The following is a 144,179-nucleotide window of genomic DNA, read 5'->3' as shown; positions in this document are numbered from 1 at the left end:
CACCTCTAGGAGGTTTTCACCAGAAGATGCATCCTTTATTTTATCTTTTTCTTCATCCAAAAGTGCCCTGGAAGAGTTTTCACTAGAGGATGTTTCTTTTATTTTTCCATTTTTATTTTCTTTTTCACTTTTGCGATTAGGAGAGTTGACTTGGCTGCCAAAATAGGCTTCCTCATTGTATTGGATCTCATGTTCATAATCTTGGAGATTGTTAAGGCCAAAGAGTGTCATCATTGCTTCATCAGACTTATAGATATCGAGAGCTGGTGGTGTGTCTTGAAGGTCCCAGTCTATCATGTCAGGGTTGGTGAGAGGTAGGTTGACGGATGAAAGGTCCTCTATGGTAATGGAATGGACATGGGTATCTAGTTCATCCTCAATGTATTGGAAGGGTATTTTGAAGAATTCCTCCTCTTCAGTCTCAGAATTAGGTTCAATCATACAATAGTTGTCAGCAAAGGTCACCTTGGGTTTAATGGAGCCCAAACCATGTCCTTTAGGATAGCTATTAGCCTCAAGGGTTTGTCTGATTCCATCTTCTTTAGGTCCAAGGCCAGTACCATGATATCCCATGTTTTTAATAATGGGAGGGGCCTTAACATACTTATCCTCGAGGAATTCCACAGGTTCATCTTCTCCATCAAAATATAGCCAATCTAGGATATTAGATTCCATATGCTCATCACTAAGTGAACCCCAATGTTCAAATATCATCTTGTTAACATGCATAGTATCCTTGTTGGTAGGAGGTGGTAATTGTGAAGGTTTTCCAAAGGAATGGGGGGAGAGTGGTAGTTTTCCAACACACAAAGCATTTTTGAACTTATACTCTTCCATTCCTAAATCAGTAAAAGTAACCTTCTTCCATGTAGTATTGACCTTAGTATCTTCCACCTTTTATTTTCCTTTGCAGGAATTAGAATCATTATTGGATAATTCTGACACTATTGTGGAAGGTGAGTCTATTATTGTGAGAGGCTTAGGTATAACCTTAGCAAACTCACTGATTAGACAAAAATTTGCTGGTGCACCTTCCAATCTTTTACAAAAGGCAAAAGGTTTGGGATCACCTGGAATCGTGACCTCTCTTCCTTAGTGAAGAAATTTCAAGCATTGATGATAGGTAGATGGTACCACTTTTAGTGTGTGTATCCAAGGTCGACCGAGAAAAATGTTGTATGGAAAATCTAAGTCTAGGACATGGCATTCAGTATTTATGATAGTTGGTCCAACCTTTAGTGGTAACATGATAACTCCTTTTGATTCTCTTTCTCTTTCATCATATGCTTTGATTGTTATCCTTTTATTGACATGTAGGAGGTCTTATGGTAGTCCAAGGAAATGATTCATCTTCAATGTACATAGGTTCGAACTAGATCCATTATCTATAAGGACTCTTTTAATCTTATGTCGTTGTATAAGGACTTCAATGTGGAGTGAAAAATTATGGTGGGGATCAGGACCTTGGAAATCTTTTTTGTGAAGACAAGGTGTTGTTGTGCGGAAAGGTATCCAATCATGGTGGTGAATTGGGAAGCGTTAAAGTTTTCAAGGACACAAGACTCTAAAAGAGCCTTCTCCAAAATTTCTTTGTGAATGGGTGATGTGGTTAGGAGCTCTAGAATAGATATTTGTGCAGGAGTCTTACCTAACTAGCACAACACGTCATAGCAAGAAGTAGGCCTTTGTGAAGTGGATGGTGCACCAGGCACATGTGGAACTGATGGATTAGTGGGGTTGGGAGTGGCAGCTTGCAAAGTAAGTCTTCCTCATCGAGTGGTTGCATCACAATTAGCTGTTTGTAGGACAAGGGTATTTACATGAGTGTCTACCTCTATTCAATGTGACCACACATGGAGTCAAATCCACATATCTCGTTGGTTTCTATTTTACCACACAAAGAGTCAAACCTTGATATGTGGTTGGTAGAATAGTCATAGGGTAGTGCATTTGATGTGGAAGCTTGATTTGCATTGTTCGTATTGTTGTTTCCATTATTGTTATTGTCATTGTTGTGATCATGAAATGGCTTTTGAAATATCTTCAGCGTAGCATTTTTTAGAGGATGGTCCTCCTTCTACCTCAATTTCTCCATCATCAACAAGATTTTGAATGAAGACTTTGAGTTTTATACACTTGTTTGTATCATCTCCTTTTATGCGATGGTATTTGCAATATTCATTTTCCCTATACCATTTCAATTTGGGTTGATTTTCATCAAAGGGTCGTGTGTTGAGAAATACCATCAACTTGTGATCTACTGGTTTTTGGAATATGGCTTCTAAGGGTTCCCAAAAGTTAGTGAACTTTCTATTTTGATCATAGTCATGATTGTAATTGTTGTTGTTGCAAGGGAAAAATTGTGTTTGATTGCAAGATTGTTGATTTTTTTGATTCTAATTATCATGATTTGAATTGTTATTGTTTTGGTTACGATAGTTGTTGTTGTTTCCTCTTTGAAGGTTTTGTACATTTTTAACATCAGTGACACCATCGTGTGTGACACCTTTGTTCTTGGACCAGAATTTGGGTTTTCTATTGTTGTTCATGTCATTGTTTGAGGATGATGAACCATAATGTTTAATGACACCTTTATCTAAAAGCCCATTTTCAATGCTCTTGCCTCTCTTGACTAATGTAGCAAAATCCTCAGGGCTAGCCATCTTCATGTGAAAGGACATCTCTGGTATCAAGTTTTTGATAAATATATCCACAAGGTGGGAATCCTCAATTTTGTAAGGCATATGATTAGCAAGATGTCTCCACTATTGTAGAAAGTTGGAAAATGTTTCACCATTTTGTTGTTTTGTAATGCATAAATCACTTAATGAGGCATGATGTTCAATGTTGTAAGAGTATTGTGCTACAAACTTCCCTGTTAAATCATTGAAAGAGGTAATGGAACCCTTGGGTAAGTTCATTAGCCACTCTAGTGCGGGGCTGCCAAGACTTCATGTGAAGAGCCTCTTAAGATAGTCTTCATTCTAGGCTACTTCTTGTCACAAAATTGAGAATTCCTTGAGATGTGTGATAGGACATGTTTCTCCCGTGTATTTGTCAAACTTAGGAATCTCAAAGTTTGGTGGGAATGGTATCATGCTAATGGATCTATCAAATGGAAAGGGACAAACTTCCTCAAAAGAGAAATCCTTTGCCCTTTTGTTGATCATGAAAAGTACCAAGTTTCGGAGTTCATGCAATTGTTGGGCTAAATCTTGGTTTGGTTGCACTTGTGATTGTTGAGCTTTTGTAAATCCACCTCCCAAGCTATAAGGAGTTCCAAATGTATTATGAGGTAGTGGGAGTGCTCCACTTTGGCTAATGTATTTATATTTAGTCGTTGGAATTGGCACAAATGTTTTTACCATACTTGTTGGAATTTGTGAATAAGCGGAATACATTGGTTGTATTGGAATTGCCATCTGTTGAGTATACATTTGCCCAATGTTTAAGCATCCTATGGTTGGACCTATTAAGGTGGATTGCGGAATACTAGCATGCATAGTAGTGTTGGGTATGGCACTAATGATTTGTTGAATATGTTCCACACTTAATTGGAATGTTGGTTGTGTGGTGCCACTTGATGTGGATGTAGCACTAGTTTTCACTATTGGTCCTTGGCTAGATGCTTGAGTTGTGTTTGGCAATATGGGAGCACCACCCTTCATAATCTATCTAAACAAGGTGGTCTCATCAAAGCTTGTAGGGACATTAACACCATCTTTAACCAAGTTTAGGAAGATCTTCAAGGAATGTTCAGACATCTTTAGGGATATTTTTGTTTTCAATAAGGTTTTCCTCTTGGTATACTTCTTTGTCATCATTTCCCAAAGTTTTGTTGCAAAATGGATCTTCTAGTTCTTGTGTGGATGTTAAGCTAGGAATGCCAAAGTTTGAACTAGAGAGAAATCCTCCCCTAAATGATGTTGCATGTAGAGGAAAAGGATTATCCATCTCTTTTTTCCTTAATGACTCCAATAAGCGAGACATAGGATTAAATGTGAATTTTCTAGATTGTGTATGTACCATACAATAGTGACCAAACCAAGGGGTGGAAGACTATAGAAGAAAGAGAGGAATATGTGGGAGAACTATTGAACCTTACGGAATGAAGGGGCCAATAACCTAGATGTAAACAAAAGACCTTGATTTAGCAAAGAAAGTGTGATAATAGGCTAAAAGTATCTTTCTCCTACCAAAGATGGTCAAGTGATCTTTAGGCAAGATAGGACACCAAATTGATTATCCACTTATTTGGAGATGGACATGTGATTCCAAATGAGTGATAGGTGTTTACTTTTGGATAAAAGGTCTAGTCTTATAACCTCAGAAGGTGTTCTTATTCCAAAGTCTTTAGGTTCAAATGATCAAGCTCTCTAGAGGAAAATTTGTGAATGGAAGACTAGGAATTTGGGAGAAATGAGGTTAAAATGAAGGTGTGGTGGTCACTTATGCCAAAATGTATGCAAGAAAACCTGCCTATTGGGAGCAAGAGAAAACAAGCAAATTTTAGCCAATATGCATATATCAAGATTTTCAAATACAATGAATACTAACTAACACTCACTTGATTTTTGCAACTCAAAGAAACCAATAGACCAAGTCCTCATGCAACCTCAAATAGCTCAACAAAGGCACCCATGAGAGGCCTTATTGGTGTGCTCTCCCAAAACACAACTATATTGAACCTCTTGATGTAAAAATGCAAGTGTGATAATGATCCTATGCTAAATGAATGAAGAACACCTCAAACAATGGCTATGGAAGCAATCATGCTTGAGAGCATTCAAGGATATAGAGGTGGAAATGCAAGAAAGAAAACTAATCTAACAATGCAAGTGAAATGAGAATGAAAATGTAAGAAACAAGCTAATCTAAAAATGCAAATGCAATGAAAACTATCAACTACCAAAGGTTAGTATGCAAGCATGAAAAATCACTAACAAGCTCAAATGACAAACTAGCATAATAACAATGCATGTGAGGGATATGAAAATGCTTGAGACAAGGGCTCTATTTATAGGCTTGAGAGAAGCCCTGGAGAGGTGGAATCCATGTGGCATCCACATGGGTGCCACAAGGAGACATGTAAGCAAGCCGTGCAAGTGGTCAACATTCAAAGTTTTCTCACACATGTGTGAGAAAACTTGAAGAGAGGAGTGGGGGACAAAGTTGTAAGAGGTGTAGAAGGCATGAAGGGTGTGGAAAGCGCGAGTGTTCCTCACACATGTGTGAGCACACACTTAGGATTATAAAGGGGGTTTAGCAAGGTATTTAGGAAAATTAAGTGGGATTAAGTAGTGGGTAGGCTTAGAAGGATGAAAGTGATGGTTGTAGACTAGGTTTTTGGCTAGGTTTAAGATTAAATTAAATAAGATTTAATTTAATCAAGGTTTAGAGAATTAATGAGATGTAGGGGATTTAAATAAATAAGATTTATTTAAAAAAGGGGACTTATGGAGGGTCATGCATTAAATAAATTTAACACACTAAGGATGGAAGTATTTAAATTAAATTTAAATACCTTAGAAAAGTGAACCTATTTAATTAAATAAATTTAATTAAATAAGAAGCAGAATATGACAAATATAATTAATTAATTAATTAATAATTATAATGTCAAGGGCAATATTAAATAAATTAATATAGTCTTTTGGGATGGTTTTAAGCGTCTACACTTACAACTTCACCTTGATCATTCATCTTGTTCCTAAATACCAATTTAGTTCCTACCACATTCTTGTCTACTGGCTCAGGGACCAATTCTCATGTCTCATTCTTTACTATCTGATCCATTTCCTTTTTCATAGCTTGTTTCCAATAATCATCTTTACATGCTTCATCTGCATTCTTAGGTTCAACTTGAGATATCAAACATAGTTCTTCATTGACTCTACTTATTGTCATCACACCTTTGTCTTTGCTTCCGATGATCTACTCAAATGGGTGATTCTTTATCATATTATTTCTTGAAGTAGGAGTTGTTATCTCAACTCTTGGCTCTACTGAAGGTTCTAAGCTTTGTTCCTACCTTAGCTCTCCTTTATTCTACAAATCATTGTTAGTCTCAAAAGATACCTCATCATTCTTTGGCTTAATAAAAACACCATCATCTAAATTATAGTCAACTATTCTCTCTTTTATCCTGAATTTCTCATCAATTCTCACATTGGCACTTTCCATAATAGCCTTAGTTCTCTGATTATAACATCTATAAGCCTTGTTTTTTAATGAATAACCAAGAAACATTACTTCATCACTTCTAGCATCAAACTTACCAATATCATCATCTCTCTTGATATAACACTTACTCCCAAAAATTCTGAAGTACTTAACTATATGTGAATTTCAAAACCATAGTTCACATGGGGTCTTGTTTGTGTCTTTCTTGACTTGCACTTTATTCATAGTGTAGACTTCTTTACTCATAGCTTCTCTCCAAAATGTCTTGGATACATTATTCTCAGCTAACATAGCTCTTGCAACTTCTGTAACTGACTTATTCCTTCTTTCTACAATGCCTTCATGTTCAGGAGTCTTTAACTCAACTATTTCTTCTGCTCTAGGATCATATCTCAGTTCTTCAATCTGATTCCTATTCTGCAAGTCATTGCTAATGATAACTTCCACATTTTCATGGTTAGCCTTTACCAAAGCTATCTCTTCTACTGCTTCCTTTTCTTTAACCAATTCAAGCTCATTATCTTTATCACAATCATTCAAGAATATTTTCATGCTTGCTTTAAATTCTTCATCTTCATCAAAAAGAAAACTTTTTCTAGTTTTCCTTATTCTCTTAGGGCATGTAGATGAAAAATGACCAAACTCTTTACATGTCTAGAAAGAAAAAAAATTCATACCTTCTTTCTCTCTTTTCATGAGCAAATCAATACCTTCTTTGATATCCATATCTTCTTCAGATCTCAATTTACTTTTACTTATTTAATTAAATTTATTTAATTACATAAGTTTACTTTCCTAATGTATTTAAATTTAATTTGAATACATCCCCTCTAATATGTTAAATCTATTTAATGCATAGTGCTCCATAAATCCCCTTTTAAATAAATTCAATTTATTAAAATCCCTTCATTTTATTAAATTCTCTAATCTTGTGATTAAGTCTTATTTAATTTAATCCTAATCCCACCTAAAACCTAGTCTATCACCCATAACTCTCATCCTTCTAAGCCTACCCATTAGTTAATCCCACTTAATTATCCTAAACACCTTTTAGTCCCTAAGTATTTTCTCACGCATGTATGAGCAAATCAAGATCCAAGAAAGCCTCTCTTTTATTATTTTATCCAAAATGTCTTACACTCTTACAAACTTGCGCCCCTTTCCTTTCTCCAAGGTTGCTCACACATGTGTGAGCAAACCTTGAGCCATCTCTGTCACCAAAAAGGCTTATGTTGACCTTTGCATGGCTTGTTCCCTTAGCCCATGTGTCTCCCTTGTGGAACCTATGTGGATGCCACAAAGATGCCACCTCCCCAAGGCCTCTCTCAAGCTTATAAATAGATCCCTTATCTCGAGCATTTCTCATCTCATTCATATGCATTATTATCATGCTAGTTTAAGTGTAGAGATTTTTAGAGATTATTACTAACCCTTTGGTAGATGTTAGATTTCTTGCATTTGTGCTTGCATGTTTATGATAGAACTGCACTCTTAATTTTATTTCTTGCATCCAATTCCATTATCTATTGAGTGCTCTCAAGAATGGTTGCTTTCATAGTCATCTCTTGAAACAATCTTCATCATTTAGCTTAGTTTCATATTTATCATTATATATCATTTATCAAAACATGGGATTCCATAGTTGTGTTGAGCACATCCACATACCTCATCTTGAGCACACCAACAAGGCCTCTTGTGGGCGCCCTTGTTGAGTTGCTTTAAGGTTGCATGAATATTCTAGTTTTTTAGTTGCATATTTTTAAAGCTCAAGTCTAACATTACTTGTATTTTGATTTATTTTAGGTCTTTCATATGCACATGTACAACTAACATTTTCTTGTTTACGTGTGCTCCCGACTGGTTAGGTTTTCTTGCATACACAGATACCTATCTTTTGATTTCTCTTTCATTGTAGAATTCATTGAATTCATTTGAGATGAATTCTCCTATTCTATCTGACCTTAGATATTTTAGTTTCTTTCCTATTTCTTTCTCCACTCTAGCCAATTCCCACTTGAATTTTTGAAAGGCTTTAGATTTTTCATTTAGGTACATTACTGTCATCATCTTAGAATAATCATCAATAAATAAAATGAAGTACTTATCTCCAAAGTAGCTTTTTATGCCAATAGGTCCACAAAGATATGTATTAACCAGCCCCAAAACTTCTTTAGATGATAATTCTTTCTTTTGAAACTTGTCTTTCCCATTTTCCTAATTTGACAATTTTTGCACATCCAAATATCAAGTTTCTTTAGACTAGGAATGCCTCTCACTCTTTTATTCTTGCTTATGTTGACTAGGCTATCAAAATTAACATGACAAAACTTTTTATGCCATAACCAACTTTCCCCTACTTGAGCTAAGAAATATGAACTTTCAGTTAGATCTAGATAGAATAGATTACCTTTTGTTTGATTGCTAGTTGCAACTAGTTTTCTATTGTCACAAAAGCTTTCACCCTTGCCTAAAGTTTTTACCTAAAGGCAAGCTTGTGAAACATGAAAATAATCTCCAAGTTGTGGGACTTGAATTGTGAGATTCAATCTCTGGAGAATGTCGACTTCCTTACTATCAAGGTGCACCTAACTACTCTTTGAGAAGAAAAGGGAGAATGAATGCATGAAATCAAACTACCTAATCTAATCTAAAGGAGGTGATACACCAAAATAGTTTGTTCAGCCCTATCTCTACCTAACAATGTACTATTCATCAATATAGTCTTAGGAGACACTCATTCAACCTTTTTTTTAACTCAACAACCACATATAGATCAGAAACCAAATGGATACTATGAGGAAGGTACTTCACTCTATAACATTCAAAAGCAATAGTAGATATTGTTATGCATATTGAAGAATGAAAATAGAACATCAACAAAGGAAAAAATGTTTTTGCACTTATAGTAATGGGAGAATGAGGTACAATAGAAATTAAATTCATTCATAGACAAAAGGAAATTACAATAACATAGCATAGAATGCTTACTACTATAGGATTAGAGAAAAATGACCAATCCTAAGAAGGGTTACAAAATCTACTTTTATAGTGAAAGCATAACTTAAATAAATTCTACCCTAAGGAAAAGCTCAACTACTACCATTAAAATTGTAGAGAATAATCATCTATAAATCTAGAGAAGATTTGATCCTGGTACACAACCAGATTGTAGGGAAATCATACATTTCACCAAAAATAGAGCCCTAAGAAGACAAAAACGATGATCATTACTATTATGTAAGAGTAGATAGATTAATCAAGTGATGGGAGGCATGTCCCTTACCTTTAACCGGCATGGAGATCACTCAAAAGTGGTTGTGAATGACAAGAAGATCAAATTCGCTATTAAGAGTTATCTTTCTTTATTCTTGACACACCAAATTAGATATCCAAGCATGGTCAACAATATTCAAAGTTCATAACGTACCTTTCTTTCAATTTCATTGGTCAAATACCCTTCTATATTTTTCATCTTAGAAAAGAAACCACCTTTTCCTTTGTCAACCTAGGGGTCTTATGATCGTTCATATAGTCAAAACCCTCGTATCATCTTTAGTTGAAAACCCAACACTTACGATCTCACAATCACCAATATATCTCATATTTCAAGGTACCCTTTATAATCCTTATAATCTTATGATCACCGGTTCATCTTAACATCGAGCCCTCCTTGAAACCTCTTCACAATCCTATGATCATTTGATGCTATGACAACTCTATTCTATGACCATCATTCAGTCGTTTATGTCTTCAAAAGACTCCTCAGCTACCCCTTGTGAGCTTACGAACCACAGTCTATCATCTGGTCATGAGTCTCTAATTTTCCTTTTATGATCACTCATCTCTATGATGTCACAACAATACTAGCTATCATAACATCAAGAGACCTTGAATTTAATTCCACAATCCTCTGTCGCATCCCTCGTTGTAACATCAGAACCTCAAGATAACCATAGTAGCCTAGTCAGTCCTATGATCTAACAATCATTGACCACCTCATAGCTTTGAGCAAGCCTCCTTCATGGCTCATGATCTTGTGATCATTACAATTTCATGATGTCTCGATGTTATGACAACAACAATTCATGAAATCACCAGCATAAAATTCAACACTCACAATCCTATGATGCATAGACCATCATATCATCTTATCCCTATCTAGCCTGCTCGACGATCTCATGATAATATTTTATCATAGCATCAAAACCATCTTTGCTTTCCTTTATCAATGGAAAACATGTCAAGTGAACCTTTGCCTCTATGACCATGTGACCACAGAGAATCTAATTGCTAGCATACCTTTCATATGGTCGCAACCTATTTTTTGACTAGCAAGAAATGTTGGTGAACCAATGATGATGGGACTTAACTACATGAAATCCTCTATTCACCAATTCGCATCTGTCTATCCTAATTGTGGACCAAACCTTATGAAGCTATAGCCATCACTTCTTAACTATGATCACCTAGTTGTGACTTAACTCTTAACTTTGGTGTTTAACCCCATGACTATATGATCAATAAGATTTCACCATTTTGTAGACAAAACCATGGGTCAATAATTTAACCCCATGACCATAGTCACAAGGTCATTCACTGTATCACTATCCAAACCCTGAGTTAAGATAAACCATTTGTGACTGAGCAAAAAGGTACAAACTGAACTACTACAGTTCACTTCATGCAGTTACAGCTTGAAAACACTTAGAGCTAAAATTGTCTGTGACCAATAAATCAAGGGAGAGTTAACTATTGACATAGTTGTTTTACACCATCGTAGGCAGAAATGATGGTTTATCTGTAGCCACAATGATAAGGTGATGAAAGCAGTCGTAGGGTTGTGACATAAAACCTTAAAAGGGGTATACCATGAAGTATAAAAGTTTTTGAAGGCCTAGGGACTTAGAGATATAAAATATAACCCAAGGTTTATACATGTATCCTTATAATGTTGATCATTTGAAAATTTTGAATATATGACTGTTAGCCATGCTTGACAGGCAAAACTCAAATTTTCACAGGAGGGCAAAAAAGTCCAACAATTCTAGTGACCCAAAGGGGATGCTTGCCTACTAAGCATATGATCAATGACCTTAAGCATCCATTTGACTATAAAGTCATAAAAAAATGAAACCCATGCTTTGTGGAACCATAACTCTACATCTATCTTCTTTGCATTTGCAAAACTTCAAAACCTAGTTGTCTCCAGAGAAATAGTCTATGGTCAAGCACTTCTTGGAAAATAGGGAAGCTAAAAACAAAACTACTCTGCTATGTAGATTATTTTACAAAGAAAATAATTCAAACAAATTCATTGACTAGATTGTTGAAATAACTCCCTTTTTTTCTAAACTTGGAATGCTTGACATGTTCAAACATCATCCCTCCACCATTAAACGGTTGACTGCAATACCATACTCTACCAAAATTTGATACAAAAGGTGGCTCACCTTCACATTAATGTTTCTCACCTTGGTGAATAGAATCATCCTTTATGGCCTTGAAGACAAAAATATCCTCATCAAAACCTTGAGAGAACCATGATTCTTCTAGTTGCTTTGCTTGTTCTTGATGCTCAAACCATCCAGCTAGTGATGACTTGAGTTAGACGTCCTCATTTTTAGCATGGATCAGATTTGGAATGGCAACATCCTATTCTTGTATAAAATAGACCCTTATCTCAACTTCATCTTTATGCCTAAAATGTTTCTAGTGGCCCTCCTCCTTATCAAAGATAGTGCAATTCATATTTGAAGGGTAGTGCAATTCATATTAGAAGGGTCAACCATGCAGGGATCCACATGCTTGATATTGAATTTCTCTACCATGATAAAGGTCTTTGTGCCATTCCTATCTTTAAAAATGATCTGGAATCAATCAACAATAATACATCGACTACTAATCTTGGTAGTGAAGTCTTTGGATAAGCAAATGACAGATTGCTCAAGGAGATCTATAACAATTATATCCTGCAACATAGTGTAGCTAGGGCATGCATGTAAGGTCACTTCTAAATATTTGAATACTCCTACAGTCCTAAAAGAACTATCATCCAACTAAATAATCCCATTGGTCATAGGCTTATATTTTATGCCTAGCTGATCAACAGTCCTCTTAGGCATGATCGAGGTACAAGCACCATAGTCTATCATACAATTATGAACTATTTTATCTCCTATGACTAAAGAGATATAGAAAGGAGGTGGCTTCATTTTCTTACTTTGATTTTCCTCCTTGGGGGGTTGTGTATCATTGGTTGAACCTAAAGATTCACCTTGTGTTGATATAGAAACAACCTTGGGTTCTTCCTTCTTGTAACTCTACCCCTTACTCTAGTCTTGAGCTATTGTGGTTACCTCCTTTGATATCCTTGGGTCCATGGCATGATTGGTTGTAGTATTATTGTTCTTTTAACCTCTATCACCAAGATTTTCTTTACAAAAGGTGGCATAAGAAGAATTCCCCTATACTTGAGCCTAATAACCAACATTAGACTAATTTGCATGGCATTTTTGTCCTGAAGTTGTTGGCATCTCTTGTATAGTTAATGCCTAAGGAAATGTACCTTGATCATTAGATGGATGACCATATGTGTATCCTTGTTGTTCCTATGCTAGGTTGTTTCAATGAACAATTGACTTTGATTGATCTAGAGCTACATAAGGCATACCATTGAAAGATTTATTTTGTGCCCATAGAACCTGTCTGTGATGTGTAGGCCTATATGGCCGCAAGGGCTGGGAGGACCTAACAATCTGGGATAGTTGTCCTTTGAGGGTTGTCACCTCATTTCCAAGGTTCTGAATCAATTATTGTTGCTAACCAATAGCCTGCCTAATAGATTGTGTTTCTAAGCTTTGATCTTGGAATCTCTTACCCATGTTAGAACTATGGTCTTGAAGTCTTTTGTCTATATTTTGCATTAACATATGCATCATGACCTCAATCTTATCTATCTCGTTGGAGGATGTAGAGGCTATTGGGGTTGTAGCCAAAAGTTAGAACATATATGTAGTAGGGATAGGGGCTATTGTTGACTGGTGATTGGGTACATCTGGAAAGAAAGGCATTGGAGGCCTTAGAGATAATTTTCCTCCTTATACCAAAATATTCTCTTCCCTAATGGAAATTTCATAGACATCAAGCAGAGTGTCTCCTCCAATGGTTTGCATTGTGATAGCAATATCACTATTTAGGGCTCTAAGGTAATGTAAGAAAGCATTACCATGGGCAGGTTTTACTATAGCAGGTATTCTATCCCATGATTTCTAAAATCTATAGTTGAAATTAGTCATATATTCATGGGGTGCTCTCTTGATGGTAGTCGGTTTCTCTAAGAGTGATAGGTGATCACTTTTGTCATCAAAAATTTTGCATAATATTTTTCCTAGCCCATCCCAATCAATGATAGAGTTGTGTGTAAAACCCCTATATCGTTGTAGAGCCTTTCCCTTAAGTGATGTTTCTAGAAGTCTAATAGAAACATCATCCTCTGTAATACCATGAATATTATAGACATTTGAATTTTTTTGAATATATTATATAAGGGAGATGGAATTTTCACTAGAAAAATTAGGAATGCTTTTAAGGGCTAATACTAAGATATCATGTCTTTGGGCTAGTAGGAGAGGACTTCCACTATTGAAGGTGGAAAAAGCATGTACTCTAGGCTATTCCATATGGAATAATGACCTAGTCAAATGAAAATATGGCAACCTAGGTTGTGATCTATCAACATGAGGAGTGGAGAGAGATGTTGTAGGTGTATGTGCTACTACTACACTCCTAACTGGTGATACAAATAATCTATTTCTCTTTCTTCTAGGGTTTTGAAATGAAAGCTCAATGTATGGAAAATTACCTCTAGAAGATGCTCTTGTATGAGCCTTGGGCATGAATCACAACAACTTTGGTCTGAAACTAGGATGCAGTGATGAGAGCCAATTACAACCTATTTAATGCTATATTTTAATCCATTTTATGCACTTTCCCACTTACTTCCCCATTCCATTTCTATTCCCATTCGTTCCATTTTACTATTTTACGTTGCATATGGTTTAACATATATAAGTAGTATTTAATGGGGTTTTGGGATTAAAATATGGAAAATGCATTATTGATTTGTTTTACTAATTGTTATAATTACAACATGTTGATTTATGAGTGTAGATGTTCCTGTCGCCTATTTGCACTTTGGAGAAAGAACCAAAGATCATTTCTATTTATCACATTATCTTGGTGCTACAACTACATTTATTAATGCATCATCAAAATCATCTACATAGGTGCATTTATCAGATTGGTTATTATGAAATGATGATTTTACCATTGTTTATTCTTAGTTTATGGCTAAGAAATCTGTAAAGTATTCTTGGTGTGAGATTCAAAGGAGTCGTTGTTATATCTTACAATCATTAAATCCTTTAATACTTAACTAAAGGAGGAGAATTAGTTTTGTACGATGGAAAATGTGCAGGTCATTTTATGCCTAAATATGCTATTGTATACAACCATAAAAAAATCACCAAGTATTTCAGTTTCATATTTATGATTTTAATTTGCACAAGTCGGTAGTTTGTTGGCCTCCAGCCAAAAATAGGTCATGTATTATTGTATGTACTTGGTAAGTGCTATCTATATAAGCACTATATTATGAAGATGTAAAGACAATCTGGTACTATTTTTCTAAGAAATAAAAGATTTTTTATTGTGTTGATCAACCTCGTGCTCAATGTATTCTATCTCACTGCCTGACGGATTGAGGAGGGGGCCCACTTCTTAGGATTTCTGGTGTGTTTTCTAGTTTTTATTTCAAGTGTTGTGCGTTTGAAGTTTCAATAGTATAGTGTTTTGTTTAAATTAACAGTCAAACTTGCATATTAGTATTTCTAAACAATAGAGTTATTAATGTTTTATCTTATTCATTTAGCAAAGCAAGTTCCCACTATATTTCTGATTTTAGATTAGTCAATACATTATTAATAGTTCCTGTCATATTTAAACTACTAAATCAGATTTGCATTTGGAATATTAGTATGTTAGATCAATTATTCAACGTGACATTCTTGTATTGCTTAGTGATTAGTGTCCTTTGAAATTGTGAGTTTGATTTTTGGAGTTATTTTAGTTCATATCATTATTTCTCTTTGAAAAGAAAATTTCATTTTTAATGTTCTTATTATTTTAGTGGGTTTCAATTGAGTTCCTGTCACAAGAAGTGACAGTTCCTGCAGCTGTTTTATTTCAATTTTTCATAGGTTCATTTTTGTGTGTTTTAGCTGCATCCACAATCACTCAAATCATAATTCTCATCCCTTGATAGCATATTACTCAGACACCTTTCGCAAGCTTACGCTCTTGGATTGACACATATAGACCAAAGAACTTTATCATGTAGTATTGAATAGAGTCACCAAGTACTTGTAAAATGATCCTCTTGAAGGCCTAGAGTATTGAGAGTAGCACTATCTTCTCAACATGTATTTGAAATTCTTCACTTTGATACCAGTGAACCTGTAGACTTAGAATGTTTCAATATGAATCCCATCGAGCGTGTCAAAAACTGTGGTATGACTAGTGGAGGTTCTGGAAACTAATTTGAAGCTTTGAATATTTGTCCCACCTAGCATGCCAAAAAAAATTTTCACAAAAGCTTGAAACCCTACCTAAAGGCAACATTGTGAAACATGGAAACAATCTCCAAGCTATGGGACTTGAACTATGAGATTGAGTATTTGGAGAAGGTTGGCTTCCATAGTATCAGGGTGCACCTAACCACTATTTGAGAGGAAAAGGGAGAAGGAATGCATGAAAGAAAACTACCTAATCTAATCTAAAGGGGGTGATACACCAAAATAGTTTTTTCAACCCCATCTCTGCCTAAACATACACTATTCATCAATATAGTCTCAGGAGAAATTGATTCAACTCTTTTTTTTTAACTCAACAAACACATGCAGATTAGATTCCAAATGGATATTATGAGGAATGTACTTCACTCTATAACATTCAAAGGCAATAGTAGATACTGTTATGCACATTGAAGAATGAAAATAGAACATCAATAAAGGCAAGAAAGTTTTTTCACTTATATTAATGGGAGAATGAGGTAAAATAGAGATTGCATTCATTCATTGACAAAAGGAAATTACAATAATAGAGCATAGAATGCTTACTGCTATACAATCAAAAAAAATGACCGACCCTAAGAAGGGTTACCAAATCTTGTTTTATAGTGCAAGCATAACTTAGATAGATTCTATCCTAAGGCAAAGATCAACTACTACCATTAAAGTTGTAGAGAATAATCATCTACAAATCTGGAGAAGATTTGATCCGAGTACATGTCTAGATTGCAAGGAAATCATATATTTCACCAAAAATAGAGCCCTGAGAAGACAACAACGATGGGCATTACTACTCTATTGGAGTAGACAGATAAACTTGGTGATGGGAGGCATGTCCCTTAGATTTAACAAGCATGGAGATCATGCATGAGTGGTTATGAATGACCAAGAAGATCATATTCGCCATTAAGAGTTGTCTTTCTTTGTTCTTGACATGCCAAATCAAATATCCAAGCATGGTAAACAATATTCAATGTTCATCATGTACCTTTCTTGCAATTTAATTGGTCAAAGACCCTTTTATGTTTTCCATCTTGGATAAACAACCACCTTTCCTTCATCAAGCTAGGGGTCTTACAATCTTATGATCGTTCATATAGTTAAAAAGCTCATATCATCTTTAGTGAAAACCCAACACTTATGATCACCAATATGTCTCATATTCAAAGGCATCCTTTATAATCCTCACAATCTTATGATCACCATTTCATCTTAACATCGAGCCCTCCTTGAAACCTCTTCACGATCCTACAATCATTTGATGCTATGACAATTTGATGCTACGACCATCATTCAATCTTTCATATCTTCAAAAGACTCCTTAGCTATCCCTTGTGATCGTATGAACCACAGTCTATCATTTGGTTGTAGGTCCCTAATTTTCCTTTTACGATCACTCATCTCTATGATGTCCTAACAACACTGACTATCATAACATCAAGAGACCTTGGATTTAATTCCATGATCCTCCACCACATCCCTCATCATAACATCAAAACCTCAACATAATCATAGTAGCCTAGCTAGTCCTATGATCTAACGATCATTGACTACCTTGTAGCTTCAGGTAGGCCTCCTTCATGGCTCACAATCCTATGATCGTTATGATATTACAATCTCTCAATGTCATGACAACAAAAATTCATGACATTCCTAGCGTAAAATTCAACACTCATGATCCTATGATGCATAGACCATTGTATCATCTTATTTGTGTTTGGCATGCTTAACGATCTCTCGATAAAAAATTATCATAGCATCAAAATCATCTTTTCTTGCCTTTGTTGATAGAAAAAATGTTGAGTGAACCTTTTCCTCTACAACCATGTGATCACTAAGAGTCTAACTATTAGCATACCTTTCGCATGGTCGTGACCTATTTTTTGGCTAGCAAGAAATGCCAGCAACCTAGCAATGATGGGACTTAACTAAATGAAATCATTTGTTTATCACTTCACAACTGTATATCCTAATTGCAAACCAAACCCTACAAAGATGCAACCATCACTTCTTAATTATGATCACCTAGTTGCGACTTAACTTTTAACTTTGGTGTTTAACTCATGAGTGTGCAATCAATAAGTTTTCACCATTTCACAGACAAAACCATGGGTCAAGCATTTAAACCTATGACTAAGTGCATAAGGGCATTCATTGCCTCATTATCCAAACCTTGAGTTAAGATAAACCACCTACGACTAAGCAAAAAGGCACAAACTGAACTTTTGCGATTAACTTCGTGCATTCACAAATTGAAAACACTTAGAGTTAAAAATTTCCTCGTCCAAGCGATTAAAGGAGAACTAACTATTGAGATAGTTGTTTAGCACCATCACGAGTAGAAATGATGGTTTATCTATAACCATAGCAACAAGGTGATGAAAGCGGTCACATGGTCAAGAAATAAAACCTTAAAAGGGGTATGTCATGAAATATAAAAGGTTTTGAAGGCCTAGGGACTTAGGGATGTAATATGTAACCCAAGGTTTATACATGTATCCTTATAATATTGATCATTTGAAAATTTTGAATATATGACCATTGGCCATGCTTGACAGGCAAAACTCAAATTTTGGTGGGAAAGCAAAAATGTCCAACAATTTCCTTTCCCATCCAATAGCTTGGGCTTTTTGTTCATGAATTCTACCTTGAATCCAATCTTGTTCAATTGTGCCACATTAAGTAGATTGTGTCTTAGTCCTTCAACCTAGTAATCATTGTCACATTTGAGTTCATCAATCAATGTAATAGAACCTTTTCCTTTTACATAACAAGGTTCATCATTTCCAAATCTGACACTCCCACCATCATAGTGTTCCAAGTGCTCAAATTTTGATTTATCACTAGTCATGTGGCAAGAACAACTACTATCAATATCCATGTATCATTCTTGATAATATGAGAAATGAGGGTCATCTTGTCATTTTCATCATTTGATTCATATTTAATAGAAATGTAAACCATTTCATCTTCATCACTACTATCAGAATCTTTAGCCATGTAACAAGATTTCTTACCTTTATCCTTGTAGTCTTTGTAGCTTTTGAAATCTTGCTTGTTTTTGTACTTGTTGTGCTTCTTTTCTTCTTTTCTTTCTTTGTTTGGACACCTTGCAACAATGTGACCAACTTCTTCACAAGAAAAATAGATTAGAGATATTTTACCTTTGTACTTTCCTTTTCCTTTTGGGAATGTTCTTGCAAGTAGGGCTTCAATGACTTAAAGATCATCATCAAAATTATCTTCATCTTCATTGTTAGAGTTTTTTCTTTTAGATTTTCCATCTTTCTTTTGAGTGATAGTTTAGGTTGAAATTTAGACTCAATGCTACCAAAGTTAGGAACATAGTTATCAAAGTTATCTAACTAAAGGCTATCAACCTTCCCACTAGTGCATCCAAAGTTATATCATTTTTAGGATCACATGTCATATATTGAATAGCTAAAACTCCAATTGCATAAATAGGAAGAAGAGTTCTAAGTACCTTGGTGACTACTATCACATTATCTATTTTCCCTCCAAAGGCTCTAATTACAGTTACACTTTCCTTGATTCTTTCACTATATTGTGCAATGTTTTCATCTTCTCTCATCTTCATTTGATCAAACTAACCTCTTAGAATTTCTTCCTTAGCTCTCCTCACATTTTCATCTCCTTCGTAGATATATTTTAGCTTGATCCACATTTCATGAGCAGTAGGATCTTCGACTTCATCAAATTTAGCACAATTCAGAGTAGAAACAATGTAAATCATCATTATGTTGTGATTCTTCTTTTCCACAATTTGATCCATAGAAAAAGGTCCAGCATGTGCCACATATTTGGTCTCCAAATATTTCATGCCTGTGTCTCCAATGGTTGCCAAATGTAGCTTCATGAGTTCCAGCCATACTTGGATATTATCTCTCTTCAGCTTAGGAATCTCCCTTCTGTGAGACATCTTGATCTTTAGCTTAGGTCCTTGAAACTTTATCTATAAGCACCTAAAGGTTTGGTACCAATTTTTGGAAATGGAAAAGAGTAACTAAGAGGGGAGGGGTGAATCAATTACTACAAAAACAAATCCAAAGTCCCTTTATGATGTCAACACAATATAAAAGCAAAACTTGTTGTAACTTGGCTAACACTGAATATATGACTGTCACTCGATTAGCATAGAGATAATTAGATCTTAAGATATTAATGTGATTAGTCATTATTAACTAAGTTGCAAAAACATAAAGGAAATAACATGAATGCAAGACACACAAAGATTTAACGTGGAAACCCAATTCGAGAAAAGCACTAATTGCAACTAGTTATTATTTTTCACTCTTCTGAAGTGAGGCCTGTTAGGAGCCAACCCTATTAAAGGTTACAAAACACACTATTAGGTGTGACCTTGTTAGAATATTTAATTTATCTTGTTAGGAGTGGCCTTGTTAGAGGTCTTTAGACACTTCAATCTATAAATGCCACCTTGTTAGAGGATTTGTTGAATAGTTGTTAGGCTAACTCTGTTAAGAGATTTGATTCATTGCTACAATTATTAGAGAGTAAAAATGACTTGCCCTAATTTTTTATGCAACTATCTTTCTTGATTTAGATCTCAATTCTGACTTGATTACTTGATCCTCCTTGATTAGAATGTTCTTTGCATCTTGGTCAACTCAGATGCTCTGCCCTTTACATATATCCTTCAAATTTTCTTCCTTAATTCATCTTCTTCAATTCCATAATTTAATGCTCAACTTGACCTTTTATATATATGATTCACCTTGTCAAGTTTGCTTGAATACTCTTTTAATCAAACAATTTTCATCCCTTAAGTTGACATGTATTAACCAATAAATTTATCTAACTTAATATAATGATAGTTGGCTAATATAGGATTGAGCACTCGGTCAACACAGAGGTACTTTCATTAATTGACCCAACTTGGTCAATACTGACTTTATGCTAACTTCCCTTTGGTAAATAAGTGAACTTGGTCAATATAGGATCTACTTCATTAACCAAATAAGCTCGGTCAATACTGTCTCTAAACCTGGTTATCACTAAGCACTTGACTTACAAAGGAAACTACCTTCAATGCTTGAGTAAGCTTAGAAGGCTTGACATTTTGTGTAACATCAAAGAAAATATACAATTGAATAATTATTTTCAAAAAAGTCTTCAATTATTCTAGTTTGACCTTCTACTCATCTGAGATGTCCTTGATGAAAGCATGTGATAGGATGTATTTATCATATAATTCTTTACCTTTTGTCAAGCATCTTCTTACCTCCTTAGCACTTGTATCATGACTCTTCAAGTCTTCTTTAATGTTTCCACAAACTTTTCTAAACAATTCAACATCATGAAGAGTTTGTGCCTTCATAGTTACAACTTCTAACAACTGAGTGAACTCATTATCAAATGCTTTGATTACTTCTTTTGCTCTCACTTATGGATCTAAGTCAATGACCTTTACTAATATAAGACTTAGCAATCCCTCTATTATTTCCCACAATGAGTCTTGTACACTTTTTACTGTTTTCTTTTTCTCAATAATTTTTCTTAGGGATGATATCAAGCCAACTTGATCATCACCATCCAATCCATTTTGTGACAATGTCACTAAAGCTAATTCAAGTAGTGACCTTGAAGAACTAGGTTCACTTTCCTTGAGTTCCTTCTATGGAATTTGCATTTGTGGGGTTGCTTGATATCAATTTTGTTGATCTAGTGAACTTTGTTGCATGTTGCCTTGTTTGTTGGCCTCTTTAGTAGACTAATCATCTCATTTCTTCTCATCTTTCTATTTTCCTTCTTATGACTGTAGGGTGGCTTCTTCTTTCTCTATTTAAACATGTTTTAGTTGTGGCTTAAAGTGAGAGGCCTCATGCATTATGACTCTCCAATCATTCTGCATCTTTTAAACAACTTTATTAAGTTTATTTTCTTTCTCCTTCTTGTCTTCTTCCTCCTTATTTTCTTCTTCTATTTTCCTCTTTTTATCTCTACCCTTCTTCTCTTCATCTTCTGAACTTGTATAACCTACCAAATTGTCAACAATGTGGCCAAAATCCTTAAAAGGATCTTCAAATGTGTCAATGGTAATGCCTGTGCTATCTATATTTGTGGTGTCTATGCCAATTATGATATGAAGGGTTGTTGATGTTGGTGCTTCTACTGCTTTGTTCCCTTTTTCTTCCTTTATTTTGTATCCTTTATGATTGATGTGGTTGTTGGTGCTACCATTGTTATTGATACTATTGTTGTTCTATAAGTGGGAAGCGCTCCCCCTAACTTCATACTTTCCTCTATAGTTTCTATTTTCTTGGGACTTGATGGCTTAAATTTTGTCATCATCATTACTATGATTGCCTCATTTTTTTAATTTACTTCCTCATAGTTTCCTCCCATAATCAAAATAGCTCTTTTCTTGTTCCTCAAGTAAGGTTCAAGGATTTTCATCAAACTTTATAGGTGCTCTTCATTGTTTACCTCACACAATTTCCTTATCATGTTTTCTCTGGTTTTATTATCTTCCTCTTGCACTCTCATCTTCCCATTCATAATTCTTTCATACAGATCCTTAGGAATAAGCCCATGTATATCAGTAAAAATTTTAATATTCATAATTATATGTCTAATTACAACATTATCTAACAAAAATTTCTTAAAATACATCATTAAATTTATTTAATTGTACAAAATTGTCATCATCAATAATTGCACATTTTAACTTTTCAACTTTGGGCTTCCATTATTTCCTTTCTTTACTTGTTGACTCTATTTTCTCCTTTTCTTTTCCTTCTTTGCAACTTGTAGCCTTAGGTGTATTATCATGACCTCTCATCTTTTTCCCTACATATGTGGCCATAACCTTTTGCTTCTTTTCTTTTCCAATAGCCATTTTTTCAACTCTCTTTTGTCTAGGTGCATCTGTTGGTTCTTGCTTGACTTTTTCTAACCTCGCAAACTTTCCCTTTACCTCAATTGGACTAACTTCTTCTTCTTTTTCTCCTCTGCTTGGTTGAATTGTTGGAGGTGGAATGACCTATGGTTGCACTTGTGCAACTGCTGTATATGGAGTAGTGGATGCCTTTGCTATTGGTTGAGCTATTATAACTCCTGCTAATTATGGATTTGATGGTGAAGGTCACTTTGCTACCAATGGTGGCACAAACATGATGCTTTCCTATCCAATTTTCTTCATACCAACTATCAGCTTCCTTATTGTTGTGGATTCCTCAGGATTCATGTGTACTTCCTTTATGATCTTCTTTAATGTGCTTTATATCTTCCTCTTAGAAGACTTCTCAAAGTTAGCTTGATAAGATAGTTGTATATTCTCTTTAAATGTTCCAAATCTATCAAAAATTTCATCCTTATCTAATTTCATAATTATTTGAATATAAACTTTTGTCCCTTTTTTTGTCACCCCATGTCCTAGAGGACTACACAAAGCATTCTTGGTTAATCTACTTCAATATAAGTAAAGTTTGTATCAACCATGAAACAAATATATTCCTTTTATTGCTCACAAATGATGTTGGAACATTTAATCTTTGCTTCATCTCACTTTGAAATATCTTGACTGCTCTCAATTTTATCTATGGGATGTCTTTTGTACAAATCAATAATTTTCTCTATTGTGCATTTGTCACTGTTGGTTATCTCAATAATTGACATGAATGGAATGTTGAGATCTGATTGAAAAGATCATTATTGAAGAAGAGAGATTGTTTGCAAAGAGGGAGATTGTTGATAAAGAATGTTTTCAATCATTATTTTGTCACTGATGTCAAACCTACTATTTGCTGGAATGACAATTGCTTATAAAATCCAAGTACTATCACTTAATTGATTGATGAAGAGGATTTAATCAATTAAATGTAACAAAAGCACCTAAGGGAAAGGTTGAGTTATGGTTTTGTAATGAAGTGCAAGGATTAGTTAAGACAGTGATAAAATGATGTATTGATAATATACTTGAAGATACAGATGTTGGCTACACTTAGAAACTCTAGAAGAATAAGTTGTAACAAAGCTATCTGCAAAGCTTGACTAAGTTCATTAGTAGGTGCCAAGCAAGCTAGTTTATGTCGAGCAAATTTTTAGTAAGTGCCAAGCAAATGCAATATCTAGTGTGAGCCAAGTGAAACAGAGGGAGCCAAGCAAGCTCAGGTGTTGAGCATGCAATAGGTGTCAAGCATTAGTAAAAACTTAGTTGATGCCAAGTGAATCCATAGTAGGTGTCGAGCATCAGTAAAAACATAGTTGGTGCCGAGTAACACAGTATGTGTTAAGCATCAAAATTTCAATAGTGTCGAGCTACTGCATTATTTGAAAAGTCAAAGATTCGCTAAATCTGAGTTGACAATTTTGTTACCTTAAATTTTGTGAACCAGATGGAGGATAAGGATGATGTGCTGGTGGCATAGAATTTTAGGTAAACCATTTTTTAGCGAATTTAGGAGGATTCTTCATGATTTTTCAAGAAGGAAAAATATATGGGGTAGATTTATTGAATCTTACCTAATCCATTCAAATTGAAATTAAAAGTGGGAAGATTAGAGCAGGAAAAGCATTCCAGACTTTTATTTAAGGAGTTACAGGTCAAGAAGCAAGAGTTGTTGAGTTGCCAAGTTATTGAAGTGGTTGGTAGGATGTCAAGGTGAAGGCATCAAGAGAGAGGAAGAATAGAGTACAGAGACTTTGCTTTGATAGGTGACCACAAAAGAGATTGCACTGGTACATTGAGCATGGAGACTCAAGGAGATGAAACTTGAAAGGAGGAAAAGCTATCAGAGGCATAGTGACTAAAAGCCAAGAAAATTTGAGAACTGAATTAAGATATGAAATCTACAAGTTATGTTGTGAGTTGTATCAGATCGAAAGCCCTTGCAGTTACTCTCTAGCAATTGTATCAGTTAGGGTAAAATCCTATAGACTTAGGTTGGTTTACCAACCATTTGTAAATCCTTTAATAAGGTGGCATTCCAAGTGAGTGTTCTAAAGTCCTCTAACTAGGCCCACTTCTAACAGGGTGGTTGAAATCCTTTAACCAGGTCACATTTAATAGTGTGTTGTAGCCTTTAACAGGGCAGACCTTTCTTAGGGCATCACTTCAAAAGAGTGAGAATTGAGTAGCATGTTATTGGTGCTTTTTCCCAAATTGGGTTTTCACATAAATCACTATGTTATGTGTTGATTATTCATGTGTTATTCTTGCATGTTGATTTTATAGTAACTTGCTAAGTAGGAAAGTTTAAGCTTGGATGCATGAATAGTTTAATGGGCTCACTTTAGTTGGTGAAAAGTTTTATTAGGACATATTGGACCTTGAATAATTGATTCACCTCCCCTCCCCCCCCCTCCTAGTTATTCTAAAGCATTTCTAACAATTGGTATCAAAACCATCTATTGATTTGGTTTAAAAGTACTAGAAGCAGGAAGATCAAAATGTCCAAGAGAGAAGTTCCCAAGCTCAATAGAGATAACTTCACTACATGGAAAAGGTTAATGAAGTTGCACATTGGATCAATAAGTGACCATGGACAAACCTCAATTGAATTAGAACATGTTGATCCAGCTATACAAAGATATGAAGAAAAAGAAGGAGCACAATCAGGCAATGTTGAAGATTACCTCTGCCCTCAACTATGCTGAATTTGATGACATAAAGGGATGTGACTCTGCATTCAAAATGTGGAAATCCTTGACCGATATTTATGGAGGAGATTAGAATGTTCAAAGAGAAAAAAGAGAAAGCCTTAGAGGAAATTTTGATGACATGAGAATGGATGAAGGTGAGAACCATGCTCAATATGCCTCTAGAATGAAAGAAGTAGAAAGTGCAATAAGAAGTTTGGGTGGTCATTTAGATGATGACACTATTAATAGAAAATTCTTAAGAACCTTGCTCCCCATATATGCTATTAGAGTTCTAGCCATACAAGAATTAAGATGTGTACCAGGAAACACACTAACTCTTGAAGGTATAGTGGGAAGACTCACTGCATTTGAGTTGTCTAACTTTGATAACTACAGAGTTGAGAATCTTGAATCTGCAATTAAGGCCGAGCTATTATTGAAAGATACCGAGGAGGTGAAACCAAAGAAGAACAAGAAAAATGTAAAATATGCATCCAGTGATAGCAGCACATATGAAGAAGATGTGGAACAATTGGAAGCACTACTGGCAAGAAGATTTCATAGAGGCAAAGAAAAATTCAAAGGTAAGCTTCCTATCATTTGTTTTAATTGTAATGAAGTAGGACATACTGTTGCAAGATGCACAGAGAATGCAACAAGAACAAGAACATAAGAGAAGATAATGGCAGAGATTACAGAGACAAAGGCAAAAAGTGCTACATTGTCGAAGAAGAAGATTTTGATGAAAATGATGATAAGGTAGTCTATGTAGCCATGAAGAATGAGTCAGATAAAGATGAGGCAACATCACTGGTAACCTGTATGAACAAAAATGATAGGTGGATCATAGACAGTGGATTTTCACATCACATGACATGAGACAAAAGTAAGTTTGTTACCTTTACTCAGTATAATGGAAATAGTGTTAGATTTGGAAATGATGCTCCATGTCTAATCAAAGGAAAAGGTTCTATTAAAATTACAGAGAAAATTCCATGTGATAATGCATATTATGTTGAAGGATTGAATTACAATCTTCTAAGTGTGGCACAATTAGGCAATTTAGGATGCAAAGTAGAATTTAGAAATAAAACTACCAAAATCTATGATATTGATGAAAATCTAATAGGAAAAGGAGAACAAACTAGGAGTAATTTGTTTTACCTAGATATGGAAGATGCATCCTATTTTGTTGTTAGATTTGATGATGTATGGCTATGGCATAAAAGGCTATGTCATATCAACTTTGATAATCTGATTAACATCAGCAAAATGAAGAAAGTCAAAGGTTTGCCTAAACTGAAGAAGCCTAAAAATACAATGTGCAAATGATGTCAACTAGGAAAGATGACCAAGTCAAGTTTCAAAAAGCAAAACTTACACTTCTAAAGAAGTACTAGAGTTAGTCCATATAGATTTATGTGGTCCAATAGAAGTGCAAAGCTACAAAGGAGATAGACATATAGTGCTACTTGTTGATGACTACTCTAGGATGATGACTGCCATGTTCTTAAAGCAAAAATTTGATGCATTTCAAATGTTTAAGTGGTATTTGGCTAGGGTTGAGAAGGAAATAGGAAAGAGTCTAAAGTGACTAAGATCAGACAGAGGAGGAGAGTTCACATCAAAAAAGTTTGAGACATTTTGCAATAACAAAGGAATCAAGAGACAAACATCAGCACCAAGAACTCCCCCATAGAGTGGCATTGCAGAGAGAAGGAATAGATCGGTGATAGACTATGCCAGAACATTAATAATGTAGAAAAATGTTGCTCCAAAAGACTAGAGAGAAGTTGTAAGTACAATTATCTACACCTTGAATTGAGTAAGGTCAAGAAAGCTACAAATAAAATAACTTTTGAATTATGGTATGGTCACTCACCCAATGCAAAACATTTCAAAGTATTTGGTTGTAGATGCTATATTCTTAAAGATACTAGAAATGATAAGTTTGATGCAAAGTGATGAAGGCATATTCCTTGGATACTCTACTAGAAGTAAATCATATAAGTGTTTGAATACTAACACTAACAAGATTGTGGAGAGTGCAAATGTAAATTTTGATGAGCATGCAAAAGTTCAAGATGATGAAACCAAGAAATTGGAAGAGTACGGATCCTTTGTATACTTCTATGAAGGAATCCCTACTAAAGAAGAAGCTACCAATCAAGTTAGGAATCAACAACAAGTTTTAGTGTTAGCCGAGTCACAACTAGTGAATGTTGAGTTGCATTCAAAAACTGAGTTGCAAAATAAAGATAATGCTCATTTTGATTATAAAATTAGTACACATGAAAGATATGATGAAATACTTGAAAGAGGTGTGCACAATGACTCTGAAGCTGAAAGAATAAACATGGAAACAAGGAAAGAACCAAGGTTATCTAAGTATGTGAGAAGACATCACCTTGCAGAACAAATCATTGGTGACAAGGAAGCTGGACTAATAACAAGGAACATACTAAGAAATGAATCATGTCTGCTAAGCAAGATTGAACCCAAAATAGTGAAAGATGCACTAAAAGATGATAATTGGCATAAAGCTATGGAAGAAGAGATAGATCAGATAGAGAAGAACAAAACCTAGACTTTAGTTCCAAGACCGACTGATAAGAATGTAACTGGTACCAAGTGGGTATTTAGGAACAAGCTAGATGAGAATGGTGAGATCACAAGAAATAAGGCCAGACTAGTCTGCAAAGGTTATGCACAAGAAGAAGGACTGGACTATGGGGAAACATTTGCCCCTATTGCAAGAATGGAAGGAGTAATGACACTACTTGCATATGTTGCATACAAAGGTTTTAAAGTCTACCAAATGAATGTATACTTTTTTGAATGCTATATTGGAAGAGGAAGTCTACATAGAACAACCAGAGGGATTTGTTGATGACAACATCAAAGATATGGTTTGCAAACTGCACAAAGCACTCTATGGTTTGAAACAAGCACCTAGAGCATGGTATGAGAGGCTACACAAATATCTTGTGAAGATAGGATTTGAAAGAACAGATGACAACAACAACTTGTATATCAAGGCAAAAAAAGGTAAAGGCATTTTGATATCTAAAATATTTGTTGATGATATAATATTTGGAGGAAAGATGCCCCATGCAAAGATTTTTTTGATCAAATGAAACATGAGTTTGAAATGTCAATGTTTGGAGAAATCAAATTCTTTGTTGGATTGCAAGTACATAACTTGAAACATGGCATATTTGTAACCCAATCAAATAATATCAAGGAGATACTCAAGACATTTGGCTTAGAATATTCAAAACCAGTTAGTACACCAATGGTAACAGGACATAAGTTATCCAAGAATGATGAATCAGCTAGTACACTAAGAATGGAAGTATTTAAATTAAATTTAAATACCTTAGAAAAGTGAACCTATTTAATTAAATAAATTTAATTAAATAAGAAGCAGAATATGACAAATATAATTAATTAATTAATTAATAATTATAATGTCAAGGGCAATATTAAATAAATTAATATAGTCTTTTGGGATGGTTTTAAGCGTCTACACTTACAACTTCACCTTGCTCATTCATCTTGTTCCTAAATACCAATTTAGTTCCTACCACATTCTTGTCTACTGGCTCAGGGACCAATTCTCATGTCTCATTCTTTACTATCTGATCCATTTCCTTTTTCATAGCTTGTTTCCAATAATCATCTTTACATGCTTCATCTGCATTCTTAGGTTCAACTTGAGATATCAAACATAGTTCTTCATTGACTCTACTTATTGTCATCACACCTTTGTCTTTGCTTCCGATGATCTACTCAAATGGGTGATTCTTTATCATATTATTTCTTGAAGTAGGAGTTGTTATCTCAACTCTTGGCTCTACTGAAGGTTCTAAGCTTTGTTCCTACCTTAGCTCTCCTTTATTCTACAAATCATTGTTAGTCTCAAAAGATACCTCATCATTCTTTGGCTTAATAAAAACACCATCATCTAAATTATAGTCAACTATTCTCTCTTTTATCCTGAATTTCTCATCAATTCTCACATTGGCACTTTCCATAATAGCCTTAGTTCTCTGATTATAACATCTATAAGCCTTGTTTTTTAATGAATAACCAAGAAACATTACTTCATCACTTCTAGCATCAAACTTACCAATATCATCATCTCTCTTGATATAACACTTACTCCCAAAAATTCTGAAGTACTTAACTATATGTGAATTTCAAAACCATAGTTCACATGGGGTCTTGTTTGTATCTTTCTTGACTTGCACTTTATTCATAGTGTAGACTGCTTTACTTATAGCTTCTCTCCAAAATGTCTTGGATACATTATTCTTAGCTAACATAGCTCTTGCAACTTCTGTAACTGACTTATTCCTTCTTTCTACAATGCCTTCATGTTCAGGAGTCTTTAACTCAACTCTTTCTTCTGCTCTAGGATCATATCTCAGTTCTTCAATCCGATTCCTATTCTGCAAGTCATTGCTAATGATAACTTCCACATTTTCATGGTTAGCCTTTACCAAAGCTATCTCTTCTACTGCTTCCTTTTCTTTAACCAATTCAAGCTCATTATCTTTATCACAATCATTCAAGAATATTTTCATGCTTGCTTTAAATTCTTCATCTTCATCAAAAAGAAAACTTTTTCTAGTTTTCCTTATTCTCTTAGGGCATGTAGATGAAAAATGACCAAACTCTTTACATGTCTAGAAAGAAAAAAATTTCATACCTTCTTTCTCTCTTTTCATGAGCAGATCAATACCTTCTTTGATATCCATATCTTCTTCAGATCTCAATTTACTTTTACTTATGTCTCTATCGAAAAACTCAAAGCTCAATTTTGTACACAATTCTAATCTCTCACCAAGAAGCTCCATTTTCTGGGTGTCGAAATTTCCTCAACCAATCTTAGGACTACCTTTTCTAAAATACCTCGCCACTGATCTCCCAAATTTGTTAAGCTTTATCTTCAAGGACCTTGCTTTGATATCAATTGTTAGAAACAATAGTCCACCAAAATAACTAAGAGGGGGGGAGGAGTGGTGAATCAGTTATCCAACAATTAAAACATTTATCTTATTTAAACAAGCTTAACCATTCAACCAAAATAAACAACAACCATAATAAGATGCACATAGATAATTACACTAGATATGTTGACTAGGGAAACCCTTGATCAGAGGGAAAACCCAGTGGAAATGATGCCCACAAGATGATGTACTAATATAAATATTCCTTGTTAGAGGATAGACCCTGTTAGGAGTCTATTACAATATTTAGTACATAGAGTCACTGTTAGGAGACTTTGAATCCCTATTAGGAGATTCTAACCCTATTAGGAGTTGTGCCAACCCTATTAGGATTTGTAGTACAATGTATGCAAGAAGAGCCCACTACCCAATCATGCAATTTCAACTACAAGAAAAGCTCACTACTTAAACATGCAATTTAATGTTATGTTTTTCTTTCCTTTGTTTTGTCAACTAAACCAATCACTGTTAGACCTTGTAAATGAGGTCACGAATCTTACATCCAAATATCAAACATTAGATCACTCAACAAAACCTCGGCAATGAAGTTCCTTCACTTCCACACTCCTATGTGCAACATCACATTCCCCTCTTATTGCTACTTACAAATATCATCTACATCCATATCATGATAAAGGAAAATGTCTTTGCTTTATACTGAGTCCATAAAAAAATTCCTTGAGTTAGCTATTAGACCTTCTCAATTAATCATTATAGGACCACATTCAGAACACGTTACACTTAGCGATACAATGTATAGATCAATGATTGGAAAGTTGAATTATGTTGTGCATGGTAGACCAGACATTGCATTAGTTGTTGGAATAGTGGCAAGATTTTCTACAAAACCAAGAGAAAATCATCTTATGGCAGTAAAAAGAATATTGAGCTACCTAAAAGGAACTGATGATTTTGGATTATATTACACGAAGACTAAAAAGTTTGAATTGCAAGCCTACACTGATGCAGATTGGGGGAGGGAATATTGATGACAAAAAAAGCACCAGTGGAGGAGCACTCTTCTTAGGTAAAACATTAGTCACTTGGACTAGCAAAAAGCAAAGTTGTACCTCACAGTCCACAGCAGAAGCTAAGTATGTTGTTGCTGCTATCAATTGCACCAACATGTATGGATCAAGCACCTGTTGAAAGGTATGAAAGAAGAAGCAACTAAATCTGTGATATTGTATTGTGATAACACAAGTGCCATCAACATATCAAAGAATCCTGTGATGCATGCCAAAATAAAGCACATTGCAATTAAGTATCATTGTGTAAGAGAATTGGTGGAAGAAAAGTAAGTGAAGATGGAATATGTCAACTCAAAGGAACAAATTGTTGACATCTTCACAAAAGCATTACCTAGAGATGCATTTGAATATCTTAGAGGTAAGTTAGGGGTGATACCCCTATCCAAGGTTGTTTAAACAATAGCAAGACTGCCCTGCATCAAATGAGTTGCTTGCTGAAATGATATAAATTGATGTAGAGGATACTTACTTTAGGTTTTTTCCTGGAGTAATCAAAGCATTGAAATTCTAAAAAAGTCACAAGCAAGGTGACAGAGGGAGAAATTGGATTTTCTACAAATGCTATACTTGCATGATGAGATGCTGAAATAGTATGTCTTCGGCATTGTTGTCAAAGAGGGAGAAGTAGTTAAACTGATCAAAAGAAAGAGATGATACCAAAATAGTAGAAATTGATCAATGCATGCAGAGGGAGAAATAATGTGTAGAGGGAGAAATAGGCATGCAGAGGGAGAAATAATGTGCAGAAGGAGAAATAGCAGTTAAGAGGGAGAGCAAAATTGATCAAAGTGGTAAGCTATAGAAAAGAGGGAGTCATATAGAAACTGATCAGATATGTAAAAGGAAAATAGAAAAAGAAATCATAGACATGGAGCAGAACAAAAGGGAGAAGACAATGTATCAACAAAAGAGATATCCCTAATACTTTGAAAGAGGGAGTTACTTACAGAATTAAGAGGGAGTCACAAGCTAGTTTATGTTGCTGATAGAATGAATAGTTTTGGATAAAGTTTTCTTTTTGGCATTTGATTTAGTGATATAACTTACTTAGCATTTTGATAACTTAGTTGATCAATTTGGCTTGCCATCAATGCCAAAGCAGGAGATTGTTGAGATCGGATTGAAAAGATCATTATTGAAGAAGAGAGATTGTTTGCAAAGAGGGAGATTGTTGATAAAGAATGTTTTCAATCATTATTTTGTCATCGATGTCAAACTTGCTATTTGCTAGAATGACAATTTCTTATAAGATCCAAGTACTATCACTTAGTTTATTGATGAAGAGGATTTAATCAATAAGATGTAACAAAAGCACCTAAGAGAAAGGTTGAGTTATGGTTTTGTAATAAAGTGCAAGGATCAGTTAAGACAATGACAAAATGATGTATTGATAATATACTTGAAGATATAGATGTTGGCTACACTTAGAAACTCTAGAAGAATAAGTTGTAACAAAGCTATCTGCAAAGTTTGACTAAGTTCATTAGTAGGTGCCAAGAAAGCTAGTTCATGTCATGCATATTTTTAGTAAGTGCTGAGCAAATGCAAAATCTAGTGTGAGTCAAGTGAAATAGAAGGAGCCGAGCAAGCTCAGGTGTTGAGCACATAATAGGTGTCCAGCATTAGTAAAAACTTAGTTGATGCCAAGTGAATCCATAGTAGGTGTCAAGCATCAGTAAAAACATAGTTGGTGCCAAGTAACACAGTATGTGCCAACCATCAGAATTTCAATAATGTTGAGCTGCTGCATTATTTGAAAAGTTAAAGATTCGCTAAATCTGAGTCGACAAGTTTGTTACCTTGAATTTTGTGAACCAGATAAAGGATAAGGATGATGTACTGGTGGCACAAAATTTTAGGTAAACTATTTTTGGGTGAATTTAGGAGGATTCTTCATGATGTTTCTAGAAGGAACAAGATATGGGGTAGATTCATTGAACCTTACCTAATCCATTCGAACTAAAATTAAAAGCAGGAAAATTAGAGTGGGAAAAGCCTTCCAAACTTCTATTTAAGGAGTTATAGGTCAAGAAGCAAGAGTTGCTGAGTTGCCAGGTTGTTGAAGTGGTTGGTAGGATGTTAAGGTGAAGGCATCAAGAGAGAGGAAGAATAGAGTACAGAGACTCTACTTCGATAGGTGACCATAGAAGAGAATGCACTAGTACATTGAGCATGGAGACTCAAGGAGATGAAGCTTGAAAGGAGGACAAGTTGTTAGAGCCACAGTGACTAAAAGCCAAGCAAATTTGAGAACTGAATTGAGATCTAAAATCTGCAAGTTTTTGATAAGGTAAACAGGTTTTAAGGGGTCCTGAAACCCATAAGTTTAACAACAAGAAATGCTAAAAATAAGCGAAAAAATGCCCAGCCAAAACATAAGCCTTACGGCTGAAAATAAGCCCAAAGGCCCAGCCCGAAACAACTGCCCACTAAAAAGGCTAGAGAACCAACCAGAAAAATAGAGACCAGACAAAAAGCCAAAGCCTGGAGAAACAAAAACCAAAGGACAGAGACCCAACCTAGCAGACTACTTCTCCATCTCGAGCATGGTCTGGGCAGCTTCGGCGCACTCTTGTTGCTCTTCTGCCTTATGATCCTGGGCGTTCGTCAAATCCTACTCCATAGTGTTGTCCTTGGCTTTATCCACATCCAACCTATCTTTGTCTCTGTTCTGTTTATCATCTTCCTCCATCTGGTTCCTGTCTTTGAGATTTTCCAAGAGAGAGAGGATGTTGTCGTTGATCGAAGCGAGGAGGGAGATCATTTGACTTGCCAGGTTGTGATTGTAGTTCTCAATATTTTTTACTCTCCTCTCCATCAGAGTCTCCCAGCTGTTCCGGTCGCCTTGGCTTTCTGCACCTGTCTTGCTCTTGATTTTTTCCATTTGGGAAACCCTATCTCTGACATCCTCAAGCTCATGGAAAAGCCATTTAATTGATCTGAAGTTGTCGATCATGCTATTGCGAGCATTGTTCAACAGATTCATGCCCGTTTCTCTTGCATTATCAGAAATAGCCACCATAGCCGGGTCAATTAGCTCATTGAGTCTAGGCTTCTCGAGGTCATCCACCAGGAGTTGGGGGTTCATCACCTCTCTGTAGATTCCCATAGTGGTCGTTCTCACATTGAAGTTCTTCCAAGCCTTCCTTCTGTTATTAACTTGCACTTGCCCCTCAATCTGTCCAGAGTTGTCATTTTCCTCCAAAGGAGGCTGAGGATGTATAGGGGAGAGGGGAATGGGCAGAGAATCCTTTCCCTGACTACTGGAGCGCTCCATGCTCTCTCCCTCCCTCTTCTGTCTTTTTCTCAGTTTCTCCTCATCCAGCTCCTCCTTCAAAACCTTGTCAGAATCATCAGTATCCATTTCCTCCTCCACCTCAGCAGAGCCAGTTTTAGCTGGGGTATGACCTCTAGGGCTCTTTCTGCTGGGTAATTTGATAGAGGGGTAATCCTTCTTATGGCTTTTAGTCTTCTTACCTGAATGCTCAAAAACCTCATCAGAGCTGATGCTCTCGACATCGTCAGAATCTGAGGAAAAACTGGAGCTGCTCTTGTCAACATCCGCCCCCTGGATAGGGTTTTTGCTAATGGTTTGAGCATGGAAATGCTCATGAATCAGAAGCAAAAGACCCTCATGCAGTGCCGGGTTGACGGTAGCTTTCTTTTTAAAACTAGAAATGGCCTTGTTCATCGAGTTAAAAAGATAATACGGGAAGGAGATCTTACTACCATGGCGAAAATGATTCAGAATCACAAAATGGTGAGTCCTAACCCTATCAAACCTGGGGTCTAGGGTTATATATTCAATGACAGCGTAGAGAACATACCTCCAGAGCTTCTTTATAGTATCCGTTACAAAAAATGTCTCTTTCTTGCCCAGCTTGTTCAGCTCTTCAGTGTTTTTCACAAAATCCTTGATTGCATTAGAAGACATCTTCTTGTCTCTGAAGAATTTATGCCCCTCCATCGGAATCCCTGTGACTTCAGCAACCACATCCTCAGTAATTTGAAAGTAGACCCCGTTCACCTTAACCTTACCATTATTCCACGAATTCACCATGCTGTTAGTGATCTCAGGATCCGAGCCATGAAGTTTCTCGAAGAAATTAGTAACCCCACCCTTTTCCAGCTCTCTCCAAACTTTGGCCTTGTTCTTCCACTTCTGAACTTCCCCCACCAGCTCCTTTCTGCTCCTCTCACCTGTCATGTTTACCTGATCAACTTCCACAATTCTCATGAACTCTGATCTGTGCAAGTTATTTGCATTCGAAAAAATGGTGATGTTTCTTTTATGATACCCGTGAATATACCCCTTTCTGAAAATAATGGTATCGTCCTTTTGAACGTGTCGAATTGTCAGAGGAAACCCCCTTTGCTGGTGAAAATCATGATGCCAATAATGGCACTTACCATTTATTAAGCAATCTTTATTATCCATAATTGCATTGGATTTGAGCCGTCCTTCCCAAGATTTTATCTTGGTCGATGAGCAACTTTGCCTCCGTCGAAAAATCTTTTCCGGCATGCCAGGTTAGATTATTGGTGGCGCTAACCCCTTTATTAGCAAACCAATCAGCGACTGGGTTTGCCTCTCTGTAAACATGAGTGACGTGGACCTTATCGAACTTTGTGAGAGTGGCGCAAGTCTCAGCAATTATGTTCGCAATCATCCACGAGGGAGGGGAAATACCATTAATGGTATTAATAATGTTTTTGGAGTCCCCCTCAAGCCAGAGTTTAGTAATCCTGGCTTCAAAAGCCAACTTGACCACCTTACTCGCAGCTCTTGCTTCAGCCAGATGAATAGTCTGGATTCCTAGCGGGGAAGCAAAGGCAGCTATTCCCTCCCCATAGCTATTTCTTATGATTCCACCGCAACCTGAAGGGCCTGGGTTACCCTTAGAAGCCCCATCAAAGTTGGCTTTTGACCAACCATCTGGGGGGAGAAGCCAGCTAGCATCCTGCCTTTTGAGGTTCCTGTCTTTTTCTTTAGCTATCTTTCTGTCCCCTTCTTCTTCTTCTTCCTCCTTCAGCACTTGGAGATTTTCCTTTATATTCTTCGAGACCTTCCTGCCAAGGATTATAGCCAACTCCTCTCTGTCTCTAAATATTCTATTATTCCTTTCCTTCCAAATTCCCCAGCAAAAATGGGGTAAAATCCAGTCCGAGTGATCCTGCCGACCAACAATCTTACAAAGACCTTTCCACTGATGGAAAAAATCCATGAGATTATCCGGTTTGCACCAGAGGGTTTCATTATCATGTGTGATGAAATTCCACACCTCCCTGGCATAGTCACATAAGATGAAAATGTGATTTCCGATCTCAGCCTGATTCTTACACAAGGGACATCTACTGGGCATAACATGTCCTCGCTTCATGAGATTGTCATGAGTAAGGATTTTGTTCTGAAGAGCCAGCCAGTAAAAAATGTTGATCTTTGGAGTGAGACCCGGAATCCAAGCCTCCACCCAAGGGGCCTTCTCTTTTAAGCTCCAAAGGGAATTATAGCCTGAGGCAACAGAGTATCTTCCATTGGGATTATCCCTCCAGACCAGCTCATCCCTCAAATTGATAGGAATCATGGAATTGAGCATAAGCATTATAGGAGTCAAGTCCTCAGAGATGAGGGATAGGTCACTCCATTCTTGGCCATTCCAATAATCACAAACTTTGGACCCAATTTGATCAGTACAAGCTTGCATCCATCTCTCAAAAACAGGGTTATTGATAAGTGGATCTTGGGAAAGCCATCTATCCGACCAGAACTGGATGTCCTTCCCATTTCCCAATTTCCATGATATCCTGGCCTTAGCCAGGTCCCTGGCTTTCATGATCCCATTCCAAATGTTCGATCCTTTTGGGATATCTTCATTGAAAAGGGTGAAAAGAAGAGTGGGTCTTCTAAGGTACTTGTTTACCAGGGTGTCCCTCCATTCACCGGTGCTACTGAAGATCTGCCATATTTGTTTAGCTAGGAGAGCCTTATTGAGGTGAGTGATCTTTCTAATGCCCAGACCTCCATACCTCATAGGGAGGCAAACCTTCTCCCAAGCAACAAGAGGATATCTTTTCTTCCCTTCATTACCATTCCAAAGGAAGTCTCTCTGGATTTTCTCCATTCTTTCAGCTATTTTCCCCAGAATTCCAAAGAGGCTCAGGGCGTAGATTGGCAGATTTTGAAGAGAAGATTTGACTAAGAGGCATTTCCCCACTTGACTAAGAGAGACCCCTTTCCAACCAGCCATCTTCTTGTTGAATCTGTCCAAAATACCATTCCAAAAAGACTCTGAGGGTGAGGATCCCAAAGGAAGACCAAGATAGGTAGAGGGGAAAGAGCCTACCCCACAACCCAGAATCCTGGCGATTTTTCTTTGTCTAAACTCAGAGGTGTTGATGAAAAAGAGTGAGCTTTTGTTCCAATTAATCAGCTGACCCGTCCCACTGGAGTAAGTATCAAGAATCTTCTTCAGGGCTCTGGCCTCTTTGACAGAAGCTTCCCCCCCCAAGATAGTATCGTCAACAAATTGTTGATGAGTGAAGGGAACACAATTAGAGGAGGGAAGGATCCCTTTGATACAAGCCTCACGCTTTCTACAGTCTATAATCCTTCTTAAGCATTCAGCTAAAATGATGAACAAAATGGGCGAAAGGGGGTCTCCTTGTCTGAGGCCTCTGGAAGGTTTGAAAAAATTAGAAGGGACTCCATTAACCAGAACAGCCAAGGAGGAGGTGGACACCAATTGAGAGATAATTTTGCAAACTTTACTGTCAAAGCCAAAAGTCGAGAGGACCTTCCCAAGGAGAGACCAGTCCACCCTGTCATAAGCTTTAGAAAGATCCAGTTTGAGAAACATACCTTCCCGTTTGGATGCCTCAAGAGAGTGGATGACTTCGTGCACCATCTGGACAGAATCCAAAATTTGTCTCCCTGGAACAAAACTCGATTGATGCTGCGAGATTATCATGGGCAATATCTTGAGCATTCTTAAAGTGAGAACTTTAGAGATGATCTTGTAGAGAGAGTTGCACAGACTAATAGGTCTAAAGTTGTCCAACGAGTCCGCCCCAGGGGATTTAGGAATGAGAACCACAAAAGTCGAGTTTAGCTCCTTGAGAATAGATTTGGCTCCAAAGAATTCCTGGACAGCCTGAACAACCTCTCCCATGATCACCGGCCAGAACCTTTGGAAGAAAAAAGTGGGAAAGTCGTCCGGGCCTGGAGCCTTGTCAGCAGGCAGAGAAAAGAGAGCCTCTCTAACTTCCAAAGCATTAGGAATAGCACAGAGCTGTTTATTATGGATAGGTTGAATGAGCTGAGGGATACAGTGTAACAAATCCTCCTGGTCCAAATTGGAAAGCATTGGGTCCTCAGAGAGAAGGCTAGAGAAAAAGGAAACAACTTCTTCCGAGATGGCAGATTCTTCAGTTAACAGCTCCTGCCCCTTTCTGATACCATAGATCCTGTTACTAGCACGGTGCTTGAGGGTGGTTAGGTGAAAAAACTTAGTGTTCCGATCTCCTTCCTTTAGCCAGGTGATCCTCGATCTTTGCCTCCAAAATTTTTCTTCCTTATTAATAATGTTATGAATTTCAGATAGGGTCTTGAGCTCCGAAACCCTGTTGGTCTCAGTGTAACCTTCCTTCTGAATGCAATCTTGGATAATAGTTAGGTTATCAAATAACTCTTTCTTTTCATGGAAGATGTGACCAAAATCAGACTTGTTCCAAATTTTAATCATCCTCTTCACATTGCTAAGTTTTCTGGTGACTCTAAACATGGCTGAGCCCTCCACCTCTATCCCCCACCATTTCTTGATATTATCCAGGAGGTCAGGGTGAGAGGTCCACATTTTCTCAAACCTAAAAGGATGGTATCTCCTGTGTACCAGAGGGGAAACTAAAAGAGAAATGGAAGAGTGATCTGAACCAATTCTGGGAAGCAGAGATAGTCTGCAGCTGAAGGATTGAAGCCAGTCCGAAGAAATAAGAGCTTTATCCAGCCTAACCTGAATGCAATCATGGCCTTTTCTCTTGTTTGACCAGGTAAAGGATCCACCCTTAAGCTCTACATCCATAAGGGCCAGATTATTTATGAAGTTAGAAAGATCCTGTTTACTTTCCCAATCCAGGGGCATACCTCCCTTTTTCTCTTTATCTTCTAGCGGTGTGTTAAAGTCTCCCATGATTATACCTTTCTTAATGTCACAATCTTGCACCATATTACCAACTTTGGTCCAGAAGTTTTTTCTATCTCTCTTATTATTGGGGGCGTAAATATTCACTAAAAATCAGGAATCATTGGTGTGCAAATGTTGAACTCTGCAGAAAAAAATGTTATCTTCATCATACTCAGCTACTATATTAAAATACTTATCATTGAAAATTAACAGCAGTCCTCCAGACACTCCTTCAGAGTTAGAGGCTATGCCCTTCATGCTATTGTTGAACTTAATATTTTCCATCCTTTCCTTCTTCATTTTAGTTTCCTGGATTAGAAACACATCAGTCCTTTGGTCCCTTATCATATTTCTAATAACTTCTTGCTTGTGGATTCCATTGAGTCCACGAATATTCCAAGATAAGATCTTCATGATTTAACTACTGAACATGCTTCCTGGATGGTGCGCTGCGTACCATCCTTAATGTTTCTTCTGGCTTCCTCTTTCCTGATTTCATTCTTGTTTTTCCTTCCCACTAGGTTAGATTTGTGGCCGAGATCAGCCTTGGCCATGCTTCTAGTAGAAGGGGGAGATACCGGAGAAGGGTCCCTACTATTCTTCTTCTTTCTACTCCTGACTTCCGTCCAGGGATTCTCTTCTCCCTCTAGTCCTTTGTCCAGCCAAGCATCAATTCTCGCCAAATCTTCCATTGTCGATGCAGATAGCCTCTTTATGATTCTGTTTACTGTTGAAGGGGGGGGACAACACATCGAGTTAGGGTCCTGGGACATGGGTTCCCCCTCCTTTAGTTCTTCCATGGAGTTCGAGATAAAGGATAGTTTCAAGTCATCCTCTTGAGAATCCAGAGGGGGAAGAGTCATAATTTCACCTGTCTCCTCAGGTTTCTTCTCAGATTCCTTCGCATTGGGGAGAGGTGTTGAATCGTCTTTCACTCCTTTCTCTTCTCCCCCTCCTACTTTTCCAGTCGCCCGAGGAGGCCCTGATTCCTCTTGGGGCGCATTAGGAGCAGTATTTGTTTTTCCTTCTACCTCTCCATTTGCCTTGACTTGCGATGCTTTTTTCCTCCATTCTTTTTTGGGATCTAGAGAATCTTTTATCCCCCCTTGTGGACGAGCCTTTCCCACCGTACTCTTCCCTTTGAAAAGTGGGCATGATCCAGCCTTGTGGCCAGCCTTCTTACAATGGAAACAAGCAAAAGGCACACTTTCATAGTCAATCTTTTGAGATCTGTTTCCCAGACGAGATTGTAGTTCTAAAACTTGAGGCATGTCCTGGCCTTCGATGACTCCTACACAGATTCTTGCGTAGTTCAATCTTTTCTTAGCTGATGTGACAGGGTCAATGGAGAGGAGCTCTCCAAAGGTCCTGGCTATGCCATCAAAGACATCCTCATGCCAATATTCCAAAGGAAGTTCTGGAAGTCTTAACCAAACTGGAACCTGAGATTGGAAATCATTGTTCAAATCCAAGTTGGATGACCATTTTTGCAATATTAGGTTGGATCTGCCCAAAGACCAGTTCCCAGCACATAGTATACGAGAAAAATCTTCTGAGCAAGAGAACTCGAAAGACATGAAGCCTTTGGCCATAGCAGTCACATCTACATGCCCTTTAAGGTCCCATTTTCTCCTGGTAAATGTCCTCACTACATCAATATTAGGTCTTGGCCCTACAAATTTTCCTACCAGAGTGTTCGCCATGCTTAGGATATTGTGGTCAATAATTTCCCTAGGGATTTCCAGAGCAAAAATACCTTTCTCCTTATCAGATTTGTCAATGACTTTTGGGAAAGACGATTTACCTGATGGTTTTATCCCGAATAGATTCGACCAGTGTCCCCATGCCCCAGACGACCCACTGCCCACATGGGGGGGAGGGGGAATCTTCTCACCTGGATGGGGCATCAAAACCCGTGGGTCCCCATCCTTTGAGGCATCCTCATCTTTCCCCTCCGTTTCCTGCCCTGCGCTTGCTGCATGCCTTGCTGCATGCCCTCCTGCAGACGTGGTCTCCTGTCTCCCGCCTTTCTCCAGATTCGAAACAACGTGATTCGAATTGCAGTTCCCACCCGCTCCATCCCTCTCTCTCACCGTGCCCATTATGTTGTGAGTTGTATCAGATTGAAACTCTCTAACAATTGTATCAGTTAGTGTAAAATCCTATGGACTTAGGTTGGTTTACCAACCATTTGTAAATCCTTTAATAGGGTGGCATTCCAAGTGAATATTCTAAAGTCCTCTAATCAAGCCCACTTCTAACAGGGTGGGTGAAATCCTTTAACCAGGTCACATTTAATAGTGTGTTGTAGCCTTTAACAGGGTAGACCTTTCACAGGGCATCACTTCAGAAGAGTAAAAATTGAGTAGCATGTTACTTGTGGTTTTTTCCAAATTGGGTTTCCACATAAATCACTGTGTTATGTGTTGATTCTTCATGTGTTATTCTTGCATGTTGATTTTACAGTAACTTGCTAAGCAGGAAAGTTTAAGCTTGGATGCATGAATAGTTTAATGGGCTCACTTTACTTGGTGAAATTTTTTATTAGGACATATTGGACCTTGAATAACTAATTCAACCCCCCCCCCCCCCCCCTTCTTAGTTATTCTAAAGCATTTCTAACATGGGAGTTTTATCAACACATGTAAAAACATATAGGTAATCAAGGATTGAAATCTAAATTGATCATTTACGACTTTCTTTATCCTTTCCAAGTTTTTAGTCAACTACACTCAGAATTTCACACAAATTAACTTTTGTTTTCTCAACAAAAATTAGGTAAGTTGTATGAACAAGTCTTGCTTCCATGTCATCTTCTCTAGAACTAGGGCATATCTTTGTATCCATAATTATTCTAACAAACCCCACATCATCTTTCTTTATTTTGTTGATAACAATTCCTTTTCCATTATAGGTTGACTGGGTATTTTCTATCACTATTTTCTTCACATTCTTATCAATTAGTAGGATAGAACATTTATTGATCAAACTAGTGACTTTATGAATAAGGTTGGCTGATATTTCTACTATATTGTCTCCCATCCAAAATTTCCTATCATGAATTCTACTCAAGCTGATATTTGTCCACTCTTCCTTATCAAACTCATGTTGAAATAGGTATCCAAACAAATCATTTTACCCTAAGTTCCCATAACCTAGCTTAAATGAAATGTCTTGTTTATAAACATGGTCAAATTCTTTTGAGATGTTTTCTCCCACAATCTAAAATTTACTCCTTATATAACTACTAGTATCGTGAAAATGTGGCTGCAGGGTCATCTTATAAAGCTTGAATAGGGTTTATCTTTATCTTGGGTCTAGAAATATCTTCTACATTATTAATCATGGTCTCTTTCATCTCTACTCAACAATGTACTCAACTCAACTTCATAATTTAACTGGAAAAGATCACAAAATACCTTGAAATCATGAAACTAGGGCACACTTCAATTTAGCTTCAAACCACTTCAATTTGCTCTTTAATTTTCTTTAAGTTGTTCATTGACTCTTCACGTGATCAAATTGTACACACAAATCTAATTTAAATCCTTAAATCTTTCGAATTGACTTCTACATTAACTGTGCAAGTACGTAGACATCAAAAAATTATGTCAGTTTACCAGAGAACTTCTTTCTCTTCACTCACTCACATACGAACTCCGAATATCAAAAACACTTAACCATAGCTTCCTTACATCAACATATACCCCTTGTTAACTATGCAACTCCCAATTCTGTCTCTAAGGGTTTCTATAATATTATGATGCTAATTAATAAAGTGAACTGCTCAATCTAATTGGGATTGGTTAGTAACTATCACTAACTTCAATCTATTCTCAAGTGCTTCACTTGATTGATTCTATGACACAACATGTAAACTTGTTGGATCCTTAGCTTTAACAAATGATTCATAAAGATTTCCTATATGCCCTTTCATATTTTCTCTCTGATTGTTGTTGTGATTCTCATTTATTCTGACATTGTTCACATTCCTTCTAAAGTTTGGGTTTCTCATGTTATTTCTCATTTTGTTTGGCATTCTCATATTGCTCATCCTACAAAATCATGTTGTATGTCCCATGTTGTTACAAATATGACAAATAATAATGCTATTTCTATGTCTAGGTCTTGACTAACTAATTTGTAATCTGTAGTCTCTAGCAATATAGCCAAGTTGTTGCACTTGTAATGCATGATACCATTCCTTAAAACATAGGTTCCTCTAATAGGTCTACTAGCTACAGGGTTAGTACTTCTAAAAAATCTACCATTATCATTATTAAATTTAGGTTTCTTACATTCAATAGCTTTATGACCAAGACCATGACAATTATAACAATAACCAAAAATAGGTGTAAAATACTTACTTGTAAAGTCTTTCTTCATGTGACCAAATTCATTGCATGCATAAAATCTTCCTCACTTCTTTAGGTTTCTCATGTTGCTTAGGTACATCTTCACATTGACTTGTCTCAATTTTTCTAAGATATTCTTTCTCAGGTTGTTGGATCATAATATTTGATTCCTTTGTAACCTCATGCTTCTTACATGATTCTCCTTCAATATATCCAAGATTAGTATTATCGTAAGAAGGTATCTACATATAGATCTGTTCATCAAGTTTTTCACTACTTGAATACAACTTCTCAAGATGTTTCTTAGACTATGTAAGTCATCTTCACAAGTTTTGATTTCAAATCTGCATTCTCTAATCTCATATCTAATTCAATTTCCTTGTCATCATCCTTTAGACTCAACTTCAAATTTTTAACATTTAGCTTATGTTTCAGAATCTCATTTTATTTCTTAAGCCTTGAAACTTTATTGCGGTCCTTGATATGATCTTTAGACTCTTTCATGGATCTTGTATGTTCTAGCTTGTCCTTCAACTTCTCAATGTAGTCTTTTGCTTCTTCACGCTTATCCTTCAAAATATCTCTTTCTTCTATAAGTACATCAAGTTGTTTAAGAGATTCTTCTAGGTTATTCTATAACTGATCCATATCCATAGAGATCTTACACAAGCTTTTAGGCCACTTCTAAGTAATTGTTCTCTGACACCAATTGTTAGAAATAGGAAATACTACAAGGGGGGAGGGGTAAAATCAGTATTCCACAAACTTTTACCCAATTATGAATATTATTAACAATATTATAACTTTCAAGAATGAATAAATTGATTAAGTTGAACAACAAACATAACCATAAAACATGCAACATATAACACCATTTTTTTCTAACTAGGGAAACCTTGTATGAGGGAAAACTTCAGTGGGCCCACAAAATGATCCACTAATCAAAAGTATCTTGTGAAAGATATTGAATAGGTTAGGATTCTATTACATTTGTATAGTGTCTCAGTCCTTGTTATAGGACTAGGCCTTATTAGAAGCCTCAACCCTATTAGGAGTTGTTATTACAATTACAGATTGTATGCAAGTTGAGCCTACTGCCCAAACATGCAATATATAATGATATATAGTATATGAAAGTGTAGATAAAAAAAACCTCTTCACAACTACTGATATCTTCAATATCTAATATAATATTTGTAGCTCATTCTATCAACTTTGCATACTCTTCCTTTTACTTCTTCACCATCAAAGTTTGCATCACAAAAGAATCACATTCTTATCACATTAACCACATTGAAATTCACATTCAAAAACTTTCCTTTATACCCTATTAATTTGTTGTCAGCCTTCGTACCTTCACACATGTCCCAAAACATAAAATTACACTTTTCCCACTTAGGGTTAACATCTAGGATGTTGTCTCTAATTAGTCAAGTAATTGTTTTGGTAAACAAAACAACTCCTTAATATAAAATATTTGATTCCATAACTTTGTCCTATTCTATTGGCTCATTACTAAAACTACAAAACTATAATAAATTTGTCCATATTGCATCACACTCATACGTTTATTATCCTCATAGTCTTCACTTATTATTCTTGAGTGTGTATATGCTAATAATACCTCTGTGAACAACGCCAACCAAAAATCTTACTGTGTTGCCAGATAAATTGTATAACACTAAGACATTTTTTTGGATTTCCATCAACAAAACTAAGTTTGATGAATTTTCCTCTTCGTATGACTTAAATGTTACCATTAATGACAAAATCATGATCTTACATTATCCAAATTGCCAGCAAAACCTTACTGGTAAGACATTTGCTAATAGTTTAGAGTGCCATATCAATTGATTGATGAATAGAATTTGAAAAGAAGAGATAACAAGGTGAACAAGTGAAGTTGTTGATTAGAGAGGAGTAAGTATGATGGAATTACAGTGTGAACTTGATTGGTTATTATTTGACAAGATATTTTGTTTTTTGATCATTATATAAAGTGAAGAAGACAAATGAGTTGAAGTATGGAAGAGATGTTTGATGAAAGACAAGAAGTTGAGTAAAACACAAAGCTTGGATGAGTAATAGGTTTACTAGGTCAATGAAGAAGTTGAAGCAAAAGAATAAGGAGCTTAAGTATAATCCAAGAAAAATAGTATTAGATGAGTGATAGTTATGGCCAAGCATGTTAAACAGAAAACTAAAGAAGCAACGAAGCCTAGTGAAGATTGAGTGAGCTAGTGTAAGTGGAGTGAGACATATCAGTAGAGACCGAGCTACCCAGTGATGATTGAGTTGAAGAACATAGTGATGACTGAGACAACAAATTAACATTTTATGAAAGAGTTAATATTTTTGGTTGACATAGTTAAATTTACAAATTGGTCAAATGTGTGAAAGATAAGGATTGATGAGATGACATATTTAATACATGAATTGATTTTGTTAAGTGATCTATGGTGATGATTTAAGGAGAAGTTTCCAAAATTTTCAAGATAGGGGAAGAAGGAAAAATGATGGACATATTCAATGAATTTGATCAAACCCTAAGATCTATAGTTATGTTTAAGTGGCAAAAGATCAAAGCTATGTATTTAAGAAGGCACAATGGATGTTTTATGGTTGTTGATTAGCAAATTTTTGGAGAACCTATGAAGAACATAGTGGCAGGGGAAAAGTGAAATGTTGGTGAAGAGTGATTGCTTGAAGGATTACCAAGAAGATCAAAGACACAGTATATGATGAAGTCCAGTCAATGAACCAAGAAATGAGTCGAATGGAGATATGAATTTGTAGAGTGTGTTGTATTTTATCAGATCAAGCTTAGTTGTTACTTTCTAACCATTATGGTAGTTTAATCCTTTAATCAAGATTGACCTAACAGTTGTATTGGAAATCCTTTAAATCAAGGTGACATTCTAATAGAATGATCTAAAGACCTCTAACTAGACCACTTTTGGAAACTACAATTGGGAAAATTGTTATGTTGTCATTAATATCAAACCTTAGTAGTGAGACAGTTGCTACCTAAGTAGAGTGCCATATCATTTGATTGATGAAGAGGATTTGAAATGGAGAGATAACAAGAAGACCTAGTGGAAAGGTTGAGTTATATGGAACTTTAATGGGCACTTGATTAGTTGGTACTTTGACAAGATAATATGTTGTTTAATCATTACATTAAGTGGAGAAGATCGTTGAAGTTGAAGCCTAGAAGTGAATATCAATAGAAGACCAAATGCATAGGCTAAAATGAATAATAGAGCAGAAGATTAAGGAAATTATAGTTGAAGTCGAGTTGTGCTAGTGTTGAACGAGTGAATAGTAGAAGCCAAGTAAATATTGTATTGATCGAGTGTCAGTCAAAGTCAGAGTGAAGACAATATAAGTTGAGCAAGACAATTAGTATTGACAGATTGATCTATTTATGGCTGAAGCCGAGGAACATAGTATTGACCAAGTGTCAACATTTGATAGTTTGTGAAGGAATTGAGATTCCCAGCAGAGACAATTAAATTTTTGGATTGGTAAAAGGATGAAAAGGATAAGTATTGATGAGTTGGAGCATTTAATGCAAGGTAAACCATTTTTGAGCTTTCCTAGGCATGGATTCAAAGAGAATTTTAGAAAAGTATCTAGAAGGAGGAGGAACTAAAATGATGGAAGGATTCGATGAATCTAACCTAACTCTAAGAGAAACGGTGATGCTTAAGTGACAAAATATCAAAACTACTTATTTAAGGAGGCATAAGGATAACCTAGAGAAGTTGGAGTAGTTATTGATTTTTTTTATTGGGAAACTTGAGTAGAAGGTTGTGAAGTATAGAATAAAGCAAAGGTGAAGAATGATTTCTTGAAGGTTTTTTCCAAGAAGATCAGGGATAGTGATGGAGACATGAATGGAGTCTAGTCAATGAATTAGAAGATGAGCTACATTGTGATCTATATTTGAAAAGTGAGTTGTATTTAATAGATCAACCTACTATTACTTTCTAACCATTGTGTCAATTAAAATCCTTTAATCAAGGTTGACCTAATAGTTGTTTTTAAATCCTTTAATCAAGGTGACATTCTAATGGGATATTCTTAAGCCCTTTAACAAGGTCACTACAAACATTGTGATCAAATCCTTTAATAGAGTCACACCTAATAGTGTATATTGTAACCTTTAACAAGGTTGGCTCCTAACAGAGCTCACTTCATAAGAGTGAAAATCTTGGTATCATGTCACTGGTGCTTTTTCCCAAATAGGGTTTCACCATTAAATCCCAGTGTCATATTTGTGTGAGCATCTTTTAAGATGACTTGTTGTTTAATGTCTTTTATTATGCAAGTTGGTTACTATTTGAACAATGAACTGCAAATTTATGTTATTGAAATTTAAGTTGCTATAAAGACTAAGTTATTAAAAATATTCAAAAGTTTAATTGGAACATTTGGACTTGAGGATAACTGATTCACCCTCCCCCCCCAATTATTTTAAAATTATTCTAACAATCACTCCTAACATGCTAGTAAAATATTTTAACAGGGTCACACCTAACAGTTTGTTTTGTAACCTTTAATAGGGTTGGCCCTTAATTGAGCTCACTTCAGAAGAGTGAAAAGTGGTAGCATGCTACTTGGTGGTTTTCCCAAATTGCGTTTCCATGTTAAGTCCTAGTGTTATATGTGTGTGAATGTTGTTATAATGATGCATGTTATTTATTGTTGTTTATTTCTGTTATTCAACATATACTAAATAGAGAACTAAGTGATTGTTATAATGATTTAGAAAAATTGAGAGGGGAGTGAATCAATTATCCTCAAGTCTAGATGTACCAATTCAATTTTTACTAACTTCAAACAACTTAATCAATATCAGAAAATAATTATGTCTATATAGCATGTAATCAACAAATCAACTTTTCATCCAATTTCTTAATTCTTTGTTTCATATGTGTTGATTTCTAGTAAATAAACTACTATAAAAATATAGCATGCATAAAAATAACATCCACACATGTAAATAATCCTTTAATACCAGGATTTAACGTGGAAACTCAATTTGGGAAAACCCACCAAGTAACATGCTACTGAATTTTCACTCTTCTGAAATGAGCTTGGTTCAGAGCCAACCCTGTTAAAGGTTATACAACACACTGTTAAATGTGACCCTACTAAAGTATTTAATCACCCTGTTAGGAGTGGCGTTGTTAAAGGACTTTGGATCATTCCATTAGAATGCCACCTTGATTAAAGGATTTACAAAATGACTTTTAGGTCAACCTTGATTAAATGATTTTGACTGCTACAATGGTTAGAATGTAATAGTAGGTATGATCTGTAGAATAAAACTCACTTTGCAAATATAGATCTCCATTCACTCATTTTTTGGTTCATTAACTAACCTCCATTCACATCTCCATCACTGATCTAGTTGGCATCTCCACGAGCACTCATAACTCGCCAAACTCTTCACACTTCTCCTCTGTTATTCTATTCTTCACAACTTCTCCTTAAGATCACCAATCAACAACAAACCAACCTTAGAAAAAATTTCTTATGCCTCCTTAAATAGGTAATTATGATTATTTGTTTCTTAAACATCACCGTTGATCTTAAGGTTAGGCCAGATTCATCAAATCCTTCCATTATTTTGGTCTCCCTTCTTCTTATAGAAAATTATGATCAAATCCTTGTCTTTGACCACTTAATAAACTCTCCTTGTGCATTAAATACACCAGCTCATCAATCCTTATCTTCCACATGCTTTGACTAATTCAAAATTCCAACTGTGTCAACCTTAGATTTAATTTTTTCTCAAACTGTAACTTTTATTGCCACTCAACAATCACTAAGCTCTTCTGCTCAGTCATCACTATCTAGCCTGACATACACTATACTATCTCGCTCAGCATCAACAGGCTCACTCAACCATCACTATGCTTGGTCACTACTAATACTTATTTATACATTTTATTAGTAATAATTATTACTTGGATTGAAGTGTTCTGTTCGGCTTCTACTTAGATTCCTTAATCTTCTGCTTCAACTCCTCCATTGACCAACCAATACTAATACTCAGTCAAGCTTATCCTTTTGACTTGTTCCAACTCTAAGCTTCATCCAATTGTCTTCTTCACTTCATATATTTATTGAACAACACATAATCTTGTTAAGGACTAACTTATCAAGTGTCCATTGTATTTCCATGATACTTAACCTCTCATTACTCAACAATAACACTAGCTCACCTTATTATCTTTTTTTTTAATCTTCTTCATCAATCAATAGATATGACACTCTACAATGTTAATAAAAAGTCTCTCCAGTAGGTTTGACATCAATGACAACATAGAAATTGCTTGAATTGTAGTTCCAAACAATGATGAATGAATAAGTTGGTTTGTCGATGAGTTTCTATATTGGTTGAGTGGATTTATGAGTGTGAATAGGTTGTTAAAAGTTGAATCGGTATATCTGGACCTGAGGATAACTGATTCACTCCTCCTCTCAGTTATTCTAATTATTCTAGCAAATAAGTGAGTTCATTTTTTTGTGATAGTTACAATAGTTAAATCCCTAATTTAGGTGAACCCTAACAGGTTCTAATTGTAAATCCCCTAATAAGGTAAGCTCTCAAAAAGAGTTTTGTAAACCTCTAGAACAAGGTAGATCCTAGCATATATATTTTACTTACAACAAGGTATAAGTCACTCCTAATAGGGAGAGCCCTCTAAAAGGGTAGTTTCATGCTCCTAGCATGACAACTCATTTACTGTTGTAGTGAGATTTGTGGATATCATCCCCCCCATAATTTTTACCTTCTAAAAAGGGTTTATACGATACCAAAATCACTATGTCATATGTGATTAATGTGTGGTGTTTTGATATTGTTATGTTTTATTTAGTGATATTGATCACATGATTTATAGGTTGGAAGTTTACATTTCAATTTATCAAATTGGTGGTTAAAGTTTTAAATTACCTATTTGTACTAATTCCCTTCATCTCCCCCCCCACCTCCCTCAACTACCTAAGAATCATAACAATTAGTATTAGAGCACCGATATTCTTGATATTAAGCCTAACAACTTGATGGAAAAATCCATAATTATGGAGACTTACACATATGAGAAACAACTTGAAAGAGCTAATGAGATTATTCAAGAGTTGTAGAATAAGCTGAGAAAATCCATAGTTGTGGGAAGAGAACTCATTGATAAGATGTATGAAAGTTAGGACTATATTGACCAACCATCTAAAGGTGCTATATCTAAAGAATCTGAATAAGTAGAGTTGAATTGATAGAAAATAATCAAAAGCTCAAAGACAAAATGGCCAACTTGAAAAGAAAAATGGAAAGCCAATCAGTTAGAATGTGTGAAGACCTTGAAGGAAAAAGAGTAGTTGAGTAAGATAAGGAAGCTGTAGAATATGACAAGAGAAATGTTGAGAATGCACTACATGAAAATGAGAAACAAATTTTTAGTATATCCCAAGAGAATGCCATAAATGAACACCTTCATGCAAACACAATACTAGAAGATGATGTCCACTATTATCTCTATGTGCTCTAAACTTGCAATTCTTTGTTAAATGTCCATATTTCCCATAAACTAAGCATGAAGGATTTAACTATCATTCACATCTATAGGAGTTCACTAGTCAAACAAGTGACTGATGCCCAACAGAAACTCAAACTCAATGAAAATAATATACAACAAGGAAAGTGAATGACATTCTAGAACTTCACCAAAAACACATAATTTATTTCCTTTCCCCACACACTCAATCTGTTTTCCAAGCTTGCAAACTTACAATATTTATATGAAACTATAGAACCTCCTAATCCACAAAATATGTTACAATTTACTAACATTGCCAAATTCCTAGTTATCTAAAATTTTATCAAACTAAAATTAAGATAAAACTATTCAGTGAGATTATCCTCTAGGATACTAATCTTGGACAATAGTTGCTTCTACATCAGTGACTTAGGTGTCTTATATCTTTATTATTTGGCTTTGTGTCCATAATTATTGAATTTGAAGTAGTATCCATTGAAACTACTATTATTGGCTTTAGGTATAGATCTGCACTCATGCAACATGCCAATACTTATGCTAGTTATAGTAATGAAATTCAAATAAATTGGATTTATTCATAGGTTTGCTTCTACATACATTTACAATATGACCAATATTTTCCCAATTAAAAAAAGTAGGTTTGTTATACCTCTTACCTAGATTATTTTTGGTTCCTTTTTAGTTATGTTGTTGCTTATTGCATTCACCTTTAGATGAATTAGTGATCATGTCTACTTCTTGGCCCTTGTGACTAAGACCAATTGCATCATTGTGTCTTCTATGGTTTTCAATTGTTGAACAATATTTTGTAATGTTTCACTATACTGCTTCAACTCTTCATTTTATCATTAATAGGTTGAATTCATTTCCTCAATTTCTCATTTCTTCACCAAGCCTTTGATTCTTAGTTACAATCTCCTGATTCTCACCAGATATACTCATTTCTAAAAGGAGGGAAATTAGCTATCAAAAATTCTATTTTCAAGAGCTATTTCAAAACAATCAATATACATAAAATCATCTTTGAAGAAAGTGATACTTGCTTGTTGGTAGAATTGGTGTTTCAACCACCTAGAAACCTCCTTTGCTGGGAAATCTGACCCTAACCATTGGAAAAAGAGTCCATGTGATTTGCAGTAACTAACATTCCCTTTGTATGCTTATTTTGCATGCTCATTGAGATTGTTTCTTCTAAGGGAATCTTTTTATCATTTGGTTGGGTGGTAGTTTGTGTTGGTATGAAAGGTTTTCTTAAATATCCTTTATTAGGTCATTTCTTAGAATCCTATTATGGTCTAGGGTTTAGGAAGGGCTTCCTTTATTTTGTCTTGTTAAAACCAAAGTGGTCATTGTTGTAGCAAGGTAGGAAGTAGGTATTTTCCCCTTACTCTAGGTGAAACTCCCTTTTTTTCTTTTCTACCAATTACCCTTCTCCAACCATTTTCATCCTTTGCCTTATGTTTTGGTTCATCAAAGCCTCCAAAACCATTGTCATCCTTCTCTACATATAGAGATAGATTATGTGATTATTTCTCAAGTTTTCTCTTCTAAATTCATCTAGAATGAGACCCTTTATGTTGTCCATCCCCCATCTTTTTACAAGGTTTATTGAATCCTTCCACCCCTCAACATTCCTAGGGTGTTCCCATTCTGCCCGTTTATGGTCTTCTTAAATGAGCTTGAAGGGAATCTCTCTAGAGTAACAATGTGACTTTGACATATTTAGTTTTTCCAAAAATATTCTTCTACAAAATCAATCTTGCCAAGGAAAACATAGGGTTTTTATAAGTTGTCATGTTCAAAGCATTTAGAAATATTATTAATTCTAAATATACTGAATTCTTTTCTCACCTACAACCTGCTAATTCACCTCAATTCACATATACTTATTACCTTTGACAGGTAGTTTTAATAGAAAGCATTCCCTCAAATGATCAAATTTCCATCCGACAGTCATTATCGAATCCCAATACCAGAAAGCATTCAAGAGAAATATTTTTCTAACCATCGATTATAAAACCCAAGAAACCTAATTTATCATAAAGAGTTAAAGCTTTTAACTAATTTTACTAGTTGGTGAGTTATTGTTGCAAACACACATACCAAATTATTTTATTCTTCATATAATTTTCTAGCCAAATTCTAATCAAATAACTATTATGAAACTCAAAACTAATCTTTGGTCAAATCACAAGTTTTTACAAGGGCAATGATGATTGCTTCGCTTCTTTTTCCTGCAACTCTTCAATTTACTTCACATTCAAATTATAATCCTAGTTAATTATTAAATTTTGAGTTTTATTTTTGGACCTCCTCCACACTTTTATGGATAAATCATTGCACTTGCCTAATCTTCATTGCTGATTGTAGATAAGATTTAATGCTTGGCTAGAAAGAAAAAATCTCTACCTTATTTCTAATTCGATTCGTTGCTAATCTGAGATCAAATTACTGCTTAATGAGGATTAAACAAATGCTTCTAGTACAAATAAAGATCATTGATATTTCGTTCCTACCATTAATTTTTTTCAATGAATATGTTGAATATGGGATATCTAGACGATGTTTAAAAGTTAAGTCATTATATGCAAATCCTATACAAAGAGACACCTTGCAAAATATGACCACTTCACATACATATTAGATATATACATTGGGAATGCTAAGTTAATGCTTGAGTATTGATATTTTGTTTTGTCATGATTATTATGGCATGTTGCAAAGTATAAATATCACAACTCTTGTCATTATTGTATTTGGCAAAGTAAGAAGGGTATATTGTGTTTCATTTTCATATTTCTATTTTTGGAACTCAAACCCTCAAGTTAGCATACACCCATAGGGCATTATGACATTTGAAACTTTTTTTTATTGAAGAAAATAATTACATTATGAATAAAATAATAGTAATGTTGTAGTAGTAGCAACTACATAATGAAAAAATGCACATAAGTACTGTTGGAGTAGGAAGTACAGAATAAAAAAGGAGTCACAAGCACTATTGTAATAGCTGCTATATAAAATAGGCATGTACATGTTTGAAGAAAGTGATACTTACTTGTTGGTAGAAGTGGTGTTTCAACCACCTAGAAACCTCCTTTGTTGGGCAATCCGATCCTAACCATTTAAAAAGAGTCCATGTGATTTACAGTAATTAAACATTCCCTTTGTATGCTTATTTTGCATGCTCATTGAGATTGTTTCTTCTGAGGGAATGTCTTTATCGTTTGGTTGGGTGGTAGTTTTTGTTGGTATGTAAGCTTTTCATAGATCTCCTTTATTAGGATTTTTATTAGAATCCTATTATGGTCTAGGGTTTAGGAAGGGCTTCCATTATTTTTTCTTCTTAAAACCAGAGCAGTCATTGTCAAAGTGGGGTAGGAAGTAGGGATTTTTCCCTTACTCTAGGTGAACCTCCCTTTTTTTCTCTTTTCTACTAATTACCCTTCTCCAACCATTTTCATCCTCTACCTTATGTTTTGGTTCATCAAAGCCTCCAAAATCGCTATCATCCTTCTTTGCATATAGAGATAGATTATGTGATTATTTCTGAAGTTTTCTCTTCTAAATTCATCTGGGATGAGACCCTTTATCTTGTTTATCCCCCATCTTTTTACAAGGTTTATTGAATCTTTCCACCCCTCAACATTCTTGGGGTGTTCCAATTCTGCCCATTTATGGTCTTCTTAAAGGAGCTTGAGGGAATCTCTACAAAGTAACAACGTGACTTTGAAATATTTAGTTTTTCCAAAAATATTCTTCTACAAAATCAATCTTGCCAAGGAAAACATAGGGTTTCCATAAATTTCCATGTTCAAAGCAATTAGAAATATTATTAATTCTAAATATGTTGAATTCTTTTCTCACCTACAACCTACTAATTCACCTAAATTCACATATACTTATTACTAATGATAGGTAAGTTTAATTGAAAGCATTCCCTCAAACGATCAAATTTCCAACTGACAGTCATTGTTGAATCCCAACACTAGAAATCATTTAAGAGAAATATTTTTCTAACCATCGATTATAAAACCCAAGAAACCTAATTTATCATAAAGAATTAAAGCTTCTAACTAATTTGACTAATTGGTGAATGGTTGTTGCAAACACACATACCAAATTGCTTTATTCTTCATATAAATATCTACCCAAATTCTAATCAAATAACTATTCTGAAACTCAAAACTAATCTTTGGTCAAATCGTAGGTTTTTACAAGGGCAATGATGATTGCTTCTTTTTCCTACAACTCTTCAATTTACTTCACATTCAAATTATAATCGCAATTAATTATCAGATTTTGAGTTTCATTTTTGGACCACCTCCACACTTTTATGGATAAATCATTGCACTTTCCTAAGCTTCACTGCCAATTGTAGATAAGATTTAATGCTTAGCTAGAAAGAAAAAAATCTCTACCTTATTTCTAATAAGATTTGTTGCTAATTTGAGATCAAATTACGGCTTAATGAGGATAAAAAATATGCTTCTAGTACAAATAAAGATTGATGATATTTCATTCCTATCATTAATTTGTTTTAATGAATATGTTGAATATGGGATATCTAGATGATGTTTAAAAGTTAAGTCATTATATGCAAATCCTATACAAAGAGACACCTGGCAAAATATGACCACTTCACATACATATTTGATATAGACATTGGGAATGCTAAGTTAATGCTTGAGTATCAATATTTTATTTTGTCACGATTATTATGGCATGTTGCAAAGTATAAATATCATGACTCTTGTCATTATTGTATTTGGCAAGTAAAAAGGGTATATTGGGTTTCATTTTCATATTTCTATTTTTGGAACTCAAACCCTCAAGCTAGTATTCACCCATAGGGCTTTACAACATCTGGAACTTTTTTTTATTGAAGAAAACAATCACATTATGAATAAAATAATAGTAATGTTATTGTAGTAGCAACTACATAATGAAAAAATGCACATTAGTAATATTGGAGTAGGAAGTACTAAATAAAAAAAGAGTCACAAGCATTGTTGTAATAGCTACTACATAAAACATGCATGGATATCATACAAGTAAAGTCAAATATTTCTTATAGAACCAAAAGACTTTGGAAAACTGATAATACAACTGGACAAAGACTATTTGGGAAGATTTTCTTATAGTTTTTTATTTTAGAAATTTGACATTAGTTATGTAATGTGGTAGCAATATGGAAATTTTTGGCAATAACAATTTTGATAGGATAAATGAGAATAGACTTGAAGTTTTTTAATAGAAATTCTCCAAGTATTTTCTTTCCTTTAGTTTGTTGATTTCATTCAAGATTTTTATTGACGTCTTAATCTTTGTTATGAGGATTTTGCTTTAGTCTAAATGGAACTATTAAGGTATTGTTAAGATTTTTTTTTTAAAGATTGTAATTTTAAAATTTGAGTTAAGTTGTTTGGTTCTTTGAACTCTCGTAAAGAGTAGCTTGTTTCATATCTTTTGTTGAGGGTTTTTTGTATAAAATATTATTTTTACGAATTTCAAAGTACAAGTTTTGTGTTTGAGAAGCTGTTTATGTTTCAAAAAGAGTACCATTGATAAAGTGTTTAGTAAGTCCTAGTTAGGGTTTCTATCCTTTGTCAAATCTTGGTTCGACATTTTTAACTGAAATTAAAGAGTTTATTAGTTTGAGGAAAAGGATTTTGTTATAGTTGAAAGAATTTTTTTGACTAGTTTGAAAATAATTTGTTCAATTATGGTAATACTTATTTAGTTGTAAATATAGATCTTTATATCATTCAAAAATACAAAGTAGAAGTAGTGTGGAGTATTATGTTGATTTATAAAATTAGAGTCGATGCATATTACTATTATTTTCCATCTTTGAATAACATCATGCAACAACATGTTTTATTCAGGAATCTAACTTTCTTCTTATTGTGTTCTAATACAGGTGCATAAGCGCTTCTATCACTATTGTTGAAGTATATTTTTCTTTTCTTTTTTTGAAAGAATATTTTTGTGCAACATGCACTTATATTTTGTAAACTCCAATGAAATACCTGAAACATTCTTTGTGAGTGTCTGTAGCAATATAGTCGATGTTTGGTAGATATTTTTTAGTAAGGTCTATGGGATATTTTTAATATTGATATAGAACTAAGACATGCTTCAGAGAAACAAAACAACTTTTTATAATCATTAATTCAAATTATTAAATTGTTAAAGGTAATGCCAAAGAAATATAGTGACCTATTAATTCGATTATCAATGAGGTACATTTAGATGTTGGTAAGATACATTGTTAGTGAATGACATGATTTGACAGTGAGGCATTGTAAACAAAAAAAATGTTTCAAATTTAATCCAGTGAGGTAACATGTGAGTAGTTTTTATTCCCTATAAGGATTTCCTACTCAATATTTTTTTTTGTTATGAGTTGTTTTTTTGATGTGTTTGATTCTCATGTGCGTTTGTTGTTCATTTTTTTTTAGTTGTCCTACATGAATTGGTATCTATCATCATTGTTTGTAATTATATTCCATGTTCATCCTTGTTATGATCAACCATATTGTAGTTATAGTTGTATTATGATCAAATGAATATTATTGTTTTTAATTTTCATGCTTGCCCTAAGTTGCCTCATGATATTGTGTTGATACATCTTATTATTGTTATGTTAGAGTCATTTATCTATTAGAAATGTTTCGAATAACTAAGAGGGCAGGGGGGCGGGGGGGGGGGGGGGGAATGAATCATTTACTAAAGGCCTATATTTACCACTTGAACAATTAACATTAAACACATCGATGTTTTTTTTATCCCATTGTTGCTCAGTCTCTACTATAAAACTGTCATAAACTTAACTTGCATTGCATAATGAAAACATCATCACATGTAAAAAATTCATAAGACATTCATTAAAGTTTGACACTAGGATTTTATGTGGAAACCCAATTTGTGAAAAACCACCAGAAACATGTCACTCTTTTTCACTCTTTCGAAGTGAGCTATGTTAGGAGCCAACCCTATCAAAAGGTTACAATACACACTGTTAAATGTGATTTGGTTAGAGGATTTAATCACCCTATTATGAGTGGCCTTGTAGGAGGACTTTGATCATTCCATTTAGAATGTCACCTAGTTAAATGATTTACATAGACTGCTAAGTCTTCAAATGACTGTTAGGTCAACCTTTGTTAAAAGGATTTCAATACAAACTATTTACAATGATAAGAAATAAAACAATAGGTTTTGATTTATGTGATTACAAATCACTTTTGTTGGTTCAGATCTGTGTTCGATTCTTATGTTGGTTCATTGATAAGCCATTCATTATTATCTTTGATCTTAATTTGCTTGGACACCCTTCAAGCAATCACTCCATTCTTCTCATCAACTCTTAAGCATTATGCTCAAATTCACTTATCAACTACAATATCACATCTACAAGCTTTCTCTTCTAGTTTCACATCCACTCACTTGTGTGTATCTGATCAACCTTATTTTGTATGACTTCCTTCACATACAAACTTGCACACACACTGTTTGGGGCTAGACTGGGCACCAAATGTTCGGTTCTATATCACCTTAAATAGGCAATTTATGCTTTACCTCTTTCTAATCCATCGTAGATCTTAGGGTTTGCAATTTGATTCAACTTGATTCAATGTATATGTACATCTTCTTGATCATTCTCTAGAAACTTCTCTAGAATCAATCTATTAGGTCTTTACCTAATCATCACCTTGAATTTAATGATCCAACTCATCAATCTTATCTTCAACACATTTTAGATCTCCTAAGAAATTAATTGAGTTGGCTTGATCTTATGATTTCTTTGAATATGATCTTTTACTGTCACTCAAAAAGTCATTGAATTCTGACACTCGGTCAATATTGAAATACTCGGTCATTGTTTAAGCTTTTTGGCTTGGCATCAACTAACTTGCTCGGTTGATGCTAATACTCGATCAACACTAGATTTTCTTGGCACTAACTGTGGCTCGATTGACACTAGCATTACTCGACACTCCTTAATATCTTGCTCTTTTGCTCAGCTTGGCTTAGCTTCCTTGACATGAACAATTACTTTGCTTTATCAAAGTCTGTCTAATAAAATATCCATTGTAACTCCTTTTCATAACTTCAACCTTTTCACTAGGTGCTATAGTTATGAGTAACTCTTAAATACTCTTCATCAATCAAATAGACATGGCATTTAGATTAGGTAGCAATATGTCTCATCCATAGATTTGACATCAATGACAAAACAATAATTGTTCCAATTGTAAGTTTCCAACATTATCATGATGTCTATCTAAGTTTAGAATAAATTATTATGATGTACATTTATGACACTTCATCTTAGTTTAATAGAAGTTGTCCTAATTTGAGTTGATGTCTTTAGTTTAGAATGTCTATCTAAAATTTGTATTTGTGAGTATGTTCTCATAATAGATATGAATTGAAGTTTTGAAAAATTACTTCAAAGTGATTTGAATTAGTATACCATTGACTCCTCATTTAGGTGCGGGCTTTTTTTTTTTGTTACAAAAAACCCAATTTTAAGGGAAAAGAAACCCAAATGAAGAAAGAAGATGTGAGAGCTATCATGCATCAACAAAAAAGCATTTTATTTAATTTTGCAACAATATTTTTAAAAATATTTTTGAGAAATCATTTTGATTCTTTAATAACTAAATATATTTTATAAATAATGTGGCCAACTCCTAAGGTTTAATTTAATATAGAAGTTTGACATATGTTGACGACATCTTCATCGTATATTCTTTAAATCTTCTACTTTCCCTATGTATGGTAATGGTTATTGGATATGAAATATTTCATAGTATTACATTTACCATTTTCAAGTGCATGCATTCATAGTTGGGCATCCAAGGGACACTTGGCAATCGTGTCTTATTACACATTGTTGTGGAGTTATGACACATGCATCTTGTATTACATTTATTATTTTATGGTAATCTCCTTATTTGGATGTGGTATTTGGAGAAAATTTAATTTTTCATAACGATTTATGTTTATAATGATTGGTGGATGTGAAGTTGGGCAACATTATGACAACATTAAATGCAAAATTTAAATAATTTTAGAAGGATTTTCAATCTCAACATAGAATTTGGTTGGGTTACCAATAATGGGTAGTGGTAAGCACGAAGAAGTTATTCATGACAACACATTTCACAAGTTGAAGACATGATTTGGATGATTCACTTTTCAAAGTTGTAGGTTGAAGGGCATAGATTGGACTACAAATGTAGCTCAAATGTGGATATGTAATTAGGAAGCTACATCATAGTGAGAGAAAGGTGATAGTTTCTCCCAACTACTTGTGTTTGCATGTGGTTGGTTATATATAAGGTTTGTATTAGATTTCAATATTTTTGTAATGCATATGGGCCTTTCATCCACTTAATTGTTTCATTATTAATTTCAAAAGCATTTGAATAGAAATGAGAATCACAGTATTGCACATTTTAAGCCAATTCTTCTACATTCTTGTACAATTATAACTTATTAATGATTTAAAATTTATTATGAATTTGAGAAATCAAATTTAAGTCAGTTAATTAAATAATTTGTTTATATAAAATTTGAAAATGATTTTCTCTTTGCATAAAAATAAAACCCGACTATATAAATTGTTAGATCAACTTAGAACTATTATTATTATTAATGGAACCCTCATTTATACTATATTATTAACAATTTTTAAATAATCACCCCTATCTATAGCCATTCAACTTTGCTTTGAAACAACAATGAATTAGAACCACAAGCAACAAGCAATAAGACCTAGTTTACTATAATTGATTTTTTAAACAAGGACATAGAGCATCTAGTTCCTACCTAAGTTGTTTTCAATTATTGTTATTTAAACAAAAAATTATGTGTTTGTTAGTTCATATGATTAAGATTGAGAGAAGAGATTTGAATGTTTTTCTTTAATTTTAGTGCCTTCTGTTGTCAATTTTAACTAACATAAGTTACTGTAATATTTGACATACTAAAAATTACAATTTCTTTCAATAGTTCAATTATTAATTTAATAATTAAACTTTTGGTAATAAAACTTTAGATATGACAAATATAATCATTGAATTTAGTAATTGTTATTCAATTAGAAAAGTTGAAAACTAAATTTTCATAAGCAATATATAGTTTCTAATGTTTAACAAAATTTGGATTTTTATGTGAATCAAAAGACTCCTTATTTTATTTTGGAAGCTTCCTTTTAATTTTTACAACTTTTTTGTATGTCATATATGGCAAAGAATGCCTTAAGTTAACATTATTAAAAACATTAACAAAAAAAAGAAGTCATTGCAACTATCCATACTAAAATAGTATTGCTTAATAATGTTTATCCACCACAAAGTGAAACATATATTGATTTTCCAATTCAAATAATAAGCTTAAAATCAATAGAGAGTAAAAAATACCGTGGACACTCACAAGCAAATGATATTGGCAATTATAAAACCAAATTCTGCAACTTTGGAGTTTCCTCATGGCCTAGGAATGGGGAATGGACATCCATCAATCATTAAAGATTTAGAACACAATAGCTACACATTAAATATATACAAATGTAGAAATATAGTCAGTGCTTAATAAACAGTTTGGCATAATGTGCATCAATAGAAACCATGATTGCATGCTATGTACAAAATGGTTTTATTATGTGCATCAATAGAAACCATGATTGTAGGCTATGTACAAAATGGTTTTATTAAAGAAATCTTTATACACATGCAATTGACAGTTGTAAAACTGCAACCTTGCTTTGAATCCACTCGTGCAAAATGTGGGCACATAGATAGAACATTGGATTGTAAGATAATGTGATATATACAAAAGTGGTTTTGTCGAAAAGGCTTAATAATTTTCAAAAAATTGGCAGGCGTAATGCCAAATTCTCAGCCATCATTGCCTTAGAGAAATGTAATCTCATGGACAACAATGATTGCTGGATATGTACAAAATAGGCTTGTTGAAGTAGCTGTAAAGATTTTCAAGCTAATGCAATTGGCTTGTGTAAAGTTAAACCCAACAACCTTCGCCTGTACGCTTTCAGCCTGTGCAAAAATGAAAGATTTGGGATTTGGTAAACAGGTTCATCAAAAGATTATTGAAAATGGTTATAATTCAAATGTTGTAGTTGTGTATGCTCTGATACCATGAGAAAGAATAGAACTAAAGCACAAAAGAACTCCAAACTTGAGCACTGAACAACCCAGCCCAAGCCATTGAATTTATAAGAAACAATTAGGTACATTCTAGAATAAGCATTTATGGTTTTAGGTGAGAAAAATGGCTGTAGTCAGTAGTGGACGGTTCTAGACGATTGTGAGTGACTAAACAGGTAGGTGATGTAATTAATTTATTTCAAAAATAATTGTTCGGGCATATGTTTAAGCATGTTAGCAATTAATTTATACTAAATGTGAAGTAGCTGCAGGTGGCAACCGTTCTAAAGACTAGAGGTCAAACGATTCAACCATAGAGGAAAAATTATTTTCAATCTATTTCAAAGTTTAAAAAAACATTGAACACATTAATATTGCTGCCGTAAGAAAAGATGGGATCCCTACTGTTTAACGTACGAGACAATGGAAATTGAAGAATAAAGCACTTTTAGAAAATAAAAAAAAGGACTAAATTAAGAACATAGCAAAATAGGATGTCAGAGAAAAAATATAACCTTTTTATTGGTCAATTATTGGTCAAAATTAATAGAACGAAAGCATCCCCTGGACGCTATAGTCGGCAGGAACTAATAATAATCATCCCTACCGATAACCATTCAACTTTGCTTTGAACATTTGAAGCAGCAATGAATTAGAACCACAAGCAATAAGACCTAGTTTACTACAATTGATATTTTTAAAGTTTGTATTAAAAAAGCAAGTTTCCTATGGAGAAGTCATGTCCTAGACTCGTAACCATACGATTTTTGTATGCGAAAAATATCAGCCACAAAGCTCCCGAAACATGTCCAAGTACATTTTAGAGACACTGCCCAATTCGAAGAAAGCCCAGTAGAAGCAGATAAGATAAAGCACAACATAACAACATGCCGTCATTTAGCGCAGCGCAGGCAGGTTCTCTAGCAACAGCATCCCACTCCTTTCTATTCGCACCCCAACTCAGAAAATTTCCCCCCAAATCCTTGCAACCTTTCACATATCCTCAATATTCCTCTCACGTAAGATTACGGACCACTGCAATTGTATATTCTCCGGTAAACAATCTGATGGATGGTTTGCTGAACAAATTGGGCATTCGAAGAACTGGGGCGGCAGTTTCAGTTGGCGACGCAGGGATAACAAGCGGGGCTTCAATTGCGCAGGGGCCTGACGATGACGTTCCTGCGCCGGGCCAGTTGTTTGCCCAGTTTGGAGCAGGCTGCTTCTGGGGAGTCGAACTCGCCTTTCAGAGAATTCCTGGTGTCACTAAATCAGAGGTCGGCTATTCCCAGGTAGATATAATTTTACTGCCTAATATTCGCCAATTGACTATGTTTAACGCCATTTGAAATTGTAGTTTCACCTCAGTTTTTCTAAAGGAAACAAAATGTTGAAGTTTTGATGGTTTGCTGTATGATTTGTAGTACTCAGAAGTCATCAGTGCTCTCTTATTTTCAGCAGTCTTTTTTTCCTCGTCTAAGCCTCACTGGTGAAAATTTCATAAATTTTTTATAAAATCAGATTGGCCACTCATATATAAGTGATGCTTTCGTAGTGCATTCAATAATGAAAAGATTATCGACATTCATAGTCATGAGATGGATTATTGTGAACTTGAGAAATATGGTACTCAGGAATTGTTCAGTTGAATTCCAATGAATCATCCATAAGTTCAGAAATTTGTTCCAAAATGGTTTGCCAATATTTCCATCAAAATATCGTTAATGTTGTTGGGTTTGCCAGATTATTCAGAAGCCTAATAGGCAGCCAATCACCTTTGGCCATTCTCCTAGGAGGGTGATTGTTGCGTGTGGGGTGATTGTTCTTGTGCTTTGCTTCCTCCTATCATGCCCAATTTTCTTGAACAAGACGCACACATACACACATGCAATAATAATATTCAATTTTATTTCTCGGAAACAATTTAAAAAATAATTACACTAAAATATATATTCACAGTATTGAAATTTTTTTTCAAATATTACAATCATAATTGGATCCTTACATCAATTTACAAATTACATGAAGATCTATTTCTAATATTTTACAATACATAACTTTTACAAATGTGCATAATTAAATCATCTTCAAATCTTCAACAGAAAGTGAAAATCTTCAACACATCCATTTAGAAAGCCTGTACAAACAATCCTGTAAACCATGGAGAGCTCACCTCCCAACCTAGGTTTCTAAGAGACCACCCACTGAGCTTGGAGAACCAAGACCAACCGGGTAACAATCAAGCATACACATATAAATCAACAATACAGGATACAACATTTAACACTCTTTTTGAGCTTACACGGCAGGTTACCAAAGGAACCAATAGAATGGGTGAAGGTGTGCCTAAAAACCTCGAGGAGAAGCCAAATACAGTAAACCAAATCTGCTTTCACAAAGTATACAAAATAAAGACCAACTCTCACAAACTTTCTCCCCTTATCACCTCCAAAATGCATAACAAAGTACTGGCACATGCAGCCCATACTACATGCTTATCCCTCTTCCTTCTAGGGAAGAGACTCTGCACTTAGGGGATAGGCCCAACTAACCCCTTCACCCAAAGGCCACTTCTTCCCTCCCAAGAGTGAGTGATGTCCTTCCACACCCATAACATCACGCTCTCAAAATCAAATGAAAATAAGGTAATAGAAATTCATCCACACCCAACAATACAACAAGGACAATGAACAACACACATATGCATCTGTAGCAAAATTTACATATCTTTTATTTAGGAAAACAATACAACACATAATTTCCAAAACATGGCAAAAGCTCCAACCTTTCTCCAAGCTATGGTAAATGACCCAATTTGAGAAGAGCCCTCTATCCTTTCTTAATCTAATCTCAAAAACCGAAAATCTCTAAAAACTAGAGAGTGGGTGAATGCCCAACCTATTTTCCAATTTCTCTCTAAAAAATAAACATTCCTAATTTTTCTCCATCATGAAAGAGAACAAACACTTTTACTCCACCTAAGTTTTCCCTATTTGGTTGGAATTATCAACTCATTGAAGCTAAGGTGGGAATTTGGGTAAGTCTTCTTCCATTTTCGCAATACTTAAGAAATGAGATTTTAAAAGTGTTAGAAAAGAGATTTTAACTCTAATAAAGCCAAAATTAAAGCCCTAACATATAGTACTAACATGTAGGTTACTTAATTTCACTAAAAGAACACTCTAAGACTCAAATAAAGCCCTCTAAAGTCACCCTAAACTTGAAATTCGAAATTTAATTTAATTAAAATCTTCATAAGATATTTTTATGCTAGGGGATGAAAATTTAAACATTTCTAATTGGTTAGGAATAAGGTTGGGTGTCTTTTGCCAATATCTCAACTTGACTTGCCACTTAAACACATAACAACACAAGTGTCAAGTGGCACTATAAAATATACATTTAACATTACGAGTGGCAAACCAATTTTCACAAAAAATAAATAAATCTAATTTGAAACATCCATTCACATTACATTCACAAAGTAAAATACTTAATGATGAGGTTAAGATCTTTTCATTAGATCTAACCTTGGCAATCTCAATTAATACAAAGGTATAGTCTTGGTTCTCCGTTTTACCATGGATATTTTTTGCACACTCAAACCACATCTGTAGTCCAATATAAATAAAACATATGCATATATAAATCCTCAATCAGTTCTATATTCATAATTGAATCAAAACATAAGGCATTTCTCAATTGAATAACAATTTTTCCATTTCTAACCATTGTGCATATATAATACTACCATTATCGAACTAAACATGATATGACTCTTTTGCAACATTTCATGATTTTCATATATATATAATCCATCTAACATTTATATTCAAACATAATTTCCTACTCATTAATAAAATAACCAACGAAGTACATGTATGTAACTAATCATCAAGCATCATAAAATAAGTTCTAACATCATAAATGATTACCATAAAATAAAGTGTCCCATAGTATCAAATAGTTTGAGTAACAATTCAAAATAGTCCAACATATAACAAGGTCTCAAAATATAAAGTATTTGCAATGCAAAATATAAAGTATCTAAAATGCAAATAGACTGCTATGATATGCTATGATGGGCCAAGGTGAGGCCTCACATCCTCCCCCTTAGGCATGAACCTCCTCTTGGAGTTCATCAAAGAGGTATGGATACTGAGCTCTCATTTGTGTTGTGTCCTCCCATGAAGCCGTGACCTCATCATAACAATCCCACTGGACTCTAACCTAGTCTAGCGCCCTGCCTTGAAATGTTAGGATTTCGTCAGCCCAAAATACGAATGGGCTCCAAAGCTATGTGTCCGTCTGACTCCACCCGTAAAGAACCCCAATCTATAATGTGAGACTCATCATAAATATACTTCCTCAATACTGAAACATGAAACACATCGTGGATGCGTGACAGGCTAGGTGGCAAAGCTAAACGGTAGGCAACTGGTCCTATCCTCTCTAGTATCTCAAACGGTCCAATAAAACAAGGTGCCGACTTAGAACCCTTTCCAAAAATGGATTGGACTCTTGTGCCGACGCACTCTCAGAAAAACTCTATCACCAACCATGTACTCTCTGTCTTCCCTCTTAGCATTAGAAAGTGAAAATCTTCCAAGCTTTTATTCAACACATATCCATTTAGAAAACCTGTACAAACAACCCTGTAAACCATGGAGAGCTCACCTCCTAGCCTAGATCTCTAAGAGACCACCCACCGAGCTTGCAGAACCAAGACCAACCGGGTAACAATCAAGCATACACATATAAATCAACAATACAGGATACAACATTTAACACCCTTTTTGAGCTTACACAGTAGGTTACTAGAGGACCCAATAAAATGGGTGAAGGTGTGCCTAAAAACTTCGAGGAGAAGCCAAATATAGAAAACCAAATCTGCCTTCACAAGACATACAAAATAAATACCAACTCTCACAAACTTTCTCCCCTTATCACCCCCAAAGTGCATAACAAAGTACTGGCACATGCAACCCATACTGCATGCTTATCCCTCTTCCTTCTAAGGAAGAGACTGCACTCAGGGGATAGGCCCAATACCCCTTCACTTGAAGGACACTTCTTCCCTCCCAAGGGTGAGTGATGTCCTTCCACACCCATAACATCATACTCTCAAAATCAAATGAAAATAAGGCAATAGAAATTCATCCACACCCAGCAATACAATAGGGACAATGAACAACACACATATGCATCTGTAGCAAAATTTGCACATCTTTTATTCAGGAAAACAATACAACACATAATTTCCAAAACATGGCAAAAGCTCCAACCTTTCTCCAAGCTATGGTAAATGACCCGATTTGAGAAGAACCCTCTAGCCTTCCTTAATCCAATCTCCAAAACCGAAAATCTCTAAAAACAAGAGATTGGGTGAATGCCCAACCTATTTTCCAATTTCCCTCTAAAAGATAAACATTCCTAATTTTTCTCCATCATGAAACAGAACAAACACTTTAACTCCACCTAAGTTTTCCCTATTTGGTTGGAATTATCAACTCACTGAAGATAAGGTGGGAATTTGAGTAAGTCGTCTTCCATTTTCGCAATACTTAAGAAATGAGATTTTAAAAGTGTTAGAAAAGAGATTTTAACTCTAATAAAGCCAAAATTAAAGCCCAGACATATAGTACTAACATGTAGATAACTTAATTCCACTAAAAGAACACTCTAAGACTCAAACAAAGCCCTCTAAAGTCACCCTAAACTTGAAATCCGAAATTTAATTTAATTAAAATCTTCATAAGATATTTTTATGCAAGGGGAGGAAAACTTAAACATTTCTAACTGGTTAGGAATAAGGTTGGGTGTCTTTTGCCAATATCTCAACCTGACTTGCCACTTAAACACATAACAACACAAGTGTCAAGTGGCACTATAAAATATACATTTGATAAGTAGGACATGATTTCCACAGCTAGTCAAATTGTGATGTGAATATCAGGATTTAACTGTGTGATTTTGAGTCAAACTCGATGACCCATGTTTCATGAGTAGTGATTCAACATGAATCCATCTCTCATGAGAATAAATGGAACACTTAGCACTCATTGGATCTAGGTGATGCTCACAGGGGTGAAGCACCGGGACTTCCCGGGAGGTCACCCATCCCAGTACTACTCCAGCCTGAGCGCGCTTAACTACGGAGTTTCCTCCACAGTTAAACCCAAAGCTTGCAACCCCATTTGCAAAACCTTCACCAAGTGTTGTGCCTTATGAACCATTCATTAGAAAGCCCCTTAAGCTCATCAATTGATAAGTAGGACATGATTTCCACAGCTAGTCAAATTGTGATGTGAATATCAGGATTTAACTGTGTGATTTTGAGTCAAACTCGATGACCCATGTTTCATGAGTAGTGATTCAACATGAATCCATCTCTCATGAGAATAAATGGAACACTTAGCACTCATTGGATCTAGGTGATGCTCACAGGGGTGAAGCACCGGGACTTCCCGGGAGGTCACCCATCCCAGTACTACTCCAGCCTGAGCGCGCTTAACTACGGAGTTTCCTCCACAGTTAAACCCAAAGCTTGCAACCCCATTTGCAAAACCTTCACCAAGTGTTGTGCCTTATGAACCATTCATTAGAAAGCCCCTTAAGCTCATCAATTGATAAGTAGGACATGATTTCCACAGCTAGTCAAATTGTGATGTGAATATCAGGATTTAACTGTGTGATTTTGAGTCAAACTCGATGACCCATGTTTCATGAGTAGTGATTCAACATGAATCCATCTCTCATGAGAATAAATGGAACACTTAGCACTCATTGGATCTAGGTGATGCTCACAGGGGTGAAGCACCGGGACTTCCCGGGAGGTCACCCATCCCAGTACTACTCCAGCCTGAGCGCGCTTAACTACGGAGTTTCCTCCACAGTTAAACCCAAAGCTTGCAACCCCATTTGCAAAACCTTCACCAAGTGTTGTGCCTTATGAACCATTCATTAGAAAGCCCCTTAAGCTCATCAATTGATAAGTAGGACATGATTTCCACAGCTAGTCAAATTGTGATGTGAATATCAGGATTTAACTGTGTGATTTTGAGTCAAACTCGATGACCCATGTTTCATGAGTAGTGATTCAACATGAATCCATCTCTCATGAGAATAAATGGAACACTTAGCACTCATTGGATCTAGGTGATGCTCACAGGGGTGAAGCACCGGGACTTCCCGGGAGGTCACCCATCCCAGTACTACTCCAGCCTGAGCGCGCTTAACTACGGAGTTTCCTCCACAGTTAAACCCAAAGCTTGCAACCCCATTTTCAAAACCTTCACCAAGTGTTGTGCCTTATGAACCATTCATTAGAAAGCCCCTTAAGCTCATCAATTGATAAGTAGGACATGATTTCCACAGCTAGTCAAATTGTGATGTGAATATCAGGATTTAACTGTGTGATTTTGAGTCAAACTCGATGACCCATGTTTCATGAGTAGTGATTCAACATGAATCCATCTCTCATGAGAATAAATGGAACACTTAGCACTCATTGGATCTAGGTGATGCTCACAGGGGTGAAGCACCGGGACTTCCCGGGAGGTCACCCATCCCAGTACTACTCCAGCCTGAGCGCGCTTAACTACGGAGTTTCCTCCACAGTTAAACCCAAAGCTTGCAACCCCATTTGCAATACCTTCACCAAGTGTTGTGCCTTATGAACCATTCATTAGAAAGCCCCTTAAGCTCATCAATTGATAAGTAGGACATGATTTCCACAGCTAGTCAAATTGTGATGTGAATATCAGGATTTAACTGTGTGATTTTGAGTCAAACTCGATGACCCATGTTTCATGAGTAGTGATTCAACATGAATCCATCTCTCATGAGAATAAATGGAACACTTAGCACTCATTGGATCTAGGTGATGCTCACAGGGGTGAAGCACCGGGACTTCCCGGGAGGTCACCCATCCCAGTACTACTCCAGCCTGAGCGCGCTTAACTACGGAGTTTCCTCCACAGTTAAACCCAAAGCTTGCAACCCCATTTGCAAAACCTTCACCAAGTGTTGTGCCTTGTGAACCATTCATTAGAAAGCCCCTTAAGCTCATCAATTGATAAGTAGGACATGATTTCCACAGCTAGTCAAATTGTGATGTGAATATCAGGATTTAACTGTGTGATTTTGAGTCAAACTCGATGACCCATGTTTCATGAGTAGTGATTCAACATGAATCCATCTCTCATGAGAATAAATGGAACACTTAGCACTCATTGGATCTAGGTGATGCTCACAGGGGTGAAGCACCGGGACTTCCCGGGAGGTCACCCATCCCAGTACTACTCCAGCCTGAGCGCGCTTAACTACGGAGTTTCCTCCACAGTTAAACCCAAAGCTTGCAACCCCATTTGCAAAACCTTCACCAAGTGTTGTGCCTTATGAACCATTCATTAGAAAGCCCCTTAAGCTCATCAATTGATTTCATAAGGCACAACACTTGGTGAAGGTTTTGCAAATGGGGTTGCAAGCTTTGGGTTTAACTGTGGAGGAAACTCCGTAGTTAAGCGCGCTCAGGCTGGAGTAGTACTGGGATGGGTGACCTCCCGGGAAGTCCCGGTGCTTCACCCCTGTGAGCATCACCTAGATCCAATGAGTGCTAAGTGTTCCATTTATTCTCATGAGAGATGGATTCATGTTGAATCACTACTCATGAAACATGGGTCATCGAGTTTGACTCAAAATCACACAGTTAAATCCTGATATTCACATCACAATTTGACTAGCTGTGGAAATCATGTCCTACTTATCAATTGATGAGCTTAAGGGGCTTTCTAATGAATGGTTCACAAGGCACAACACTTGGTGAAGGTTTTGCAAATGGGGTTGCAAGCTTTGGGTTTAACTGTGGAGGAAACTCCGTAGTTAAGCGCGCTCAGGCTGGAGTAGTACTGGGATGGGTGACCTCCCGGGAAGTCCCGGTGCTTCACCCCTGTGAGCATCACCTAGATCCAATGAGTGCTAAGTGTTCCATTTATTCTCATGAGAGATGGATTCATGTTGAATCACTACTCATGAAACATGGGTCATCGAGTTTGACTCAAAATCACACAGTTAAATCCTGATATTCACATCACAAATATACATTTAACATTACGAGTGGCAAACCAATTTTCACAAAAAAATAAATAAATCTAATTTGAAACATCCATTCACATTACGTTCACAAAGTAAAATACTTAACAACGAGGTTAAGATCTCTTCATTAGATCTAACCTTGGCAATCTCAATTAATACAAAGGTATAGTCTTGGTTCTCCGTTTTACCATGGATATTTCCTGCACACTCAAACCACATATCAGTAGTCCAAGATAAATAAAACATATGCATATATAAATCCTCAATCAATTCTATATTCATAATTGAATCAAGACATAAGGCATTTCTCAGTTGAATAACATTTTTCCATTTCTAACCATTGTGCATATATAATACTACCATTATCGAACTAAACATGATATGACTCTTTTGCAACATTTCATGATTTTCATATATATATATATATAATCCATCTAACATTTATATTCAAACATAATTTCCTACTTATTAATAAAATAACCAACGAAGTACATTAATGTAACTAATCATCAAGCATCATAAATAAGTTCTAACATCATAAATGATTACCATAAAATAAAGTGTCCCATAGTATCAAATAGTTTGAGTAACAGTCCAAAATAGTCCAACATATAACAAGGTCTCAAAATATAAAGTATCTGCAATGCAAAATATGAAGTATCTAAAATGCAAATAAACTGTTATGATAATGCTATGATGGGCCAGGGTGAGGCCTCACACCTCCCTTAATGATACACTCGTTAGTATGCTTTACTTCGATTTCAGCTAGAATACTTCATTTTTGAATTTTTAGTTTCCTTCCTTCCTCAATTGTACATGTATTAGCAATAGAGCATTGAGCTTAATGGTTATGCTGACAATGCACCTACAATAGATTTACTTTTATAATTTATTTCTGATCTGAAGAATCACATACCATGTAATACTTTTAAAATATTTCCATTTCTTAAATTCTCCAAAACTCTTACGAATTATACATTTAACTTTTCCTTCCAAGTATGCCTCTAGAAGAGGAACTAAAATTATAGAAATAATGAAACATCAGATGATCCTGTTAGAATTCTATTTCAAATATGTGCACTATGAAAATGTAAAACATGTCTCATTTATCTTTTTCCAGACTGACAATTTTTATTATAGAACATATATATCTTAAGGAGTGGAGAAATGATTTTTGATTATGACATTTTGTAAAGGAACAAGAAACTTAATATGGAGAAAGATTTTTTAGGATTTTTAAAATTCAAAAAATGTCTACGGCTCTTTAAAATTGTCCCTATTTTCAGGGCTATGTGCACAATCCCACTTATGAAGATGTTTGCGGTGGGAACACCATGCATTCAGAAGTTGTTAGAGTTCAATACAATCCAAATGAATGCTCCTACGACAGTTTGCTGGATGTCTTCTGGGATCGGCATGATCCCACCACTTTGAATCGCCAGGTATATCCTGATTCCTAATTTACAATAGCATGGTCAACTATGCAATTAAGCATCAATATTTTACATCACAATTTGCTTATTTATTTATTATGAGGTAAGTTTGTGTAATTTTGAATGCAATTAAATTGTGGTAGAGTTGACATATCTATCTATCTACCTACTGTGGTTATGTATACCCATTTAATTGTGGCAGAGGTGACATAATTATAAATCTATCTATTTCAATATTTTGTATACCTGTTGCACACAGAATAGAGAATGGATGAAGTGCTTATATTTATCTCCCTATCTATTTATATTTTGTACACCAATTGTGCACAGAGTAGTGTTTGGACAAAGTGCTTGCTTTGTAGATGCAACTAGTTGTTGTTGCCAATCTTAAATTCATTAGGTGTGTGATCTGTTGGTGTGAGAGAACCTGCTGAACCTGCTAATATACACTCAAGATGCGTGCACTTTATTTTCTTTCCATTCTTGTGTGCATGACTCAGTGGTGGATGGTTGATGCATGTGGGGCATTTCAAAAGCTCAGGTGTCCAGATTCAAAAGAGAGGAGGGGAGGAAGCTGCAAACTAAGAGAGGCATCACAGGTGCGGGTGCACATTGAAGAGAAGAACCAGTTTCAAGGAAGAGAGAGGCTGCAATGAAAAGTGAATTGTTTGGCTTTATGAGATGAAGTCTGTGAGTAGTGAGCAGTGAGAAGGAGGCCATTGAAAATGCCCAATTTTGTAGTCCAGTTTCCCATGAGTTATTTTTATTTGATATTTGTAGATTTAATATGAATATTTTTGCAATCTGAATATCATTTAAATAGCAGAGATACTCAACAATTTTTTGTTTTTTGCATTTGAGTTGCTATTGGGGAAGAGTTTTCCTTGTGTCAAATGGTATCAGAGCCAGTCGTTTTGAGTGTGTTGATTAATTGGTGATCACAAGGCAGTCTACACCAGGACTGGTGGGTGATGAGTGGAGAGTTGTACAAAGCGATTGACAACTGTGGGGTAGTTTGCACTTGAGGAGTGAAGCAGTAGTGGGAAGTTCAAAAGGTTCATTGCAGGTGTACGAAGTTCTGATCGGTTGAGAGCTTAAAACTGTGAAGAAAAGAATAAATGTGTGAGAGATTGCAGCAGATGAGACGACAAGTTTGAAGAAGAGGAAGATGAAGTGGGTCATGAGGAGGCCTGTAAAGATTTCATATTTGGAAGGATATTGTTAAGAGAGCTATGGGATGTAGGGAATCTCATTGAAGAAAAATAATTGGAGCTGAAAGGTGAGAGAAGTAAGACCAACACACACAAATGAAAAGAAAATAGAGGAAAGCATGGTCATGAAGGATTGTAAGTTGGTAAATGAATGCAGAGAGAACAATATAGAAAAAAATACCTTGTTGGTTGAGATAGTGGAAGAGGTAAAAGATAAAATTCAAAATATGGATTTGGAGTTTGCAGCAGATGGTATGTTGCTTGAAGAGATTGAAGAAGTTGTAGCAAGAGGTGATAAACAAGACATTGCAAAAATATAAGTTTAAGAGGATGTTACACCTGAAATTACAAAGGTGATTGTTGATTTTTCTGATTTTCGTGAAAAGAGATAGGCAAGAAGATGCTATTGTGGGTATTGCACATATGCATATACATGTGATAGAGAATGTTGCAGGCGAGATTTGGTAGAGGTGAATGGTTGATGTCGGGCTGGGTCCCATGAAGGAGGAGAGGAGAGGAAAGTGCTTTTGGCGGAGGAGGACGACATATGGTGGACATGAGTACATGAAAGGGAAGAGGAGAAGTGGGTACACTTGATGGAGAAGGTCAGCAACTGTCCCAGCTAAGTGCTGGAAGAGGCAGAGGAAGATGTCATCTCTATCTACAATGTTGCAAAGGAGTTCGCTGCAGGTTGTTTACATCCAAAAGCTTAATTCAACTACCTAACTCCATTTTGTGAGTTCTACTTACGACATTTTTCCTACCTGGCGAGTCTGATACAGGAGCATTCAGGCAAACATCAGCCAAAAATATTTTCAAGTTTTGTTCTGTTTTGGTGTTTGTTTGGTAGCCTTGGGCATCTCAGCATGAGGAACGAACTTGTTGAATCAAAATTTCAATCTGAAGTTATTGTCAAATCACCATTTTAAGGCTCCACAGGTAGTTTTCAAAAATTACTTCTAGAAAATCTGGAAGGGCTTGAGTAAAATCACATTCTTAGCTCTCTCACCATCATCCTGATGATGGATCATTGAGTATGATCCGAAACGTTGATGCTAATAAAAATCTCACACAATCTCACCCAAAAGCTTGAACACAATATCATGGATTGTGGAAATCTGTTGCAATTAGTCTTGGAGGTACTATGTGGAATATGCAAAAAGAATCAAAGTCATATCTTGTGTAGTTTGGTAGATTTTAATGCCACAAGTTTGTCAAAAAAATGTTTGTAGCTTATGGAAGGTTTAATATTTCAAATTTTTTCAATGTTGGAGTGAATTCCTTCTGCCGGGGGATCTTGATATGTCATTCTCAGCATAGTCACCAATGTTTAGGAAAATTGGAGTACTTTGTATTTTTGTGCCTAACACACCCGATTTCACATTTCAAGCATCAAATTGGCTGTTTATTCTTGATCCAACCATTGAAGAGATTTAAATAGTTATCTTCTTCATATTTTATATTTGGAAATAGTCAATTTTACATCAAAACATGGGGATAGAAAAGAAATACAATTCTAGAAGAGTCAGACCATTCAGAATTTTCTATATAAAAGAAAATCCCAACTTTGGAGGAATCTAAAATGCCATGAGCTGAAGAATCTGAAAGGGGATCAAAGACATTTCGTGGCTGGAAAATGAGATATTTTAGAGTCCAAAAAAGAGGGAAGGTGAAAACGCATGTAGAGCATTGCAAAAGCTCAAGTGTGCAGATATAGAAAAGAGGAGGGAAAACAGAAATGGAGGGCAGAGTCTGCAAACTAAGAGAGGCGCTACAGGTGCAGCTGCATATTTAATAGAAGAATCAGTCCAAAGGAAGAGAGACGCTGCAATGAAAAGTGAATTGTTTGGCTTTATGAAATGAAGTCTGTGAGTAGTGAGCAGTGAGAAGGTGACCAACGAAAACGATTTTGTAATCACGAGTAATTTTTATTTGATGTTTGTAGATTTAATAAGAATCTTTTTGCAATCTGAATATCATTCAAATAGCAGAGAGATTCAGCAATTTTTATTTTTTGACATTTGAGTTTTCAATTGCTACTGGGGAAGAGTTTTCCTCTTGTATCAATGGTGCATGGTACGACATGTTCAAGGGTGTTGTTGGTTGGAGCAGGCATGTCTGTAAAGGAAAATGCCCCATAGAATTATGTAGAACTTTTCTGTAGACATGTTGGATGTGTAGCAAGTTGATATCTTATTTGCACACATTTGCATAATTTTATATGCACAAAATATGCAAGAGCATGCGGTTGATCAACCCTTGTCTATTTTTTGATTGAAAGTTGCTGACTGATCTTACTGGGTATCTAAGCTCTCTCACAAGGCTTCCAAAAATGGCTAATAAACCTAAGGTCACTATTAGACACAATGAACATAGATAGCCTAAAATGAAGCCAAACATATTGAAGAAGAAACATGTAAGCTCCTATGCAGAAATGCTTTTCTTGCATGCAACCATGATGGCAATCTTTGAAAATTTGTCTACCACAACAGTCACTTTGTTTTCCTTCATTGGTAGTCCACACATGAAATCCATCTTGAGAGACTCTTTAGGCCTTTGAAGCGTTGCCAGAGGTGTTGAGATTCCTAGTTTCTTGTTCATGGGCTTTATGATGCAACAGGGAATGCAAAACTTGATATGGCATTCAATGTCTGTATGCATACAAGGCTAATAGAAGTGTTGTTTTAGCACATGAAATCCATCTTGAGAGACTCTCTAGGCCTTTAGAGTTCTGCCAGAGGTGTTGAGATTCCTAGTTTCTTGTTCATGAGCTTTATGATGCAACAGGGAATGCAATACTTGATATGACATTGAATGTCTGTATGCATACAAGGCTAATAGAAGTGTTTTTGTAGCACATGAAATCCATCCTGAGAGACTCTCTAGGCCTTTAGAGTGTTGTCAGAGATGTTGAGATTCCTAGTTTCTTGTTCATGGGCATTCTGATGCAACAGGGAATGCAAAACTTGATATGGCATTCAATGTCTGTATGCATACAGGACTCATACAAGGCTAATAGAAGTGTTGTTGTAGCACTACTAGTGTGGTGCTAATGTTTGTCTAGCGATCTTGGCATAGTGTGCCTTCTAGATGAGTCTTTCATGAGGTTTTGATTTAACTGCCCTTCATTTGATCTGAATGGATTCTAAAGTGTTAATCAGACTTGTACATTCTTGAATAGAATAGGGACAGCTGAACACAAACATGAAGTCAGATACATGGACAGCTGTTTGAGAGAACTACAGATACAACATAAGGCTATACTCTAGATGCAGAATCATCTTGGACTCCCACATGGGTGTGGAAGCATCCTTGTTTGTTTAAAAAAGAATATGAAATAAACTAGAGCTTGTATGACTTCCAGTTTCCTTAAGATTGTTCTGAGAGCATCCCGGCATGAGCAACAAATATTATTACAAGGTAATTGGTAAATATTTGCTTGTCATTAACAGAGACCGAGAGGTCAATTTATACAAAAGAATGATCGTAATGAATAGAAACATTCTATTCTAGAGAAAGCAAAAAACAAAAGCAAACTAAAGCTTAAGATATTTACAAGATAACCATTAACTAATAATAGACGACTTATCTATTATTGTAATACCCTCCCTTAATGGTTAATCTATCGAACACACCAAGCTGTCCTCTGAATTTGACAAACTTATCAGGACTAAGAGGCTTGGTGAGAATGTCTGCTATTTGATCTATGGTAGGAACATACTGCAGATCTATAGTCTCGTCTTCAACCAGCTGTCGTATGTAATGACAATGAACATCCACATGCTTGGTTTGTTCATGGAACATTGGATTCCGTGCTAACTTGATAATGCCTTAGTTATCAACAAACAGAGTAGTCAGTCCTGCTGGTGACATCTGTATATCCCCAAGCATCTGACGAAGCCAAACAGCTTCACATCTTGCCTTAATAGTCCCTCTGTATTCAGCCTCTGTAGAAGAGAGAGAAACTGCCTGCTGCTTCTTGCTGGTCCATGTGACTGCACCGGATCCCAAACTGAACACATCCAAATGTTGACTTTTTATCATCAACAGAGCTTGCCCAATCTGAATCTGTGAACCCACTGAATTTAGGATTAGAACCCCGAGAGTACAAGAAGTCCATGATCTAAAGTGCCCTTCACATAACGAAGCACATGCTTTGCTGCCATCCAATGATCAGCCTTAGGAGTTGTCATAAAGCGTGAAATATAGCTGATTGCGAAGCTGATATCAGGCCTAGTAGCAGAGAGGTAGATGAGGCTGCCTACTAGTTGCTTGTATGTAGTATCATCAACGGAAGGAGAATCAGACTTCGCCAATAACTTGAGACCTTTCTCCATAGGTGTAGATGCAGGTTTGCAATCTTGAATTCGGAATTTGTCTAACAGGGCCTTGGCATACTTGGACTGAGAGATGAATATACTAGAAGACTGCTGCCAAACTTCAACACCTAAGCAATAATGCATGAGCCCAAAGTCAGTCATATCAAAAGACTGGCATAAGTTCTATTTGATTCACTGAATCAAAGATGCTGAACTGCCAATGATGATCAGATCATCCACATAGATAACCAGAAGGATGATGTCACTATCAGTAGTCTTGATGTACAGATTTGAGTTTGAAGAACTCCTCTTGAAGCCTTGATCACTAAGGTACTTATCAATCTTGATGTACCATGCCCGAGGGGCCTGCTTCAAATCATAGATAGGTTTTACCAATCTGAGAACCTGATGGTCTTTGCTAGCGACCTTGAAACCAGGAGGCTGCATCATGTAGACCTCTTCATGGAGATCACCATTTAGGAAAGCACTCTTGACATCCATCTGATGGACCTTCCAACCAAACTGTGCTGCCATGGCTAGGACTAATCTGATGGTGCTCATCTTTGCAGTAGGAGCAAAGGTCTCCTCATAATCAATGCCCTGACGTTGAGAAAAACCCTTTGCCACTAAACGAGCTTTGTACTTATCCAAAGTACCATCTGAGTTGTATTTAATCTTGTAGACCCATTTGCAACCAATGGGTTTCTTCCCTGGTGGAAGATTAGAAAGGATCCAGGTGTTGTTCTTCAGTAGGCTTTGATGTTCAGATGTTATGGCCTGTTCCCACTTTGGAATTCCTTTAGCCTCAGAATATGTTTGAGGTTCAAACACACTGTGAATGTTGGCCATAAGAGCAAAGTTAACAGTCTGTAGTTTTGCTCTTTTTCTGAGCAGTTCTCCCATCAATGAGCTCATCATCACGAAGATCAGCAAGTGTCTTAGCCCACCACTTAGGCCGGATAGGAGAATGACCAATAGTAGTACTAGGAGATGCTTGATCAGTAGGATCCTCATCAGAAGAAGCTGGATCAAACTTAGGTGAAGCTTCTACAAAGCGAGGTGATCTTGTAGGAGAAGCCGGAGGTGTCTGTACAAGTATCACTGGAATAACTGGAGCTGCTGGAGCTACTGGAGCCCTCCCATCAGGTGGACCTAATGGAAGCCGAACTTCCAAATCATGAGCTTGCATAGGCTGGTCTGTTGGATGAGGAACAGGAGAAACATGCATGAATGGTCCTCGCTGCTCATCAAAGACTACATCACGACTGTATATGAGACGAGATGTCTCAACATCAATCAGGCGGTAGGCTTTGTGAAGATTGCTATATCCAGCAAGCATTAGTTTCTGACTCTTGGCATCCCACTTGGTGCGTGAAGCATTAGGAATCCAAACAAAAGCAAGAGAGCCAAAAACCTTCAGGTGATTGATTCGGGGCTTGCGACCTGACCGGGCCTCTTCTGGAGTTTTACCTTTGACCGCCACTGTGGGTGACCGATTCAACAAATAAATTGCAGTGTTAACTACTTCCACCCAAAACTGCTTCGGAACATTTCTGTGTTCGAGCATGGAACGAGCCATCTCGGTGATTGTCCTATTCCGACATTCAACTACACTGTTCTGTTGTGGCATGTAGGGTGTGGTGAACTGGCGTTGGATGTCATGTATATCCAAGAAGTTGGAGAAAACATTAGATTAAAATTCTCCCCCATTGTCTGATCTAAGAGTAATAATAGATTTCTCAAACTCTTTTTCAACTAAGGGTTTAAACTTCTGAAATACATTAAATGCATCTGATTTCTTTTTAAGGAAATACACCCACATTTTTCTACTGAAATCATCTACAAAAAACAAAAAATACCTAGACCCAAGAATAGGAGTGGCCATAGGGCCACAGATATTGGCATGAACATGCTGAAGTACTTGAGAAGCTCGCCAAGAATCGCCACTGGTGAAAGGTGTGTGATGTTGCTTCCCAGCTTGACATGCGTCACAAACTCGAAGGTGTTGAGTCTGAATCTCTGGCAAACCAAGAACAAGTGCATCCCGAGCAAGCTGTGAGAGATACTGCACATTTAAGTGCCCATATCGCTGATGCCAAAGTGTGCTGACAGAAGATCGTCCAGCAGCCATAGCTAAGTCTTGAGAATCACCAGAATCAATAAGTCTGAAAAGACCATGATCCTCAAGACCTACTGCAATAGTAGACTTAGTCGCCCGATCAATGATGGTGCACTGATGTGAACTGAAGGTGACTGCCAAGTGTGGAGAATGTCGCAACAACTAACTGACTGAGAGTAGATTTAGTTCCATCCCTAGAACGTAGTACACATCAAGGAATATGAGATTCCTCCCCACAGACTGAATCTGAATGTTGTCTTTACCGACAACCGTGTACTCTTCTCCGCCACCAAAAATAATAGAATTTGAATAAGGTTGGTAGTTAGTAAACTAGTCTCTGCGGTGAGTGAAATGTTGAGAGTCACCTAAATCAATGTACTAGGTAGATGACTTCACATGATCTGCAGGTCTTTTAGCCATAAAGGTGTAAAAGGCAGATTCCGCCTGCTCAGTGTGCTCTGCACTGTTCGCTTTGGGTTGTGAACCTGATTGCTTAGACTGGGCAGCTAAGTGTTTTCGACATTCAACCTTTATGTGACCAAACTTGTGGCAGTTGCATTGAATGTTCTTTCTGGTACCATCGGATGATGGAGCAGAAGACTTCTCCTGAGATGGTTGCTAAAACTTGCCCTTATCCTTCTGAAAGGATTTCGCAACAAAGACTTGCTCTGTAGAGATGGAACTAGAATTGCTACCGAATTGTTGTTTCCACCGATCTTGCTGAAGCAACAAGATGTAGAGATCAGTGAACTTTAGATCAACACCAGTAGATGTGATGTTGAGAGTCTCGATAGAATGCTCATAGGATTTTGGTAAACTCCGAAGAGTGATTACCACAATATCCTCTTCCTCCATCTTGGGACTGATGGCAAGTAGTTGATCACGGATTTCCTGAATCCAATTCAGGCGTGCTTGGAGCGTGGTGCACTCATCCATGACAATAGAAAACGGAGTGCTTTTTAGAAAGAAGGCTTTGCTCTTGGCGGAAGTCTCATGAAGACCTTTCAAATGTGTCTAGATTTCGGCAGCTATCTTGCTGGATGGAATTTGAGAAAGCTAATCATCAGCGACAGATAATTTGAGAAGCATCATTGCCGCTCGATTATTTGAATCCCATGTATCTTGATTAGGACCCAGAGAAGTCGGATGCTACGTAACACCTAGGACAAGTTGATCGGTGTTCCAATATTCAAAGATTGCAATAATGTGCTGCTTCTAGGTTCCATAATTGCGACCATTGAATTTGGAATTATGCTTTAGCAGAATATTCTTCAGAGATGCCATGGCACATTTTTCAATGAAAAACTGTGAAAATTTGTGAAGACACATTCTTTGAGGCAAAAATATGAAAGATCTAGAAGAATCAGAGAGTGACCCAAAAGAGAGCTCGAAAAAATCAAAAGGAATTTGTTGTTGTTTTTTGGATTTGCTGGCTCAAAAATCGAGGCACAAAAAATGAGGCACCCAAAAAAAATGGACAACCCAGTTGAGCTCTCGAAAAACCCACCAAGAATCTACAAACAAAAAAATTTCTAACTAGAAAAATTAGGGTTTTGAGCAAAACCCTAGCCATCGGATTGGAGATCTAAAAAATGGTGGATTTGGTGAAAAAAAAGGTTGATTCTGCTTCCCAAGCACGATTTTAGAGTGAGACCGTGTTGAAAAAACCTATTTTACCTCCAAAAATGGTAGATGTGGTCAGTTTTGTAAAATGCAGAGCCTTTTTTTAAAGCATTTTTGGAAAAAATACAGACACGATTTGGAAGAAATTGTGTAGGTTTCAGACGTTTTTCCAGTCATGAGTAGTAGAAAATCACGTGGGATGCTGAAAATCGCTTGGGATGCAGAAAATCCAGCGGCCGAAGTCGTCTTAAAACAACAGAAAAAAATGTGATTTTCCAAAAAAACCAAATGCAAAAACCCACATTTTTCAAGAAACGGATGCATAAATTGAAACCCTAGTCGTGATTGGGTGTACGAATAGAAACCCTAGCCAGGTTGTTTGTTTAAAACCAGAAGTAATTTCGAAAAAACTTAACAAATAATTTAAATAGAAATAAATTTTTCGAAAAAATTCGAAGTATTTGCTTTGATACCATATTACAAGGTAATTGGTAAATACTTGCTTGTTATTAACAGAGACCGAGAGGTTAATTTATACAAAAGAATGATTGTAAAGAATAGAAACATTCTATTCTAGAGAAAGCAAAAAACAAAAGCAAACTAAAGCTTAAGATATTTACAAGGTAACCATTAACTAATAATAGACGACTTATCTATTATTGTAATAAATATTGGGGAAGGTGAAAAGTCATAAAAAGTGGCGGTGAAAGGTCACATGTCTCTCCATTCTCCCAAAAGCTTTGGAAATCTATGTATGTAATCAAAGCCTGGGTTTGAGCATGGATGGATAGAAGAGAGAAAATTCAATCGTGGGTTGTATCTTTTCTGTAATAGAACATTGAACCACATGGGTGTGGAAACATCCTTGTTTGTGTAAAATAGAACATGAAATAAACTAGTGCTACTATGACTTCTAGTCTCTTGGAGATTGTTCTCAGAGTGTCCCAACATGAGCAACACATATAAGGGGAGGTGAACAATCATAAAAAGCCTTAGTACTTTAGGGGTGACTATCTATGAGTGACCACCATCCGCAACGACCATCGACATCCACTCGTAGTGACTATCACAGCAACCTTTTCCGTGACCCACACCATCTTACGTGAAGCTTTGCATTCTGTTGCATTGTTTGTTAGTGGCCTTGTTGTGGCCTTTTCGTGGCTCCCATCAGGTGGTCTTCACTGGTTTACGTTCTTTCTTTTCTTTCCTTTTGTCTCTTGTTGCAGCTTGCTTCATCATCGGTTGCTAGGGTATCTTCATTGGTTTCCTCTCTGTTGGCTTAAGTTTGAGCATGCGCTGGGGGCTTTTGTTATTGCTTGGAGCTATGCTTTCACACTGTAATTTTCTCTCCCCCATTATGACAATCCCCATGAATCTCTCTTAGTTTGAGTTTGTGTTCTTTTGCTTGCATTTGCATTGCCATCACCAATGGCTGTGTAGTCTCTTGCTCATTGCTCAATCCTTGTGTGTGTTGCTTCGTTGTTCTATACTAATGTTGTTGTCGTCAAGAATAATTATAATGTTGTCATGTATGTTGTTAAGTATGTCGTTGGGTTGTTAGTATAACCGAGGGGTAGGCACAAAGAATATGACATTGTGGTCATTGTATGGAGTCATAGTATATGGCAGAATATGAACACTTGGATGTAAATTTAATTGGCATTAATGAAGAAGTTTGCAATTCTCTAATATTGCATTGCTTTTGTTGTATTACGTTCTGTAGCGATAAACATTTTGGTGACATTGCCGATGCAAACTCGGGAAATGAAGTGCAAATGATGAGCCAGCCAATAGACTACGGTACAAGTATCATCCAAGAACATGAGGGAGAAAACCCAAAACTGTTTGAAAGTGAATGGGCATTGACGTCAAACTTTGTCGCGTTGTTGCAAGCGTTGATTGAAACTCATGTTAGGAGAGAAGCCACACGAGAAGAAGTACCATGAAGTACCGTGTGGAGTGCGTAGTGGATCAATTGATGTGCCATCTCCCTCAACTATTGGTGCAAACCTTCCTTTCTCTCTAGAAGTGTCGTGAGGAGGCCAACCATGAAAACAAAAGGCAACAAATTCTCCAAGCTTATGAAGAGAACCGATGCTAAGCCGAAGGGAAGAGGAGGAAGGAGATGAAACCCGTTAGAGGCTACACAATATCTAAACTTTTCAAAGAGAAATAGAAATAAAAGAAAGCACCAAAGTTATTACAATTCTATCATGTTGTTGACATGTATTGTACAAAATTATTGGGTGTTCTTATATATCACACATTGTTTCATTCTCATGCATAGGAGAAATTCATGCCAAACTTGCTAAACAAAGATAAAAATAGAAAATAATACATAAACGATTGTGAGGCTATTTAGACTACCTTATCACTACGACAACAGGCGGAACGAAGTAGATGATTAAGGAGACTTTTTGTAGAAGGGTTGGTAGACGAAAACCAAACTAGTGTTGCGGAAGGTGAAGAAGCCGAGGGGAACACTGCCAGGAATATGGTAGAGAGGACCACCACTAGTAGTAGGATAGGGAGGAGCATCGTTGATAGAATGATGGGAAGACTTGATTGAAGAGAGTAGGAACTAGTTTGAAAATTTAACCTTCACGCCACACGTAGAGGCAAGGGAAGCCTGAAGGAACGAAGGGGAGGAGGCTAGAGACAAGACCGTTGAGGACATGAGTGCCGTTAAGAGTGTCGGAGGGACATTGGGGCACGATGGTTAGCACAACCCATCAGGGTCCAATCCACATAGTTCAAGAGCGCAACCAATTAGAGGTAACACAAGTAGAAGGATAAATAAATTCTTGCTTCTAGGTTTGATTGTGTAACAGTGTTTAGTATCAACGTTTCAGATCATACTACATGATCCATCATCAGGATGCAAGAGAACAAAGGAAAACAAATAGGTAGATCGCAAACCAAGCAATGCATAAGGAGGACAAAGAGAGAGGGAGAGAAGACATAGTAATCGAGGCTGACAAGACCCAAGGAGCCAACAGAACCCAAAATTAAAGAGAAAGAAACTAAACAATGACCCTTAAAGAGAGAACCAAAAAATTGAGAATATGTATAGTTAAACCTATGAACAAACTATACAATAACATATATGTATATAGAGGCGTTTAATTATACAATTTTACATGATTTCTTTGAGCATGAATTGCAAATGATTGGAAAATTATAAAATTAAAAGGCCCTTCTCTTCTAGAAGAATGTTCTCAAGTATATGTTATATCGGCATGTACTTTTGGAAATATTAAAATCCTTCGCTAAGGTAATTCACGTCAAAGGAACTAAGAAGTAACAAACTATACATGGCTGATTTTTTTTGGCTAATAATTGAGAAGGTGAATCAAAAGGTTTGATGTGCTCAATTAAATATGAGAAATAATGTGGTGCGAGAGTGCCTAACCCTCCATTCTCTAAGAGCATCTATCATTTTAACTCTACACGAGTTCTACTCAAGGGGATTTGTGCCTAAGAGACATTTGTAATAGGTAGAAATAGTTCTCTAATAAATCAAGCCTACTTGTAAGGCCTAGTCACCATTGGTGTTTTATAAACCATGGGTTTTTGATTATGGTCATTAGGCACATCTTAGTCCTAGGATAAGATAGGTGTGTTCTTAGGCTTATAAAGCTATGTACTCGGCTAACACTGGGAATCCTTTGTTAACCGACCCAACTTGGCATGGTCTTGGAGCTTGACATGGTCTGGGAGCTCAGTTGTGCTTGAGAATTATTGGTGTAGAGTTTACGCTGACTTTCCTTTGTTAATTGACCCAACTTAGTGGACACTATCTCCGAACTCGGTTAACACTGAAATGCTCGCCATATACGGGGGAACTGTCTTCAATGACTGAGTAGGCTCGGCTAATACTGACTGCTCGGCAAGATTGACAGTTTTTTGTTACATTTAACAAACTTTCACCTAATCACTCCCAACGGTGACAACCTTTGAAAACCAGTTGGATTAGTTGGGAAAGGTCTTCAAATAACCCTTTCAGGTGGGTGGAAGACACAACACACAAAATATGTAAGTTTGCATTTTGAATTGATAAAAGATCCTATTTTTTTTGTAAAATGCTGCATTTCCATAGTATACAGATTGGTACGGATTGAGATGTGTACGAGGGATTAAATTTGGAATCTTGAACATCTTAATAGAAGAATGCAATTGGTTTTGAGGGTTTGAAGTACTCTACAACTAAAGTTATCTGAACTTCTTTCTCGAGTGCAACCAAAACCCTCCATTTGGTTTTAGGTCCTAACTTGCATCCCCACTGTGGAAACTTCATGCCACTTCGTGAAATGCAAGTTAGGAGGATTTACAATATGGTCCTTGAAGGATGTGACATGGAAAGCGAGGCAACCAATTTTGGTAGCAAGCCCTTGACCAAACATCTCTGTGTTTGGTGTAGGACAGAAGGTGTTGAAGTGTTGCAGGGGATGGATGAAACCAACCTAAGGGTGGATAATGATCTCTTATAGACACCTACATGTTTCCCAATTGATAACCTAACCTGGTCAATCATCGATTTTGTGTTTCCTTTACAAAACCTAGCAAATAGGCCTAAAAGGCAATTTTGCTATCTATGGGCCTTGGGAACAAGATAGGTAGATCGAACCCACTACTTTGAGTTGGATAAGTATTTTGAAACCTTTCCACTCCCCTATAAACTCATAGGTTCCCATTTCAAGCATAAACCAAATATTTGGAGATTTTGTGCTTTAAGACCTAGTTGTGCTCTTTTGGGTGCCTAGGCCATGTTTTTGAGTAACTTCATTCCAAAGGTGTAGAGCCCTCTCTTGACTCCATTTTGGGATACTTGAAGCAATCTAAGGCCACACCACACCATAGTTGCCTATTTAAGGGAGAGCTCTGCATCAAGTGGTATCAGAGCAACTTAAGATCCCTTAGGGTAGGAAATTTGACAACACCATGGAAGGAGAAGATGGAGGGTTATCTTCAAGGATGACCAATGCAGAGATTGTGAAATACTTGAGAGACCAAAAATTAAGGCAAGATGAACAAAGAGACAAAGAGATGTAGTTGATGAGGCAAGAGATGGATAAGCTTAAGGAAGAGCTTCATAATAGAAATAGCGAAAACTCTGAAGAAGTCAGACAAGGGAGTGATGAAGAACCCCTTGAGCAGGAGGAAGAAGAATGTCCTGTTGACTAGAGGCTGCTTGTGAGGATTTTGAAATCTATAGAGGAGAACCATGGATGCTAAGCATGACTTGTTGTAACATCCTGATTTCCCGGGTCTAAATTAACATCTATCATACTCAAGAATTCAGTTGTTACTTTGTTTTATAGGGAGACAGTTATATCATACAAGTTCATGTGAATAAGCTTTACCGTTAAAATCAGTTAGACAAAATTTCTTAACTAAAAACTTGAAATACCATCAGTTGAAATTACTACAGAAGTTGAAAACCACATACCTCGAAATACTGAGACCAAAATCAAACTAGTGATGCTTCTGCAACCACTCGGGTTAGTCCACAAATACGCTATAACAATTTCACATGACGACTAACATAAAACCGCTATCTCAAAATCAAATGATAATTTCAACTAAATACCACCATATTTAAATTAGGGCATCACTTACCACTATATCAATTAGGGCATCATTTACCATCGATTCATTTAGGGCTTTTGATACCGCTATATCATTTAGGGCTTCCACTACCATGGATTCAACAAGGGCTTTCGATACCATAGATTCAATTAGGGCTTCCGATACCACTGATTCAAATAGGGCTTCCAATGCCACGGATTCAATTAGGGTTTCCAATACCATTGTATCATTTAGGGTTCCAGTCATCTCTCAATCAATTAAGCTTCAGATTCCTTTTCCTTCGATTACTTAACTGTGACAATATCTCAAGATTAGAAATATGCTTATATTCGACATTCATATAAATGAAAAACAAATCCACGTTTCTAAATCTTGCATCTAACAGTAACAATAAATTAGCTCAATCTAATCTTACATCCTCATAAATAAAAATGATATTACCTATCTCCGATAACAATTGAATGCATGGCTTATCTCTGATTGATGCATGTCTGACATCTTGAGAAAGCTGAAACATTGTCAGGGGCTTAACCACCCAACCTCGGACCACAACATATCCCCACACTATCTCTAATAAGAAAGGCCCTCCCTACCTGGAATAGATAGGGGTCATCTTGCCATCCACTGGGCATCCTGATAATTAACTCACTACACGACTTGGCAGCAGGAGATCACAATAATAGGGAAGTTGCATGAGTTATTATTTAATTCATATTAAATGATAAATATTGATATGACATAACTGATACTGAATCATATTATTACAGATTCCTCTCTTTCACCTTGTCACCCTTTTTCTTGGCTACACAGCCGGGTGAGTTAGGAGTTAGGAATTCTCATATTAACTGGTTCTGCCAATTATACATGCATCTAGCCTTTCACAAACTATGATCTTATAATTATGTTCTTTAAAGATCTCAAAATTGAATGTCTAATTAATTAACTCCACCTCTTCACCATATTCCCTGGTGAGTTTCCATGGTGTATGGAATCATGATAATATTTTTAACTTTGTATGGTATGAATGAATGTATTACATTCTAAGCTAATTTTAATTGCTCACAGCTTTCATTGCATCTCTATCTCCTATATGCATGATTGATACACTCTTATGAATAAAGAATCATCTATGATTTAAGAACAGTTTCCAAGAACTGGAAATCTATTACCGCCCATCATGATTCAGTCTGTGATTATTAATAGTGCCAGTACGTTGGTTTTGCTTTACATTTCTTCACCTTAACAAACATCATTGCTGATGAATTGGTGTTCTGATTTTCAAGATCTCCATTGCAAATATATAACAGAATGTATTTGGTTCTAAACTGAGATGGTTAATGTTACATAAACTATCATGTCATGGATTACTTCAAGCTACAAAATGAATCTATTTACTATCTCATGGAAGAAAACACATATATCATGATATGGGTTCAGTATCTCTATCAACACATTGCTGACGTTATACTAAGAAAGGTAGTTACAAGGAACCGACAATGTATGAGCTATTTGTATTTAACTTAGCAAATAAAGAACATAAGACATACTTAGTTAATGGCAGATGTCTTACGTAACTTCCACATTGAATCTTGGACAGAGCAATCTGCTCGTGATTTTGGTCTGACCTTCCTAACTAAGGTCCCATGGATTGCTGGTTGCCATGAATTAAGAGAAATCAGTCGATGAACCTTGGAGACCGATACCTTTTATTACAAATGCACTCTCCCGATATGCAATGTCGAATTCGACCCTAAAGTACAACCTCAGCAGCAATGCAAACAAATACCCACATGATGTTCTGCAATAATCTAAACGTCCATGAATAGAGTTATGTTGGCTCCAGTTCAACACACAAGATCAGACTTCCCACGCTCTCCTTGGAGAAGCTACCATACCATACAAAGGGACTAAACACAACCCTCCACGATGACAGAAATATATTAACGCATGGGCTACACCAGGAAACTCCATTGCAACGGCTACAAAAGGTGTCCAATTAACAGTTCAGACTAAGTCTTCTCCTCACTTATAACGCATAAGCAAATATGAAAGGACGAATGAAAAAGAAGAATTACGGGTTTGCACATCGAGGTCCCAATTATACAATCGAAGAGACTATTAAAAAGAGATGATTGGCTCTTCGGCTACCTAGTATTCACAAAGAAACCATTCAAATTTCCTTCAAATCAATTTTTAAAAGGAAAAGAAAGGATTCAGGAAAGGAAGAAAGAAAATAGGAAGTTTAAAAGTTATAATAATTATTAAAATCTAATATGAATAAGCAATAATCGCTTAATTAATTATTAAATTATGTTGGGGCTAAAATGATTTTATATTTAGATGTATAATTAATTATTAAATTATATTGGGGCTAAAATGTTTTTATATTTAGATGTACGTAATAAATAATTATTAAAAACAATATAACGAAAGATAAATTAAAATCCTTTAAGATACGTTTTATATTTAATCCTAACTATTTTAATTAAATTATTAAATAACTCATGCAAGTCCTGCAGATGTATTTTGGCTAGGTCTTTTACCCGTCTGCCCAGTGATGGTGATGCCCTGCCTAATTCTTTTCTAACAATGCTTTCACCCCTTTGACATGCTCCCTGCAAGGAATTTCTCCATAATTAAATTATAAATTATATAATCATAAATAATCATAATAGTTAACCTTTCATTTTAATTCCATGAATTCGCGATCAATGATCAACTAACATGTCATCTTCACTTGGAATCATAACGACCAACTATCTTACCATTTCGCCAGATTATATCAAATTAAACTGCCAATTGACTTCATGCGAACCTCAACGGCTATATTTCAAGCTAGGTCAAAAATTTGGATGTAACATTTGTCGACTTACAATTGGAAGATGGACCCAGAGGTTGCAATGGATTGGGTAGATGCCATAACCAGTTTCTTTTATTGTGAAGACATCCCTGAGAACCAAAGGGTGAAGATTGCCAAGTCAAGACTCAAGGGCTCTGCACTCACATGGTGGAACTTCACTCAAGATGATAGGGTAAAGAATGAAAGAATCTAGTCGCTACATGGAAGAAGATGGTGGTTCTACTTAGAGAGACCTATGTCCCTAAGGATTATGAAGTTCAACTTTATAAGAAGAGGATAAGTTTGAGGCAGAGAGAGATGGACATTCCTACCTACATTGAGGAATTTCAGAAGTTGGTGATGAAATCCGAACTTGTTGAACCTGAAAATGTGAAACTTGCAAGGTATATGTAAGGACTAAGGCTTGCCATTCAAGATGAATTGAGTTTGACAAGCCCTACCACTGTAAACCAGTGCTATCAATTGGCACTCAAGGTTGAAGAAAAGTTCAAGAGGAGGAATGAACGAAGTGGTAGAAATAAGGGAAAGAGAGATAGAGGAAAAGGAAACTTTGGGGGTAAAGGAACACAAGGCAATAAACCTTATGGAGATTCTAACAAGGAGAATACCCAAGGTGAGAACAGTTCAAGAGGTGGATACAGAGGAAGGAGAGGAAATGGCAGAGGCGGAAATGGTCGAAGAAACAATGGGCAGATCAAATGCTACGATTGTAACCAGACGGCAGAACAACCAAGGAGAAAGAACTAACCTTGTTCAAGAAGATGATGATGGTGAAAGTGTTAGAGATTGTACTGGTGAAGAAGGGACTACTCTCATGATGAAGAGGACATTGATCCAAGCACCTATACCAGTGGAGCCTCCACAAAGGAAAACTCTCTTTAGGACCAACTGCAAAAGCCATAGAAAGGTATGTAAAGTAGTTACTGATTTTGGTTCTACTAAAAATTTTTTCTCTAAAGAAATGGTAGATAAGTTGAATCTAGAAATAATCCCCTACCCTAATCCCTCCCATGTATCTTGGTTCTCCAAAGGGCAGCAAACACTAATGTAGATTTTCAAATAAAAGATTATAAGGATAGAGTCCTTTGTGACATTGTAGATATGGACATATGTTACCTTTTACTAGGTCGTCCATGGCAATATGACCTTAAGGCCAAACATGATGGTGTCACTAACAAATACTAAATCACCAAAGATGGACATAAATACAATCTTCTTCCCAAACTTGACCCTCACTGAGAGAAACCCAAAGAACAGTTAGTTGTCATGGCATGCGAACAAAAGATGTTGAATACCATCAAAGACTCTCAAATAGGGTATGCCCTAGTCCTCAAACCCAAGATGAAAGCAGTCAGCCAAGAAGTGCCTAAAGAAGTAAAGGATCTATTGCAGAAGTACAAAGGTATACTTGTAGGAGACACTCCAGATGAACTCCCACCATTGAGGGACATCTCACAACAGATTGACTTCATTCTAGGTGCTTCTCTACCCAACAAGGCTGCATATAAACTCACCCCTGATCAGAACGCTGAGGTATATAGGTAGATCAGTGATCTGTTGGCAAAATGACTCATTCAAAAGAGTCTCAGCCCTTGTGCAATCCCTAGTGTTTTGGCCCCTAAAAAGGATGGCAAATGGAGACTTTGCACTGACTCTAGGGCAATCAACAAGATAACCATAAGGTATAGGTTCCCTATACTTAGGATTGAAGATCTTCTAGACCAACTTGGAGGAGCATGCTACTTTTCTAAATAGACCTTAAATCAGGTTACCATCAGATAAGGATTAGGCCTGGAGATGAGCGGAAAACAACATTTAAAACCATTGAAGGGTTATATGAATGGCTTGTCATGCCATTTGGTCTAAGCAATGCCCCTAACACCTTTATGAGGCTGGTGAATGAAGTGCTTCATGACTTCATAGGTAAGTTTGTGGTCGTCTATCTTGATGACATATTGATCTTCAGCAGCTTCAAAGAAGAACACATGAAATAGTGGGAACTAGTCCTTCAAAGGCTACATGAAAAGAAGTTGGAAATTAACCTTGAAAAGTGTGCATTCATGCAGACATAATTGACATTCTTGGGCTTTGTCATCTCAAAGAGTACCTTGAAGATGGATCTTGAAAAGGTTGAGGCTATCCTCAACTAGCCAACACCTAAATCAGCAGGGGAAGTCAGAAGTTTCCATGGATTGGCAACATTCTATAGGAAATTTGCAAAAACTTTAGTCACAAATGAGCACCTTTGTTGGATACCATCAAGGGAGGCAAGAAGACAAAGTTTCAATGGACTACTCAAGCAGATGAGTCGTTTGAATATTTGAAAGGTAGGGTAGCACAATATCCAATCTTGGCACTACCTACTTCTTGTGAGGTTCTCACACCATCGCCCCAAATTTTGGGGACCCCCTTCTTTTTGATTGCTTTGGCAAATTGTTGGATTGTCCAACAATTTTGATTTTTCAAGAATTTTGAGCCTTGGACACTTTCAGGCCAGTTGGAGACTTAGCTTATTTTCATCCGGTTCCGCTTGATTTTTTAGAGCCATCTTTCTTATCCTTAGGCCGGACTAAATTTCAAAGAGCAATATTTGGCAAGATAAAATTGTAAATTTGTACTTAGACGTTTTCTTTTGAAAATCGAGATATAATTGTGTAAATTTGAAAAATCTTTCAAAAGAAAATTTTTTGTTGGACTTAAGTTTTGGAAAATCTCAAATTTTTCTTTGGTGAAAATTTTAATTTTTGTTGAAATGGTGCTAAATTGCAAAAAATGATTTTTGGCTCTAGAAGCAATTTTATTTTATTTTTGTCAAATTTTTTTTTAATTGGCATAGCAAAATCAATTTGGGTAAAAATTGCAAAAAATTGGCTTTAATAGATTAAAATTGGCTTGAAAACTTTTTGCCTTTAATGAAATTGGTAGTTTAATATTGAAAAAATGGCTTTTGGTTAGCCAAAATCCAATTTTAATGATGTACTAATTACTAAATCCTTATTAAATGGAAATATTTAACATCTCCGAGGCATCATTTAATTTCTTTTTGCAATTTAGAGCTAAATGGCAATTTAAAAGTGCAATTTTCCTTTTGGCAAAATTAATTTTTTGAGCTAAGTATTTAATTGTGGGCCTTGACTTGGATTTAATTTTACTTTTTCTCTTCTCCAAGACCAAGTCGGCTGGCTTAGAGGGAGAAGGAAGTTGGGTATAAGGGGAGGCCTCTCTCCCATTTCTTCCTCTCCATGCTTAGGCGAATTTTCTTGGGAGCAGATTTTTGGTGAATGGCGATTTAATTTCAAGGCAGATTTTCTCCATGCTTAGGTGAATTTCTTCTTGGGACAGATTTCTCATCATTTGATGACTTGGCAAAGGGGCAGATTTCTTCTATTTTTGGGTGATTTTTGCTAGAGCAGACTTAATTTGTGTGCCATGAGAGATTTTTGTAAGGGTCTGATTTTCTCCATTTAGGGACTGCACTTTCATATCAGACTTAGGTGATTTTTGTTGGGAAAGAAGATACATGAGAAAGTCTGATTTTTGCTTTGTGAACAAGTGGAGGATAGCATTAGATGTTTAAATTTCTGATTTGCAAAGGGTTTGAAGTTCTTAAGGTCAAGTCCTAATTCCGAAAAGTCGCTGTAAGATTATTGGTTAAGGTGAATTTTCATCATCTAGAGTTGCAAGGGGGCTCCTTAAGCTGACATCCTTCTTTTGTTCTAGTCTAAGGATTGCTTCCCTTGGTTCTACTTGCCTTCTGGTCCACCACTCTACCATCTCATAATAGGGCGACAAGCATGGAGGATGTTAGTGCAAGTAAGAATCCCAAGCGGACAAACACTAAGAAAGACAAAGACGATATGATGCCCAAAAAGCCCGTCTTCTCGAAAATGAAGAGAATAACCGACACCAATATCGGTACAGTGGACATGATACAGATGAAGGAAAGACTGAAGGAAAGACGATTCCCCTTTGGCAAAGGAGATATACAAAAGTGGAATCGTACATGCGGCAACTTTTCCTCCTACATTACCGTGTCCAGAGTTGATCATAGTGTGCATCCAGATTTGATCTAAACAGTAAATCCATCATTTTTGGTGAAGAGAGTGTTGGCCAACATTGGCAAACAAGCAATCGAAGAAACATTCAACATTCTCCAGTACAAGGGTATGACGGTTGTGATGATGGATCAGGCAACCAAATCATTTCAAGATAACCAAGAGGCCTATTTCACGCACCTAAAGTAGAATTGGATTCACGAGGGAAAGAAAGGTGTTAGTAGATCAACAAGGTTCACAATGGCAGATTTCAAACCAGAATATGGTGATCTCGTTGTTCTTCTCACCCGAATCATGGGCCTAGCTCAAGGGATGCAATTTGAAAACTGGATGTACTTCTTCATTGATGAGATTGAAAAGGGGAAAAGAAGGTTTGGTTGGGCCAAGATCATAAGCGAGAACTGAGAATTGCAACTCAAAACCATACAAAACCAAAGGCAATTCTACATGGGCTCCTATCTATTCTACCTAATTGCTAGATTGTACAAGAGTTCGGGACTAAAGGCCTTAGGAGAAGTTGGTAGTGGACCGGGACAATATTTGGTACATGAATGCTATCTGCAACTCCATTTGCACAATAACAAGGATTACAAGATATTTTGTGATGCCTTCGCCATGAAGACAGTAAGGGTATTACAAGGGACACCTGCTAAGAGACTTTTGCCGAAAGCAGAAGCAAGAATTAAGAAGTATGGGAGTTGGTTCATCCAATTTCCACAGTTTACATATATTAGAGTGGCAGGAAGTACAGTTTTTCCTAAGAGGCTTCCAAGATACCCACCCGACAAGGTAGTTTTAATGGAATTGGCTAGGCGACTTGAGCACTATGATAGAATAATGAGAAATGAAGGGAAAATAGGCGTTACATTCTCAATCATAATTGGCAATGATAGTTGCCCAAATTGGGCCTCCTTTGAAGCTGCAGAGAAGGAATTGGAATGGTATCATCTAGGATGGTACAAAGCAAGGCGAGGATTTGATCCTAAGGGTCTTATCAAGGTATCTCATGGAAATGAATTCAAGCATGTTCCCACCATAGAAGACTTTTGGGCCAACACCAAAGATGACTTTCATGTGAGAAAGCTAGCTTTTTGAAGGCTGTTTGTGAACATGATGAGGGTTATCAAATGGAGAGGCCTTGATATTCCGGATCAACTAGAGAATGATGGAAATGTGCTAAGAGAAGATTACGATATAGTAGAAGGAACAGAGTTGAATCCAGTGGATTGGGATGACAATCGGGATCCTTCCTTGGAGGTAGTCACAAGGACAGTGGATTTACATACTGAGTCGTGGTATAATGAAAGACTAAGGAAGCTGCAAAGGCAAAGGATTCCCCTTACCTATGAGATGATGATGCCAAAAGAGAGACAAGCAGAATCGGTCAGACAGAGGAATGAAGGAAGTAGTCGGAAACAAGAAATGATTAGAAACGGCAAGAAGAAAGTTTTGGAGGTAGAGAAAGGCAAAGAACATCCAAAACCTCCAGCCAAGAGACAGCACGCAGCGCCATCAAGAGAGTATAATTGAGGCTAGAAGCCAAGAGGTCAATTCAAGTGATAAAGGAGCCGCGGTGGAGGTGAGTCCTGATTCGGAATCAAGTGGCTATAGTGAAAGCACCGAGTACTCCCCTCTCTCGGAGAACCAACAAGGAAATGATATGGCAAAAACTAGTAGAGAAGAAGATGGACCAATCGACATCGAGGCCATAAGTCAGGCACCCAAGGCCGTTGGTGATGCTTTGTTAGTCAAACTGAATCCAGATTTGGGGAGATGCACTGCACCATTATGGTTAAGGCAAATGCTTATGCCAAGAGGCGAGGTGGTAACGGTCCATATAGTTGACATCCAAGGGTTAATGGAAAAAGGTGATAGTGAGAACCAAAAGAAAATGGCAAAAACAATGGCAAGGGTAATCAGGAGCGACAGTGATGGTAACCCAAAGGTTCAGATTGCTATTCCAACAGTCAACAAGGCAGTGGATGAGATTGTGGCCCAGGAATATGAGATAGTGGAACATAACATGGGAAGGAATACAGATGATATGGAGTGTGAGGAGGTCCAAGAAGGTATAGCATCAATCAGAGAAAGGTTGAGGAAGGCAAATGAAAGAATAGTAAAGTTGGAGACCAAGAACAAGTATTGGAGAGATTGCCAGCCCATCCAATAGCTGCACCAGGCAGCCCTTCCTCAGGACAGCAGGAGCAATTTAAAAGAGATATCAGCTCAGCTACACGAAGTTAGGGATTGGATCCATGATACAATCCAAGATGGGCGAAATTTCTTGCCCTCCTTCATCTCGACATTCCAGTCCTTAGTAGCTATTAGAGATAGGTTCAGATTATTCGAAGAGGAGTGAAAAGGTTTCCTTCCCATCAAAGATTTGGTTATTCCTAGGCTATAGGCGTTCATTGGGCTACCAGAGGCATATCTGCAAAGGGCCAGGTTGGTTGATGAGAGAGGATTGAATATAGTTGAATCTTGGTTTGTTGCATTGACTACCAGATTTAGAACACTTGAAGAAATACATAATGAGATTGCACGGCATAGCCCAAGCGTCGACACTTTTATTTCAACCATGATGAGCGATGTTGGGGTGGCACTTGATTTTGAGGATATCAGAGAAGAGGATGTCAACGAGATAGATTTTGGATCGAGGTTGGATGAGTTGGGAAAGGTTGCTATCAAGAAAAAGCATTTGGGTGCTATCAAGAAAAAGCATTTGGGCACCCTTTCCTCTCTCAGTGCTTTTATTGGATTTGTGAAGGAATATGAGAAGGATCACAAAAGGATACTACAAGCAGCAAGCAGCATGGCGAAGTCAGCGGAACTCAGGGCAAAGCACACACCTTGTCCTCCTATGGAAGAAGTTAATGAAAGGTTAGCTAAGTTCATTGCCTTAGCTAAGAAAATGAAAGAAAAGGGAAGAGTTATATTAGAAGATCATTTGATGTAAGCTCAAGTGGCAAATTTCTCTTTCTTCTAGAATAGGACAAGTGTCTATTTCTGATTGGCCACCATTTTGGTGCCTTCTCATTGGTTGCCACTTTTTGCACTTTTTTCATTGGTCCATTGGTGAGGTGGCGTCTTCTCATTGGCCGATGGGGTGGCAACCCTAATTAGGGTTTTTGAGGATCCAATTTGGATCGTTGATCTTGTTTTGATCTCCACCGTCCGTTGTATTTTTGGCCCCTATATAAGGCCATTTGCTCTCATTTGTAAAGTGTTGGAGAAATTGTTGCGAAGATAAAACCAAAATTGCTCTCTTTTTCATTGTTGCGATTTGCATGTTGATTAAGAACATTGGGTGTTACTGCATGTTTTCTACTTCCACTTAGTTAGATTTCCTTTCAAGTTGTTGAAGCAAATTTTATGTGAAGTTGTTTAAGTGAGGTTAAAGTAGATGTATAGTTGTATGGTAGCATTGGTAGATGTTTGATAGGGATCAATACTAGACCACTAGCATCCTAGCGGCTGGTTGAGAAGCTTTGTGTGGCAAACTATTTTATTATTCCTTCGAATCATTGCACCTGTGGAAGTGAGGTCGTTGGTCAGCTCTCATTAGGTTCGATCCCTGTCCATTTGCTAACATTCCATTCATAGTAGGAGTAGAATAGTGAGTAGTTGGGCAGTCGAAGTTTAGAGAAGGAAGTTAGGGAAGTTAGTCAAATATCATAACTCATCCATTCACCTTCCACCACCACCGCTTTTCATCAACATCATCATCGACAGACACACCCTCCATCATCACTACCATCAACATTATCTACCACTTGCATATTTCACAAACCGAGCGATCATCACCTTCATCCCACCAAAGTCCAAGTCATCCTCAACAATTTGCGTAAGGCTGCCTACGTGATTACCAACGAATCACATCGGTAAAACTGAGCGAGTATCCAACGGTGTAAGGAACATTGGAGCTATTGCTTATGTTTTCATGAGTAATAACTTTTCAAGAGAGGAGTTGCATGTTTGATATCCCATATCGAATATTCAAATCCTAATATGTCATGTAAGTGATACAAAACTTGCATCAACACTACCTTCAACAAACTGTTCATAGTAGAAACTGATGCAAGTAACCTTGCCATAGGAGCAGTTCTCATTCAGGAGGGAAGACTAGTCGCTTTCTTTTCTGAAAAGCTAAATGATGCCAAGAAAAAGTACAATACATATGACCTAGAACTATATGCTATGGTTTAGGCTCTAAAGAAATGGAGGCATTACTTGCTTCTTAAGAAATTCATTGTCTATATAGATAATCATGCACTAAGCTTTCTGAATAGCCAAGACAAGTTGAGTTGTGTTGTGAGGTTCTCAGACCATTGCCCCATTGTGGGGTCTGATGGCACCCTATTTTTAGGGACTCCATTCTAAGCATTATCCTAGATCTTCTTATTGTTTGATTAATGTGGTTGTTTTGTTTTATTTATAAAGTTTTGCAGGATTTGTGAATCGATCAACTATTTTCAACTCTTTTGTTATTTGCCTTCTATAGATGCATCATGGAATTAGGAAATAGGCTAAATCTGATGAGAAATGAGCCTGAACACCCTTTTTTGAATCAGCTAAGATGTTATCTATACAAGAACACTATCAGTTTTATACAGATTTCAAACTTTTCATATGCAAGAGCTCCAGCAGCAATACAGAAATCTGGATGAGACTTTGCTGGTTCAAGGTTAATATCAGGAAGTAGAGTAAGCGTCAGAACATTGGACATGTTGTAACTTGCTGAAAAAATTGGAGCTACATCAGCGTATGAAGTCTATGAAGATCCTCTTGAGCATCTTCAGATGGGAGAATATTGGGGGAGTGTTAAATCAATCAGAGTCTGAAATTGCCGTGACCAAGCGAAGTTGAAACTCTAATATTTGGTTGCTGTAGGCAGCATGGCCCAGAAATTAGAATTGATTTGAATATTTAACACTCGTGAGCAATAGATGAACATTGACGATGGTCATTTTGTAAATGGCTTTACTGTCCAAGCACTCTGAGTAGAAGTTGACAGTTCAGGCTTCAAGAGCTCACACCAGAAATCTCATCTATATTTTGGATATTAGTATTGGTTTGATTCTTCTTATGTAAGGAGATCTAACTGAACTTATCAGCATTGGAAAACTGATAGAGCTTACATGCTGGAATTTGTAGAAGTTGTGGGAAAGGCCTTTTTATATTCAGCATAGCTCAGTGGTAATAGGAAAATGCACCTTCTGTTGTCTGCATCGATGAGTTGGATGCTGTTGGAAGAACTCACAGTATTGTTAAAGGATCTGGAGGACAAGAACGTGATACCACAGTAAATCAACTTCTTACATGCTTGGATAAATTTGAAGGAAGAGGAGACTGTTCTATTACAAGTGATGATGATTCTGAACTTGACAGGCGATAGCCAAAATTGCTAAGCTGTCTTCAGAGTTTACCTTTGTTATGATTTAGATTTGGTGATGAGTGTTCACGGAGGCAGCACCAAAAGCTTAAGCCATTCTTATGCCTTGATTGTTTAAGCAATTTTTATATGAAATCACCGGAAATTTGTTATCAAATTATTTTGAATTTTGTTCATTCATTTTATACCTACTAACACTCTGATTTTGTTGCAGATTATACGCAATTGTGCAATAGAAGAGTTGAATGTCTAAGAGATTCACGATTTGAAGGCACGTCACCAGTATTAGCAACTGAGAATTCAATCTTCCAAAAACTCGAATCCATGGCCAATTGATCGCTCTGCAGAATTTTTAAATTTGAGAAATCTGCCAGGATACTGGAGTCACTAATACTGGAAAATGGAGGCAAAACTGTTTCCCGCTGGATAAAGAATCACCGTGGGAGCAAGGAGTCCAAACCAGATCTCTGAGCACACACAGAGGAGTCACTGCTAACATCTGCAGATTTGAATACATGGAGACATGGAGACTTTCTTGCGGCAAGGATATTCATCTGAATGATCCTCTGCCTATAGAAAATTATGCCATCACGTGGATTTTCTGATGAAGCTTGCACGTCCCTAGTTTAGAGGCACACCAACCCAACCATTAGACGACAGCAGCCTTGAAACATACTCCATATTATATCCAAGTGCTTGCACGATTTCATCACAGTCGTGACTAGAGATTGAAATTGAAGGAAGGAAGTTGTTTAGCGGGTGAAGGATTCCACAGGAGATAGTTATGGGAAGAAGAAAGAAGCGGCATCCAAGAACATAAAAGAGGAGTAGTTAATTGCCGCTAGTTATAATGCATATTAAAATTTTAACTATTGGTTAGTTCTCTTCATGAAAAGGTGTGACGATTTAGAAAAAACAAACTGACACCTCTTGAGGGTTTATAAATATATGAAATGTGAACCAAAGTCAAGAACATAAAAGAGGAGTAGTTAATCGCCGCCAGTTATAATGTATATTAAAATTTTAACTATTGGTTAGTTCTCTTCATGAAAAGGTGTGACGATTTAGAAAAAACAAATTGACACCTCTTGAGGGTTTATAAATATATGAAATGTGAACCAAAGTTGGGGAGAGACTTAAGAGATAATTCATATTCATTTTTTAAAATCTTACAATTTATAAGCAATTGATATATTATATTCTTCTATTAGTGAAGAATGAATTTTTGAACTAAGTCTAGGGATGCGGATTATTGAACAAATGTATTTTTTGTATGCAACTTTGGAGTCAAATGCATTGGATGGATCGTCTGTAAGGATTCTCCAGTGTATTTTATTTCCGGCATGATTGGTAAGAAGTATTTATTTATTTTATTTGCTTAAAGTTTTTAGAAGTCAAGAATACTATATAGTTCGTCCTTTATGATCATTTCTCAATTTTATAAATAATTTATTATCAGAGTAAGTAGATTAAATCAATTGTGGCTATTTGAACTCGACAAATACAAATATTGTGAAATATTTTAATTGTTTCCTTATTTGTATCTATTTTGTCCTATAAGGGTTAAAATATTATAGACTGGTTTAAATGTGCGTAAAAACAATTGATTTATCACATCTTGATGACTAAACTATTTATAAATTTAATGTACATAACATCATAAAGTTGTATGTGAAAACTTATAGTTCTGACTCTATCACCCTTTGGCACCGGTCTTTATATTTCTTCATAATTCAAATCTATAGCTGGCAATTATTTCATATCCTTCTTTTAAAGAATTAATATATTCATTTGTTGCAATCATTATTTTTTTATTTAAAAAACATTCATATATTCATTTATTATTCCTAACCCGTAATTTGCAAACTTAAAGTTTTCCTATATTTCTTGCCATTTAGAAAACTTTTATTGTATTCGTGTTCTACTCAATCTGCTTTAAGCATCTTGGACTTTTAGTGTTTTGTCCAAGATCAGGTACACCCGCCTCGGTCTTGCAGAGCTAGAAGCGCAGGGGATTTAGATCACATTGATCAATCCTGTCAAGTTGGCCTCAACCGGTTGGATATCCCAGCATCGAGCAGGCAAGGCTTGTAGGATTCCAATCTGCGGTTTTGATAACCAACAAGGTCCACATTGTGCGATGGTCCTTAACACTTTGCCCATGGTTGCTATGAGATAGGGATATATGATAGGTCAAAGATCGGTGTCCATCAATGTGATCGGTCTCATCATCAATTTCATGAGATGAACGGGTAGAAGATTTCATTGCAACGATTCAATTTTGGGGACCCCCTTTTTTGGTCACCTTGGCAATAAATTTTTGAAGCTGTCCAAAAATTTCCGATCTTAGAAAAATTTTATGTCTTGGACACCTTCAGGCTAGGAAGGAGAAGGTTAGATTTATTTTCACCCGGTTTTGAACTTGATTTTCCAGAACGACCAATTTCATCTTGAGGCCGAACAAATTTCGAAGAACAACACTTGGCAAGATAAAATTGTAAATTCTGTACTTAGACGATTTTTTTTGAAAATTCGGATATAATTGTATAAACTTGAGTAATTTTCAAGAAATGAAATTTTTGTTAGATTGGGTTTTTTGGAAAAATCTTGAACTTTTCGATTAAAAAAATAAAATAAAATTTTGTGATGGTGAAATCAAATGGGAAAATCGATTTTAGACTATAGAGAAATTATTTTATTTTGTTAAAAAATTAAAATTGCATAGCGAAATTGATTTGGATTTAATTGCAAAAATAGGCATTAAATGGATTAAATTTGCCTTGAAGATTTTAGTCTTTAAAGAAATTAGTAATTTAAAATTGAAAAAATCAATTTTGGCTTGCCAAATCCGATTTTTAATGATATATTAATTACTAAATCATCATTAAATGAAAACATTTAGCATCTCCAAGGCTTTATTTACTTTGTTTTTGCAATTTTGGTTTAATCGGCAATTTAAAAACGCAAATCTCATTGTGGCATAATTAATTTTTGGCTAAACATTTAATTGGGACTAGATATGTGCTTTAATTAATGTTTTTTCTCTCCCAGGGTGCAAGTCGGCCAGCTAAGGAGAGCAAGTGAAATCGGTATAAGAGAAAGTTCTTTCCCCTTATTTCCTCATTCCTCCATCTTCCTCTTCATTGTGTTTGGCGATTTTGGCAAAGAAGCAGATTTCTTCTTCTTTGGACGATTTTTGCAAGGGTAGATTGGCATTTTCCTTGGACGATTTTTGCAAGGGCAGATTGACATTGTGTTTGGCGATTTTTTTAGCAACTTGGAGCTGCTCTTCATGCTTGGCAAATTTTTTCTGGGGCAGATTTCTCATGGTCTAAGTCTGATTTTTTTCCAAATTTGGCAAATTTTATTAAGAAGAATATCCTCCATGCTTGGCAAATTGGTTTAAGGACAGAATTTTCCATTCTTGGTAACTTTTGGAAGGCAGATTTGATTATTTTTTCTTTCCCTAAGGCGAATTTATGGGAGCCAAAATTTGTAGAAGACAAAATTCTGATTTTCAAGAGGGGCTGCGATTTTCTCTTAGAGATTGGATGATTTTGTTGGTGAAGAAAACAAGTGATAAAGTCTGATTTTTTGGCACATGCATGGGCAACTTCAAGTGGACAGAATTTTGATTTCTTCAGCTAGGGCATCAATATTTGCAAGGGGCTTGAAATTCCTAGGTCTGATCCAAAATTCAAAAGAAGAATTGGCCATTGGTAAAGGTAAATTCAATTCATTTAGAGTTGAAAGGGGTTCTTAAGTGGATTTTGCTCTTTTGTTCTTGTCTAGTTTTGTTTCCCTTGGTTCTTCTTGCATTCATCATCCCATCATAGGTTGAAGATTGGAGATTGATAAGGGTAGAATCCACGATAGGACATTTGAAGAGGCAGAAATAAGCTAGACCACCCTAGGTTGAAGTTGGGAGATATAAGTGTAGTCCATCTTAAGGTAACGGCGAGGCAGAAATAAGCGTTAGTCCCATCCTAGGTTGAAGATTGGAGATTGATAAGTGTAGTGATAGGACTTGGCAAGGCAGAAATAAGTGTAGAATTCATCAATAGAAAGAAGGTTGGAGATCGATAAGGGTAGTCCATATCACTTAGAATGAAGGGGCAATAAGTAAGTGTTTAGGATGGTAGATGTTAGTGCAAGCAATAACCCTAAGGGAACAAATACTAAGAAAGACAAAGAGGATATGATGCCCAAAACAACTTTCTTCTCAAAAATGAGGTGAATAACCGATACTAATGTCGGTACAGTAAATATGATATAGGTAAAGGACAGACTAAAGGAAGGACAATCCCCCATGGCAAAGAAGATATACAGAAACAGGATTGTACACACAACTTTTCCTCCTATCATGCCTCGCCCAGAATTGGTTATGGAGTGCGCATCTAGGTTTGATTTGATTAGTAAATCCATCATTTTTGATGAAGGGAAGAGGGTGTTAGCCAACATGCGGACAAGAGATCGAAGACACATTTAACATTCCCTAGTACAAGAGCATGACAGTGGTGATGATGGATCAGGCAACCAAATCATTACAGGATAACCAAGAAGCTTATTTCATGCACCTAAAACAAGATTGGCCACACGAGGAAAATAAAGGAGTCACCAGATCATCGAGGCTTATAGTGGCAAACTTCAAATCAGAATATGATGATCTCATGGTGCTTCTCAACCAGATCATGGGCCTAGCTCAAGGTATACAATTCGAAAATTGGATGTACTTCTTTATTGATGAAATTGGAAAAAGAAAAAAAAGATTTGATTGGGCTAGGATCATAAGTGAGAATCTAGAGTTGCAACTTAGAACCGTACAAAACCAAAAGCAATCCTACATGGGATCCTATTTGTTTTACCTAATTGCTAGATTGTATAAAACTCCAGGACTTAAGGCCTTAGGAGAAATTGGTAGTGGGCCGGGGCAATATTTGGTGCATGAATGCTATCCTCAGCTTCATTTGCACAACAACAAGGATTACAAAATGTTTTGTGACGCCTTTTCCATGAAGATAGTAAGGGTATTACAAGGGACACCTACTAGGAGACTCTAATTGGAAGCAGAAGCAAAGATAAAGAAGTACGGAAGTTGGTTCAATCAATTTTCGCAATTCACCTACATAAGAGTAGCGGGAAGCACAGTTTGTTCCAAGAGGCTTCCAAGATATCCACCCGACAAGGTAGTTTTGATGGAATTGGCTAGGCAACTTGAGCATTATGACAGAATAATGAGACTCAAAGGTAAGACAGGGATTACCTTCTCATTTGGAATTGGCAATGATAGTTGCCCCAATCGGGTCGCCTTTGCAGCTGCGGAGAAGGAATTGGAATGGTATCATCTGGGATGGTACAAAGCAAGGCAAGGATTTGATCCTAATGGTCTTATCAAAGTATCTCGTGAAAATGCATTTAATCATGTTCCTATTATAGAAGACTTTTGGGCTAATGCCAAGGATGACTTTCATTTGAGAAAGCTAGCTTTCTCAAGGTTGTCAGTGAACATGATGAGAGATATCAAATGGAGAAGCCTTGATATTTTTGATCAACTGGAAGATGATGGAGATGTGCTAAGAGAAGATTATGTTACAGTAGAAGGAATAGAGTTGAATGGAGTAGATTGGGATGATCATAAGGATCCTTCCTTGGAAGCAGTCATAAGGACAGTTGATTTGCATACCGAGCTGTGGTATAATGGAAAGTTAAGGAAACTACAAAGTCAAAGGATACCCCTTATGAGAAGATAAAGCCAAAAGAGGGTCCAGCGGTATCAGTCAGACAGAAGGGTGAAGGAAGTAGCGAGCAACAATAAACAATTAGAAGTAAGAAGAGAGCTTTGGAGGTTGAGAAAAACAAAGAACATCCGGAACCTCTAGCGAAGAGACAACACGAGGCACCGTCAAGGGAAAGTATAATTGAGGCTAGAGAACAAGAAGATAACACAATTGAACATAGGACTGCGGTAGAAGTGAGCTCTGTTTCAGAGTCAAGTGGTTACAGTGATAGCATCGACTACTCTCCTCTCTTCGAAAACCAACAAGGAGATGGCATGGCAGTTACTAGTGAAGAAGAAGATGGACCAATTGATATTGAGGAAATGAGTCAGGCGCCTGAGGCCGTTGGTGATGCTTTGTTAGTCGAACCAAATCCAGATTTGGGTAGATGCACCGTACCACTATGGTTAAGGCAAATGCTTATGCCAAGAGGTGAGGTAGTAACTGCCCAAATAGTTGAAGAGATCCAAGGACTACTAGAAAAGGGTGATAGCGAAAACCAAAAACAAATGGCAAAAACAGTGGCAAAGGTAATCAAGAACAACGGTGATGGTCACCAAAAGGTTCAGATTGCTATACCAGCAGTCAAAAAGGCATTGGATGAGATTGCAGCCTAGGAATATGAGATAGTGGAGCATAACTTGGGAAGGAACACATATGACATGGAGTATGAGGAGATCCAGGAAGGTATAGCTTCAGTTAGAGAAAGGTTGAGGAAGGCAAATGAAAGGGTCATGAAGTTGGAGGCCGAGAACAAATATTGGAGAAATTGCCAGCCTATCCAACAGTTGCACCAGGTAGCCTTTCCTTAAGACAGCGGGAGCAATATGGAAGAGATAGCGGCTCAGCTACATGAAGTTAAGGATTGGATCCATGATACAATCCAAGACGGGCGAAATTTCTTGATTTCCTTTGTCTCGACATTCCGATCATTAGTGACTGTTAGAAACAAATTCAGAGTATTTGAAGAGGAGTGGAAGGATTTCCTTGCGGTCAAGGATTTGGCTATTCCCAGGCTACAGGCGTTTAGTGGGCTTCCAGAGACATATTTGGAAAGGGCCAAGTTGGTTGAAGAAAGGGGATTGAGTACAATTGAGTCTTGGTTTGTTGCCTTGACTACTAGATTGAGAACACTCGAGGAGATATAGAAGGCAGTTGCACAACACAACCTATACGTCGACACTTCCATTTCAACCATGATGAGCGACATTGGGGCAGCGCTTGATTTTGAAAACATCAGAGAAGAGGACATTGATGAGACAAGACTTGGATCAAGATCGGATGAGTTAGGAAAGGTTGCTATCAAGAAGAAACATTTGGGCACCCTTTCCTCCCTCAATGCCTTTATCGGATATGCAAAAGAGTATGAAAAGGACTATGAGAAGACACTACAGGTAGCAAGCAGCATGATGAAATCGGCTGAGCTTAAGATAAAGTATATACCTTGCCCTCCCATGGAAGAAGTCAACGAAAGGCTAGCTAGGTTCATTGCCTTAGCTAAAAGAATGAAAGAAAAAGGGAAATTTATATTAGAAGATCATTTGATGTAAGCCCAAGTGGCAATTTCTCTTTCTTCTAGGGTAGGACAAGTGTCTAATTTTGATTGGCCACCATTTTGGTGCCTTCTCATTGGTTGCTACTTTTCTACTTTTTTCATTGGTCCATTGATGAGGTGGCATCTTTTCATTGGCTGATGGGGTGGCAACCCTAATTAGGGTTTTTAGGATTCAATCTGGATCGTCGGTTTTGCCTCTTTATCTCTATCATCAGTTGTACATTTTAGCCTCTATATAAGGGCATTTGCTCTCATTTGTAATGGTCGAAGAAAATTGTTGCAAAGATAATGCCAAAAAATCGCTTTTCTTTCTCATTGTTGTGACTTGTATGGTGATTAAGAGCTTTTGTTATTGTTGCATGGTTTCTACTTCCAAATAGTTAGAATAAAATTTCTTTTCAAGTTGTTAAAGTGGATTGCATTTCAAGAAGTTGTTGAGTAAAATAGATGGATAGTTGCATGGTAGCATTAGTGGATGTTTGATAGGAATTAATAACCACTAGCATCCTAGCGGCTTGTTGGGAAGTCCTGTGTGGTAAACTAGTTCCTTTTCCTTTGAATCCTTACATCTATGTAGGTGGAGCTACCGATTAACTTTCATTAGATCCAATCCCCATCCATTTGCTAATCTTCCATTTATAGGAGTAGGAGTATAATAGCAAGTAGTTTAGGAGTTGGCATTTTGAAGAAGAGAGTTAGAAAGGCACAAGTCATAAGAACCATTCACCTTCCGTCACCATCACCTTCTCCATCAACATCATCTAGCATTCACACTGAATCACCATCACCATCATTCCACCAAAGTCCAAGTCATTCTCAAACAAATAGCATAAGGCTGCCTACATGATTACCAACAAATCACATCGATAAACTGAGTTAGTATCCACAGGTGCAAGGAACATTGGAGTTATTCTCATGTCCCATGAGTATTAACTTTTCAAGAGAGGATTTGTGTGTTTGATACTCCGTATTAGATATTCAATTGCTAATATGTTATGTGGTACAAAACTGACATCAACAAGTTGTAGACACATGAAGTGGGTTGAGCAACTCCAAGCCTTCACATTTTCAATCAAACATATGAAAGGTACTGCAAACAAAGTAGCAAATGCTCTCAGCAAGAGAGTCACCTTGGTAGAAGAAGTCTAGGTGCAAAGCATGGGGATTGATACCCTTAAGCAGTTATACAAAGATGATCCAGACTTTGGGGAAATTCATAAGGTCTGTTCTACATTATTTGATGCATATAACAATATATTTTGAATATTTGTTGCAGAATGGCCAGTTGTTCAAAGGAGGACAACTTTGCATTCCTAGATGCTCCATGAGGGAAAACCTGATCAAAAGAGAAGCATTGTGGTACATTAGGAGGTCATTTTGGGATTGACAAAACTCTAGAATTGCTAAGGAGGAACTATCATTGGCCCAAGTTACCTACTAATGCCAAAAAATTTGTTGAGACTTGCACAATATGCCAAAGAGAAAAGGGAGTAAGGACAAATCAAGGTCTTTATCAGCCCTTACCCATTCTGACCAAGCCATGGGACAGTGTGAGCATGGATTTTGCCTTAGGTCTTCGAAGGACAAGATAAGGTTTTGATAGCATTTTTGTTATTGTAGACAAATTTAGTAAAATGGCTCATTTTGTTCCTTGTAAGAGCTCTAATGATGCTTCACATATTGCTAACTTGTTTTTTAAAGTCAAGATTCATGGACTACCAACATCCATTATCTCACAAAGAGATGTGGAATTCCAAGGTCATTTTTGGAGGACCCTATGGAAAAGGTTGGGCACAAATCAATCCTACAGCTCTACCTACCATCCACAAACAGATGGGCAGACTAAAGTGGTCAATAGATCATTAGGCAACCTTTTAAGGTGTCTAACAAAGCAACATGAGCAGACATGGGATGTGATCCTCCCTCAAGTAGAACTTGCCTTCAATGGCTCAATGAAGAGGTCAACAAGGAAGACACCATTCCAAGTAAACTGTGGATTCCATCCTAGAGGAGTTATGGAATTGAGAGACTTACCAAGTGAGTTCAAAACTAGTGCACAAGGTGAGGAATTCTCAGCATGGATCAAACAAATTCATGATCAGGTCAGAGATACTTTGGATTAGAACACTGCAAGATACAAACAAGAGGCAGACAAGAAAAAGAGACATGTTTCATTCAAAGAACGAGATCAAGTATGGGCTTATTTGAATAAAGCAAGACTACCAAGGGGACACACAAAATTGCAGATGAGAAAGATTGGACCCTATTAGATATTACACAAATTTGGAGAAAATGCATATAAAATTTCATTACCTCCTACCATATCAATTTCTCCTATCTTTAATGTTTTTGATCTCACCTTTTTCAAAGGTGATGCAGGTACTAATGATGTAATGTAGGATGCTGATGAACATGCAGAATGGATCAAGGATCTACCACCTAGCCAACCACTTCAGTTGGAAAAGATTTTGGATTCTAAGGTGGTCAAGAAGACAAGGAAGAAGACCTATACTGACTACTTGGTCAAGTGGAAGGGTCTTCCAGACATAGATGCTACATGGATGAATGAAGAATGCATTGCCAAGCATGGCACCTCTGTTCAACAACTATCCTCAAGTGAGACTTGAGTTTTTCAAGCAAGGGAGTATGGTGTAGGAGCACCTAACCCTCCATTCTCCAAGAGCATCTATCATTTTAACTCTACATGAGTTCTACTCAAGGGCATTTGTACCTAAGAGACATTTGTAATAGGTAGAAATCTATGCTCCACGGGGACGCGTCCTCTACCTTTGTACCCTTGTACTTGCACCAAGTACGAAATGGGGACACGGGTGCCGATTTTGGCCGTACCCTGCGACGTCTCGGTTGGAGTGAAAAGGGGACGGTCCTTGAAACTTCCAAAAAATTTTGCTTCAAAATGGGGGTACGAATTTTCGTACCGGGGGTGCCGTTCCCATCTCTCGCCCGTACCCTTTGGCCCACGCCCTTCTCGATTTTCCAGCCGGCTGCGGGTGAGTTAAAAAAAAAAAAAAGTTTTTATTTTAGTCTTTTCTATTCCGCTCGAGGCCCACATAGATGTTATAAGTTTCTAAACTAGGGGAACCCTAATGTGTCTTCTTAAATAGTTAAAGTTGGAGTTCATTGCTCATTTGGAGTTGTTTACAAGTTGGGAAGAGGAAGAGGAAAACAGCAACAACAAAAGAAGAGTGTGTTTTGGAGGTGGAAGAGGAGGTTTTGCCTTCATTTCTACTTCATTCCAGGTATGTTTTTTATTTTATTTTTGTTTGATTCAAACTTCATTGTTTTTTGTTGTCATTTTTCAATTTTTTCAATGACATAGAGAGGGCATGTTGAATGGGAGGGCATGTTGAATGGAACACTGAAATGTTTTTTTTTCTATAAATTGCAGCAGTATACTATAAATCATTGTAAAATCCAAAGGCAAAAACATGAGCAGCAGTGAGAGTGAGGGAAGTAGTGATAGCATGGAAGTTGCCATGCAAGAAACCCAAGTGTCACAATTACAAAGACCAAGAAAAAGACTTGGGGCAGCCATTGACGAGCCTAATATAGATGTCCCTATGGAAGATGCAATGCTTAATCCATTTGAGTGCCCTTCCAAAGCCCTAAAACAATATGCCAAGGGCCCATTCAACCGTAAGAAACCTCTCCTACAATTTGCCACAAAAGTAGACAAGAATAAGAAGAGAAATTTGGGGGGTCGTAGGGAATGGGAGTGTCATATATGTAAGAAACATTATTTTGGGAGCTACACGAGTGTATTGCCATCTTTTATGGATAGGTGGGCAAGGGGTGAAAGGTTGCAAAAAAATTACGGAGGAAGAAAAACTTGAGGCCAATACGTTGTATGTGGAGGGGTAGTTATTGAAATCCGGGGGTTCTACAAGTAGCACACTCACACCCTCATTGACTCCCACTGGCACTGCTAGTAAAGGGAAGGGAAAGGCCAAGACTAAGAGAGATACCAATGTGGCTGATTTATTCAACATACAAGCAAAAGAGAGAGCTGAAGAGTCCATTGGCAGATTTTTTGTTGCTCATGGCATACCATACCATGTTTTTCGTTCCTCATTCTATAAACAAATGTGCAAAGATATCTATGCTGCTGGTCCCTCATTTGTACCACTAGGAGAGACTAAATTACACACCACTATCCTTGACAAAGAGTACTCAAAAGTAAACATTTTGATGGAGGATATGAGACAAACATGGATGAGTGATGGATGTACTATCACCATGGATGGTTGGACTGATATCAAACATCGGCCACTCATCAATCTTATTGTCACTAGTATGGCAGGGGCCTATTTTCTTAGAGCCGTTGATTGTTCGGGAAAAAAGGATGCATCCTTCCAATTTCAGATTTTGAAGGATGCTATAGAAGAGGTAGGGGCTTCAAATGTTGTGCAAGTGGTCACTGATTCTGCCCGGGTGTGTAAATCAGCTAGATTGATAGTAGAGAGCACCTATAGACACATTTTTTGGATCCCATGTTGTGTACATGCATTGAATAACACCTCGAAGGACTTGGGGAAAATTGATTGGATAAAGACTATGGTGTCTGAGGCTAGAGACATGCAAATGTTTATTTGCAATCATCACACATCGCTTGCATTATTTAGGACATCTCGATATGCTAGCTACTTCATTTTGTTGGAGAGGATGCTTGAGGTCCAAGAGGCCTTACAATCCATGGTGGTCAATGCAGAGTGGAATAGATGGCATAAATCAAGGACCCCAGATGGAAGACTTGTCAAATGAAGAATCCTGGATGAGAATTGGTGGACCACAATGATGTAAGAAACTTAAATAATTGACATCATAATTGTTATTGCTGATTTAATAAAAACATTTATGATTTAAGCACTTGCTGATTTTTTAACATATGATGTTTCTCACTTGCAATTTTCTTTCATTTGCAAATACATTTGCTCCTTCATTGACTCTATTGTGCAGGTCATTAGATATGCTAATATTGACTCTCCTAGCCTTGGAGAGATTTATGAGACCTTTGATAGCATGCTTGGGCAGATCAAGCAAGCTGTTAAAGATAAGGAACCTACTTTGGAGTTCTATGAAGAGCATCTTAAGCCCATTGTAACGAAAAGGTGGAACACTATGAATACCCCATTTCATATGGCAGCCTATGTAGTCAATCCAAAATGGTATGCACCAAGGCCTGAGAGAGTGCCTACATCTAGTGATGAAGAGATGAGTTTAATTTATTAAAGAATTCTGATTTTATAACACGTTTTTAAATTTTTTATTTTATTTGTAAAGTTTATAAACTTGAAGTTCTCACTTCTTAATTTTTGTTTGTTCAATATAGGTGAAGGAGGGCTTCTTCAAGGCCCTTTCAAAAATGTATAGTGCAGAGGATGTTGCAAAAATTCGAGGGCAATGGCTTGACTTTGCCAATCTTTGTGGTCCAACATTTGGTAGACCAGAGGCGAGGACTGATAGAGCTACATTAGCTCAAAAGGACCCGATTGGATGGTGGACATGGCATGGTAGAGATGCACCTGAGCTGAAAGGCCTTGCCACCTGTCTTCTCTCACAGGTTGCGAGTTCCTCTGCTACAGAGAGGAATTGGTCTACATATAGCTTCATTCAATCGGTCAAGAGGAACAACCTTACCTCTAGATGATCGGAGAAGCTTGTGGTTGTTCATAGTGTATTGCGACTATAGGAGCGACAGAGTCTTGAGTATTGACAGACTCCAGCACTACGTTGGGATGTTAATCCTGAAGATGCATTGCAGATTGATGAGGATAACACACCCCCAGGGCTGCTTGGTGTTCCATTGGATGAGGACCCTCTGCCTAGCCCTGCCAGTGATTCAGAGGAAGAGACTGATGATGATCTTGATTTAGATAGAGATTTAGATTCCTAGAGGACAGCCATATATTTGGCTTTCCGCTTTGCAGATACTCAGATACATTATTGCTTTTGATTATTATGGACTTGGACATCTCATTTACACTTCTAGTATTTACTTTCATTAGAAATTATGTCATTTTGATTTCATGCATGATGATGATAGATTGATACTGGGAGCCTTTGGGTGTTTTTGCTAATTGTATGCGATATTCGGATATATCATATATCATATTATTATATTATCATATCATATTCTCATTTTGATTTTAATCTTGATAGTTTTCAATTTCCAGGTATTCTATGGTGAATGGTTTATCAATGTTATTATTGTTATGATATGCATATTTAAAATATATCTTTAAAGAAGTCTAATTCTCCATATATAAAAAATTTAAAATCCCCTATATTTTATAGCCGTCCTCTGAGGTCCCATCCCCTAAATTTTGGCTTCGACCCGTACCCGTACTAGAAACACGTTCCCATCCCCTAAAATGTCCCCATCTCGGAAACTCCATGGAGCATAGGTAGAAATAGTTATCTAATAAATCAAGCCTACTTGTAAGGCCTAGTCACCATTGTTGTTTTATAAACCATGGGTTTTTGACTATGATCATTAGGCACATCTTAGTCCTAGGATAAGATAGGTGTGTTCTTAGCCTTCTAAAACTGTGTACTTGGCTAACACTGGGAATCCTTTGTTAACCGACCCAACTTGGCATGGTCTGGGAGCTTGGTAGTGCTTGAGAATTACTGGTGTAGAGTTTACTCTGACTTTCCTTTGTTAATCGACCCAACTCGGTCGACACTATCTCCAAACTTGATTAACACTGAAATACTCGGCACATACGGGGGAGCTGTCTTCAATGATCGAGTAGGCTCGGCTAATACTGACTGCTCGGCAAGACTGTCAGTTTTTCGTTACATTTAACAAACTTTCACCTAATCACTCCCAATAGTCACAACCTTTGAAAATCGGTAGGATTAGTTGGGAAAGGTCTTCAAATAGCTCTTTCAGGCAGGTGGAAGACACAACACACAGAATGTAAGTTTGCATTTTGAATCAATAAAAGATCCCATTTTTATCGTAAAATGCTACATTTCCATGGTATACGGACGAGTACGGATTGGCACATGTGTATGAGGGATTGATTTGGAATCCTGAACATCTTAATAGAAGAATGCAATTGGTTTTGAGGGTTTGAAGTACTCTGCAAGTAAAGTTATTTGAACTTACTTCTCGAGTGCAACCAAAATCCTCCATTTGGTGACTAGTTTTAGGAATGACGCCCTAACTTGCATCCCCACAGTGAAAACTTCATGCCACTTGGTGAAATGCAAGTTAGGAGGATGTACAAATTGGTACCAGAAGGATGGGAGATGGAAAGTGAGACAACCAATTTTGCTAGCAAGCCCTAGACCAAACATCTCTGTGTTTGGTGTAGGACAGCAGGTGTTGAAGTGTTGCAGGTGCTTGGAGGATGGATGAAACCAACCTAAGGGTGGATAATGATCTCTTATAGACACCTACATGTTTCCCAATTGATAACCTAACCTGGTCAATCATCAATTTTGTGTTTCCTTCACAAAACCTAGCAATTAGGCCTAAAAGGCAATTTTGCTATTTATGGTCCTTGGAAACAAGATAGGCAGATCAAACCCACCAGTTTGAGTTGGCTAAGTATTGTGGAACCTTTCCATTCCCCTATACACTCATAGGTTCCCATTTCAAGCGTAAACCAAATATTTGGAGATTTTGTGTTGTAAGACCTAGTTGTGCTCTTTTGGGTGCCTAGGCCATGTTTTGGAGTAACTTCATTCCAAAGGTGTAGAGCCCTCTCTTGACTCTATTTTGGGGTACTTGAAGCAATCTAAGGCCACACCACACCATAGTTGCTTCTTTAAGGGAGAGCTCTGCATCATAATGATTTCACATCCAGTGAGGAATGCCGACAAAAAATTGTGAAGGGTGATTTGAATTTGACTTAAGTTCGAAAATTTTAAGATTTTTGCAGTAATGGAGATTTTGAAATTTGTGGAGTAGCAAAAAAAAAATGCAAGCCAAAATGGAGATCAGCCAGCGGAGATCTACCTGGACTCACAGTGTTCAACACATGATAGTCTTCAGTTTTTGATCAGCTGAGAAAACAGTGAACAGTATCATGTGTAGCAAGCATTGGTAGTGTAGAGTATTTGCATAAGAAAACAATAGCAGAGAAAACAGCAAACAGGAGCACATACATTATTGAAGCATGGGTAGTGTAGATTGTAGATGCATAAAGACATCATTCTTCTAGCAAATATAATCATGTTAAAGCAACATGGGCAGGTTGAAACAATTTTTTTTTCACATGTTAGGAGCCATGCATGTAAGATTGCAGTTCTGTTCCATTTGCATGACCAAGCAAGGGGTAAAGCAAATACAAGTAATATGCACAACACTATGCATTAGAGTTCTATAATTTCTACAGTTCATCATAATAGATTTTTGCATTTCTGGTTTAAACTCTGTTCAATTTTTCATCATCAATGTTTCAGATCATACTACATGATCCGTCATCAGGATGAAGCAACAGCTAGAGAGTACGAAAATGTTGATGATGAAAAATTGATCACAGTTTAAATCAGAAATGCAAAAACTTAACACTTACCCCTGTTCTTGGCAGTTGTATCACTTGTTGAGAGTAGGGGCAGCTTGTAGCAAATTGTTATCACATGTTGTATGCCAGAATTGTGAAAGTGTAGTTTTGTTCCATTTGCATAAGCATATGATTAAGCATGTATGGGTAACATGGACAGTATATATACATGCTGTGGGTGTTGATAGTATGGATACCTAGAACATGGGCAACTTGCAGCAAATTTATTTTGCATGTTGTAATCCACCTATCTTTTATGTGAAAAGTAAAAGTACAGTTATGTTCCATTTGCATGATTAAGTGATGAAGGATGTATGGCTACCACAGGGACAACACTAATGCAGGTTCTTGGGTGTTGTATCACATATAAGCCTTCTGTTGAAACTGTGCAAGCACTATAGGAAGAATATCTTGGTGTTGTATGTAATTTCCATTTTTACATGAAGGCGAGAGGATTCTAGCAAGGTTGTTGAGTTTTGGTAACATGAGCAGCCCTATTGCAAGTTCGTGTCTATTTTTTGAGAAAGAGAATGTCCAGCATTATGAGCATGTGCTTGAGCATTGTAAGATTGTAACTTCTTATTGCATCATAATGTAATTCCTTGTAACATGTGTTGTGAGGTTTTCACACATTGCCCCAAATCTTGGGGACCCCCTTTTTCTTTTAATCACCTCGGCAAATTTTTGGATTGCCCAAAATTTTTTGAGTTTTGAAAATTTCACGCCTTGGCACCTTTAGGACAAATTTGGGAGGCTTAGCTTATTTTCACCTAGTTTCAACTTGATTTTCCAGAGCTATCAATTTTATCCTTAGGCCGAATAATTTTCTAAGTTAATTTCAACTTGGCAGGATAAAATTGTGAATTTTGCACTTAGACGTTTTCTTTTGAAATTTGGTTTTAACTCTGTAAATTTGGATAATTTTCAAAAGAGAAATTTTTATTAGACTTAAGGTTTTGGAAAAATCTCAAATTTTTTTTTTTGGTGAAATTTTTTAATTTTGCTGAAATGAGGAAAAGTGCAAAAAATCGATTTTTGGTTCTAAATGCAATTTTAATTTTTTAATTTTTAGCTTGGCAAAATCGATTTGGTAGAAAATTGCAAAAAAATTGGCTTTAATTGGATTAATTGCCTTGAAAACTTTTAAGTTTTTAATGAATTTAGTAATTTAGTATTGAAAAAATGGCTTTTGGTTAGCCAAAATCCAAATTTAATGACATATTAATTACTAAACCCTCATTAAATGGAAATATTTAACACCCTCAAGGCCGTTTAATTTCATTTTGCAATTGGAGCTAATTGGTAAATTTAAAAGTGCAATTTTCTTTTGGCAAAATTAATTTTTTTTTGAGCTAAGTATTTAATTGTGAGCCTTAACTTGAATTTAATTTTTGTTTTTTGTTTTCTCCTAGACCATGTAGGCTAGCTTTATGGAGAAAGAAAATTGGCTATAAAGGGAGTCTCCTCCCCATTTCATTTTCACAAATCATTTCTTCCTCTCCATGTGGGCGAATTTTGTGGAGCAGCAGATTTTTTCCAGACTTGGGTGAATTTTGTGGAGGCGAATTTAGTGGAAGGCAGTTTTTTTCATGCTTGGGCAATTTTTGTTTGCATTTCTCCATTTTCAGACCTTGGCGATTTTTCTTGTGGGCAAATTTTTGCATATTTTGGTGGTTTTCTCCTCCATTTGTGGGCTGCGATTTGTGCCCTAGGTAGCATTTTGGGCAGATTTCAGACTTCATGCATGGGCAAATTTGAGACAAAGGCAAAATTTTTCATTCTTGGCATTTTATTGAGGCAGATCTGATTCTGATTTTTGAGCAATTCATGGTGAAGTTCTGATTTTTTCCTACTTAGGATTGCATATTTATACCAGATTTTGGCAATTTTGTTGGGAGAAGAGATACATATGAAAGTTTGATTTTTGCATAGAAGGCAAGTGTTGGATAGTTTTAGGAGTGTAAATTTCTAATTTGCAAAGGGATTTGAGCTTCTTGAAAGTCATATCCTAGGTTCCGAACAGTCGCTGTAAGTTTATCGGTTAAGGTGAATTTTCATCGTCTAGAGTTGCAAGGAGTGCTTAAGCTGACATCCATCTTTCGTTCTAGTCTAAGGATTGCTCCACTTGGTTCTTCTTGCCTTTTGGTCCACCACTCTACCATCTCGTAATAGGGCGACGAGCATGGAGGATGATAGTGCAAGTAAGAATCCCAAGCGGGCAAACACTAAGAAAGACAAAGAGGATATGATGCCCAATACTTCCTTCTTCTCGAAAATGAAGAGAATAATTGACACCAATATCTGTACAGTGGACATGATACGGATGAGGGACAGACTGAAGGAAGGACAATCCCCCTTGGCAAAAAGGATTTACAAGAGTGGAATTGTACACGCAGCAGCCTTTCCTCCCACATTGCCTTGTCCAGAATTGATTATGGAATGTGCATCCGGATTTGATCTAAGCAGTAATTCCATCATTTTTGATGAAGGGAAGAGAGTGTTGGCCAGCATTGGCGAACAAGCGATTGAAGAAACATTTAACATTCCCCAGTACAAGGGCATGACGATTGTAATGATGGATCAAGCAACTAAGTCATTTCAAGATAACCAAGGAGCCTATTACATGCATCTAAAGCCGAATTGGATACGCGAGGGAAGAAAAGGAGTTAATAGATCATCGAGGCTTACAATGGTAGATTTCAAACCAGAATATGGTGATCTTGTTGTTCTTCTCAGTCGGATCATGGGCCTAGCTCAAGGGATGAGATTTGAAAACTGGATGTACTTCTTCATTGATGAGATTGAGAAAGGGAAAAGAAGGTTCGATTGGGCCAAGATCATAAGCGAGAACTTAGAATTGCAACTCAGAACCGTGCAAAACCAAAGGCAATTCTACATGAGCTCCTATCTGTTCTACCTAATTGCTAGATTGTACAAAAGTGAGTGGAACTCAAGGCGAAGCACACACCTTGTCCTCCTATGGAAGAAGTTAACGAAAGGCTAGCTAAGTTCATTGCCTTAGCTAAGAAGATGAAAGAAAAGGGAAGAGTTATATTAGAAGATCATTTGATGTAAGCCCAAGTGGCAATTTCCCTTTCTTCTAGAATAGGACAAGTGTCTATTTCTGATTGGCCACCATTTTGGTGCCTTCTCATTGGTTGCCACTTTTTGCACTTTTTTCATTGGTCCATTGATGAGGTGGCAGCTTCTCATTGGCCGATGGGGTGGCAACCCTAATTAGGGTTTTGAGGATCCAATTTGGATCGTTGATCTTATTTTGATCTCCACCGTCTGTTGTATTTTTGGCCATTATAAAAGGCCATTTGCTCTCATTTGTAAAGTGTCAGAGAAATTGTTGCGAAAATAATACCAAAATTGCTCTCTTTTTCATTGTTGCGATTGGCATGTTGATCAAGAACATTGGGTGTTATTGCATGTTTTCTACTTCCACTTAGTTAGATTTTCTTTCAAGTTGTTAAAGTTGGTTGCATTTGAAGTTGTTTAAGTGAAGTTAATGTAGATGAATAGTTGTATGGTAGCATTGGTAAATGTTTGATAGGGATTAATACTAGACCACTAGCATCCTAGCGGCTGGTTGGGAAGCTTTGTGTGGTAAGCTAGTTTATTTTTCCTTTGAATCATTGCACCTGTGGAAGTGAGGCTGGTGGTCAACTCTCATTAGGTTCGATCCCTGTCCATTTGCTAACCTTCCATTCATAGGAATAGGAGTAGAATAGTGAGTAGTTGGGTTGTTGAAGTTTAGAGAGAAGAAAGTTAGAGTAGATCAAGTGATAGAACTCATCCATTCACCTTCCACAACCATCGCTTTCCCATCAACATCATCATCGGCAGACACACCCTCCATCATCGCGACCATCAACATTATCTGCTTCCGCACATTTCACAAACCGAGCCACCATCACCTTCATCCCATCAAAGTCCAAGTCATCCTCAACAATTTACGTAAGGCCGCCTACGTGATTACCAGCAAATCACATCGATAAAAGTGAGCGAGTATCCAATGGTGTAAGGAACATTGGAGCTATTGCTTATGTCTTCCTGAGTAATAACTTTTCAAGAGAGGAGTTGCATGTTTGATATCCCGTATCGAATATTCAAATCCTAATATGTTATGTAAGTGACACAAAACTCGCATCAACAGCATGTAACACTTGTTTTAAGCAACTAAGATTGTAGCATACTTTGAGCATTACAAAAACTTGTAGTTTTTACACAAATTGATGCATACAAGATGTTGCGAATGGGGGGGGGGGGGGGGCATTTTCTCATATGTTGAATTTAAGTTTTTGTGGGATCGAAAGCTCCTTAAAGATCAGAATATGTACCAAAGAGTTAATTGAACTTGTACATTTGTGAATAGAACAGGAAATCTGAATAAAAAAGTGAAACATGTACATGGGCAGGTGTTTAATAGCACTGCAGAACTGCACCTCACAGAGACTATACTGCAGGTGTGGATTCATCCTGGACTCCTTTCAGTGTGGAATTGTTAACAGACTACGTAAGATGGAATATGAAATAAATTGGCATCCATACAATTTCTAGTTACCAAGTAGATACCCCAGCATGAACAACAAATATAAGGGAAGGTGAGGTCACAAAAAGAGGAGATGAAAGGTCATATGTTTCTTCTTTTTCCAAAACTCTTTGGAAATCTATATATGGAATGTAATCTTGGGTTTAAGCATAGATGAATAGAAGAGAGGAAGGGAAATTGATTGTTATATCTTCTTCATTCAAGAGTAATGGAGATCAATATTGTGTTTGTATCATCCTTTTTTATGTGTAATATGCCTGGGAAGAAGATCAGTTGCTTCTACCAAGTTTTCACCCTATTGGGTTGTTTCTAGCTCAATATTGTGTTATGTTGCAGTACTTTATTTTCTGAAAAATACAGCAATATAATTTACTCATTAAAAGAAATATAAAAGAATATTTTAGTTGCCTCTTCTGATATATGCTCCATCATTCTTTTTTTTCTAATAGATTGGATCTATTGTTCTATACCCATCCTAACTTACTTCACTGTATGTATTATTTCCTAGCCTAGTTAATGAACCTTTGGCCAATGCATGTTTTGGCCAATATTACATAACAAATCTTCAATCAGTAAATCAAATTAATGATTTATCATATTCAAGACTTGGTCCTGCATCATGAAAGTGACCTTTGAACTAAGATACTACAATAAGTATTCTGTTCTTTACCAGTTGCATGATCATTGCTTAAAACCAAAGCACAGAATGGTTCTCACATTCCTCTTGGAGAACTCAACGGAATTTATGAGTAGGGGTAATTTTTTGCGATCTCTCTTCATTGGTTCAATTCTGTAAACATGTATCCATTGGAATTTTATCTTTACCAGATTTCCTCCTCGAGAGGGAGGTTTAGTTGAAATTGAAATTCTTCCTAGGGTTTAATTTTGGACTGTAAACCAATTAGTCACATGATGTGATGTGTACGTAATCTCAAAGTAAAACTACATGATCTGAGTTATGCTTATTGAGGTGGAAATGTCAGTCTATATGCAATTAGCCTTACTTTCTCAAGTACTTTTGATGGTCCATGATTCCATAGTAGTACCTCAGCGGCCATTTTAGTAGATATACCCAAACAGTAAATAGCTTGAAAAAAATTGGTTGATCTTTTTGGGTTATATGATATGAATAAAGGTGTCGTAGTGGATCCCAGAAAAGTTCAAGACATTCAGAACCGGCTGTTAACAAAATTACCTTGTACCAAATAGCGAGCCTCTCTATGTTCTCCCTACTCTTCCATCATCAAAAAGATTTAGATACTGTTTCCCGGTGATTCTGAAATATTTTATGTTGTTTTAGTATGTTTTGGAATGCTCTTTTATAATTTATAAGAGAACTCAGTTGAATTGGTGTGACCTTTAAGAAAGGGATGCTGGAAAAGCTAGGAACCTATTGTTTGCACAAGCCTTGATTGCTATTTTGCATTGGTTGCTTCCAACTGAAGTAATTGTAACTAAATATATTTTCTAGCAAGTTCCTTATGTGCATATTTCAAGATGTTGATGATGTGGCTGGACTATGTAGATGCCTCAGTCGTGCAGATTTCTGTTTGTTCTAAAATAAAAAATTCACACTTGGGAAGTATCTGTTTGGTCCTTAGTGTTGTGTTCTAACTACCTTACAATGCTTTTCAAGAATGGATATTTTTTATTGGTTTTAATCTTTTCCTAACTCCTGTAAAAAGTATAATTCCATGTTACTTTTGTCCAGTAAAATAACAGAATTTGCATCTTATTATCGGTAATTTAGACTTGGTCATACTATGATAATAAGATCCATGGTCTGATTTTTGGTGCCCTGCGTATTCATTTCTGGCTTTATTTGGGTGTTTTTTGTGTGACTACATAAATCTCCTTGTATTTTGTTTCATATATTCCATCCTTCGCAAGTCTATGTTAATGTAATTTTCTCTGTCACAAACACATTGAGGACACAATTTTCTTAGTTAATGAACCTATTGACTTCCTCCGTGATGTCCATACACATTCTATGCGGTTGTCATGTCATAGGCTATTGTTTATAAGAGTCTAAAATAAGGCTCTGTGCCTCATTCTAAAAGCCATAACTTCTTTTGTTTGTGCCAAGGTGCGAGTAGAAGTGTGAGCGAAAAGGGGACGATCTGGTTAAGTTGTTTATACAAATGTTTTCTTCTTGAACTATTAAGGCAAAGGATATCTACACACTCTTCTTAATCACTTTTGCATAATGTTGAATTTCAGCTTTTACATTTGAACTGATATTGTCTGTGAAATGGCTGTGATGAAGGTGGGAATAGGTGTGTGAGGCGAGAGGAGAAAATAAGGAATAATTCTTTTTAGAAGGATGTTTTCTCCTCAAACTATAAAGGCAAATGAAATCTATTAACTTTTGAGTTACTTTTGCAATTATTATGATAGTTGCAGTTTAGAATCAAACTTTAAAATTCTTTTTTATTTTAATAATCTGTTTAGATTTCTGTCCAAATAAGTTGCTACTGTTTGAATATGCCCTATTGATTTATTGAGTGTAGCAAAAAGGCTAATTGTTAGCAACCCTGATATGATTGTTACATGAGAGACATGATCGTTACACGAGAGACCCAAGTCATGCTCTGATGCTTGGCTATACTTTTCCACCTTCTTTATCCTGTGTGCAAGTGGCAGGATTACATATGTATGACATCTTGAATAGTGAATGATGATTAAAGACAACACCATGACATTCCAAGTTCAACCTGAAGAAATAAATAATTGTATTGTGTCTGACATCTGAAATATTTTGGCAGGGAGGTGATGTAGGTACACAGTACAGATCTGGAATTTATTTTTATACACCAGAACAGGAGACAGCTGCACGTGAATCACTTGAAAGACAACAGAAAAAGTTGAACAGAAAGATTGTCACAGAAATTTTGCCTGCAAAGAAATTCTACAGGGCAGAGGAATATCATCAGCAATACCTTGCAAAGGGAGGACGATTTGGATTCAGACAATCGGCAGCGAAGGGATGCAATGATCCAATTCGATGCTATGGCTGAAAAAGGATATGTGGTGTCAATCTCTTTCTTTAAACATGGTAATTTACATGAATATGAATAAATGTAGGTTGTATATCTTTGGAGGTTGCCAGTCTTTTGACTGGAGGGGTATATCATACATAGTCAGGAGATATATAATGTCCAACTATCAGTTTAAACTCTTCCTTCAATGTTATTTGGTATTTATTTATCTTAATATCGATAAATTGATAGGTTTACTGGGTGGGATATTGTAACCTTGACTTTAGATTGATAGTTTGGCGGCAACTTTGGCCTTATCTAAAAGAGAAGACATTATATGGTGGTGGTGTTATTGGATGCAAGAAAGAGTGGAACTTTGAAAGCTCCATTCCTTTTCAACTTTGATGATGATATTTTGAATATGCATAAACATTTACTTTTGTTGTTCAGTTTTCTCAGGCTTTTCCATGTATTGTAAGGAAGGCCCTTAGTAATTCTTGCACTTGTAGAACAACTTCTGCAGAAATTTTCTTATTTAATGGTATGCGTATCTAAAAAGTTGCGAACACTACTTATTTTGTGGTATGTGTATTTATGAAGTTTCTCTAGTACTAGGAAATGAAATTTTATGCAGCATTTCTATTAAAGTCAATCATGAGGTGTTTCAAGCTATCAAAACTTTTTGGGGGTGCTTCAAATCAGAAAGTTGTTACTGTTTTCAACAAGATCAAAGCACCATCTAATTCTTTTTCATCTTAGCTTTTTTGTAGTGCCTGTCCCTAGATCGCATTTCTGTTATCATTGTCAAATTTTTTTAGGTTGATTTTATGCATTGATTAGTTAGAGATACTAGATTTGTAATATTATGATATTATTTCATGACTTTGATTACAAATGTATCAATTATTATTGCTTAGTCGATTCCATTCATGTGTTATTAATGATAGTTTGATGATCCTAGTTAGTAAATGTAGTTTCTTTCATAAAAATGTTAACATGATGTCTTTAATGATGATTATGTTGTATTGATAGAGATGCATTATTATATGTACGCATTTGATTTTAGATTTGTGATTTTTATACTTACCCCATACTTGCATGTGTATGGTGTGCGTGTTTATTTTATCTTTCTGTCTGACGTGTTTGATGTGGTTAAGGGAGGGAGTCGTAGTCACCTGCTAGTCGGGATCTACACGATGAACCACTCGCCGCCATTGTCTGTTTAGTTTAGATATATTATATACATGTACATGCTCGTCTTTTATGCAGGATGCAGGTATCGAGCATCGACTTCCCTGAATTGCCAGGATGAGCGTGCCCTATTACAAATACTCAAATGGTGACAATGGGAAGATAATGATCATGTCCAATCCTAGCCATAAGCCTATAATACTTGTCCTGCAAAGAGGACTCGTAACAGACTGTCTACCCTTTTTAAACTTGTGAGTATTTTGTGCGTATGTTGTTTTGTGAGTGATGTATTTTCTATCAAATTAAGCCTAATTAAAAGATTAAATTAATAACTTAATTTAATGAAAAATAATTATGATATTTTGAATATTTAATTATATTTAATTAATTGAGAAATTAATTAAATATAAAATATTGAATTGAAGATAAAAGTTTTAAGATTAAATTTAGAACGTGATAATATTTATTAATTTAATAATAATATATTTAGAGTTCATTTTTAAATAAATGCTAAATATTATTGTTATTTAAGTTAATAAATATTTATCAAATTAAAACGTTCAAAAATAAATTAAGAAGTTAAAAGATATTTAATTATCATAAAAATTATAGTTCGCATGAATTATGCATGAGTTGAAAATAAAATTAATTAAAAGATAAAAATGTAAACTTGAATAAAGATATTTTAATAATGTGCACATGAGATTTAAAAAGTTATAAATTTATTAAAGTAAAGTGGAAAGTTAAATAAAGTAATTTAATTATTCACTTAATGTGCATGAAAAGAATAATAAAAGAATATTTTAATTTAAAAAGAAAATTAATTGTGCATGAATGAATTAATTAAATAAAATAATTATTATTTTAGAGTTGTGGTGACAGAAACCTTAAAGGTAATTAGATTCTATATTAGAGGTTTTTGGGTCATTATTGGGGACACAAGTTTTTCACACACAGATTTCAGGGCACACACAGGTTTATGGAGAGCAACTCGAAGGGTTTGGAAGGAAAAGAATTTTACGTGGTTTAAAAGATTTTGCTTGCGGTAGGAATTTTGCATCTAGTTGTTAGAGGTTAGCATCAGATCCAAGTAGGATCTCGTGGCTTGATTGTATAGTGGTTTTCACTCTTCAAGTTTCTGTCTGCTCCGTGTCTTTTGCATGTGTTGTTTATCTGGTATGCAATATTGTTCTTGTTTGAGAAATATCTGTACATGGCTTCGATGGGGACTTCGCTGAGTATATTTTATGGAATTGTATTTTAATATGAATAAGATTGAATAAGAAATCAAACAAATGCGATAATCTATTGGATATTGAAATCGGGCTTGAGATTTAAAAGATAAATGTTGTCCTTTTTCAATAAATTTTAGGAACGGAAATTAATCCGGAAATGGACTTGAAAGAGAAGAAAATTCTAAGCTAGAAATTCACTTGATTAACGATATCTTTTCTATGGAAATTATCTCCTACTTATCAAAATATTTCTATCGAGTTATATTTATAAAAGTGTATTAAAAAATATACATATTTAAAAAAAAAGATTTTAGAAAGGAGAGTTTTATTAGTTTTTATTAAACTTTATATAAATTAAAATTTATAAAACATAATTATAATTTTTTTTTAAAAAAAGGGCTATATAATAAATCAATTTCTTTTATATAAAAAAAATAATAATAATTATAAATAAATTAAAAAAAAATCGAATTCATTGCACCCCCCACCTTACTTACCTCTCATTGGTTGGTGGCGGGCCTGCAAACATAGAGTACGTACCTGCGATGCAGGAGGTACTAGTACATGGCCGCACGGCTAAGTATTAAGCCGATAGCCTGCGATTATATTAAATCACATGGTTTTTGAACAGACATATGATAAGTTTGGAATGTGAAAGAGTTTAAGTATAATATTAAATATTAATAATTTTATTAAAAGATTATTATTATTATTATAAATTAATCATAATTTATTAAACAATTTTATTTATTATTATTTTATTAAAATTAAATTATATTTATTTTAATTTATTGAATATTGATTCAATTAAAATTAAAATGGTATTTAAGTTGTTAATTATTAATGTTAGTAAATTTAAGTTATTTTAAATTACTAAATATATTTAAATATAGCTATTCGAAATTATCAATTTATTAATAGTTTTGTTAAAATTTAATAAATCGATAGTTAATGACATTAAAATGAGTGCTTAGTCAGATAATTATTAATTAATTTAATTAAAATTGGTTTAACTAAATTTAACTAATGATGAGTATTGTTAATAAAATTATAGATCTATTTTAATAATATTTTTTAATAATGTTGTTTAGATCTTAATTACTTATTTATTTCAATAAGTTAAATAAATAATTTCTCTTTGATTATTTTGGAAAAATTGATTTAAAGCCCAGTATAGGGGTGATTGCGTAATTATGTAAAAAAAAGAATAGGTTAATGGAAGGAGTAAACAATGGATTGTATCTACTTGAAAACGTACATTGAACACAAAACTAAAACTTTATGTTTTAAAAAAAACTGACGCAAACTATAAAACTGTATTGTTTTGCTTGTATGGTCTATGCTTTTGGATTTTGGTGTTGATTAGATGTCGACCAGTCTAGGATGTACACCAGAGGTTTTGTGAGATTTCTTGGATACTATTATGTGGCTAGATGTTATGATGATTCTTGTGATTCAAATTGGAGTTTATACTTATGAGATTTGTTTTGTGAGCATTTAACTGTATTTGGATTTAGTTTGATCCATCTTATTATCAGGTTGCCTATTAAGGAACCGAGTTTGATCTTTATGGGTGTTGTGGTATGGGACACAACTATGTTTTTATGTGCTTAGGAGAGGTTGTCTAGGTACGTGACTTGGGAATGGCTTGCAATAGGGTTCCGGGACCCAAAGTGGTCAGTACCAGGGTAACCTAATGCAAGTTATGTAATAAGTGATAATCTAGTAATTAAAATTTATGGGGGGGAAACACACTAAAATGATAAGTTAGAGATTTGATCCACCCATGCCTTGAGTGCTTGTATAGACTAAGGATGAGAATGAGATGAGTGCCTCGTCTTCTTGAGAGGGCTTTCTAGTTTTCCATATGTGTGATGTTGAGGGTCCGGGGTTCAGAGTAACCAGTCCTGGGTAACTCAACGCTTGAGGGTCCGGGGTCTCTTAAGAGGTCAGTCTAGGGTAACTCAAGCAGCCATGTGATGACACTCCCTAGTATGTAGCCTGAGTCTCCTCTGTAGATTTGTGTACCTCTGGTGGTGTATTTATTGTTGGATGTGTCTATGGTGCTTATTACTTTCATTGATGATGATTGGTGATTCATGGATGATGTACTTTTGACATGTGGCTTTTGACTTGAGATGATTATCTTTCGTTGACTTTATCTTATGATCTTGTTATTTGGTTTATACTTGGTTCGTGTATAATGTTTGGTTATGTGGTGTCAGTATTGGATTGAGTGTTCTTACTTTTGGTTTATTTTATCTTCTTGAGTAGTATGTGTTACCTTTGAGGTAGTTTTGGCTATTAGGGGTACCTTGCCTAAGAATGTTTTATGTTTGATAGTCGTATGTGGATTGTTCATTATCTTCCCTGCACGGTGGGAGTGGAAGCCTGACTAGGTAACCACGCGGTCGGGAGGTAGTGTCTTCTTACCATTTGGGTTCCCCTTCACATTGTCAGCTGTTGGATGTTCGTTGCAGAAGGTGTACCTTTATCATTCTTATTTCTTATCGCAGAGACTTCTTTTCAGATGATGTATATAAGTTATCATATATCTTGGTGTATTGTATCTATTTTCACATACCCTGCGACATGTGCAATGGATGTTATTGACTGGATGTACTTTCATTGTATTGTTTATACTTATGCATTTGCTTATGCGATTATGTATCTGTTATTTCTTTATGATCTTGAGACATTGTACTTGGAACTTAAACTAATTAATTTAAAAATTATTAAATGTGACTCAACGTAAAGGAATCCTTGAGAAATTGAAACTGTATCTGTAATTGCAAATGTGTATTTGATATGTATGTTCTTATTGCTTCTGCATTAATGTTATCTTGATGTTGTTTAAACTTCAAAAAAAAATAGTTCAGTAAATATTGTAACATGTTAGGTTTAATTCTCTTGGGTTCCCAAGCGGGGCGTTACATTTTTATACAAGAGCACTTAGATGAATTTTGTTCTTGTATTGGGGGCAGCAAGCTACCACTAATTAGGATACTATATGATAATTAAATAATGTTAACAACGGTCTGTTTTAGGCATGTTAATTTGTTTGCAACACCCTTAATCTGTGATATCGTTAGCTTGTAGATGGAAGTTTTGTATGATTGTTCTTTGATTGTAGGGGTTAGGGTTTGATTCTTTGGCTTATATGACAAGCTCTTATGTAATCTCTACACTTTATTGCTTCTGATGAATCTTCTATAATATTAGAGCCTTATTGTTGAGGATTGTCTTTAGTGTTGGGCTGATTACTTTTGGGGTCTTGTACTTATGCCATGCTATCCATGGAGAAAGTCGCAAGGTAGGGCCAAAGGCTTGCCTAACAATCAACCAACCCTCGTTGAGTTGCACAATGGAAGAAATTCACAAAGGACAACACCAAAAGGAGAGAGAACTAGAAATCTTTCATTCATTCATCAAATTTCATCATACATGCCCAACTGTAAGTCCTTTTGGGTTACGACCAATAAAAAGTTCCAAATACTGAAATATCCTCCAGTATGCGAGATCTACGATCTCATCTATTTGCCTTATGCCTTAAACTTAGATCCAGACCACCTATTTTTCTTGCCAAAATGGCTTACAAAAGTTTCTAGATCATCATATAGGAGAAGGCCAACCACATAATAGTCTACACGCATCCCAATGATCAACTCTACATTAAATCATGACTAATAATTAAATACAAAGGTTGGCTCTCAAATAAGAACTAGATAGACAACTTGGTGAAAGAACAAGATGTCACTGAACAACATATATAGAGGATCACTAAGGCACTTAGTGAACATAGAACAAAAAGTACTCGACAAACAAGGAAACCAAGCCACTCAATGAACGAAGACAAAAGCTCATCCACCGAGTCAACAAAAATGAAGCCACCGAACAGGTTCAGAAAGATATTGAGCACATATTACCGAGCAAGATAACAGTGCAACTTGAGATCCTCCTACATCAGATAATCAAGGTTGAAAAGAAATGATTCTCTTGAATCATGAATGTGTCACAATCTGAGTTGAATCCAACTTAGATTGAGAAATCCACTTAACATCTTCAACTGGTATATTCTTCCACTTTACCAAGTATTCAAAGTAATCCTTCCCTCTTGTACTCTTACCAACTTTTTGTTCCAAAATTTGCTCTATCGCTCCAGTTTGCTTCTTAGGATAATCACTCAGTACTATCAACTCATCATTGGATTCATGATACTCATACACATCAACAACAATGAATATAGGAGTTGTATCCATATCATTAGGTAACTCAACTTCATAAGCATTACCACTGTCAAATTTTCTTAAGATTATGCAAGGACCAAACTTCTTCATTTTTAACTTAATATATGTGCCAATAGGAAATCTACCCTTCTTTAACTTAATCATCACCTCATCACCAACTTCAAAAATCACGTCTTCTTAACTTATTGACATTCTCCTTATATCTCTGATTACTCTATATCCCATCTTAAGTTTCACTTCCTCATGCAAAGATGTCTTAAATTTTACAAATTCATCACCTTCATCACTTCTCTTTGTTTGACCATCAATATTCCTCAACTTTGATATTCCTCTAGGTTGCAATCTAGTAAGAATATCAAAATGTGTCTTTCCAATTCTTTTATTCATAAAAAAATTGTATAAAAATTATGCTTGTGCCATGATGAAGGGTGCTCCCCTTAATACCATAAACCATAATAGAAAACAAAGAAACAACAACAAAAACAAGAACAAAATATGGACTTCCTATTTGCGTTACAAATGTGGAATTACAAAATTCACAAGTACAATATGCTAACTCACACAGGCACCTTCATTACAATAATTTGCAAGACAAGCTGTGAGCGATACACCTAGAGCTGTTTTAGACAATGTTCGAGCCTTTCTTAAATAGGCAATTTTATGCCACCCAGGAAGGTTCTAGACAATGCAACTTAATACCTAGGGCCAACAAACCTTAACAATACATATAAAGTTAGCCAAATACATCTTTGACAATTATTTTAGATATTTCAGGTAGCAAAATAATTCTCAAACTGTAGCTCCGATTGACTATTATAACCACTTTTCAGAAACACTAGCGCTTGATCTACAAGTGCAAAATTGCGCAAGTGCCTTTCTATTGAATTTTCAAACCTCATTCAGACATTCTAAGACCTCCAATGGTGAGCTTGAAGATTTTTCTGCAAATTTTTCCATCGAAAATCCACTAACTTCTCTGATACTTAAGCTAGAGCAATGAGATTTTTATGATAAGCTTATAACTTTAAAATGAATTTTCATGTAGAAAATGAGAACATTCTAAGCTTGTATGACAAACTTACTAAAAATAGCAAGCTTCCATAAATAATAATCACCCTGTCTCTTAGTCCTTATTAAAATAGAAAAGACTGAAAAAAAATAATTTTTGGGTGATGCAAAATTGCTCTTACATCTATGATGCTCTTGCATCATGCCAATACCAAATCCTAGTTACTTTGTTTATCTCCAACTAAGCATCTCAACAAATCATTCAAGCTTATGTTTACAACCCCTATTTGTCCATCAACCTATGGATGAAATGTAGAACTAAATTTCAACTTGGTGTCCTTCAGTTTCCACAAAGACTTTCAGAAATAACTAACAACTTATTCCCTCTATCAGATATAATGTTTCTTAGTAATCCATACAATCTAACAACCTCCTTAAAGAAAATATCTGCAATATGCACAACATCTAAAGTCTTCTTACAAGGTATGAAATGTGTCATCTTGGAAAGTCTATCCATAACAACAAAAATGAAATCATGCCCTCTTGTCCTTGGTAAGCTAAGAACAAAATTCATATTGATATCACTCCAAGGTTTGTCAGGTACTAAAATAGGTGTATACAATCCAATATTTTGACTTGCTCCTTTTTCAACTTGATAAACTCCACAACTCTTTAAAAACTTCTAAATATCCTTATACAACTGCGGCTAATAATACTTTTCCTTAAGCAAATTCAATGTCTTATTAGTACCAAAATGTCTAGCCCATCCACCACTATGATTCTCCTTAATCAAATTAACTCTCATCAATCCTCATAGTATACATAATTGAATTCCTTTGAAAAACATACCTTCCTGAATGAAATAATCAACAAACTTACTCGGTTGGTCTAATACTAGTGCTCTGCTTCTCTCCACACTTCAAAAAAATTAGGGTCAGTCTCATACAAATCCTTCATCACATCAAAGCCAAGTGTTAGCATGAATGCTGATGGTATTCCTTTGTGGGAGTATCCTAAATATTGGAGAGCATGTGGCGGTATTAACATGTTGCATTCATGACTGTTTGTTATTGATGTCAACATAGTAGTAATTCTATGAAGACTAGCAGAGTAGCGAACATAGATTGTGGTCTTACAGACAACATTTTGATGGTCAAGTGACGTGCAGTTAAGGACATGTTTGACACTATGTCTTGATGGCGATGTTAAGTGTGCATAACATAAATCGAAGAGATACAAAAGATGTACGTGATTTATAGATAAGAGTACAGAAACATAGTACATGAGAAGCAGTTTCTGATTATATTTTATCTCTTATTAGAGATATAATCAGAGCACACAAAGTTATATAGTGATAGAGGATAGTCTGATGATGAAGTCAACGAGTGCACAAGTCTTGAAGTTGCACATGCGAAAAGTTGTATAGATGGTGAGCCAATAGTGCTATGTGGTTGCGAAATAATTAATTGTCTTATTGTGGTCCTATTATAATTAATTGGGGAAGCCTCAAGGCCGACTCCAGGAATCGTTTTGAGGATTTGATATAAAAGAAAGTATTTTTCCTTGATTGTAAAGCGTGTTGTGGATGTGATTGGAGGTGAAGAGTTCAAGGAAGTGTGAATAAGAGCATAGTATTTAGTAAATGTGAGTAAGTGGTCCAAGGGATTATTGGATGCAAAGTTTGTGATTTGGTATCGAGATCAGAAGGAGCAGAAATGCGGTTGATAGGACAGAGAAAGAGGAAGGAGAAATACAATTCAATTCTATTATTCTGCAAAGAATAATACATAGATCATTTGGATAGTGAGTTCATTGGTCTTGCCCCTAAAGCTGTTTGGATAGTGGGTCCATCTGCCTTCTACAAATACTAATAGGGTTGACACAACTACTAATAGGGCTGGAATCTCCTAACAAAGATTCAAAGTCTCCTAACAGGGATTGATATGTGTTGAATGTTTTCATATACTCTTAACAGGGTCCACCTTCTAACAAAGAATATTTATATTGGTACATCATCTTGTAAGTACCATCCCTACCAGGGTTTTCCCTCTGATCAAGGGTTTCCCTAGTTAACATATTTGGTGTTATTGTCCATGAGTATCGTGTTGTAGTTTCTGATTATATTTTTCATATGGTTAATATTTAATAAGGTTGATAATTGTGATAGTAGATGGATAACTGATTCACCCCCTCCCCTCTCAGTTATATTAGTGGACTATATATTCTAACAATTGGTATCAGAGCTTTAGGTCCTTGAAGGAAAAACTTAATAACTTTGGGAGATCAATGGTGAGTCATTTCAGAAAGGATAGTCTTAAGTTTAATGGAGTTAACTATGATAGCTAGAAAGAGAAGATGAAGACTCATTTGCTATGTATGGGTCTAGGATATTGGCTTTTGACAAATGACAACAAAAAGATTGTGGAAGGAGCCAAATTTGAGGAATGCAGTGAAGCAGAAAGAGATCTATTCAGATGCAATATGATAAATGTTGTGATGTGGAGTCTAATTAGGCTTGGAGGTTTATTTGGTGTGATTTCTCCCAAGATTATTTCATAATGTGTCAAAAGGGATTAGGGTTAGGGATTTCATAATGTATAAAAAGACTTAGGATTAGGCATTTCATAATGTATGATGATATTGTAGCTTCTTGTGATGATATTGAGTTGTAAGGGATTGTGGATTTCAATTACTAAATAATAATAATATTGGACTTGTTAGTGGACGTAGCTTAGAGATTGGGGGAACCACGTTAAATTTATGTCTTGTGTTCTCTTTTGTGCGATCTGTTATTTTCTGATATTGGTTATATTTGCATGTAATTTTTATTTCTGTCCGAGGTTAATCCTACAAGTGGTTTCAAAGCTAGATGGTCGTTGTTTTTTGTTTTGGCCAAACTATTTTTTTTTTTTGCCTATCCTCTGTAGGAAGGTCTCATGATTGAGTGGAAGTGATTGCAAACGAGGGTAAGCTAAATGTTGAGAAGTTTAATGGGAAGAAATTTCAGTTATGAAAGATTCAAATGGATGACTATCTTTATCAGAAGGATTTATGGAAGCCATTGGAAGGAAAAACCAAGAAACAAGGAATTATGATAGACAAGGACTGAGAGATTTTAGATAGAAAGGCACTTGGAAGCATTCGATTATGCTTGTCACCATCGATGATATTTAACATTAAAAAAGAAAAGATGATGGAAGAGTTGATGCAAACCCTAGCGAAACTGTATGAAAATCCCTCCGCTTCAAACAAGGTATTTCTCATAAAGAATTTATTTAATATGAAGATGATAGAAGGTGGATCTATTGTAGATCATTTAAAGGAGTTTAATAATGTTACTAGTTAGTTGTCTTCTATGAATGTCAATTTTGATGACAAAATTAGAGCTGTCTTGATTTTGTGTTCTTTGTCGAAAATGTTGGAATGGATTGGTAATGACTGTGAGTGTTAATATTATAATTCTGTCGGATAAATTATATTATATATATGAGATATATAAATAATATATGGCAGATATTATATATGAAATAATTAACTTATGTTATATATATATATATATATATATATACATATATATATATATATATACATATATATATATATACATATACATATATATATATATATACATATACATATATATATATATACATATATATAACCATTATAATATATTGAGAATATATTACTTGTATTATAACTATAACTAATGTAGGTTAATATATTAAAGAGACATGTCTCTTCAAGAGACATGCCTCTTTATTTCATATATATATTCATTTATATAATAAGTTGGAACACACATAAATTTCTATAAGTGCTATTACAAGTTATAGTTCAGTTTTAATGGATCCTATGACTAACAATGAGTAATTATGTTTTTAGATCTAATGCCCTAAGATTTGATGATGTGATTGGTGTTATTTTGAGTGAGAAAACTTGTAGGAAAACCTCACATGGATATACATCAGGAAGTGCTTTGAATGCACAAAGCAGAGGTAAAATGAATGAAAGAGGAAAGAATTCTGAAAATCATGGGAAATCAAAAGGAAAGTCAAAGGGAAAGAGGTCTCAATCCATAGGATCGAGAGATTGCTGGTATTGTGGAAAACTAGGGCATAAAAAGAAAGATTGTTGGACTCGAAAGAATAATGGAGATAAACCAGAAGTGAAGAAAGAGGCAAATGTGGTAAGTAACAAATTTGAAGAGGATTCTTTGCTTCTTTCTTTATAAAGTATTGATGATTCATGGGTTTTATATTTTGGTGCTTCAGTTCATGCTACACGCCATAGAGGTTATTTTATTGATTATGTCCAAGGGGATTTTGAGCCTATTTATTTGGGGGATAATGAACCTTGCATATTGTTGGAAAGAGAAAAATTAAGATTAAGTTGTAGAATGAAAATCATTGGCTACTACGTGAAGTAAGACATGTTCCAAAGCTGAGTAGGAATTTAATTTCAACAAGGCAACTCGGTGATGAGGGTTATGTAGTTACTTGTAATAATAAAAATTGGAAGGTTTCAAAAGGTTCCCTTGTAGTAGAAAAATGTGTGAAATAAGACACCTTATATTTTTGTACATGTCATATTGTTCCTTCTACTTTGATTGTTTCAGATAAAAATGAATGTTCACGAATAGTTGTTGCAGTTGACCAGGGAGAACAAACAAATGTTGTAGATTCTGATACAACGCCATGAAAACACAAACTTGGGCACATGAGTGAGAAATATATGAAATTACTTCATTCAGAGAAAGTTTTACCAAGTCTGAAATGCGTTAATATGGAATTATGTGAAAGTTGTGTATGGAAAACAAAAGAGAGTGAGTTTTGTGAAGAGTGGGAAGGAAAAGAAAATTGAGAAATTAGAGCTTGTGCATGCAAATGTATGGGGACCAGCTCAAGTATCTTTCCTTGGTAGCTCTCATTATTATGTGACATTTATTGGTGATGCAACTAGAAAAGTATGAATATATTTCCTTAAACAAAAATCTGATGTATTTCAAACTTTTAAGAAAGGGAAATGCTTGGTTGAAAATCAAATTGATAAAAGATTAAAATGTCTTATGATAATGGTGGTGAATATTTTAGTCACGAATTTGAAAATTATTGCTACACTAATGGTATTCATAGAAAGAAAACTGTTCCAAGGAGTCCACAAAAAAATGGAGTGGCTGAACACATGAACAAGACAATAATGGAGCGTGCAAGGAGCATGAGGTTGTATGCTAGGTTGCCCTTAAACATGTGGGCAGAGGTTGTCAATACTACTTTGTATTTAATTAATAGAGGTCCCTCTACTCCTTTGGGCTTGTGGTATTCCAAAGGAAGCATGGACTAGTAAGAAGGAGTTGTTCTTTTCTCAAAACCTTTGGTTGTGAAGCATTTGCACATATAGATTCTGAAAACAAAACCAAGATAAAAGCTAAGTCAAAGAAATGTATATTTGTTGGATATGGCATTGATGAACTTGATTATAGGCTTTGGGATTTTAAAAATTGTAAAATTGTAAAAAGCATGGATTTTATATTCAATGAGAAAGTGTTGTACAAAGATCTATTGCAACAACATGAGAAGAAAGAAAATAATTATGCAATGCTGGATGATACTCCAAAAGATGATGTTCTAGTAGTTGATCTACAACAACTGCAACAACAAATACCACACACCTCGGTGAACGTTAGACAGTCAACAAGGCTAAGTAGACCTCTAGAAAGATTTTCTCCTTCTTTGTATTCTATTTTACTTACTGATGCTAGTAAACCTGAATGTTATGATGACATTGTGCAGGTGGATACAAAGATTTAGTGGGAGTCTGCAATGAAAGAAGAAATGGACTCTTTGCTGAAAAATAAGACATGCGATTTATGCAAGTTGCTTGTAGGTAAAAGAGTTTTACAAAATAGATGGGTTTACAGGTTAAAAGAAGAGGATGGAGGTAAGAAATGATCTAAAGCTAGGTTAGTGATAAAAGGATTTGCACAGAAAAGAAGTGCTAATTTTGATGAGATATTTTCTCATGTTGTTACAATGACTTCTACTTACACTGTTTTAAGTATTGTGGCTATTGAAGATTTGCATTTGGAGCAGCTTGATGTTAAAAAAACCTTTCTTCATGGTGATATATATATATATATATATATATATATATATATATATATATATATATATATATATATATATATATAGATATATATATATATATATGACACAACCATAGAGATTTGATGTCAAAGGTAAGGAGAACCTAGTATGCAGATTGAAGAAAAAGTTTATATGACTTGAAACAAACACCTTGACAATTGTATATGAAATTCGATAGTTTTATGCATGAGCATGGATATAGTAGGTATCATTTAGATCATTCTGTTTACTTTAATAGGTTAGATGATGATAGCTACATTATTTTATGTTTATATGTTGATGATATGATTATAGTTGGGCTTAACATGGATCACGTTAAGGGGTTAAAAGAACAGTTAGCACATTCATTTTCTATGAAGGATTGGGGACAACAAAACATATCTTTGGTATGAAGATTTGGAGAGATAGTGAAAACGGAAAATTGACATTATATCAAGATGATTATATTGTGAAGGTGTTGTAACGTTTCTTTATGGAGAGTGCTAAAGTTGTCAGCACACCTTTACTTGGTCATTTGAAATTGACTAAGGAGATGTGTCCAAAGACACAAGAAGAGGAGGCTAAGATGTCCAAGGTACCTTATGCTTCAGATGTAGGAAGCTTGATGTATGCTATGGTATGTATAAGGCAAGACATTGCATATGCATTGGGAGTCATTAGTAGGTATATGCGTCATCCAAAAATTGAGCATTGGAATGTAGTTAAATGGATTCTCAGATATTTGAGAGGAACATTCAGTAAGTGTTTACATTTTGGGGGCTTTACTACTGATGTATAGGGCTATGTTGACTCATATTTGGTAAGGGATAATGATAATAGGTGAAGTAATATAGGTTATGTATTTACTATTGGTGGGGCAGCAGTGAGTTGGGTTTCTCTATTGCAGAAGGTTGATGCTTTATCCACTACAGAGGCAGAGTATGTTGTTGCTACATAGGCCGCCAAGGAGATGATATTGCTTTAGTTTTTCAAGGAAGAATTGTGACACCCATAGAGGGATAATTATTTGTTTACAAATATCTAGAGTATCAGTCATTCATCTTGCAAAAAATTATTCTCTACATTCAAAAACAAAACACATACGATTGCGGTACTATTTTATTTGGTCAATTTTGGATGATGGACAGTTAAAGTTGGAGAAGTTACATACAGATGATAATCCAACAGATATGTTTACCAAGGCAATAACAAGAGAGAAGCTGAACTCCTCTTCAACTTTGGTTGGTCTTCTAGAGTAAACATAATAAAAGAACAATAGAGTCTAGGGTGCTTTGATATTTGAGTGAGAGCTACAAGTTTAGTAATGCTATAATTAGTCTCCAAGTGGGAGATTGTGATATGGAGTCTAATTAGACTTGGAGGTTTATTCGGCATGATTTTTCCCTAGATTATTTCTATGGGGGTTTGGGGGTAGCACCTCCAAGATGAGGTTAAGGGGAAATGTCTCTGTGGGGTCTTAGGGTAGTGCCCCAAGTGTGCTCCCTATCGCAGTATAGGGTGGAGTCAAGGGGCAACACCCCCACAAGGATTTTTGGGGGGTAGCGCCTCTGAAGCCAAAAAATGACCTTATATTATAAAAGGTGTCGATTTCTATTTTTCTATTTGATGACTTATTCTAACCCTAATTTTTTAAGCAACAAAAGCTTGTATAAAAGGCTTAGGGTTAGGGATTTCATAATGTATGGTGATATTGTAACTTTGTGTGGAAATATTGAGCTGTAAGGGATTGCAGACTGTAATCACTAGATAATAATAATATTGGACTCCTTGTTGGTGGACATAGCCCAGGGATTGCGTGAACCACGCTAAATCTTCGTGTCTTATGATCTCTTTTGTGTGATCTATTATTTTTTGATATTGGTTATATTTGCATGTAACTGTTATTTTTGTTTGAGGTTAATCCTAAAAAGAACCAAAGAAGTCTTACTATCAGCTCTTCTTGATAATGAATACAATTAGGTAAAGTCACTAGATACATCTCATGAGATTTGGAAAGCTTTAGAATATACTTTTGAAGGTGATACACATACAAAAGGACAAGATTGCAGAATTGGATATGCTCATTTCATGATGCTAAAATGATGTAAGAAGTTATGCTGGTAGAATATTTGAGATCGTTGTAGAAATCAAGTCATATGGAGGATCCAAGGAAGAAGATGAAGTTGTATGGAAGATCTTGAAAAATTTGACACCACCATTCAAGAAAGTAGCACAGATGATTTGAACTTTTGATACCCTGTATTGAGAAGTTCTCCAGAGAAACTTTTCTTGGAAGATTGGAAGCAACAAAAGATGGTTTGAGATAGTTTGGAGAACTGAGAAGAGTGGAGACAACTTCCAATTCCTCAAGTGTCCATCCATGTTTATCTATATGTGCAAGCACTCATGGAGATTTCGTTAGCACCAGTAGAACCAGATTTGATGAAGATAGGAAGATTGAAGAAGGTATAACCCATCTTGTAAGAGCAGAACTAGATGATAAGAATATCTTTAAATGTTGGATTTGTAACGAATTTTGTCATTATGCATCTAAATGTCTTAAAAGAGAAAGTTTAAGCCTAGAAGACCTAGAAATTGTTTGTATGCAAATGAAGGTGAGGAAACCAAGGAAAGAGTTTAGAGTGAAAGAATTGATGATGTGCTAGGATTTTTAGCCATTAAAGAAGATGATATTGACATAGAAATTAGAGAGGAGAACGCTCTATTTTCTCAAGTTGCAAAGAAATATGATTGGATAATAGAAGGTGGATGTTAGCATCATATGATTGGTGATATGAACAAGTTTTTTAAATTCAAGAATCATGATGAAAGTATTGTTAGAGTTGGTAACAATGTAGTATGCCACATTGCAAGGATAAGATCTATTACTTTTGATGCAAAAACTAACACTGATGATTTTTACTTTGTTGATGGTTTAAAATATAATTTTTTGAGTGTTGGATAGTTGGTGGAAAAAGGTTATTAGTTGCAATTCATAGAAAAAGACTTGCATTATTAAAGATAAAGATGGTAAGATGATTGGAGTAGCTACAAGGTTTAGAGGCAATGTATTTCAATTTAATCCCATTGAGATGACATGTTTAGTTGCAAAAGTGGATAACAATAGGTTATGACATAAAAGGTTTTGTCATATAAACTTTAATAACATTGTAAATATTAGTAACACATTTGCAGTTAGAGATTTGCCTAAGATAATGAAGCCTATTAATGTTGTTTGCAAAGAATGTATCATGGCTAAGAAGAAGAAGGTATCATTTCCCAGCAAGAAGTTCACTATTGCAGAGAAGTTGGAGATTGCTCACATAGATTTGAGTGACCCTATCAGGACAAGAGGATTCTATGGAGAAAAGTATTCATGATTTTTGTTGATGATTTCAGTAGAATGATGTGGGTAGCATTTCTTAAAGAGAAATCTGAAGCATTTGAGAAGTTCAAAATATTTAAGAATAGTGTTGAGAATGAATCTGGTGTTAAGATAAAATGTTTAAGATCAGATAGAGGAGGAGAATTTACCTCTAAAGAGTTTAACATTTTTTGTGAGGAAAATGGAGTCAAGAGATAGTTATCATCACCTAAGATCCTTGAGCAGAATGTAATAGTAGAAAGGAGAAACATGTCAATATCAAAGGCAGCAAGAGCAATGATGTTTGAGAACAATGTATCCAAGACATTTTGGAGAGAAACAATCAATACAATAGTGTACACCATGAACATAGTACAAATAAAAAAAGGTATGAATAAGACTTCTTATGAATTATGGTTCGGTCATGCACATTCAGTAAAGTATTTCAGAATCTTTGAAAGCAAGTGTTATAGAAAGAGAGATGATGATGTTGGTAAGTTTGATCCAAGAAGTGATGAAGGTATGTTTTTTGGTTATTCGTTGAAAAGAAAAGCTTACATATGTTTCAATCATAGAACCAAGACAATAGTTGAGTGTACAAATGTAAAAGTTGATGAAAAATTTGGAATTAAGGAAAGGATGATGGATTATAAGTTTGATGAAGAAGAAAATACTAGAATTGTTAGAGAGAATGTAGAAGTTTTCTTTAAGACTACAATGACTTGCAGAATGATGTGCAAATTGTTGAGCAAGGAGGAGAAAAAAGACTTGAACCAAGAGAAGAGATAAGAGTTGAGTTAGAAACTCCTACCTCTAATAGGAATTTGACAAAGATTCATCCTCTAATGCATATAAGTGGAAGTAAAGACAAATGAGTGATGACAAGAAACAAAGTTAATGAGGAATTATGTTTGATTTCTCAAGTTGAACCTAAGAGTGTAAATTAGGCATAAAAAAATGATTATTGGATTTAAGCAATGAAGAAAGAATTAGATTAGATTGTGATGAATGAGACATGAGAATTAGTTCCTAGGCCCAAAGACAAGAATATTATAGGAACCAAATGGGTATTCAGAAACAAGATGAATGAATAAGGTGAAGTTGTAAGAAATAAGGCTAGACTGGTATGCAAAGGCTATTCATAGAAAGAAGGAATAGACTATGAGGAAAAATATTCCCCTATATCCATAATGGAAGCAGTGAGAGTGTTCTTGGCATATGTAGAAAATAAGAAGTTCAAAGTGTATCAAACGAATGCCAAATCAACCTTCTTGAATGGAGAACTTGAAGAAGAGGTATACATTGAGTTTCTTGAAGGTTTGCCTCTGACAAAAGGTAAAGATATGGTATGGAGATTGAAGAAAGCTCTATATGGTCTAAAGCAAGCACCTAGAACCTAGTATGCAAGGTTGGACAAGTATTTGACAAAGCTTTGATTTGTTAAAGGTACGACAAACAATAACTTGTATTTGAAAGAAATTGAGAATGGTTTGTTCATAATAGTAATATTCGTTGATGACATAATTTTTGAAGGTAATGATGAAGCAAGTGATAAGTTTTCTAAATAAATAAAGAATGATTTTGAAATGAGTATGATAGGAGAAATGAAGTTCTTTCTAGGTTTGTAAATTGTGCAAATAGTGATTGCATTTTTATTTCACAAGCTAAGTAATTGAAAGACTTGTTGAAAAGATTTTCCTTGGAAAGTTGTAACCCTGTTGGTACATCAATGATATTTGGTCATAAGTTATCTAGCAAGGATGAGACACCTATAGTTGAGCAAAAAAAAATACAGATCCATGATTATGGGATATGGTATGACAAATCAAATGATTTCACTTTATGTGCCTATACTAATGCAAATTGGGAAGACAATATGGATGAGAGAAAAAGTACTAGTGGTGGAGCATTTTTTCTTGGAGGAAGATTGGTTTCTTGGCTAAGAAAGAAAAAATATTGTATTTCACAGAGCACAACTGAGACAGAGTATGTAGTAGCAAAAAAAATTGTAATCAGGTCATGTGGATGAAGCAGATGCTGAAGGATATTGGGATAGAATTTTCAAAAATTGTTATCATATATTGTGATAACACAAGTATAGTAAGTATGTCTAAGTCTCCTTTATTGCATTCCAAGACTAAGCATACATCTATTAAGTATCATGTTTTGAGAGAGAAGGTAGTAGAGAAAGAGATCAAATTGGAGTATGTTAGTACTAAAGATCAGATTGCAGATATATTTACAAAACCCTTACCTAAAGATACATTTGAGTACTTGAGAGGTATGCTCCTGTCTACTTCAAAGTAGATGATGTAGAGATTGCATTAGTCCAATGGTATAGAGCACTATTGTTTAACTGAACTAAACAATGATGCTTTCTATATGGGGCAGTATCTGTGATGAGTAGAGTCACTAAGGAATCTTGGTAATTGGTCTTGAATAGTGTCTTTGGACACTTGAGCTGGTTGAAGACTTGGAGTAGATATTTGACATAATGAAGCCTTTGTCATTGATGTCAATGAGGGAGATAATGCATGAAAAACATCTCCTAAATATGGGGGAGAGAAGTGTGACATCTAATAAGTATGAATGGGGGAGAGGTGTGTATGAGAAACATCCTCTAGATGAATGGGGGAGAGATGGATGAGTAGATATGTATTAGGGGGATTGAGAAAGATTAACATAAGGAGAATGAATGTCTCTATGGGGGAGATATAAAACATGAAGAGTTATGATGTATGGGGGATAAACTAAGAGTTTTTTACTGTGTGAATAACTGATGTTGATCCTAAGAGATGCAAAACAGAGTAGTTTTTTAGAAGAATTCAAATTTGATTGATGAAGAGGATTTGGAAAGATGAGAACAACATCAGAAAGAGAAAGGTATTGTTTAGTATTCTGGGAACCTAGATATTTTTCATCTGTGTTGCCATCAATATCGAAGGGGGAGATTGTTAGCATGAGTGTTGATGGTATTCCTTTGTGGGAATATCCTAAGCATTGGAGAGCATGTGGTGATATTGACATGTTGCATTCATGAATTTTTCTATCATTGATGTCAATGTTGGTTTGATTTTTTTACAAATAATTTTCTTCTAGTCTAGGTATAAAAAATAAGAATTGAATCCATTGCTTGCCT

At 36.0% G+C, this 144,179-nt stretch overlaps 1 protein-coding gene across 1 annotated transcript; it reads left to right on the top strand.

The window, feature by feature from the left end:
* Nucleotides 1-63,612: 63,612 nt before the first annotated feature.
* Nucleotides 63,613-124,438, top strand: LOC149532388 (peptide methionine sulfoxide reductase A3-like). The gene is made up of 3 exons (XM_089807536.1): nucleotides 63,613-64,060; nucleotides 73,151-73,306; nucleotides 123,658-124,438. The coding sequence occupies exons 1-3, from the start codon at nucleotides 63,656-63,658 to the stop codon at nucleotides 123,907-123,909; spliced, it is 813 nt and encodes a 270-aa protein (XP_089663662.1). The 5' UTR covers nucleotides 63,613-63,655; the 3' UTR covers nucleotides 123,910-124,438.
* Nucleotides 124,439-144,179: the final 19,741 nt, after the last annotated feature.

Source organism: Cupressus sempervirens, chromosome 10 (genome assembly GCF_028749045.1).
Source record: "Cupressus sempervirens isolate cs-2001-9-10 chromosome 10, ASM2874904v1, whole genome shotgun sequence".
In the NCBI taxonomy this organism is placed as follows: domain Eukaryota; kingdom Viridiplantae; phylum Streptophyta; class Pinopsida; order Cupressales; family Cupressaceae; genus Cupressus; species Cupressus sempervirens.
Note: the sequence above shows the minus strand (reverse complement) of the source record. Positions and strands in the feature narration are given on the sequence as shown.

Bases quoted from the DNA above. Each gene is read 5' to 3' on its own strand.
- LOC149532388 (XM_089807536.1), top strand. From the start codon at position 63,656: ATGCCGTCATTTAGCGCAGCGCAGGCAGGTTCTCTAGCAACAGCATCC. The intron at 64,061-73,150 runs GTAGATATAATT...CCCTATTTTCAG, and splicing joins CAGAGGTCGGCTATTCCCAG to GGCTATGTGCACAATCCCAC. The intron at 73,307-123,657 runs GTATATCCTGAT...ATATTTTGGCAG, and splicing joins CCACCACTTTGAATCGCCAG to GGAGGTGATGTAGGTACACA.